The 144,179-nt window shown below is 41.6% G+C and overlaps 2 protein-coding genes across 5 annotated transcripts; one reads left to right on the forward strand and one right to left on the reverse strand.

Moving 5' to 3' along the window:
* The first annotated feature begins 4,712 nt into the window (after window positions 1-4,712).
* FBXO11 (F-box protein 11) lies at window positions 4,713-75,019 on the forward strand. 4 transcript variants are annotated; one of them, XM_059469698.1, is made up of 23 exons: window positions 4,713-5,084; window positions 39,320-39,447; window positions 39,565-39,646; window positions 45,321-45,465; window positions 46,695-46,824; window positions 47,822-47,905; window positions 47,994-48,126; window positions 53,141-53,247; window positions 53,337-53,448; window positions 58,354-58,460; window positions 58,546-58,683; window positions 66,571-66,788; window positions 67,108-67,193; window positions 67,275-67,369; window positions 68,419-68,541; window positions 68,644-68,729; window positions 69,119-69,195; window positions 69,312-69,455; window positions 70,362-70,472; window positions 71,606-71,713; window positions 72,987-73,095; window positions 73,505-73,603; window positions 73,682-75,019. In XM_059469698.1, exons 1-23 carry the CDS (start codon window positions 4,973-4,975, stop codon window positions 73,809-73,811), a joined length of 2,664 nt encoding a protein of 887 aa, XP_059325681.1. In that variant the 5' UTR covers window positions 4,713-4,972; the 3' UTR covers window positions 73,812-75,019. The 4 variants fall into 4 exon arrangements, with proteins under 4 accessions (XP_059325681.1, XP_059325682.1, XP_059325683.1 ...); XM_059469699.1 differs by having other exon boundaries at window positions 45,324-45,465; XM_059469700.1 differs by lacking the exon at window positions 4,713-5,084 and adding an exon at window positions 10,595-10,784.
* MSH6 (mutS homolog 6) lies at window positions 74,986-89,571 on the reverse strand. Its single transcript, XM_059469697.1, has 10 exons — window positions 89,354-89,571; window positions 87,676-87,878; window positions 85,094-85,266; window positions 81,374-83,918; window positions 79,860-80,125; window positions 79,233-79,350; window positions 76,602-76,691; window positions 75,865-76,019; window positions 75,498-75,697; window positions 74,986-75,142 (listed from the first exon to the last, which is right to left on the reverse strand). The coding sequence occupies exons 1-10, from the start codon at window positions 89,569-89,571 to the stop codon at window positions 75,061-75,063; spliced, it is 4,050 nt and encodes a 1,349-aa protein (XP_059325680.1). The 3' UTR covers window positions 74,986-75,060.
* Between the last annotated feature and the right edge of the window lie 54,608 nt (window positions 89,572-144,179).

Below are 144,179 nucleotides of genomic sequence, written 5' to 3' on the forward strand. Positions count from 1 at the left end.
CTACCAAGACAGCTAATAATGCTTTAAAACTCAGACACAACCCCTCCAGGACTTTATTTAGAAGTTACTTTTATTTAAAAAAAAAAATAATGAGAACTGAAGTACCACTCATGCTTCCAGAGAGCTTTTGTTAGTGCAGAATTAGAATTAACATGTTAGATAAACATGTTGCAACAGTCATGTGAGCTTATAGGAAACAACACACATTCCCCACCCTGAGGTCTTTATTTTTAGTGCAGAAACCAGGTTGGTATAGCAACAGAAAACATCCCAGCCACAGACATTCACCCAGAAGGCAGCCCAGGAAGGTCAGCTAACATCAAGCTGGATTTCAGGAGACAAGGATTCCAGGTAAAAGAAGGAGAGATTTAAGAGTCTTTTTCTGCAAGAGTGGGAAGATTCTAGATGCAAGAGATGGGTTGTAAAACACAATTAAGAGAAACTGAGGGTCAGAGACATTGCAACAAAATGACACTGGAATTTTTGAGCTGCACAGCAAGCAAGTTCAACCAGTTCTAGGTATCCTGAGCTATTTCTGCAAGGCCCACATCTCCCAGTCTCGGGAGAAACAACCCTCTAAGTTTAAAGAGCAACAAGTCAGAAATTCACACTGGGTCAGTCCCGAATCTTCAATGCAGTATTTTTAGTCTGGGGACATATTAGCAGCACATGAGATGGTTCAAAATAATAGACAAAATTGTTATCCTTCTGAAGCAGTAACATGACACCATGGAGAAAGCCTTAGGTAAGGACTCCTGTACCCTGGGCTCTGTTCATAGCCCTGTTAAAGCTCTTGGACAAGGAATTTCTACCCTTTCTGCTTCACTTTCATCCATACAGAGAGGGAGAGACATGTGGCTCCTTTGCAAAACCACCTGAATCGATTAAAAAGTACAATAAAAAAAACTAACTCCTTGTATTTCTTGTTCAAATCCAAAAGCTGCAGGTAAAGGCTCTGTGGTGGGCTTTGTATAATTAATTATAACCATGTTCTCAAAATATTTCTTGTTCTCTCACATCTATTAGGAAGCAAAAGCTAGGGAGAATACTCTCCATTTGTACTTAATTAAAAGTCACCAATTAAGTTGGAAGGGCTAGTTTTTTTTTTTTCAACTTTCAAAATTTTTGTTTCTGAATAATTTTGAAGTAGAGCTTTAGGCCATCATACACAAGTTGAAGGCTGTCCTTACTAACATTTTGTGAACCCCTTAGAAGTAATTCACAGATCACAGATTCATTGACATCTGTTATCCTAGATTTGTTTTGATCAACTGTTAAAGCAATACCCACATCTTCAGGGTGAGGATGGGTCATGACAACTTAAATGAATCTGTCCCATAAAAAGCATTTCTAATAAGCTCTGAAGCAAGGCTTTTCAGGTTGATAGTAGACATATACATTAAATAGAGTAAAATAGTGGTGATTCCTACAGATCACCTCAATCAGCCTTGTTGATTTACCGCTTTGCACTGTCCCATAGTAATTGCCCAATCCTGCTTATTCTGTGACCCCACCACCTCTAACCTCACAGCAATACTCTGAGATTATAGAAAAGAAACAATGATTCACTATCTTGATATTTAAGTTGTTTTAACTGTTTTCACTTTAGAGAAAGTCAGCAGACTCAAAGTGGCTCTTCTGTCCCTGCACATCACCCTCACAAATGGGAATCCCCTCCATGACAACCTGCACTAGATCCCTCTGTGAAGCTGCCTCATCTCCAACTATTTTACGCTAACACATAATTAACAAGTTACTGTTATCACTAAGCACTCTGTGGCATCTCTTCCTTCATGCAGGAAGGAAGGTGATCTCCTCAAAGCAGCAGCCAACTCTTCAAGAAACAGAGAACCAGTTATCATTAACATTGAAATACACACTCATTTGAAGTTCAGTGCAGCTCAGAAGATGGTCTGAATATGATGAGCTAGCACTTGACAGCTCCGTCCAAATTGCTTATGCTATAAATGCTCCAAGCAAGCTCCTCACCCGGGTCTTGCACCTTTCTGTTCATAATGTGAGGCTATTCAGGGGTCACCAAAAGGTGACTTGTGGCCAACATAACCAGCCCAGCAAGCATTTCTATTGTCGACAATTATGCAAAAAGATCACTGTACAGTTTAGCTCCACTTCCCCTTCCCTCTCTTCCCAATTTAAATAAAGAAAAAGCTGTCTTGACAAAGGCAAAATTATCTTGCCAGTATAAATCACACCCACATTCAGGAATGGCTTATTAGCACATCATGCAGGTTGGCTTAAAGCACCTCCACAGTGGTCAACACAATGGAGCCCAAATTATTAATTTGGGCTTTCAGTGCCATTTCCATCACAGAATGGTGCTTTCCTTCTCAGAGGCTTTCCAGCAGCAAGGGAGACACAGGATGGCTAAGGAGAGCATTTTGAAGACTGACAAACAAACCTGAAATTATGGCCAAGTCCCAGACAGGATACATTTAACAGCTATGAGAACAGATACAGAGATTTAGTCAATAATGTTTTGATGAGTTTTCAGGCTTTCTACTGTTTGGCCTTCTAAAGTACAGCCAAGAATGTCAGACAAGAGCACTGCCAGTATTTCTTCACTCCATGCCTTGTAAGCAAACACTGAATACTTAAAGAAATCACTTTTTCTGCACCAGTAATTTATTAAGTAACTGAATCAAGTCTGTATAATTCAGCATGAGGTTTTTATTGTATCAACTCAGAGCATTTATCCTAAACTTCTGCATAACTTCTATAGATTGCCCTCAATGTATTCTGGTTGTCAGTGAGAGTACACCTTGGACCTTAAGGAGCTAATTACAGAAAGTGCTTTTGTAGGCCAAGAGACCATTCAGCTTCAAACTAGTGCAAGACTTCTAAAGGAAGTTTAGAGTTTGCTTCAATTAAATAAAGTTTTATTCTAGTATCAGAACCTTTAGATTCTTGAAGGCTCTCTGAAAATCAGCTGGTCATCCATCCTTGAACAAGCTCTCAACTATTCAGAGTACTAAAAATTTAGAGTATATCTCCATTGAGCAATTGCAGGTAATCTTGTGACACCAAGAATTCATTTGCTTGGGGAAGAGAGCACAACTAGAACAGCTGAACAGAAATTGATTCAATCAGTTGAAACACTCTAGTTTAAAATTAGAAGTTTCCAGTGAGGGGAAAAAATCCCCTAACCATGACACAGTAAGTTCAGCACAATACCTGGGTATGATTATTCTTCCCATTCAAGAGTTAAAGCAGAGTTTCACAATGCCACTACCAAAAATAAAAATACTTTATTGATATTTACATATAATTATGTAGCTCTACAGAATGTTCAATGCAGCAGCCTAGTAATCACTATGACAGAAACTGGTCCCAAACAGATTGATGTTTATATTCCTTTTCCCTACAAAGTTCTTTTCACAGGAGCTTAACTTCATTATCTCTTCCCCTAATATCAAGGAAGTTGGCAAGAATTATTTCTCTTGGACATGGAAAAACATCCTCTCCAGAAACATCCTCATGTTTCTCCAGTCATTCTTTAGGGCAACAAAATGTTAACTCTAAAAGGTGCTCCTTAATAACTACTGAGATTTCTCACACATTTATATTTGGTCTAATGTGAACTGAGAATTAGAATTTCACTGTCATTTCCTTTGGAATCACAAGTGTAAGTGTTTTTAAAGCTTTTTTCTTTTTAAAAGCTTTCATTTCCTTTAGCTATATTATACCTTCATTTGTCAGCTTGAAACAAGCTCCTACCTAATGTGTTTTTAATTACCATCATTTATTTACATTTTATACCAGATAACACTCTTGCTTTTCAGGCATAGACAAGGGCCCTGGTTCCAGAAGCTCCCAGAGCTCCGTTTAAGTAGGACTCCACACAAACCCACCTTCACAACATTAGAAGCAGATTCCTGAGTAACCCCACAAAGAGATGATCTCTTCCTACTGCCTGGGTTATGCCGTCCATTTTATTAAGTGACTCCTGAAAAGGAAAAAGACCACAGCTAGCTTAGTTTACTTTTTTTCCCTGTTCTGAGGCCATCAGTGAGCACCAACACGACAAATATAAAATAAAGGAGGAAAAGCCTCATACACTTGTCTGAAACCCAAACTAAAGAGCGTTATCGTAGTATTGGGAAAAGACAGCACAAACAAGAGCGGGCACGCCGGCCAAAGAATATAGAGAAATCCAGAAGGGAAAGAAAGGTTAACAAGCAGCCAGGAAACCGAGACGAGCCGGCACCCACAGCACGGCAAATCCCAGCCCAGGCAGGGTTACCAAGGCGCACGGCACCACAAGGCACCGTCGCCAGACGCCCGCCCTCTCTCCTTCGCTACACACGGCATGAGCGGAGCCTGCCCGTGTGCTGCCGGTGGATTCCGGGCCGCCCTGGGCCCGGCTCCCGCGCCGGATCCTCACGGGCGCCGCCGCGGCCACAGCCGGGCCCGGGCGCCGCCATTGCCGCCCCACACGCGCGGCCCCGGCCTTTTATAGGCACCGCGCCGCCCCACCCCGCGCCGCGCCGCCCATCCGCCCCTCCCCAAGCCGCGCACCGATAGTACGGCAGCGCCCATTGGCCGCGCCGGCGCCGGCCGTTTGTGTGGGGCGCGCCGATTGGCGGAGCGCGGCCGCCCAACGGCCGCCCGCTCGCGAGCGCGTCCCTGGCGGTGTCAATGGCTCCTCCTGCCACGGAGCAGCGACGGGCCTGAGCCGGGCAGGACCGCGGGATCGCCGGGGGCCGGGACGGGGGGGGCGCGGCGCCATCGTCCCCCACAGCAGCGCTGAGAGAACCGGCGGCTCCTTCGCCTTCGAGCGAGCCGGCAGCGGCGGCGGGACCCGCGCCCGGAGATTTCCCCCCCGCCCTTCCCTGCTGCCCGCGCCTGCGAGGCGGCCGCCCCGGGGCTCCCTCCGAGCGCCCCCGTCCCCGCCGAGGCACCGGTTGCCGGAGGATTCCCCCCCTCCCCTCCCGCCGCCCACACGAGCCGGCAAATGAACTCGGTCCGAGCCGCCAACAGGAGACCCAGGCGAGTGTCCAGGCCGCGCCCGGTGCAGCAGCAGCAGCAGGAGAGGAACAACGCCGCCGCCGCCGCCGGGGATCGGGGTAAGCCGGGCTCGGGGCCCGCCCTGCGCGGGGACCGGCAGGAAAAGCCCAGGCTGCTTCACCCTTGGCTCCCGCTCAGGCCGCGCTTTGTTTGGCTCGGGCTCTGCCCCGGCTCGGGGGGAGGCGGGGGCTCGGCCCCTTCCCGGGCCGGGGAGGGGGGAGCGGATCGCCCGCGGCCCCTCGGGACAGGACACCCCCCCGAGCCCCCGCCCCGTCCCCGGGGACGGCGAGCGGGCGAGCCGCCCTCTCCCCCCGGGAACACCGGAGCCTCCCCGCGGGGAGCGGCGGGCCTGGCCCCGAGGGCCGCGGGGGGAAGAGCGCCCGGGGGGCTGCGGGGCGGGGGGAGGCGACGGCGTCGGGCCGCTCTCGGCGGCACCTTCCCCGAAATGGTGTCCGGGGGCGGCGGCCCCGGGTCTGGCCGAGGCTCCGCCGGGCCGGGCCCGCTGCGCCGCGCCTGCTGCGCAGTTCGGGCTCCGGCTCCAGCGCCGGCGGGGGGGCCGCGGCCCATCGGCCATTGATCCCCCCCGGCCACGCCGCCCCCGCCGCCCCCGAGCGGAGCGGGGGCTCGGGCCGCCGCAGCCCGGCCCTGCCCGGCCGGGGCCTAGCGAGAAAATGTTGACAATTGGCAGCTAGCGGGGGAAAGCACCATTGTGTGAGGGCATGAGGAAGCGGCGAGGTGGGATTGGCCCCTCATGGAGCCCGGAGCGGGCTGCGGGGGGGCTCGGGGGTGGCGGCCCCTCGGGCCTGGCGCTGTCGCCCCAGTGGTGGCTCTGGGGGTGCCGCTGTGCCTGTGCTCCGAATGTGCAGGGCTGCTGGTGGCTGGGCTTTTTTTTTTGCCTTTTTTTTTTTTTTTTTTTTTGAAGGCGAGATGGGGGTGGGATTGGAGGAGACATTTTGCATGTCTTATCTGGTGGATTGGATTTTAATTTTTTATGCATTATCTGTCACAACTCCGGCATGATAAAGAAGACTGATCCGTGGTGCGGTCTTAGGTGTACAAATGCCTTTTTAAAATTAAAAAAAAAGAAAAAAAGCTTCATTGTCAGCTGAATGTCTTTTGTTTGAATATCTAGGATATCGCGTTGAGAACAAGGTGTTTTAACTACGGAGATGCGTCGCGATAAATATTTTAGTGCATTTTCTGCAATCAGAACATTTTAAGTAAATGAAGTAAAGAAAATTTAATCTAAGGAAGTATTTTTAATTCTCCATTCCTCTCCCTCCCCTCCCTCCCCTTCCTTCCCCCGCCCCCCCTCGCACACATTGGTCAGAGCAAAGAATGTTACCCAGACCAGATTGCTGTGTATATAACCAGAGGATGTGATGTCTTATGCCCAATTATGGGTCTTGTGTAAACCTTCCAAAATCTTCAGTAATTATATGATTTAAATGACTTCTCTGGTATACTGACCTTTAAAAGAAAAACAACAACACAGAAAATAAAGCAAAACAACAACACAGAAAATAAAGCAAAACAACAACAAAAAAAAGAATTTCCTCTCAAAGACATGCACTGAAGGTTTTCATCGTCAATCTTCCATATGCAGAATATAGGCATTTTTTCAACCCCATGGCTTACTTTGCCTTTTAAACAGATGAAAATACAACTTATAAAAGGCATCCGGAATGATGTGCTTATGGATTAAATGCAGTGATTATTCAGTTTTACATTGGACTGCCACTGTTCATATGTTACTAATTTGGTAAAGATACAGGCAGAAACTTTCTCCATTAAAATGTGAGGCTGCAGTGTATTTGTATTGCTCTGACATTTCTGGAACTCTGGACTCACCTATTTTTTTTTTTTTTCCACATTGTTCTTCTGGTTCACATGGTTGACCACTCAGTGGTGATGAAATTATAACAAAATCAAATTCCATGGCTTGTGGAAATTACCGTTCCATGTGGATCACTGCTAGCTTTTGCCTTGCATTTTTGAAGGTCAGTTGTGCTAGGTCTCACTTGGCTAAAAATGTATCAACAGCATTAAGGTTTTTTGTCATTAGTGTTTCATCTGCATTTGGGGGTGTCTCTAGTGCAGTTTCTGTTCTATCTCAGGATTTGCAAGGTCTGATCCACCATATCTGGAAGGTAATTTCAGTTTTACCTGTGACTTTGATGGCTTTGTGCAGGGCTATTGCAGTAAAGGCTGATGAATAATGCTACTAAATTAAAAGCCAATATGCTGGGGTTAGACTGTGCCATGCAAATCAGTGTTGACTTTTTTCACCTTTATTCCCAAGCAATGTAGGTCATCCTAAAAAAGGCTGTACAAAAGAATCAGTATAAATTATTAGGAAAGGGTTTCTATTGAATTCAGATTTAAATTTGTTAATAAAACCCTCTTACTGGATACTGTGAGTGCAGCTGTGACTGAACAAAAATGATTTTTTGTTACTGTTAATTTCTTTCCTCCTTCATATTACAGCTCTGTGCTTATAGGCACAGATATCATGGGACAGAGTTGATAATACAGCTCACAGTTAATCTTTGGAACTTCTTGTTTCATATCATTAAATTGCTTAGTAAAACATGTACTAGGTCTTGAGCTTTATTTATTATTTAATGCTGTGTAAGTAGACAGTGTTTTACAACTGAGTAACAGCTGTTACATGTTCACTGCTGGGTTAAAATCAAGTTATGATGCCTATTGTTAATAAATAGACCACTGAGAAAAAATACTTTTCTAAAAATCCTTCCTCAAAGGCTCCTTATAAGAATTTAAAAATCATACAAAGCTGTTCTTTATACTGAAGTAATTTTCATTTTATGTGTGTAGTAGGAACAAATCTAATGAATATATAACCATGCTGTCTATAATATACATTGATGAACAATACCTGTGTCCCTGTGTTCTGATTAGTGGGGAAGGGAGATCATAAATAGTTGCAGATAAAAATGTTTTCTCCCCCAGACTCCCTGTGTTGTTCAGCCAAGATAAGATGTCATCAGGATACACTTCCCAAGATGTTTTGCCTTATGCTCTGCTGTTCACACCTCCCTCCATCTAAGTTAGCCACTCTGGCTGCACCATGGCACTTCTGTTCTGCCTTCTCCCTCCTGATCTCTCCCCAGTCACCAGTGGGGTTACCAGTGGTTTATTCAGTGGTTTTGCTATTCTGCATGAATGATACAGAATAGATGTGCCCTTTTATTTTCTTTAGGACAAAGGTCTACCCAAAAGGAAATCTGCACTCGGTAATGTTTATGATTAAATATTCCCATGTTTGCTTATAGTGCTGTTTTTTTCTTCCTTGATTGCATAGGTTTGGCTAGTTTTGCTAGGAAGAAGACAAGGTTATACAGTTATTTTAAAAGACCAAAAGATCTTGTCCAGAATGCAGCTGAAATTGTCAACCTCAGAGCTATCATATGAATATTTTTTTCTTGTTTCTGTTCTTCTCAAAATAATAACTCCATTAGTGCATATGTGCCTGTGTAAGACCAGCACATCATTGGCTGCAGTGCTAATGAGGTTCTGAGCTGCATGTCCAGAATTAAGTGCTCTTAGGCTGGGCTCCTGTGTGCTGATAAGTCCCCAGCTGCATCTGCCACGGTGCTGCTGTTCCTGCTGCCGGCGTCCATGTGACACGGCAGGGGCTGGCTCTGGGCTGCCTGCACCAAATGCCAACTGCCTTTTTTTTTTCCCAGGTTGATTTTTGGCACGAGTGCTGCTACAGGGAAGGGATAACACTGAACGCCTGTGGGTGTGGTGGGACTGTGGCAGCTCCATTTTAGATCGGGTTAAGTTGGGTCAATACTTTTGGAGCTGAGGCGAATTTAATACGTGCGTGCTGTAAACCTACCTTGCAAGTTTGCTTCCCCTCCTAGCCCCAATCTATTTTGCAGTGAAAACAAGATAGATACACCCATACAGTCTGTGTGTCACTCTGCAACTTCTGAACTTGTTAGCTCATTTAAACCGAAGTTGACAAAGGGGTGTGAAGTTAAGTTTTGTGGCTGGGCAGAGGACGAAGACAATGAGGGAAAGACATTTATAACTCACCCTCTTCCTACCCATGCCAAGAAGCAGCAACCAGCTGGCCTGTCAGCACACAAGGTAATTGAATTAGTCATTTGTCTTATAGGGGACGCGAGGGCTTGACGGACTGGGAAAAAGAGTGGGTCAGGCTGTGTAAGACAGACATGTAGAAACTAAACTCCAGTAGAGTTCTTGCTCACAACGTTTGAATTTTGTAACGTTGAGATAAATATCTTAGGAAAGGTAAGGAGTCTTTATTTGGCTCTGTTTCAAGTGTGTGTGTGAAAGCACGTGCATTATTATATATGATTTTTTTTTTAGTATGTGCTAAAGGCTTATTTGGTGAGTGCAGGGCAGTAACAGTAACTGAATTAAATTATTCTTATTCTGAAGCAAGTGCACAGACTTGCATCAAAGCATCTAAATGGGTTTCAGTTTTTGTAGGGTCATCCCTTAAGGCAAGAAGTCAAGTCAGGCATCAGTTGCTCCACATGGAAAGAAATCTAGTTAAGGCTTTTCTCTTATTTCTTGAAAGTGAGTCATGGGCTGGGAAAAGATATGGAAATAAAATTCTTGGTTTTGCAATGAAAAGTTTCCGAAGTCTACCTTACAGATAAAAGTTTGGAGCCTATAAACTTGGTTCTTCAAGTACAATTTCTGTTTCCCAAAGCCTCATTCTGAATTAGGAGTACAAAGGAGTATCTGTATACCTTTGTTGTCCTTCATATAGGACAAGTGCCTAAACCTATGCTAAAGCTTTCTATTTCAGTTGGAGAGATCAAAATCAAGTGTATTTGTTCTTGGCATACACAGTAGTGTTCATTGCCTATAGTCATGGTATATTTTAGTCAATCTATTAACATTAACATCAGTTATAGTTTCCCAGAAATATCAAATCTTTTTTTACTTTCTGTGTGACAAAAACTTGGAGCCCAGTGGTTTAAGAGATAATGAAGCCTCCTCCATGGGTCTGTTTTATTTATCTTTGTGCTTTGGGGGAAGGTTATGCTCTGTGCCCCCCTCCTTGCTCTGGTGCTTCCTGGGACAGTCACAGCTGCAGAGTAGACCAAAGCTTGCAGTGTATGTCAGGCTTTTACTGCAGGTGTGCAGGCATGAAGCATCTCATTTGTTGAGCATAAATAAATATTCCATGCACTGGATGTGAGGCTTTGATGCATATGCAGGGAAGTGGAGGCCTGGGAAGGCTGTGTCAGGCCAGCAGCTGCCTGGGAGGGTCAGGCTGGCAGCCTGCTTCCATGGCAGCTCCCTCAGCAGCGTGTGAGCCCCGTGTGCCTCGCCAGTGCTGAATGTGCAGAGCCACTGCTGGGCTGGGTGTTGGCTCAGCACACTGAGCACACACACACAGGGGTGTCCCAGGGCTGCCACTGCAGCCAGGACAGCTCTGGCCCACGCTCTCCTCTGGGTCCCTGGGAAATTGGAAGGAGGATGCACCAGGTGCGTTGTTAACGTGCATCACCTGTGGCAACACTTAAACTTCCTCTTGGAGGCCTTGCCTCGAAACTCTTTGGTCTGCTAGGGAGAGGAGGTAGTGTGCTTCTGTAAGGTTTTTAAGTTGCATTGATTAGTGATTAAAGGTATTTAGTCTTACACATTGCAACAGATGCAATAGGAAAATTAACCCAGAGCTGCACAACATATGGATAAAAAAAGAAGCAGAGGTGAACTGACTGAACTAACAAGAATTGAGAAAATGGAAGGTTTGTCAGTTGAATTTGTCATTGCCTAATCTTTTCATGGTTTCAGATTATTAGGTATTTCTTTCTGTTTCTTACTTGGGTGATGTTTCTGCATTCAGCACTTGGATTGGAAGGGGAGTAAAACTTGGTGATTCTTGCTCATGATACTAAGCTGTAGTATCTAAATATAATCTAGCTTTTAGTCAGAGTCCTGCAGTTCTTGTGAAATGGGGGCCAAGGAGGGGGAGGGGAAAGAGAGCAAATTAAAAGCATGCAGTGAAATTACAGAGTATCAGAATTTTGCTTTTGTAGTATATTATTGCTTTTAAATTTTTGTAGAAGAAAAGAATGAGTTCTAGATGTGGGTTCCTAAGTAAAGAAGATGCTCTAGAGGCATCCTCTATTATGTGCCTTGTACTTCCTGTTAGAAAGTTTAATTAACTTTTTTTGAGGTGATTAAAATATATGAATCTGAAATCCTTCATAAAAGATAGCCTGAATAGTAGTTATTGTGGTTCCTCTCAATAACAGTTTTCATGATTATAAAAATCAGGAAATTCCCTGTTCTTAAAATTATTATTCATTTGTGGGTAGAAGCTAGGCTAAACAGGCAATGAGCACTTATAAAACCTGGAGTTCTTTCAGTAGGCTTTTGGGGACTATTTTTTTGCTCTCCTCTGAGAGATTTCCTTTCCTTGCATTTTTCCAAGAGAGCTAAGTAATGGTAGAGCCTGTTTGTTAGAGAAAGAGGTTCTCCTGCTTCTAACTTGATGCTCAGCCTTTGCCTTGCTTTGTCACCCTTAGCTCCCTGAACCATATCACCACAGAAACCAAGCCTCCAAAACACTGGGAGTAGTTCCCTGCTGCTTTAGCTGTTGGAGCTCTCTCCCTGCAGGGCTGGGTAAGAGACCTGCCCATCAGTGGGACTGGCCCCTGCCCTCCCAGGTCACCCCTAGATCAGCTTGGCTGTGCTGTGGGGTTGGAGGCTGCCCCAGTGCCTGGTGCCAGTGCTGTGTTTGAGAGGAGCTGTGCAGTGCTGCTGGGGCTCTGTGCTGTGGGACATACAATGAAACCTTGTGTTCCTTGTAACAGAAACCTGCAGTTTCCATTCCGTTGCCAGGTTTGTCAGGTCCCTCTGATGTCTTATATGTGAGAGTTCAGGCACTGCTTTGTTCTGGGAGCTCAAACTGCTGCATAGTTGAGCTCTGCCTGGAAACCTTGTCACTCAGGCTCCTGGGTTTGTTTCTGTTGAGTGCTGTACCTTGGCTCTATGTAGGTTGTTCCACAGAAGCCTGTGGAGATATGCTTCCCATACATACCGGATATCTCTGGTATTCCTGTATCAAAATAATAGTGGTGTTTATCTTCTTGCACAGCCAGTTCTGTGTTCCAAAAATCTGATTCAGCTGTACCATGTGAGTGCCAGTCTAGTGCTGGTAGAGCCTATAGAGCTTTCCCTCACTTTTTCTGGTGTGACTGACTGCATTGAGCTTGGTAGGTACACACAGCATGGAGAGATGAGCACTCCTGAGAATGAGATTGGAAAACAAAAGCTTGGGTTTTGTCCTACTTTGAATTGCCACTACATGGCAACAAGGCCAAATCAACAACTGTACTTGAAATTCCTGTACTTACTTTAAATAACCACTGTCCACACCAGCAGAAGAGCTGAATTTGCAGTCTCATGGTCATCATACTGTGTGTATGGTTTTATACTGAAGGGCTGGTTAGCATTAATAGGTCATGTTACAGTAACTGTTTCCTTTTGGTAATCCCAGTTTGTAGTATTTGGAAGCAGCCTGTTTACCTTAAGGGCTCTCATCTGTGCCTTCTCTTCTGTTGCTTGTTTTCATCTTATGCCTCCAGAAGCAAAGGTTCCAGGGTTTAGTGTCTTGCTTTCTGAATAGGGGTGAGCTGTAGCTCTACAGCAGGTCTACATTTCAAGCTATCTTTGTGTTTGGATAGGTATTGTAGGATGACAGGTTACCATGTGTCAGCTGATCTGGGGTGTCTGATTCACAGTAATTGTTCATGTGTGTGCTCTTAGCCTGTGGCAAATGGAAGGTAATTTGAGTTAGCTTGACCCTCTTTTCATTATGCTCTTGCAAGGCACTCCCTTCTCCATGTGGATTGTTAGACCTGCTGAAGAGCCCTGGCTAAAACAATAATGCAGTTTCTGTCTCTCAGATAGTTTGGCTGTAGAACAGCAGGATGAGGACTTCACCAATTTCCTGTGTTGTTGTGGTTTTGAGGCCATACCTTGCTGAAGAAATAAATCCTACAAAGATGCTATCCTGAAAACCAGTCAGATGTTACAATTGCCAGGTGTGTTTTCCTTTAGCAGAACATACAAAGCTTTATTATTGCATTTATAAACATATAAAACAAGTTATTTATTTCACAGTATCTTGGTATACTTCTTTCTTGTTTTTGAAGAAGTACATTTTACCTTGATTTCTCTCAGATGATGTTTGGTAATTGAAATAATTCTAACACTGCAGTAACAATTTTCGATGTTCTCATTCAAAGCCTATTGAAATCCCAGCTAACTGAAAAATTCCCATTTGCTTCAAATGGCACTTAAATTTGATCTGAAATGACATGAAAGGTAAAACAATTGATTTTCTTTTTAGTGCCTAGTTCTTATTTGAAATTTGATTTTCCAACAGCAAATCCAGTCCAGTCTGGTTCATCAATAATTGTTAAAAATCTAAAATACTACTTAAATGTTTATGGGAAAATATTCTTCAGTAGTGTGATACTGCCATCCTCTCTTGCTGCCTTAGTGAATTCTTAAGGCTCCCAGAGAAACTCAGAACTGTCTCTTGAATCTATTCCATTTCCTCTTCTTACACAGATTAATCTCTTTACTTAATTACTGCATTACTGATCCTGTGTGTATATAAAGTATCCTTCCTATTTTTTCTTTCTTTTTTGGTCAATAAATGTTTTTTCTAGGAGATAATTGGGTAAAATTTACAGTTCCCAAGCTTCTTGTACTTGGAAAAGTCAGAGGAAATGTGTAAATTTCTTCTTTAATTGGAATTTGAGACGTAAGCCTTGGTGCAGACTTGTTGTAGGCCTGTGAGAAATAAATAATTGGGGAGTTTATCAGCATACCTTTGGAAAGTTAAGTTTGTCAGCATACCTTTACAAAGAACATTATGCTGCAGAAGCATGGGAAAACTTCAGATTTTAGTCATTGTTTCTGAGGACAGAATTGAATGCTTTGTCTAAATAAGCCTTTCCTGACAGTTGGGAAAGCAGGAGCCCAGAAAGGTGACCCAAATGCTGTTGGGTCATCAATGTAAATTGTGTGTAGTGGTTGCTCAAATTAATGTTTGCCATTTCCCTCAGTTGTTGCTGTCTTGACCAAGGACTACAGCCCTTAGATGGTTGTTACATTAATCCTTGTCAAGGTGTGATGCCTCACCTTTCTCTGCAGGTGGTAGGATCTGTGACCATGTCCTTGGACATTCATCCACAGTCTTTGAAGAGCAGTTATTCAAAATAAAACAGTTACTCTGAAGTTTTGTTTGCTCTGTTTGGGCCTGTGTTGGCTGCAGCTGTCCAAGATGACACCATGGGTGGGGACAAGAGGTAGCTGAGCTCTGTCTGTTATGACCCTGGAAGAGCAAAGGTCTGGGGCAATTGCCGTGTGTGAGGGTGTGTAGTGGTTTTTACATCCCAGAACAATTGCTTTTCATGGAACAACATGCTGGTTTGGGTTGGAAGAGACCTTAAAAATCATTTAAGTTCAATTTCTAATTTCCCTCTTGTATTAAGATCCATTTGGAGCTTCCTCTGATTGCATTTTTAAGTCTCCCTAAAGCTGTACAATACTTGAGCCTCTAAGGTACGTGCCTTGGATTGCTGTTGAGAGAACCTCCTTCAGCACAAGAGCTGTTGGGCCAGCCAGGCAGCAGTGGGAGGAGAGAGGATCAGTGCTTTGGGCTACTGTTGCTGTCAGGATGACTAGAAGAGGAATGGGTGTGATTGTGATAATGGGTGATACCTGAGCAACTTCAAGTGGCCTTTGATAACAAGTTTAGAACCTTTCATATCTTGCCAAATATCTTCTCATTGATCAGCAGCTTGTGATCAATAATCTGCTGATACACTTGACAGCATCAGTATGGTTGTTAGTCATTGTCAAATTTTACCGTGGTTTGAAAGGTTTCAGTAACTGAAAAAGGCATATCCCAGTAGGTTCAGTGGGTGTCTGTCTAATGAAGCTCAGTTCTGAAGATCAGTTCATCACAGTACTTGTCAGTGTGCTGTTGGATCTCCCATTTTGTCTAAATAATGCTTGAACCTCTGAGCTTGTTAACTTTAAACAGGAAATAATGTTTACTAACAGCCCCATCCCCTCTAAAACTGTTTTTTAAATGTCAGAAAAGAAAGAGGAGGTGAAATGATTTTGATTTTTCGGTTACAGACAACCTAAATTTAATATGTAAGTTTAACAGAAAATGTATTGATCATACTAAAATTGAAACCTGTACATTTGTAAAAATGTGGGGAAAAGAGAGACAACAGAAAATCGGTTTCAAACAAATTTTTATTTTAAAATTTCAGTCTCAATAGTATGTGGTGTTCCAGTTCAAGATCAGTTTTCATTAATTCATTTCAAAAATTCATTAATTTTCAGCCTGTATTTTTCTGGATAACTTTTTTTAGAAACAGAAGCTTTGAGTTTTCTCTCTTGTGGGTTGCTCGTATGCTGATTAATACAGTGGAAAATAAAAGGAGGTTGTGTGTGGAAAAAGCATAATTTTTAACTCCTCTTTTTCAAAGGCCTGCCAAACAATACCTGTTACCCATTGGTGCTGAGAGTGGATTCATTGCCATGTTCTTGGGTAAATCCCAGCAGACTGAGTGCCTAGTTTTTCATTAATTTCAGTATCAGAGAGTGCAAGAAGCTGCCAGGATATTTTTGTGTGTAAGATCTAGAAATGTTGCACAGTTGTGTGGCATCAAGAACATTACCTGAATCATAGTGAGTTGGGCACAGTGATTTTTCAGACTAAATACACTTCAGTTGTTATCCTAATGTTTCTTTCCTATCAGCAGCCTTGGCCCTGAGCATTGCTCTGGGCTACCACTATTAGCAACCAGGTAGTCTGCTGAAGTGGTGCTGTAATGGCTGTGAAAGGCAGACATTTTCAACTCTTTATGTCACTTGCATGGTAGAAATAATTACCACTTTCATAATGAGCAAATTTTAAATAGTGAAATGGACAATTTCTTTTTCTTATTATCTTTATGATGTTTTGCTGCAGATGTAGTCAGTAAAATTATGTATATATACTGAGTATTAAACATTAACTAAGATTTATTTCTTGTAACATGTGTAGGGTCCTGTTAGCAGAAAGATTGTTTTGCATTGATATAAATGCTGTGTGCATTATGGTGGCTGGGGTAACTGCTGGAGTCTTTTTAAGATTTTCTTAAGATTTCTGGGACATATTTTGTCTTTTCCCCAAATTTAAAAGTACTACAGAAATGGCCAAGTACATTACAGAAAATGAATTTTAATTGGTCTAGCTTTTGAAATCTGTGTATGGTTTGAGAAAGAGCAAAGGCATCAGAAGAGCAGGGTTTAAGAATGTGTTATCCTGCTTGTGTTGAGTTTTTTTCTCAGTTAAAACCAAAAATCAACCTGCTTTTTTTTTAGTAAAATAGAGAAGTGATATATTTCCTCCCAAGCCTTGCCTCTTTCTCCCCTCTGTCAGGTATTTTTCACTATAGATATAGAGACAATTCTTAAGTATCCCATTCTGCAAACCCAGCTGGCAAAAATCTCCCCATCTAGATAAAATTTCTTAGTGACAATCACTGTAGTAGACTTAATGACCTTAAGAGTTTAAATTAAATAAGAAATTCTTTTAAGAGTGGATTTGCATGCATGCGTGCATATTTAATTTTTAAAGTGAGAGGACAAATTCAGTGGTTCTTTGTTTCCTCTTTTAGTGTTTCTAGTAACTGCCCTGCAGTGGGTGGAGTAAGGCTAATGAGCAGTTTCTAGTCCAGAAGGTTCCTGACTTACTGATCTTTTCACAGAAATCCTTACTCTTGTATATGCTCAGAGTTTACTTGGGAAAGAGCTGTTCAAGCATTCAGTGATGTAAAAAGAATACTAATCAGTGCACTCAACTTTAATCCTTCCCTTCTGCCTGAAGGTCTTGTGTTGGAATTGCAATAAACATGGGGAAATATCTGTTTTTCTGCCACTAGTGATTGCCTAGAGTAATTTCAGCTGCTGGTAAAGGATCCCCTTTGTTTTACTAATTTGGATATTTGTATTGCAGAGCTTGTGTGTGTTGCAGACCTTCAGTGGAGCCTGTGCTGTCATTGCACACCTGGGATGTTCTGATGTGCCATTGTTCTGACATCAGCACTGGGAAACGAAAGCATGAGGAAATGGCAGAGCTTGCCCAAAGTCACCAGGGAAGTCTGTAGGCACAGTTTCACTGATATTTTAAGCAGTGTGATTGCAAATGGCTACCAGAAGGGATTTTCTCAGCGATTTGCTTCTTCCTTCCTTTGTTTTAATGACTGTGTACCTGTACAGTCACTCCCACTGTGTGTGGGAGCTGGTGGGAAAAGGTCTGCACCCTCCTTTCTGGCAGTATTATACACTTAAATTGTTTTATCTTTATCATGGAACCACATCTGTGGCAAAGCACACAATTGAATGTGATGTCCTTGGGTTCCTGTGGTCGTACTCCAGTTGTGAACCATGTGGTGTCTCTTAGTACACAATACCTGTTTTCTTTCTGGACTTGTTAGTGCTCATCTTGTCCCAGGCTAAAATCTGGATGGGTGTGCTGGGAGTTGTTGTCTCAGCTGCCCTTTGTTCTGTGCTCCCAGCTGATCCTTGTTCAAGGCAGGGATCACTGAATGGCTCAGGATATGGCTGTGGTGGTGCTTAAATCTGTCAGGGCAGCATATGAAGGTAAAGGGGAGTTGCAGTTGGTTGGCTTAATTATGCTGGGCTGAAAACTGGAGCTGCTCTTGCAGTGCCACGTGAGCTGTGTGGCCATCTGTCATTGGGGCACCAACTTACATTCTAAGGGGCAGCTGGCAGGGGTGAGGCTTGCTTTGCCTGGCAGACTTTTTTTTTTCCTTTATTTGCCAGTGTGTGTCAGTCAAAGCCCTTACTTGTGGGTAAGGCAGAGAGTTAGGCTTGTTTTAACTGTTTGTGCAATTAAGTTTAAAAAAATCCTAAGAGGATCAGTGGGCATTTCTGTGAGAATAAATAATGTTCTTATTACTTGCATTCTGTGTCCTTATAGACTCTTTTTTGTGCTTTTGAGATACAACATTGTGACACTTGTGAAGCCATAGGTGTGCCTGTGGGTGCACTGAACCATATGTATGGCACAAGAAAATGACACATTTGTACTAAAATGCAGTGTGACATTGGGAAAGCACAAATACCAAAGGAAGTGCATTGAGAGATGACCTGCAGCTCATGTGGAAGATTTAAACTCTGAGATTTTGCTCTGGTTCTTGAGGAACTTCAGCATAGGTTCTGAGTAGTGATGTGGGAACTCCTAATGGTATTGATCAGATTAGCACATTGCTGTGACAGAAAGAGAAAAAAACATTGGTAACATTTTATCTGAGGAAAACTATGTGAGTTTATAAAAGGTAATGGTTGGGAAAATAAGTAGTTGGAGAAAACACTGCAGTTGGCAATCAAACAGTATATGGCTCTTAATTTGAAAAGCTTTGAATATTTTTATCAGAAAGGAAGTACTGCTCCCTCTCTTTTTGTTTGGTGGTTGGCTCTTTTGTTTTTTCAAGACTAGGCATGAGTTAATGGTTTAGTGATTTTGGAAACTCTTAGCAAGTTCAGCATTTACCTTGGCTTTACCTGCTGTAACTTGGTCATGCCCACAGCCCTCTGATGTGCTGGGGGGAGAGGCTAGGAAGCAACAGAATTTAAATAATGGATTCCTGCTGCTCAGAGGTAATCTGGACTGCTACAGATGATGTTCTGCTCCAACTTGAACCTGCTAGTGGCTGCCCTGAAAGGACCTTTATAAAGATGGTACCTGGCATATGGGTGCTCTGTCCTCTTCTGTCCACTTCTCCATCCATTGGGCCAGAGATTTTTAAAGGGAATATGTGCACCATGCATTGCTCTGGTATGAGTCCATAGTTTGGTCTCAGAATCTGTCACATTGTTGATTGTGCCTTTCACAATCACGTCTAGGAGTAAATGGTAGGGCTTCCAGGCTGTTAGGGTTATGAATGTGCAATAGAACATGTCTGAGACATCCCCTCATTGCTATATGTAGCTCAGAGAACAGTCCAGAATTCAAATTTTCCTTACATCTGTCCCACTAAATTATGTTGTTTGCTAGGGGAAAGCAATTTTTTTTTCTTGTACATGTGGTGGAAACATTTGACTTTAATAATTGCTTCAGATTTGCAGGAAATTATATTTAGTTCTCTGTACTTTTCAAAGTTGATTTAAAAAATAAAGCTGTAATAACTTGGAATAAAATGTTACAACTGTCCAGAAAGGGTACTGACAAAGTATTGTACTCATTTGTACTGGCAAAATGAAGTTCAGTGACACTTTAACAATTACTTCCAGTGTAATTATTTCTGATAAGGAACTTGACTGATACTGTCTGTATTTTGAGATGTTCAAGTCCATGACTTAGTTGCCTTGCTTTTGATCTTTCCTTGGGCACCATGCTCCCCAGTAGGAACACACCAGAGACAACTTCATGTAGGGACCTCCTGTCTGAGCCTGTCCCATTGCAGGGGGGACTCCTGCTATTTGTACTATTCTAATGTTTTTATCTTGTGTTTTAATGCATATGTGCCTCCAGTGTCATTTGTGACCGAGTGGGGAGGAATGTGGTGGTGGGACCTGGTCCCTCCTTTATATCTCAAGTCTGTTCTATGCTGGGAAACCAGAGATCTTCTGTGTTTACAGTGAGCCAAGTTGACAATAAGGTTTGGCTTTATAAAAAATGAAAACTAATTTTGAACTGCTCTGTAGTGAAGATGATTGCACCTCTGTATTTGTCCACTACAGGCACAAACCAGGTCTTTTTGCCACTTGTGTTGTTGACAGTTTTATTCCTGTGATTGTTCTGGAAGTTTGCCCTTTTTAAGATTTTCTTCCCAACACTGTCATAGCTGAAGGTTTTCAGGACTTCAGCCACAGCTGATAACTTTTCATTAAGGGAAATCTTCTCTCCTTTTCCATTTGTTTCCTGAAGAACATAAAATATTTTAATAAGGGTTTACTTTTGGCTTAAAATGTAAACTGAAATAGCCAAACTGCGTTTTGATTTTGAGATGCACATGGCTTCTTTTATTGTTCTTCTTAAATTTGAAGGCTCTGGTTCTCAAGTGTGAAATGCCATTAACAAATTTTTCAGAACCTGTTATTTCATAGCTTTTCACTTTGTTCCCAGGGACATTTTCTGCCTAATAGATGGCATTATGTATAGCAGAGATGGTTCTTGCCCTTGGAATGCAGAAGACTCATCTGCTGTGAAAAATGGTTTTAGTCTTTCCACCTAAGTGCTGCTCTTAAAGTGTTGTTAGCATAATACTGATTTTGTGTCCTTAATTACATGCATTCAGCAGTTTACTGCCTGGTAACAAATCTAGCCTGTGCTCTAAATATGACTTTTACTCTCTCAGCTTAGGTTTTTATAAATGTTTAATATTTTTTCATTCTGATTACTGTATTTGACTAGTGCACTTGATCAGAAAGTATCTAATTTGCTATTTCTGTGCACTGTATTTCTACCAGGGCTCAATCTGGTCCTGCACAACTTACTTCTCTGTATATTTAATTAAAGGAGCAGGTGTATGTTGCTTATAGGAGCCACCAGCCTCTTGCCTGGAGGCATTGCCTGGAGCTGCTTGTGGACTGTTCTCCTGGAGAGTGCCTCTGTTTTTTGAGGAGTATGGGTTGCTAGATTGCCCATGTCAGTGAAGGTAAAAGTTCTCAGAAGCAGCATTTGTTCCTACCAAAATACTGGTTTGTGAAGCTGTGAACAAAACCTCAGTAATCAACTAAACCTCAGAAAGTGAACCCAACCCACCATATTTAGAGCATCTGGATGTAGGATGGATGGTGGTATATGTGGAGGAAAATAAATAAAGGTTGCTGTAGGTAACTTCTTGATTAAATTCAGAATGGTGAGACGTTATGCAGTATTTTAAAGAATCATTCTTAAAATACATACTTTGTGTAAAACAATCATAAAATTACATGTGAACCAATTATTTAAATAAATACAGTACCATTTTGGTATAAGTTTATTCATTCAACCTATAGAATATGAACAGTTTGTTTGTTAAATTAGCCATAGTTGGAGAATAAACATGTCAAAAATTGAATCTGACAGTTGCTTAGAATACATCTTAAGACAATTTTTTAGCTATGTTGAGCATGAATATAAAAAAGATGACTAATACTCCATGGGCTCAACCAAAATACAAGGGGAACATGGCAAAGCTCAATGCACTTATAAACTGTCTTTGATATATATTAGAATGTGGAGAATACCCCAGTTTTGCCTCTAGAACAGAGATGTAAGAATGCTGTACTTGATGCAGTATAATTAATATTTGACAAGTATTGTATGTTTTAGTTCAGTGAGGGAAAATACCCATTTATTTAGTAGGCTGGTTTTAACTGTGTTCATGACCCTTGTGGCATACTTGAAGTTGAATGCACAAAATATATTTCACTTGCTAGAAATGTTTTGAATGCTTGTGATTTAAGAACAACTCACAAAGGATTCTTTTCTTTTGAGTCTCTAGTGATGCTGAATCTGCTTGTGTCTGTGCTGGCCCTTCAAATCTGACAGACTACATAAATGTAGTTGTGTAATGGGGGGCTTTTTGTGCTTGCAAATGGACAGGGTCTTGCACATTCTACATGTGCAGGATTTGAACCTCACTGTGATTTGTTGTTCTGAGTTTGCATCTATGATCTTGCTGTCCCATGGTAGGTGTTGGTCTGTGGAGAAGGTGGATGTGGAGTGGCTGTGTAAAGACAGAATCATCAGATGCTTTGCATGCAAGGTTTTCCTCTAGGAACACTTAGACACTTCAGAGGCTCTCTTCAAGGTAAAGATGCTAGGTAGTCAATACAAAACCTCTTGTGTTTAGAAGTGATGTTTAGTACTAGATTGGTGCTGAATTATTGGCGTTGACCTGTGTTCCCTGAAGCACTGCAGTTCTCCAGGATTAAATTATACAGCAAATGTGAAAAGACAGGAGCAGAATGAAGTGGTTCTGACTCTTGATTCTTCTAAGAATTTAAGGTTGGTTCTTATTTTGTTTTTAATTAGCTAGCATATGTATGCAGACATGTGTAGCTCTTGCTATGTGACAAGAATCTTGAACTTTGCCTCCACCAAAGACAGGACCTCCTGTGAGTCCTTTGAGAGTCTGATATAAAATAGAATATGTTTTTCTGGAAATATTTTTCTACATGTGGCAAATGAGAGGCATCTGTTGAGGGAAGGTCATCTCTACAGTGGTGCCTCAGCTTTGTTTACTTGTTGATTTCTGGTTATAACTGGACATTCCAACTGCCATAATATTTTCCCAGAATATCACTGTAGATAGTGCAGTGCATCCATCCATGAGTGTCTATTGTCTATCGTATGGAAGTAAAAATTATTTCCACCATAGTTCAGTCACTGGCCTGTTTCTCATCTTGTGCCAGTATCAGAAATGCACACAGCACTGGCATGAAATAATTCACTGACTGTTAAGTGCTACACTTCAAAGGTAGCAGCCTGATTTGATGTCAGGCCTCATAGTTTTTCAACCATGGTTTGACTGATGCACCAAAATTTCTTTGTGTTCCTTACTTGTTAGTCATCAGTGGTGGCATATGCTCTGACATCTAAAGAAGAAAATATTGTCAAGCAGCTCCTGTGCAGTGACAGGAGTTCTTCAAGGTGTATTTCTCTGTTACCTGCCTTCTAGCTGTGCTGGCTGCAAACTTTTGGATTCACAGGGTTTGGATAATGCCCACTTCTCCAGCCCTTAGCTGGGAGTATAGACTCCATGAGATGTGTGTTTTCTTCCCCAGTTTAACTGCTGCCCAAAGCCCTTTTGGGAGTGGTGCTTCAGAAGCACGGGAGTGGCATTGAGATGGTTTTGGTAGCTTTGGGTTGGAGGGAGGAGGTGGCTGCTCTATGAAAATTTCAGCTGCACAGTAATGAGTGTGACTGTGTAGTTGTCCAGTTCAGTAAAGAAAAATGTGGGATAAGTGTGATTAATGGAATTAAGGACTTTTGGTACTGAATTGATCTCCTCCTAAGTGCTAAAACAAGGTAAAGTAATTCAGATCAAACATTGGAAAGTGGTTCACTAGATTCTCCTTTGTTTTCACAATCATTTTCAGTAATATTTAAATTCAAATGAGTTCATGGAAAATATTTTTCTACCCTTGCTTTACAGTAGTGATGTCTGAAAGAAGCAGCAGGTGAAAGAATATGGGCAGCAATGTCTTTTAAATCCTCCCCACCTACTTTTAAAGATGTTAATCCTTTAACTGATGAATCAGGCAGAACGTGCCAAGATGGCAGCAGCCAGCTCTGGTTTGGCTCCAGCAGTTCCAAGCAAGTTTGTGAGTGCTGAGTTCTTAAACAATGTGCCATCATCTCATCCCAGATTATCAATTAGGAGAAGGAATGGTTGCAAGCAAACCAGCAGGGAAAGAGATGTGAGTGTTGTTCATGTAACCCCAAAGCACTGCACAGACAACACATCAGTCTAAGCCTGTGTGAAAACAAACTCGCTGTGCCTGTGTTGCCTTACTTTCTCCTGTTCTGGCCTTGCTTGCAGCTGTGTCCATGAGCTCTTCAGGGTAAGTTTGAGTTTTTTCCCCTCTGCCCTAAGTGTTTGAAGTGACTGACTTGGCTGAGTCTTCAGGTGCTCCTGTGCATTAATAACAGTGGAACAGTTGAGTAGTTTGCAGGTGTGTCAGATTGGTAAATTCAGAAGAGGTGAAACTGTGACAGGATGATTTGATGAAGGAAGCTGAAACTGAGGTGATGATTACAAAGACTGACAGAAAATAGGGCCTGGAAAATAAATTCAATTTGCTGATGTTATATAACCATCTTAGTGCAGCCTGTAGATTCATTAGTTTGGGAACATACTTTGTAAGGGAGAGTGATTGTGTGTGGCTTTGCTTTTAGCAAATTGACAGTAATTTAGAGTGAAGGTGTAGGAGGTAGAATATATTAATACTCTGACTTTCTAGCTGGTGTGATCTTGTCTAGCAGGTGAGTTTTTCAGCGTGTTCAGCCAGCATGTGTTCTAGCATACTTCAATTTACAGCTGCAAAGGTCCTTGAAACCTTGAATTGGCACAGTAGCACTTCTTGAGTTTTCTTTTTAATTTTATTTTTGTAACTGCTGAGAGCTTAATAATACGGAGACAGAGATCAACCATTCTTTCTGTACCAGTGACATTCCCAGGACTGTCAAAGCTGGTGCACAGTAATAGTGTAAGTATTACCTCATTCCAGGTGAAAGACCTGGGGGTGGGGGTAGACACTATTTTGAAGGTCACCCTTAAGTAGGTGGTGCTTGTATGTCATTCCTCCTGGCGTGAGCAGAAGTGACTGCAAGAGGCTGAGATGGGGAGAGGAGGAGCAGGAAGGGAGTGTAGCTTGCTGCAGAGAGCCCAGAGTCCTTTCTGAGCCTCGGGAGAGCCCAGCAGGCACAGCCCAGGGGTTCCTGCCATGGCCTCTGCTCAGCTCACTGTGCCTGGGGGGCTTCACTTCTGAACAGACCTGGGGGTTTCCCCTGCTCTGCCGCCACCCTAGCCGTGCAGATTTTGAAATCTTCATTCTCTTTTTAAACAAAGGTATGGTGGGTGTCTTGGAGTTTGTCTTCCCTTCTTTCTCAGCTCTAGCAGTAAGGGATTAATCTTCTCCTGTAGCTCTGTAATCAAAGCTTTTATTTTGGTTATAACCACGTTTGAGCAGTGTAAACAAGATCACACAGTCAGGCAGGGGTTTGTTTACTTCATGCTGGTCTTCCAGGTAAACACTAATACCTCATTACCTTTGGGTCTTTAATGTGGAAAGGTGAGGAGAGAAGCAGCTTGAGTGCTCATTTTTACAATTTCTGTACATTGGCTTTGAGACTGACCTCTTAGAATTTTTTTCTGTACATGTAATTAAAGAAATTGAAAAGGAAGGATGTTTCTATCAGTTAATCATCAGCATTCAACTTCATAGAAACGTTGCTGTTTCTCTAAAACAGCTTTTTGTTACTAATATTTTATCAGTTGCTGTCCCTTTACAAAAACACTGTTTATTTAAAAACAAATGGATAAAGACTTGGTGATGTTCCACTTGCCTGGTCAAGTGTACAGAAGGGCCCTGGGATGTTTTACAGCCTAACTCTGGGTCAAAATGCATGGCACTGGTGTTTTTCTGCACTCAGATCTTTGGACGAGGGTGATGATGAAATGAAACTGAGTCTGATAGTTGGGAAGGAATGATGTAATGTGTGTATTATGGAAATCTAAGAGAAGGACACAGTTTCTATTACTTTAACAAGTTATATTTTAGCACTTCTAATCAAATCTTGAAATTGCTGTGCTGAGGATGCTTTGATTTAATTTAACATAGAATTTCTTCATAATAGATTTTTTTGCTGACAAAATACATTCTGATACAGATTATTTGACAACTTAACATAGTAACACTGGTGTGGAAAATATCCACATTTATGTAGCAGTGTAGTTTTACATGTGAATGGTCGAAAATACTGAGGTCTGTATTCCTGTCCTAATGTCACCATGTCTGGGATTTTTAGAAGTGTGGAGTGCTCAGCAGAATTAAAATGAGCTGAGGTTTCTGAGATGCTGAAATAATACATATGTTTTATAGCAAAACAGTTGGATTGGAGCTCAAGTGAAGGAAAATGGTGAGGCCTTCTGGAATCTGAAGAGTAAATACTTCAGGTGTTAAGCAGGAGTGGGAGAGCATTTACCTGATGAGAATGCTGGAGCCAAGCAGTGATTGAATTGCTCTCCAATGGTGCCTTCTGCCTTTGCCACATGAACAAAGCCATGGCCATCTTGGCGAGGGCTCCCATAGTCTGGAGACTCCACAAACTCCAGGCAACCTGTGCTGCTGCTTAGTCACCCTCACAGTCAAAAAAAGAAAAAAAGTCTCCTTATGGAAATCTTTTTCTGATGTATTTCCAGTGCTTTAATGCTTTTTCACCTTATTTGTGTACAGCTTTAAACTCTGAACTTCTTTAGTGCTTTGGCCAAGCAAGTCTTTGTTTTTAGTTTTAATATTTGAGCAGTTTGTCCTGCAGAAGAGATAATTATCTATAAGATTATTTGTCATACAGAACTTACTGGAGGTTTGTTGGCCATCTGTCTTGTTTGTAATACAATGTTCCTTCTTAATGTTAATACTCTTTATACCTGCAGCTTTTTAAGGATATAGGCAGATGACCTAAAAACCACAATAAATTAGTACTGTGAAATGGCAGCCCTCCTCAACCAAGGTATTGTGACTCATGTAGTCTGTTGATGCACTAAGTAAAATTAGTTTGGCTGAACAAGGGGTATTTTGTGCTCTGGTGGATCAGTGTGTTCAGAGCTGTATCAGGTCTGCACACCTCTGACTCTTCTCTCACACTGTGTTTTTGTGTATATATCAAATTTGGCTCCAAAAGATTGCCTTGACAGCTCTGTGTACACACAAAGCTACATTTTTTGTACATGTTTAACTTCTCATCAACACTAAAAATTATTGAAAGGGATAAGATCAAACTGTGTAGGCTCCTTGGGGATGTGGGGGTGACAGGATAGTCAGCACTAGTCAAGGCATGAACGGGAACCTCACCATGGGGCAGCTGTCAGGCCACGTCGTGACATCTTTGAATACTTTCTAATCAGTCTTTCAATTTAAAAAAAATATTTCTTTGGATAAAAAATAATTGGGAAATGTAGGTAAAATAACCAGAAAAGAAGTTTATTTATTCTGCTTTTTTCTGCATGTGTTTTGTCCACTGACTCTCCAGAGTGCCCTGGTCTGTAAATACACTGCTTGGTGTAGATATCTGAGAGAAAACATCTGAGGTCAGTGAGTAATGACAGAACTGTGGAGACATGAAAAGAGAAAACTGACCATCTTAATGTGCAACTTCTAGATTATCTTTGATTTTTTGGCATAGTGAGAAAGAACATTCCTCTTAAAACTTCTTTAGCTCCTTGTGGCCTTTTAGCATAGGGTTTATTTTTTGGTGGCTGTTTCAGTGTCTTTCAGTGGCTCACAACACAGGATTACTGTGTGTAGTGAGGGGTGTGAGAGTCTGGATGGAAGGGGCTGTTACTGGGCTTTCTTCAACCACGCTGTTTCCCTATTGCTTTTTGCTGCATGTGTTCAAACACCTTTTACAGTTAATGCACATGATTTAAAAACACTTTTTTGGTTAGAAATTTACCATACTGGGGCATAACAAATTTGCAGGAGGTGTGGTGGCTCAGGCCTTCAAAATGGAAACAGAATAAATGGCAAAACCCCCCTTCTGTCTAAATATCCAGAATTTGGGAAACTAAAAATGGGAGTTCAGGTGTGTGAGGAGGACCCGTTTAAGAAATTAAAAGTTCAGGATTCTGCTCTAAGTATACAAAAAGACCAGACATAAAAAGACTGTGGAAGAAGAAAAACAGCCCTATTGAAAACGGTCAGTATTTCTGGACAATTTTGACAAAACCAAAAAAATTAGTAGTTTCTTTCCATTTTGTGACCTATGCTTGCCCTCAGGTGACTAAGCTTACTCTGCCTGCTTGAACTTTATTTCTTCTTAATGTTGTTAAGAATAAATTTAAAATGGAAATAATAAGCATCTACTTTTGGCAAGGAGGAACCTATAAGGCCTTTTTTTTTTTTTTTCAGATGGGCATTCCCATATTGTTTAATGTAACAGAGCTTTAGTGAAATTGGGACCATAAGAAAAACAGTTGAGAGATACTAAGAAAAGAAGCTAGATTTATTTTTAAATGAAATTGTCAGTAATTGAAAATAGTTCATCACTTACAGGGCATCATCTGTGGTTTTAAACTTGAGAGTGTTCTCTGCAAAAAGTCTCATTCTGGAAACTCTTAAATTCTGCAGCCATTACATTTAACTTCAGAATTTATCAGTAAAAATGTATCTGCAAATAGTATAATTAATTACCAAAAGATATAATTAACAGCCAAATACAGATTTTTTGCCCTCTACCACCACCCACACACCTTGACAGTTTGTGGGTGTTTTAGTCACTAAAATTTTACTAAAAGCAGAAATCAAAATCAGTATCAGAATCAGTTGTTGTTCATTAAATACATGTTTTTGAAATTTGAATGTGTGTGTGTATATATATATATATATATGTATATATATATATATATATATATATATCTAACAGCTTCTCATGATGTGAAATGACAGTGTTAATAGAAAATACTAATGCAAATTTAATAGCTACTTAAAAAAAGCTTTGAGAAGTTCATTGATGCAGCATTTCATGCATGATACTGCTTTTAATGGCAAAGATGCATCTTTAGTCAGCCTCTGACAGCCTGTTTTTCCTTGCAGTTGAAAACAGGAAAGTTAAAACCAGCTGAGTGTTGAGGGGTGGTTGCTCATGCAGTGCTGTGGAATGGGCTGGATAACTTAATGTGTGCAGAATTTACACAGTGAAAAAAGAAGTGTATGTCTGTAAAAATAAACCTGGTTTTTAAAAAGTCCTATTTAAAGGCAGAGAAAACAAACAAACAAAAAAGGTAAAAAGTTGATTAATGTATCAAAATGATGCCATTTGGTTTTCTAATAAAATCAGGATGCAATTTTATTATTTTTTCCTCTCCAGATATCCAAGAGCAGTAACTTCTGGATTGGAGTGTTTAAGACATCCTTAGTCTACAGGGCAAGGAAGAACAGAGTGTTCTCCCTGTGCTGAAATTTCCTTGAACATATAATACAAAACCTTCTTTCCAGCTTTCCTCATGTTTGCTTTGCAACACATGTTGGCAGTGGAAAACAGATGATCCTGTTCTCCCAACTTGTATTTAAATCATGCATTAATACAGCAAAACTTGGTAGAAAAGCTATTTAGCCTTTGTCACCCAGAATAGGTTTGAAAAATTACAGTTATTCTCTGTGTAGGATTTACTTTTTCTCAAAGCAGCTTGGGTTTAGGTAGGCCCTTAGTCCTGCAGTCTTTGGTGTTGTCAGCAGTTTCTTATTTTTACTGTAGCTCTTAACAAATTTAGTTTTGAATCAGATGTTGACTACTGCAGTGGTGTTTTATAGTTTGATGACAGATTTCTTCACCCATCTTAATAACATATATGCTGGCAAATGAGTATTTCCCTCCTGCACCCTGACGATACTTGGCACTTGCTGTGGTTCCACACTTTGTTTCCTCAGTTATTTCCCTGAAGCTAAACAGAACCATGCCTTCCTGCTCTTGACAGGCACCTCAGAGTTGCTAATTTAAGGAACAGAATAACAGGAGCAGTCATGGGGAAGTTTTCAGAGTGAGGATCAGAGGAGAGACTGCATGTAAAACCTTGCCACAGTTAGGCTTGTAAAATTCAGCCTTACTATGACATATGTTAGATGCAACATATTTTTGACTAATTCAAGTTTAAGAAATGCTTGCTTTTCTTTTTTTGTGTGTGCATGTTTTTGGCATAATAACACACACACACACACACATATATAAATGTATATATAATTTTCATTAAATAGTATTTCTTGAAAAGTTAAAAATAACTGTCTTATGACAAGGGGTCTCTTTGGTGAATTGAAGAGCAATAATTTGGTAGGAACTAATGATTTTCAATTTTTTTTTTTCTCTCCAGTGTAATGTATTTATGTTTTCAGGATGCTGTTGTTAGTTATGGTGTTCTTATAGTGCTGTTTCACAGTTTCTTTTGGGGGGGTGTATGTGCTGGAGTTTCTTTTGGGTTTTGTTTTTTTCATTTCAGGTGTGACATTTCAAATTTGTGTTGATTGCAGTACTAGGGCAGAAGGAGAATGCAGTGTGCTCGTTGAATATCAGTGTAATAGTAAGGGGAAATAGCCAGAAAAGGTAGCAGAATTAATAGTTTTTTCCTTTTGCAGTTTGCACAGTTGTCTTTTTCTAGAGACATGCTCTTGAACATCCAAAATTGTGAGGAGTATTAGCACAAGGTGTGTTTTCCTCCCAGCTATCTGTCAAGGTTACAGGGTCCATATTTTTTCCTCTGGACTGTTTGCTCTTTCTCTGCTTCTTCACAGACTAGTGGTCAGCTTGGAAGCTTTGCTTGGTACAGAAGGGAAGAAAGACAGCCAAACCCAGTAAGCTGTAAAGTATTATTAATATAGCTTTCCTCCTTTTGTTTCTTTCTTAGAGGAAATGATACTGACTATACCCCTTGGAACCCAGCACCCAAAATGCTGTCTGGCCTTTCATCTTGGTTGGCTTTTTCCTTGGGCTTTTTGCCACTGCCAGGCAGATCCATGACTGCCTTTCCTTGTCATGCTAGGCATTGCAGAAGCTCTTTTAATTCTGAAGCCCTAAACCAGGAATTTCCTACAGTTCATCAAAACTGCTCTTTGATGTAATGAGGCTTCAGCTGGGCCAATGTATTGATAGATGTCAGTCACTTCTCATGGAGGGGCCACAGGAGGCAGATGGCTTTGCTTGGCAAGTATCTCCAGATCTGCTACTACACTTACTAGCAGGAGATATGTATTTTTTTTTCTGCCTGTGTTACAACAGTGTTGTGCAGATGTGGCTCATGACAGCGAAATCTGTGGGAGGCTTTCATTTCCTGAAAATTGGGTGAAATGATTGTGCCCTGAGATGGTGTTTTACAGGGGTTATGCTTGAATAGCTGCAGTAGTGTTAATTCATAATGAGACTTGTGAATTGCTTTATTGCTCTTTCAGGAGGAGCCATGTTTCTCTTGGTTTCCCGTGGATCACAGAAAATTTCTGTAAATGGATCAGTTATGGAGTGTAGAAAACTTGAAGTGTAAATTGAGGGTGCTTTAAGTGAAATCTCTGCATTCTCATTGAATCTACTCATTCATAGACTGTGGGTTTGCCCCAAATTTTTTCAAAGATATCAGAAACTCAGCTAGAGAAGAAATGAATACTGTCCTGCTTCTCCTTCAGTTCAGCAGTGCTAAAGGAGGTGAGGCTGAAAATAATTGCTGCCAGAAGTTAATACAAAGAGGAAATCACAAACTTCTAATTATTTTTCTGTAGTTATTGGTATCAAGAATATCCAGACTTAGTCTAATTAAAGAAGGTAAGGCTTCTACTTCATAGTTAGGTATTCTCTGCTTATTAGAAATAATCTGTCCTCACAAATAACTTATCTCTTATTAATTTTACATGTGCTTGTTAGAACATTTACCTCCTGAGTTTTGGAGGCTGGTTTTCATCCTGTTCATGTCCAGTAATTTGACTGACATTATTGTTCATGGAAGTGAATTCTCTGGGTTTGGTAATTTTTTTGGATGGTTTGTTAGTTTGGTGTGTGTGATTTGGTGGGGGTTATTTGCCTTTTTTTTTAAGTACCGATGACTTGTTCCACAATTCCTCTGTTTAGACCTTCTGGGGACTTTGGTGGTCCTATTGGAGAATCTGTAATTCCTTCTTGTCTGAGACACTTTACTTCCTGGTAAAATGGGAATTTGGAATTTTTTGTAGGCCCCAAGGGTGTGGTCACAGGGTTCCATTTTCACATCTTTGTTCAGGCACTTTGAAGTACTGCCTGAAGTTGAAGCATGAGGATTGATCAGAAACATATTTTTGGTCAGAATCAAGTGGCAATGCTTGAACCTATTTCAGTGTTTTTTATTGTTCTCACTGGCTGTGCTTTTCTAATGAGATGAAAGTTGCTGTATTCCAGCCAGAGAGGGAGATGACCTTTGAGACTGGTAATCTGACTGCCCTAACAAATGAAGTGATATGGCCAGGTAGAAATTTTAATTGGTCCTACTTGGAATCTTGAGTATAATCGTTACAATAGACCAAAAAAAATCAGCTTGTAGTAATAGTCTATTTTATTTAGTGTCATTCAGCAGTGTATTTCTGAACCTTAAAATTTCCTTGGTCAGCTTTTTCACTGTAGCACCAAGGAGCCATGCAGCAAGGCCACAGTGTTGAAAGTGTTGCTTTCTTACTGAGGAATGCACCCAGAAAGGGTTCCTTGTCCCTGCTCAATGAAAGCTTGTCAGAGCACAAGTCAAGCTGCCTATTAAGCAGGGAGGGAAGTTCCCTTAATACTTGCACAGCAGCCACCTGGAGAGTTGTTTATTGCTTTGCTAAATGTTATAGATGGTGCTGTAATACAGTTATCAATCTGGGAAAACAATGTAATTTAAAAAAAATACCAGAAAATTAAATCTGTCTTCTAATTCTAGTTTATCAGTTCTACATTCTAGTGCTGATCATTAGAGCTGCTTGTTTGAAGAAAAAGATCTTTTTCTTCCCTCTCTAAAATGAGTTCTTTAACAAGTAGCTCAAGTATGCAGGTACTTGCACAGTTATTCTGTGTGTCTTAATAAAAATGTGCATGTTAGTGATTTTTATTTTTTTTTAGAAGTTCAGTCTTTAACTTAATGTTAAATATCTCTTTTGATGGCATGGTTGTGAAAAGAAACCAGAATTTTTCATCAGATCCTCGTTATCACTTTTTGGTTCTGGCTTTTGAAAAGGAATATATTCTTCAAAGTAGCTGGAGGGTTTTTAACTGGTGTTAACACATGTTTTTTGTGCTAGGTGGTTTTGGACTGTGAGCTCCCTAGGGAATGAAGTGTAAAGATGCAAATAGTTATTTGTGACTGTTGATAATTTTTTAAGAAATATAGATGAGGACAAGTTTTGGGCTTGCAGCCAGTGTATCTTTCCCATTTGTCTCCTTTTCTGTTAGTCTGTTTTGTGCCAGCTCTAAGAACTGAAGTTTTTACCTTGCTGTGTGAACCATGCTGTCCTGTGCAGCATTTTGGGGGTGCAGCTGCCCCAGCACCTTTGAGGGGGTGGTGTCTCTGTCTGGTTTGAGTGACCTGAGTGAGGATTGTTGCAGTGGGCTTCACTATGTGATGAGGAGGAGAAAAGATCAGATTATTGAGAATTTCTTGTGGAAATTAACTTTTATCTAAGAATAACACTGAGAAATAATGTCAGCTTTAAGAAACTCTCTATGTAGCTAGAAGTAGTTGCTTTTATTCTTTTAGAAAATACTTCTCAATATGTTGTAAAAATAACATGAGCTTCTGGATAAATACAGATAGAGTTTGAGTGTCTGATCTATTCTTATTCTTTTTAGGCCATCATGACTGCACGACCTATTTCCAGAGAGAGTAATAAGATGTCTTATTTAGGTATTGATGTTTAAAAGCTTTAAATGTAAATGCAAAAAAAACCCACTGTTTGATTCTTTGGGTAGAGGGTGGTTGTGGTGTGTTTTTTTTTCTTAAATTTTGCTCTGTACAAGTACTGTGACTTATGGTTTAAGCTTAATTTTCCCCCCTCTTTAAATTTAAGAACTAAATCTCATACAGGAAAATTTCAAAGTATTCCACACAATTTTTGTTTATTTGATAAACTGTTACAAGCTACAGTGTGCTTTGCATATTGTTGTATATCTTTGGTTTATTGCCAGTAAGAAATTGTATGTATATTTAAAATATTCTGGTAGTCAGTAATGGTTATTGTGTCTGGTTGCTGCTTCCCAGAAGGCAGAATCTCTTTATTCCATATGGCGTTCAGGAAGTCTGATCTTTCTGTAGTCTTTAAGAAAACATACATTTTTAATGTTAGCTCTGTCCCCTTTCCAATCTGAGAGCTTGCTACTCTGAGTAGCAGTTCTGACTCAGAATCTTTTTCTTGCATGGTCTCTTCAGTTCCAAACAGCTTTGTCTGCAGTCAGAGGTTAATCCTTCTCCTTGAGCAGGGACCCCAGAACCTGACACAAAATACTGCCTCGTAGATTTTACCTTTCTGTGAGCTGAGCTGCTCTAGATAATGCTTGAAAAATACTGCAGGGTTTCTTTCTATAATAATTAAAAATATATCACAGTACTTAATAAAGTCTCTGAAAATAGTAGCAAATGAGTTTGCAGCTTTTTTAATACTGTGTTTTTGACATTCAGCATAAAATGGAGTAGCTGTATACATGCCTCCTGTTCCTGATGGACCTTTTTTTTTCAAGTCCACTGTGAAATTTGACTGTGAAGGATCACCACAATGCTCCTGCCTTTAGGATGTGTTGGATCTGAGCTCTGTGAACTTTGCATGTCATCTTTCTCAGTTTTGTAGGGGGTTTCTGGGGCTGCACTTGCTTTTTTTGTGGTATTCCTAGCTAGTGGTTTGGGTTTTTTTTCTCTTCATAGAGGTCCTCAGATAGCTCTCAAAAGAAAATGGTCTCCATTTCAAAAGTAACCTTAAGCCATCTATAATTTAAACTATTCCTTAAATGCTGCCTGGAATCAACGTGTAAGCCTCTCCTAGTATGAGAAACCTTTGCTCTGAGATACAGAGTAGTATGTGCAAATTCCATATTCAGTATCTTTCATGTTTTGGTGCTGTATCTGCTTTCAGGTGTCAGCCACTTGTTAGGAATGTTTTCAAGGACACAGGATGAGTGTCAGTCACACCACTGATACATGCATTTATTTAACAGCTCACTCCCAGAGACTTGCTCCTTAAAGGAAAAGGGTGAGTGGGTGTGCTTGCTTGGCTTTTTTGGGCAGCAGTTTGTTGCAGAGATGTTGCTGGAAGTGCAAATACAGAACTGCCTTGAATCTCTGCTCTGAAGTTATTTGCCTTAATTGTTAGCTCTGTTGGGGGTTCCTTCCTCTCTACACCTTTAAATTTGTGTCATCCTCTCTTTGTTGGAATTTTGAGCTAATCTAGAAGTGGATCCAATCAAGTAGTTGGGGCTGTCATCTCACAGACTGGCAGGATGCTTGATGTTGGTTTTGCCAGATTTATGGCAAGATGAGCTCAATCCAGAGCAAATGAGTTGTAACATTTTAGTTGCTTAGTTTGTGTTTTTTTCTAGTTATGAAGATGGACAATTTGGGATTTTTTTTGTTTTAATTATTTATTATTTTGTTCTGAAGTTGTACTGGTTCTACTTAAAACACTGTTTAATGAACTCTTCCTGTTAAAATTTGTTTGATAGGCAAGATGAATAATGGCTTCATTCAAATAGGTTCAGTATGGATTAACTTCATTTTTCAGAGCTGCTCTTCTAGATCTACTCTCAGTTTGATATGGATTTTCCTGTCTGAAAATGGGTTGGTTGGATTTCTCCCCAGACTTTCCCCCAGCCTGCAGGAGCAATTTCAGTGCTGTGTCTGTTTGGAAATACCTGCCACCCCCAGGACTCTTCTTCTCCTGACTGTAAATCTTTTTGGTTGGTTGGTTTTGCTCCTCCTGCCCTGTTTGGGGAAGGTGGAGAAAAGCAGCACAAAAATGTGATGTTGAATAAAACTTCATAATAAAAAATAAAAGTTAAGTAAAAACTTAAGTGGTCAAACACTCCAGGTTAGTGTATGAGCTGCCTTCTTTGGGATCCTCCCCACTTTGTCTGTTTTATGATGAGTCTATTGGGGAATTTAAAGCTTTTTTTCTTTTTATTTTGAAGAATTTATCAACCTTACAGCTGTCAATTATATTAACAATGTTTTTTGGAAATATTATCTGAACGCATAAAAGGTAGAAATGAAAGCCCATGCACGTGTTTTGAAACATGATACATTTCTTCTAGAAGTGACCTAGGTGTGTATATTTTTAATAGATAGCTCTTGACAACACTTTGTTACTTCTCTATAGCTTATGTCTTCATGAAACAAAAGAAATCAGTTGTATAATTTTATTTTTCTCTATTTTAATGTACTCCCTTCCACAGCATCTGTGGAAATACAAAGCACTCTTGACAGTAGTTGCTAGAATGGCAGGTTTTTCTTCTTTTTCTCCTGGAAGTATTTGTTATTTTTGGTCTTTTGTGGATCTTAAAGCTTATAGTGTTACAGTTCAGGTTCATGAGTCATTTTGAACTATCAGATGAGATAATTCTTAATTTAAATTTAGGTTTTGACTTGTCAGAATCACAAAGTTCAGTAAACATGATTTTATTTGAAATTATTTTATCTTACTATACAATATAATTGGTGTAAAATATTCGGGTAAATATTTTTATTTGAGAGCAGACTCAGCTTAATTTAATCTCTTAAAAACTGCAAACATACTGACTTAGTTGAAACTGTGACAGCATCTGGCAGTCATTTCAGCAGGTGTTTGTATGATGATATTAATATTACACACACACTCTTCCAAATTTGTTTATTGACTTTTATGCTTCTATCATCAACAAATGTGATTATAATACTTTTTATGTGTGTTACTGCCTGATACTGTTACATTTTAAAATAGGGTTTTTCAAAATATTTTGGAGGCACTGTATTTTAAAACAGGTATTTCTGCTCTAAAGCAGATATATGTTAAAGTGTTTTTTAGGGAAGGATTTTCAAAAGAGAGTTCTGGCACTCTGGTTTAAGAGTTTTTTGCTCAGGGAAGGGCAGTGTGCAGTGTTGAAGGATTACTTTGTGAGCAGCATCTCTCTGAAGGCTCCCAGTGGAGCTGCTCAGGGTTTTCAGGGAGCATCTGGAAGGCTAAAACCAAGCACCAAGGCTCAAAGAGGTCACTCAAGGCCTTCAGTTTCCCTGTTTCACTTGGCAGTAACTGCACAGGCTGCATCTGGAAAAATAGGATCAGTTGTTTTTCCTGAAGTGTCAGAAATCCATGCAGAAGCCCCTCAGAAGTGTGGCAAAAAGTGCTGGTGAGAGACATCATGGTACCCTTCCCTTGTCCTCCTTGTTCAGATGGAAAAAGGAAGATTTTAATTCTTCTGGTACTTGCTGTGAGTGTGTGCATTATCCCTTATTGTCATCTGTGCTGGAAGAGCAATCTTTTAGTAGGAAACACTGCAGAAAATAAATATACTTCTGTTCTGCTTAGCCAGTCCTTCAGTGTTTCAGCCAAACTGACCTTTCCTTCCATTTTACCCCACAGGCTTCTGCTGTCTCTTTCCAGCAGTAATGTGTTCTGTCCTTTGTGGCCTCCATGGGTGGTGTTCTGAAGACCTGACTGGATTTTATCTGTGCCCTTTCCATCACCTACTGAGAGATGAAAATTCTCTGCTTTGCTTTCTATTTTTTCCCCCTGTTATTTTTGCTTATTATGCTGTTGCTGTGTTTTCTGTGGCAATTTTGAACCATTGTACTGACCATCCAGAGCTGGGGGAAAATCCCAGCTGTTCTGACAGTCATCTTGTGTCTTCAATGCAAAATAGGGGAGCAGGGCGGGCTTGAGACACCATGTTTGAAGTCCCCAGGTAGTTTCTGGGGGATATTAATGCCAGTAATCATAGTTACTGTATCAAATCTAAAATAGAAGCAAGGGCTGCAGAATGAGTCCCTGCTGCAGTGTCTGAGTACATTTGGGTGTTTTGCTGTGGGGCTGGTGGTGGTGCCTGAATTCCTGCTGGCAGAGCTGCTTCACACCCACGGCTGCTTTTCTGCTCTGGTGTGCCAGGGAGGGCTGGGAGCTCTCCTGTAGCAGCTTCTGTCTTCTGCCTGCCTTGTTAAATTGAGAGGTGTTTTCCATCAGAGCTGCACAGACACGGGTAAAACCAAGTGACTGAGCCATGAGTGTGCTCTGAGGTCACTGCCCTCCCACAGGCAGTGATCCCCACGCTGGGCCAGACACACCTTCACAGGGAAATTCACTGCACTTCATCTATCAGTGTCCTTTAGGCTTTTTGCATAATTCATAAATACTTATCCTTCCTAGGGAGTGGAGTGGTCAGATGCGAGGTGTGCCTGGGAAGCAGCAGACAGGGAGTGTGAACCAGCTTCCAGCTGAAGTTTTGGAGGTGGCTCTCTTTTAAGAAGTGGTGGGTCTTGATAGAAATTTCACAGTTCACTTCTGCCCTTAAGACCTGTGCTGTTGGTGGTTCTTCCCAAATATGTGGTCTTGTGCCTGTGCTGGGCTGGCTGGAGGCTGATTGTGGAGGTACTTGGAGGTTAATTTTCAGGTGGATTAATGAGCTGATGAAGCTCTCCTCTATTGCTGTCAGAGCCTGTGTGGATGTGTACAACATCACCAGTGAACTTCATCTTTGCACAGCTTCTGTCCTCTGTTTGGATGTTGTGGCAGTGTTGTCTTCTCTAATGGTTCATGGCAAGGTTGCCATTTATGAATACCTGCTAAGGAAGGGGAAAAATAGTTTGGGGTTTTGGTGGCTTTTTTCACTGATGTAGGAGCTCAGGCTGCATGGTATGTGTAATCCAATATAAGCACAATGTTTTGTAATTTATGATCAAAAACCCCAAACCAAAAACCCTTAGGAAAATCATGAGATTAAGATTTTGAAATGCGAATGAGTCACTTCAGAATTGCATTGCTTTGTTTTTTAAACAGACTGCTGTAGTATTGGGAGTTTATTGGTGGCATCTTGGGTTCTTTTTTGTGTTGTGTTTTACTTTTTTTACATTAGTCTCTTCAACCTAATGTATTCAGGAGAACTGCTGGCTCTGTGGCATTGCTTTTATGGCTATTATTTTCACATCTCATTTTGCCCAGTTTAAGAAGAAAAAAGCAATTAAAATGGAAAGGAAATGCAGAATTGTTTTCTCACAGTTAAGCATCTGCAGAAAGTATATATTTTTCTTAAGTGGAGTTGGTTTAATTTATTTTCTAGATGCTTTTTGTTCTGGCCTTTTTAAAATTCTTGCAGCTTTATAATGTAATGTTAGTTATAGGGCATGCAGTGATGAGTAATTATTTCTTGCTTGTTTCAAGTATGTTCCATAAATATATGAACAGGGAAAATTGAAACTAATGAATCAAAGCCTTTAGAATTATACTCGTGACACTTTCTGCCCTTCTTATTTAAAGGGCATGGAGAAAATATGCTCTTACTTTTTCAAGTGTAATTTAGGTGAAGAGAATGTATGTATTTAAAGCTACCTCCATTTTACCTCCATTTTGTGTGCTGGCCTAAGCTATTCCCAAAATGTTTGAGGAAAACTCAGTCTTGAGTTTTGTACTAAGTGCTATGTTTACTAAAGGATTTCTTGATAACATTTAGTTAATAATTGACACTTCAGTGTTCCTCATTCTGCTGATTGTGTTAGGTAAAAAATTTGAAGTAATGAGGTGATTGAATTGACATAGTGAATTAAATGCTTGCAGGGAAACCAAAAGCCTCAGTTTTTGCTTTTTGTTAATCTGCTTTTGGTGTAGCTGCTGTGTGTGTATGGAGAAAGTAGGCATGAAGGAACTTAGATTTGTATGCTGTGATATTCTGAGGGTTTTTTTTACTAGAAGTACTCTGCTCTCTAGCACTTCCTCCCCACCCTTCTGATTATGTACTTACCTAAAAATTTCTGTAGCATTTTCCTGGTATAAAGCAAAACTACAATTTCAATTATCAAATTTCTCTTTTTGTTTGCAGATGATGATGTACCTGCAGATATGGTTGCAGAAGAATCAGGTCCTGGTGCACAAAACAGCCCATACCAACTTCGCAGAAAAACTCTTCTACCTAAAAGAACAGCTTGTCCTACAAAGAGCAGTATGGAGGTAACTTCTTTGGGTTTAATTGTGCAGGAAATGTTACTGTTTCAAGAGTATGAAACTAGTTAGTATTTTTCTTAAGTTATTTAATGACTGCACTAATTCTAATTTATTTTATCAAAGGGTGCCTCTACTTCAGCTACTGAAAACTTTGGTCACCGAGCAAAACGTGCTAGAGTATCTGGGAAATCCCAGGATTTATCAGGTAATAACTTTTGTACAAGAAAAGGGCAGGGGAGATGGAGTTCAGAGACATTTTAATGTCACACATTCTCTCACACAGATTGTCCCTAAACTGTTTGTATGTGTATTCTCTAACTAAGAAACAGTAGTGGGGAAAAAATACCAAAACAAGACTCCAAGCTTGTTCTGATCTTCAAATTTGATAGCATGGTTTTAATCAGAATTTTTTTAATCTGATCCTTTGTTCTGTCTGCTTCACTGCAGGTATGTTTTGGTTTGGTTTTTTATTCTCATAGTGCTGTGTAGTTGTATCTAAGCTGCTGTTAAGAGCAATAATTACAGTGCTTAATTACCATTTCTCATATTGATGGCATTGTTCCATTGCATTTTTAGGGGTAGTTTGGGTACGTCACCATAGCACTTCATTGTGGAGAGAGGGAGAGACTTGGTGTGTTTGTAAATAAAAACCAGATACACCTGCATACATAATGTATGGAGATTTTTGCACACATCTACAGTAAATGCACGTTGTATAATAAACACATATCCAGTACATGTGTATATAACTGCACTCTGTGTGTTTTATTTGTGTGCACACATTTTGTAGGTGTATACAGGCACACACCCCCTTCTTGTTCTCTTTTCTGTGTAGTTTTTCAGTCTCTCTGCTTCTATTATTTTTTGTCTCCTGACACACTCTTCAGTTCCAGGAGATGTGCTGTCACTTTTGCCTGGAAAATCAACACCAGTGCTTGCCAACTCCCTTCGATGTGGTTTCTCCTGCTTTTCTTGCTTCTGTTTTTTTTTTCGTCCATGTCTCCCTTAATATTGTCAATTAAAGCTGAGCAGCTGGCACAAGACTTCTGGTCTGTTTTCGTGTCTTATGTTGAGGTCTGCTCTTTCTGGCTTCTCATTTTCTCCATTGCATAGTTTGTGGTCTTTTTTTGTCCTTTTCCCCCTTTGTTTTATTCTCCCCCTCTTTGATCAACTCTCCAATTTCAGCAGCTGTTTAAGAACCATTTAACTTCAGATTTATATTTTTGAAATAGCCAGAACCAATTGGACATAACCCTTGTTATGTCCAAAAATGTCATTTGCATTCATTTCCTGATTGGCTCTGGAGCCTTGCGCAGAATTGTCTTGTCACAGACTCTGTTTCTCTTGACAATTCTTAGTTTTTCTTCCATTTCTTTCACTCTTTGCTGTGTTAGTCATTGTGCTTTTACTCTCCCCCTTTCTTTAGTGAAAGTCTGTAACTTTCTAACATGAATGACACTGATTTCCTGAGGAATTCTCCCTGCTTTCACTCTGCATTCCATTTGTTAGATTCTTGAGCTCATGTGGGGATTGTGGAGGCTTCTCCAGCATAGAATTGACAGAGGAACCACTGTAAACAGTGCTTTTACAATTTTACTTTGAAGACTGTGTTCAAACCAGTTGCAATATAAGAGTGTCCTCCTCAAACCATTTTCTTTTACTCTCTTTCCTAGTATGCGTGACAGTTATTTTTTACTCTCCCTGTTGAATTTCTAAGAGATTCCACTGAATTTGTACAAATGTTGATTCTGGTGAGATTTATTTTAACACACAGTCCCTTTCACCTCATGTTTTTTGTTGGCATAGGCAACAATGATAGCTGTTGTAACTGAGTTGTAGGTTTGAGACCTCTTGGATTGTCATGAGTGGTGACTGTGTATTGTCATCTGGGCTGTACAGGTGTTTATTTTAGAACTGTAGATGAAATGATGGCAAAGGACTAGAAATACAGGAAAATTCCTTGGTGGAAATCCATTCCTTGTTGTACAGACTCTGAGTGGAGGAAAACTCAGTGAAGTTGAAAGGAGAAATGCCAGTCAACTAGAGTTTCCAACTGGAGTGGAGCCAGGAGTGGGAAAAACATGTATTTTAATACAGATTTCAGAGTTAGTTCTGCTGGGAGTGCTGCTATTTTAAATTTCTCTTTTCACTGAACTATAGATTTGCAGTACATGCTGAGACTTGAGGTTACTGGCTCACTCACTGATTGTTCTGTACACTAGGAACATGCATAAGTTTACAGAACTTACTGACTTTTTAAATTGATTTTTTCTTTTCCCATTGATTTCCTAGGATCCTTTCCCAAGAACAATACATGCTATGTTTCTGACATATTTCTGCTTCTTAACAAGAAAAGATGTTTACTAAATACATCCCTGTGGAGCAAAAGCTATTTGTCTCCATCTTCTCCACTAAAATGGACAAAAAAGGCAACCATATAAGACATAATTTACAATTTTGGATTCTTGGGATGGCATTCTTTGTCTTTGTACAAAGAAGGAAATTCACTTTCAGGCAGCTTTCCCTGCTCTTTGTCTTGGTATTACTTTGCTCGTCCCTATCAGCTAAATGATCAAAACTGAAACTGAATTAGCTTTGTGAATATCCTGTGGAAACTGAATGACATAACTAGCTATGTTTCTAACTTTCAGGTGTGCAGTATAGTAATACTTACTAAATTATAAATAGTTCAACTGTCAGCTTACAGTAGGGCAAAGATAAGGATTGATGATGACCTCTCACAATTAATTTTTATTTTTATTCTTGCCTGGTTTTGACACTTATTTGAAAAACTGGTTGGGGTTCTTTTAATATGAGTATCCATTTTGTCCATTACCTTGACTTCATCAATAGGCATGAAAGTGTCAGGAGTAGGAACATATAAATGCTTCTTATCTGGTGGCCAGACAAGCCTTTTAAAACTGTTTTGACTCATTTTGGTAAACTGAGAGGAAGAGCACATTGATTACATCCTTGCTTTGACACATTACTGAAAGATATCCAAGATGTGAAGTGAGGATTTATAGAACAAAAGCATGTTGGTCTCTCTTGGATACAGAGAAGTCTTCACATTAAGAAGCAAATTAGCTTTTTCAAATTATACTGGAGAATTTCACCTGGTAATCACTGTATCAGTGATTTGAGTGGAGAAATCTTAAATCAACCCCTGCTTAATTGAGCAGAAGGGCAATTTAAATTAAATTGCTCACTTCTGCAGGATTTTGAATAAAGCTGAGTGAGGATAGCAAACACCTGTAAAATCATCATCTTCATTTTGAATGCAGTGCCTCCGTTTCCAAGTAAATGCAACTTGAAAAATTGCAGGGGCAGGAAGGTTAATTGAGGCTTTAAAACTTTTATTATTATTTTTATTTCAAGTGTTTTGACACTTTCTCAAAGTTGCTCCTTGTCCCTTGCAATAAGGAAACACATCTGGATTTCAATTTTGATTTTGAAATCAAGCATAGGGAGGAAAACAGGACCATGAAGTTTGGAGCAGTGGGAAGGCACTGTGTTAATGAGCTTCTCCATTCAATAAAAAATTATTCAAGGTCCTAACATAGATAAAGGAAGAAAAAACCCTGCAGTTTGTTTCTGGAAGTAACTGTATGCCTCAGAGATTTTTGTTAAAAGGAGAAGACAGGTCATGGAAAACGTGGGAAGATTTACTGTTTTGCATCTGCAGTATAAGATTTCAGCTTTCAGTGAGGCAGTAGAAGACTACATCTAACTGGAAAGCTACCAGAAGAATATTAATTCAGAAGCAATGTCCAATTATCCTGTGATGCATTTCAAGAGTAATTAGGACTGTAGAACAAACTGCTCCTGCCTGTTTGACCCTTTGTACTTCCAGTGGAAAAAAACCTTTTTAAAAACCATTGATAATTTTTTTTTTTTAAACCAGCATTGATAATGCATGTAACGTTTTTGGTGATGTACAGCCATGTTCCCTTACTGGCTGCTGTTAAGCTCTTCAGGCTTCAGGCCCCCCCAAGTGACTCTTGAGCAGAAGGCCTTTCCAGACTACTTGCATTTCCTAAGTTTTACCAACTTACTGGATTCAGCTTAGCTCATAAGGTTTTGTTTTATTTTTTCTTGAATAAAAATAATTTTGTAGTCTGCCATCAATGCTGTTGCAGAAGAGAACTCTCTTGGCCAACTTCTGGGCATTCATTCCTGTTTCTTTCCTTGTGTCCCATGCTAGCAGTTCTGTAGCTTGCAATGGACTAAAGCAAGGAGCTGATCATAAAAAAACTGGAGGAGGAATAGGATACTGTGGGAGCACATAGCTGTGGGCATGTGGAGTGGTGGCACTTACCACTTTGGCACAGCACAGATTTTTGTTGGGTTGAAGTGGCACATTCCTATAGTTTATGGCTGTGAACTGTGATACTGCTGTGAGCAGCTGTCAACTGCATAAATACATCAATACATAAAGTGCATCTCTGGCATCTGAGATGAAATTGGCACTCTGGAATCACTAAGGGGACATTCATATGATGGCACAATAAGGAACACTTTCAGGGAAGGTGCTGCAATCTCAGGAATATTTCTTCTACCTGGTCTGATCAGAGGTGTAAGCATGATAGCCTGGAAAAATCACTTCTGTCACAGCACACAGGTTCTGGTGATACGGTCTGCAGATCCCAGTTTAAGGTGGGGTAAAAAAGTCACGGTTTGGTGCCTGCAGTTTCTGTCTTCTCCAGCTTACAGCTGAAAATAACACATTTCTTTGTGCTGTCTTGCTCAGGGGAATCCTGGGCAGTTTGTTTTGTTTGTATGTGAAATCTCTCATGGATATTATTTTTCAGAATGTTATTCTCTCATATTTAGTAGGTCATCTTCCTTAAGGTCACTTCAGTAGGCTTCTTGTAGTAGCCAAAATGACAGTCCTGCTGCTCCTTAGGCTCAGGTGTGCTAAGAAAATCTGATGTGGGGGGCATTACATGGATGTAATTGTGCTGTGAATTTAGCAGGCACAAACTCTGAATGCCTTGCACACGAATGCTCCAAACTTTGGAAGCTGCTCTGTGTGGTTGTGCCTTTAGGATCATAGAGAGGATGCTGAAGGCATTAGCCAAAGTGATCTTTGCAAGCAGAACTCACCTGCTCTGAGGGTTCCTGCCCCACGAGGGTCTGGTGAGAACACAAACTGCAGGCAGGGCTTTCCCAAAGGAACTGTTGTTTGTGGAGTGTCCATGAGCAGGGTTTAACACAATGACATGGGAATACAGCTTTCTCCAGCCTCTCTGAAGAAATGCATCTGGCAAGACTAATACTTCTGCTTTAGATTTTTCATTTTAAAAGGAAGAGCATAAATGGGAGTAAGTTGAAGGAGGAGACTTGGGAGTTATTGATGGCTGCTGATTTCCTACATCCCAGATGTCCTCTTTCCCTAATGTGTTCATTGTGGGAGAGCAAGGAAGTCTTCCTAGTAGTTTTTCCAGAGAGTGACTATTTCTGATTAAATTATTTTGTGTTTGAAAACATTTGCAGACATTTTGGCTTTGGGACTGCATTATTATTATTGTATAGATCATGTGGGTTAATTGAACCACAATGAAGCTAATAGCAGTGAGAAGCCAGCATTTCTGGAACATGCACAGTAGCTTGCTTAACATCTGCACTTCTTTGCAGAATGATTCCTCCAATAGAAAAGGTGAAATTAGAAGTTTGGAAAGAGGACTTGAAGTCTGTAACTTCAAGTTACAGATTTTTTGCCTTTGGTCTTAGAAGAAACAAGCTTTAAAAAAAGACTGTCTTGAGATAATTGACATTTTAAGTGGGGACCTTTCAAGTGACAAGTTGGTAATCTTTTGCAGTCAGAATTTGAACTCACTAGATATGTCAATAACCTTGTATTGATTACTGTTTAATAGCAGCACCTGCAGAGCAGTATCTTCAGGAGAAGTTGCCAGATGAAGTGGTTCTAAAGATCTTCTCCTACCTGCTGGAGCAGGATCTCTGTAGAGCAGCCTGTGTGTGTAAACGCTTCAGTGAGCTGGCTAATGATCCAATTTTGTGGTAAGTGAAAAGCTATTCCTCATTATCTTGAGAAATACTAGGTGTGCTGCTCAAGATGCCAGTACAAGAGAAAAATTGAAATGCTGGTTACAATTAGTTGAAGGAAAACCAGTTGTATTTTATTATGTCTGATTTAGTTAAGCATTATTTTTGTATTATTTGTATTAAACAGTAAAACTTGATTTTCTAGTAGTGTAGATACTAGTTAAACAATGCCTGTTGTAAAAAAATCAGTTCCTTCTGCCATTCCTTCTTCTCCCTTTAACCTTTTTTAGCCTACTGTGGGTATTGTGTTACTTCACACAGAAGGAACAAAACATTTCTTCAGCTTAGATGCGAGCTTTGTCTAGTGTTACTTAAATGGGGTTTTTGTTTGGTTTAAGTTTTGTTTAATGGTTGGATACTTGGGTTGTTTTCTCACATGAGTCTGGTTTACCCCTGGGTTATTGAGAGTTTTAATAAATGGGAACTAAATTTGTACTTTTCTCTGAGGGAAGAACCCCAACATATTTCTTAAGCTGTTTTGATTTAAAAGTAAAGATTAAGACTAAAAGAAGAATAATAAAATAACATCACAGATCTACCCCCTTTTCCTGTCCTAAAGACAGCTTTGGGGATGCCTTGTCAGATGAATTACAACTTCTGTGATTCAGTGTCATCCTGTAAGTCTGGGCTTAGTATCAGCAGGCTCAGACACTGCAATTATTTGCATTCTGGCACTAATGAAAAGAATCCAACTGCTGTGTGCCGTTTTCTTCTTTGTAAACCACTGTAATTTGTTCACTGATGAACTCTTTTTGGAATACAGTGCATCACTTGTTCTCACTGAATGCATTTCTCAGTCTTTTTTTGGCAAGGTGAGGAAGAGGTGGTGGCATGCTTGGTCTTAAGTTTTGTTATCCTTGTGCTACTAGCTTTTGTAAGTGTTAATGCTGTAGTTAATGTACAGTTTGATTCACAAATAGTGTATGTAAGTGCTTAAGTTTCTTCCTGAAAATTGCATGTTGAGAACTTTTTCTCTTGGCTTATAAAACACATACAAATTTTAGTCAGAAAAACAAAAGTCAGTACAGCAAAAAAATTGGTTTTAAGTGATACGTGCTGATCTTGGTCATATTCACAGTCACTGGCAAATTCTTCTCAGAAAAAACCCAGGTTTTAGCCTTTAGTTTTATATTAAAATGGAAGATTAAAATGAAAAATTAAAATTAATTTTCTCTTCTGCTCAGGAAAAGATTATATATGGAAGTATTTGAGTACACTCGTCCTATGATGCATCCTGAACCTGGTAAATTTTATCAGATTAATCCAGAAGAATATGAACATCCAAATCCCTGGAAAGAAAGCTTCCAGCAGCTGGTAACAGTTTTATTCATTTATATTCAAATTCATGGGTATTTCTAAAAGTAAAACCACACACTTCTGAAATGTGGCTGACAAACAGTAATTACCTTGGGTTTAGACTTTAAAATCCTTGTGGTATTGTGCAGTAGGGGCAATTCAGAAGTTATTTCCTGTTTTGAGGCTACTTTAGGGAGACACCACATGGTAAAGTGGAGTCCTTGAGTATCCAGCTCTGCTGTGTTGGGTTTTGCATCACTGAAATTTTGTGTACAAGATTGTCATGGTCTGAGACTCACAGTGTGAAAGATGCTGTTGTATATCTTACAAAACCAATGTGTATGGTGAACCAAACACATATTGGTAATGCCACTTGGGCTAAATAGTGATTTACAGCTGGCCTGACTGGAGGTAAACAACTTTCCTTTAAGGAATGTGATTGCACCTCTAATCCAAAATTTCAAAGGTATTGAACAAATGGCTGGGCATGATTGTAGGAAAAAATAAGTAAGGGAAAAAAACATCAATGTGAGTGTACCACACAATGCCATGTGTTGTTGGTTAATGAATTTCTGAAGTGCATTGAGGACAAATGCTTGACTTGGCTTCTTTGTTTAGTATTCAGTCACTACTGAAGGTATGGGATTCTCTTTTCCTCACCATATAAGTGCAGTTTTTTTGGCAAGCTGCTAGAGAATCAAGAGATGGAAGTAAGGACAGCTCTTGTGAAGTGATTCAGGTGTATGAATCACTTTTTCAGTCAGTTTTGAGGCTTATGGCTGTGTAAGTAGTTGGACTCTTGGCTTAGTTGATCATTCCCTTTGCCTCAGACATTTTTTGGTGCTGCCATTTCAAATTGTGTGCCTAGAGTGGGAGGTCAGTATATGATCCTTACTTCCTGGGACAAACTGATGTCAGCAAAAGGCTTGTTAATTAGGGAATTAGTAGATCTCCTGTCAGTGCATTCAGGCCCACCTGTCTGCAAGCTTCTCACAAACTCTCTTCCTTCTTTTAGTACAAAGGAGCACATGTAAAGCCAGGCTTTGCTGAACACTTCTACAGTAATCCTGCAAGATACAAAGGAAGAGAAAATATGCTGGTATGTTCATAAAGTGGTTCTTAAAACTATTTCTATATCCTCATAAATGGAAATGGACATTACTCTAAATTTGTTCCTTTTCTTCTAGTATTATGACACCATTGAGGATGCTCTTGGTGGAGTTCAAGAAGCTCATTTTGATGGACTTATCTTTGTTCACTCTGGTATATATACTGATGAATGGATATACATAGAATCTCCAATCACCATGATTGGTGCAGGTATGTAAACTCGGAGCATCACTGTCTCAAACTTGTATTAATTACCATGTTAATTAACACGATACTCAGGTACATTAAATATCCAGTATAAATGCCCATCTCCCTTCATCTGCCTAGCAAACATGTAGCTTTTGTACAAGCATCACTAACTCAAAAGTAGCTGATGCTTCAGACTGAAGTGCTGTTGTCTGCTTGCTAGCTCTCAGAATAACTTCATTTATCTTTTTATTTCATTATGAGAAAAAAAATGGAATTTGTCAGAAAGCTTATTCAGTAATCGGACTGCAGTTGAAACTTTTACATTCATACATACATATATATATATATATATAAAAAACCCATCTCCAGAGTAGAAACCAGCAGTGACAAACAAGCCCAAATTAGTATCTGTCCCATTTTCTTCAGTATCATAATTCCGTCTTGAGGAAGGAAATGAGAGCATCCAGCAGAAAGATTCTGAGACTGGAGGTTCTTCCTCTGTTCTCTGCCAACTGTTCTCTGAACAGGAACCTTTATGGAGAAGGAAATAAGACTTGGAGAATAGGAAGGGTTTAGGAAATTAATATAATATACCAGGCTGCCCATTGTGATACTTGTAGAGCTATTTGCTTTTCATGTCACTGCTAGGAGCATGCCAATTCCCAGTGGCATGTCACTGGTAGGAATTCAGGCTGTATTAGTGTCTGGTAGAGATTTTGGTTAAGGGGTCTCAGACCTCTTGTTCCTGTGGTGATCTAGAAGGGAATTACCTGCTGTTTTGTGTTTTTGAGATGCTGTCTCTCTGGGCTGGTTGGGTTTACTGGGTTGTGGGTTTTAGTAAGGGTGATGGGTTTGGGGTTTTAGTTTGTTTGTAAGGGTGGGGGGTTTTGTTTGCTTTGGTGTGTGTATTTCCTATGGATATGTCCTTTGTTTTGCAAAGTCTCTCTTTTTGGGTATTTAACTGTTCTCCATACCAACTGTTTTGTTCTTGAGTGAGACTTCTGGCACTTCTTGCCTGGGTTTTGCAGCCTTGGCAGGGAGAATGGTTTTGAGCAATGCAGGCAGATTGTTCCAGTGTTATTCTGAAAAATTGTCCCCACAGATCTGCAAGATGTGGCTGTGTTAGTATGTGAGTTTGTCAGTTTGGGACTGCATTTCTGGAGTGAACATTCTGAACGTGCCCACTTAGAGTGCTTTGGTCTGTGTTGTGGAGAGCTTTTGGAGGACAAACTGGATTCCTTTTGGATGAGACTAATTTACAAGACATGTTCCTGGAATACTCCTAGTGCCCTTCTGTAGGCAGTGTGTGTTTGGTCAGAGGGACCTGGGGAGGACTTGAGCAGAGTCAGTCCCTTCTCCCCTCCCTGCCTGCAGCATGTGCTGGGGGTGCCTGATCCTCAGCTCTGCTTCCCTCTGTGGTACCACTCCTGTGTTAGGCTGCAATGCTTGCTAATGGAGATGTGGCCACAGACAAATAACCCTTGGCTTCTGTTTCATAGAAGAGAGGATTACAGTAAAAATAGGGCAGGTCATATTCATGAAGTGTTTAAAATCCAGAGAAACTGGATCAGCACTGTCCTAAGATATAAAATTTCCCAGTCACTTCATGACACTTGAAATGAGATCTTGACTATCTGGGTAAACTTCTGCATGTTCTCTGTCTCCTTTTAAGTTTTGAAAAGCCATCTGCTTTCCCTTCCTCTGGAATTAACCTAAGTTATTCAGAAAAACAGTTAAATCTTAAGTACAGCCCTTTAAAAGCCAGGAATCTTTATTGTGTATTTTTGTAACAGAATAGCTGTCTTGGGGATCAAAACCTCCAAGAGGAATCCAGCAATGCTAGATGTATTTATATTTCAGTTTTTGGCATTGCTGACTTCACTTCCTCAGACTTTCTTTTCTGAATGGTGAGTGACATTGTAGAGAGAGTAAATTTTCATTTGACTGGAAAAGAAAACAAATTAAAGTGAACCGCTAAGCCTTGGAGAACTACCTCTTCTCTCTTCAGTCTGGCATGCTTTTCAGAATGGTGGGATTAAGGCAGCACCAAATCTCTCTGCATTTCTACTCAAATTTCTTTAATAGTTTATTCTTCTGGCTTCAGAAGAAGCACAACATTATTAGAAAGGCAGCTTAACATACCTTGAGCTTGGAAGAAGCTTCTGCTTGGTCACATAAGCAAAATGTGCTTACAGAATAAGGCCTATTGTTTTTTGGTGGGTAGGGTTTGTTTTTGGGTTTTTTTTGGGGTACTTTTTGTTCTGTTTAATTTTGGGGTTATTTCTTCCCCTAAATATGAGGGAAGGAGTTGGTTGAAAAGGAAGGCTTTGGAAGTATTACTAGTACTCTGGCATATCTGAATTGCCAAAAAAGAAGCAAGAGGAGAGGTTCTGTAAGAAAATTGTTGCATCTGGTTCAGCAGACAAAAATACCTTGGGATTTTTAAAAAGGATTCTGTTTTTCAGGGTTGGAGAGGGGGGTGTTTGCTGCAGGAATAGGACCCTTCCATGAAGTGTTCATCTCACTCAAGACACAAAATCTCACAATTGCTGAGTTTCAGCAGTTGTACAGATGTGTCCTGATCTGAGAATCTTCACTTAATGTGTATTTTCAGAGCTACAGCTTTCATTTTTTCCCTTCATTTTCCATTTGACTTAAATAATATGCAAGTAAATGAAAATGGATTATCAAAAGATCCTTCAGTCAAGAAAAAAAATTACTAAAACCAATAGGAATGGTCATTGTCATTTTAAGGGTGGAAAAATCTAAAATTGTAAGACAACTATTATAATTGGTTATTGTTCTATTTTAGAGTGCAAGAGTAATTTCACATGCCTGAGTTCTTCTTCAGATACCTGTTCTGCATTTTGAATTGAAAGCTTTCTTTGAACTGGTTTACACCTTTGTGGTTTACATCTTGTATATTGTAAGATCTAAAAGAGTATCTGGTTTTTGCTTGGTACAGTTGGACAGGGTCACAGTTAGTTCCTGCAGAAGGTAGTGGAATTAAGTAATTCTGAGGCAATATCCAGTTAATGTATATTTCTTTAGACAGTCCCTTACTGTAGGCTTTCTGTTCCATTATTTCTAAATGGTCTATCCATGGTCCTTAAGCTGAGCATGAATTCTGATCCTGGGGAACATGACTCCCTTAGGTTCCAGCAAACTGAATTCTTGGGAGCTGTGTTTTGCTTGATTACAAAATTAATGGTCCTTTTCTTCCGTTTCCAATTCTAACACGGGTTTCTTTATTCTAAAGTGGTCTAAGCCAAAAGCTGAAATGGAGATATTTCTCTGAATGATGATTTCACAAAGATTAAGCAGAATGTTGCAGAGAATTTCATTGGTGCATTTGGAATGAAACTAATGCTTAAGGAAGTCTTCACTATTTTCCTAGGGAGACCTAAGTGCAGTGATCTGACTAACTGGCCTGTTCTGTGATGGGCACTCTGGGACCTTCCCAACTCAGAAGTTACTGCTTGTGTAGGAACTCATGGGATAAGAGGAAGGTGTCTGTAGAGAACATGATCCAAGTGCTTTGCAAACAATGCCACAAATCTGTTTGATAGTGTTTCAGAGCATCCAGTGTGAAGTGCAATTTTTCTGTGCTACCCTGAAAGTTCTGATACTGACTTATGGCTCTCATATCCTCCTTGGGGCTCTGTTTATTACCTGGGTTGGTTCACATGCAGTCCTGTGGTCTGTTCCTTTCTGTGTGCTGAAACACACAGATTTGTTTATGCCACTGCATTTGCACCATGGTGAATATATAGAAATGTCACCAAAGCACAGAAATGTGTTTTGTATGATGACAACTCCTCATCAAAGCCTCTTTTAGTTGTTATCTGGTACTAAGTGAATAGTGGTGTAGAGGAGAGCCAGACTACCTTAAAATATGTGCAGCTCTGCAGTAATGAAAGCAGAGATTGAGCTTTCAGATAGTGAGAACAAGCTGGATAATAATGTAAATGTTGCTTCATTCTGACTGACATCTTTCTGCCAGAGTGATAAAGAACAGGACATACTGCTTGTCTGTACTAATGTCAACAAACAGAAAAGGATCTGCTCATGAGAAATCCTGTGCATAGGCTTTTCAGTAAAACACAGAATTTAGGATAAATACCTGCTCACATTTGTGTTGAGTTGGGAATGGTTTAGAATGCTATCAGATAAGTTATCTGCTATAGTATGTGAAACATCCACCTTTATATTTGGTGTGTTGAGGGAGGGCTGCTTCTGGCTTGCATGTTTAATGTGCAGGTTTGAATCAGACAAACGATCTTGCTTGTGAATGAGCATCAGTGAATTTATTGCAGTCAGTGGCTGAGGTTAACTGGTGCTCCCTCTGCTGGCTTGTGCCATCCCCATGTAAGCATCACCTGCCTTTGGATTAAGGGTAAAGAATGGAGCAGAGCCTCACTGGTAACACAGGAAATCAAGTGACACATTAGAGCATTTTGCCAGTGAACCACTTCATAACCTTTTGTACCTGTTGCCAGTAGTATAGTTCAATCTAATTCAATAAGTTGGGGATTTTTTCGTAAAGAATAATGAGTATATCAATTCAAAACCCTAAATCCTACATTTGAGAAGTGTGGGGAGGTCACTTGTAGGTCATGAGTAGATTAGTAAATAGTGGTTCATGTCAGTGATGGAATTAATGTTTTTAGCATTAATAAAAGAGTTTGGAATACCAGAAGAAATCACACTTGGAACAGAGTTAAACTGCCTCTAGCCTGGTACCCATGTCTAAGCTGTTCATTGTAAGTAGTAGTCAAAGACCAGCTCTGTAACAGAGGAGATTTTTCTCACAGTACTAGATATTACTAAATTGGTGCCACATTGTCTTAGTCAAAGACTAGCTTCTTCATTGTCTTTGAAACTTCCTTTTTTAAGATCCTTTTGACAGGAGGACTATTTATGTGCCAACAATAGTGTTAATTTTCCTTTGTTGCTTCAAACGGAATTCTGTAAGTATTTTGAGGATTCTTTTTCAGCAGCATAAACTATGACTTTTAAATTGTTCTCTTTGCAGCACCTGGAAAAGTAGCAGATAAAGTTATAATAGAAAACACTAGAGATTCCACCTTCGTTTTTATGGAGGGTTCTGAAGATGCCTATGTTGGATATATGACAATCAGGGTAAGAATCTCACCTGAAAGCAGATCTTTTAAAAAAAATTATTTTAATGTCTGAGCAATAAATACAATATTTGTTTTCTTCCTTTTCAGTTCAACCCTGATGACAAATCTGCCCAGCACCACAATGCACACCACTGCTTAGAGATTACCGTGAACTGCAGTCCAATAATCGATCACTGTATTATCCGAAGTACTTGTACAGGTTAGTGGGCTTTTTATTGGTTGAGAAACTCTACAAATTGAGTATGATTACAATTGGCATGTCTTTATTTTTTGATGCAGGTATTCAATACAGGTCTGCAAGCCTTAATTGCCTTGGAGCATCACTGTTAGAGTGACTTCTTTGTGTCCAAAACCTCTGTGATAATGTGCACTTGGTTTTCTGTTTGAATCTGTTTGGACTCGTTGGACAGTTGGTTTGAAATTGAGAAGTGACAGTTAAATAAAGATACCTGGGTTTGGTGTATAGTTGTAGCTGGCAGGATGGGGCATTTGAAAGGGTTACACATGGGAGTTGTTCATGGGTTTGTTCTGATGTTCAGTGTTGGGATCAATGGCATTAAACAGTCACAAGATGTAACTGCTGAGCTCAGCTCTCTCTGAGTGGAATGATTTGACATGTTCAGAGGATGAGTAGTAGCTCTACAGTCAGAAGTGTTGAAAGACTCATTTTGCCATCAGAGACAATGAGGAATTTATACCACCTGATTTGGGAAAAATCAGTAGTCTAGGTTGAGGAAAGAAGGAGTCAGTGTCTGGAAATGAGGAGCTGGATGGCAGTTTAGTCACCAGCAGGAAGACATGGCAGTTTGTAATCCCTGGACACAAGATATGACAACTTGAACATCTTTGAACACAGCCAGATGGAGTGGAGTTGGAGTGTCAGAAAGAAGAGGTTCAGGAGAATTAAGATATTGAGTCTTCGTGTGGAAATGGCCATGTGTGAGGTTCCACAAGGTCAGCTAGGGAGAGGGAATGGATCTGTGCAGCAGGCTGTGCATGGAGGTTGCTCAGCTCAACATAAAGGCAAGGAAAAAGAAAAGAGTTCTTCCAACTAGGTATAAAACCAACGTTTTTCTGGTACTGCCTGTGAAGAATACTGCAGGGAACCATGATGAGAACGGTGGAAGGATTCCTGGTGTGTGCCTTCTAGAGGAAGATGAGCTTTCTTGAAGGTTTTGGGCTATAAACCACTGCACTTGGTCAAGGCAGTTCTCTGCTTTGCATCACCATCTCTTTTACTGGAGACACATCAGTGAATACTTGGAGGTTTTAAAAGTGGCAGAAGAGGAGCAAAGGACAGTGAGCTGCTCCCAGTATCCCAGTTATCCCAGTGTTAATGCTAACACTAGGAAATTGAAATATACAGAGAAAAAGTATTCTGGAACTTACCACATACCAATACTGGGAACCCTGACAACCAGTGAGTGGAATTAGATAAGACCACATTCAGCCTGAGTATTAAAGTAGTTTGAAGAGCTGCATGATTTCAGATGGAAACGTGCCTATAGATAAGCTACTAGATCCTGATATTTTTGTGAAAGTTGTTTATGAAAATTAAGTTTAGATGATTTTTTTCATGACCACTTTCCATTTCTGAGAATTTTGAAGTTTTGCTCCCTCCAAAACTCTGGATTTCTGAATCTTTACTGTATTGAATTGTTGATTCTCTTTTCCAAAATTAAATTCTTCTCTCTGAAATTCTGTTCAGTTTTGGAGGCTCTGTGTAGGCTGTACTATCATCACTTACCAATTATCAAGTTTTACTGGCTTTTTAATCCTACCAAGCCTTGCTATTACCTACTCAGGAAGTACTGAGCTTGTGTAAAAGGGAGGAGGAATGGCAGTCTGCCAGAAAAGGCATTTACTGTTTGCAGATAATTGACATTTCTGAACCTCTTTCCTAGACCATGCTTGATATCCTTTCTGTAGATCTCCAAGTTGCATTAAAGCATATTTCCACATTATGTCTTATGTAAAGTTCTTAATGTATGTCATATGTAAAGATGGGAGCTTTGTAAGTGCAAATGCATTAAGCTGAAGGTTCCTGCTGCCAGTCCCAAGCATCTTTTGAAATATTTTCAAATAAAGTGTAAATGGCAAGATCCTGAGTCTAGAGGTTCTGTTGCATCCATTGTGGAAAAAATCTGTGCTAGCCCTCACCTTGATGGATAAAAGTAGTAGTGGATGGCAATGTTCCTTTTTTCAAAAAATTTAATATTGCTGAAGTGTGTGCAATCATTTATTCTGAGTAAACAAAATAAAGCTTAAACCTGTACTACAAGTGCTTTGTACTCCAAAAGGACCTGTTTCACACAATCAATACTCAAGTCCAGTGAAGAGAGTCAGAATAAAGATTGCTTTCATTTAAATAAGCAAAATGTGATAGAGGTATGCTTTTAGAACATCACACCAAGTTCCAAAAATTCATAGCTCCTCAGTGTCAGAAAGAGAGGAAGGGGAGTGAAAGCAGTTATGAAATGCAAGAAAGAATAAATTATTAACAGTTAATACAAATAGGAAATTAGCAATTGAAGGAAACTGTGGGGACCTCCCTCTAAAATAAAAACACACCACTTTACTGCCACAAAGAACTTGATAAACAAGACAAGATGCAGCCTCTGTCTAGAAGAGACAGTGCTTGTGTCTTAATTTGGGGAACAAAGGGAGTTTTAGCAGTGATGCTGATCCATCATAGAATGGAAAAATTTGAATGGCAAAGTGTTGTGTAATTTTTGTTCCATATTTAATGAGAATAGGCAGGAATGATAAATGCCCTTATCCCCTAGAGGGATAATGAAACATGTTCCACTCCTGACAGTAACTGTGGATGAGGTTAAACAGCTGAGAAAATAGACATTCTAAAATCATGCTTGAGTTTAGAAAGAACTGGCCAAGAAATTCTCTGGCTTCCTATTGTGTATCAATGGTAACTTGAAACCTCGATGAGATGGTTTTGTCCCTGGGGGAGGTGGGAGGGGAGAGACTACCCAGGGTGAAGAATGGCGGGAGTACTGCCTGTTGATCCTGGCTAAAATGATGAGGTATAAATGCAGGGGTGTGGCCAATCAAGAATATAAAATTTCTGATGAATCAATTTAGTGCATATACAGAAAGTTATAATGGTTGCATTACACTGTTGGCATTTTTGATTACTTTATTTGATGAAAAGAATGCAGCAGTCCCAGTATAATTACACAGATCCTTGAAAGATATTGACATCAACACATAGTGCCTGAAAGTATTAGAGTTCTACAGAATGCCCAGAGTCTGCACCAAATAGATGAAAAATAACCTTCAGGGTAACTGTATTGGCTTTTTTGGTGGTTATTTCAAAGATGACTTCTTGACTTGAAGAGAAGAAATAAGACCCATATTAATGAGACCTATAGACTTTACTATAATACTATTATAGATACAATAGGAATGTAATATAACTACAGTCTTAAAAATAACCAGGAGGATGGGTTGCTGTGACCTTCCTGGTAGGTGGACTGTCATACACCACTTACATTAATCTCACAAAGTGCAGAGTTAGACACACACAACTTGCTTTTGTTCCTATTTCTAAACCCCTCTCCTGGAATGCTGGGCAAAGCTTACAGAGTCACTGTGCATAAACTGCTGAATGTGAGCCCTCATGTAGTCAAATGGCCAAAAGAACTGGTGTGATCCTTAGTTACACCTGTGGGAACACCAAGTAGAAGTAGAGAGAGACAGTTAATGCCTCTGCTTAGTCCTGCCTCTGAATAAAGTGCTCTTTTCTGGTGTCCATAGCAACATGTTGGAAAATTTAGGAACTGTTCAATGAAAAGTCATATAAGGTAAAGCAGAAAACTTTGGTTGTAGTGACTGTAATTTGTTACTTTATCAAGGAGAAGGCTGAAGGAGCAAATTGCTTGCACTGAATGTGTGTGTGCATTGGATACAGCATACACTGGTATAAAGAGAACTGGATGCCAAAGCTGGAGCAATTCAGATGAGCAATTAAAGTGTAAATTAAAAGGACAACAGCCCTCTACCCAGCTAATAAGCTTTATGCTAGTTCCTCAGTTGCTGGAAGTCAAAGTTATCAAAATTTAAATATGTTTCTACAAGATATGTGCTGAAGTTCCTGCTGCTAGAATTGAAGCAGGACTTAATTCAGGGAATTAGTATAGCCTGTATTATTCATAAGGTCAGACTAGACAATCAAAATAATTTCTTTAGGAATTAAAAAAGAATAAGCTCTCTGTAAATGAGTCTGTGAATTATTTAAACATAGTCTTTGTGGTGCTTTGCTAGAAGGATGTATGAAAACTGACTAATAGAGCAGGTACTGGCTTGCCTATGTAGTGGTGTTTAATTGTGGGGAACATGTGTTACGTAGGCCAGGTTCCCTGAGATGAGCTCCTACCTTTCAGAAATCACTGTTGATTTTAGTGCCTGCAGAATTTTATGTTGTCACTCTTCACGGAGTTCAGGGAATTGAGCTGGTATGCTGAAGTCCTGAGCAGTTTGAGTCCTAGTTTCCTGGAAAATATTTATTTTCTGGGTTATGGTATGGTAGCTGAAATCATTCAAGGAGTTTTGTAATTCAGCTGGGGAGAGACCTGTTGGTTTATGATGTTTATTCTGTACTCAAGATTGTGTTTCTGTGTCCTGCTGAGTATTGGGTAGACAGTGTGTCTTTGTATGCTGCAAAATTATTGTTTGGCCTCTTTGATGTACTGAGTTGTGAAAATTTCAAGGGAAGCTCAACAAGGCAGTAATTAGAGAATTTTGTTAGATTTCTGTTGTGCTCTGCTGTGAACAGTTAGTATACAGTGGGCCTAACACAGGCAAATAAATGAGTGAGGACTTTCATAAGCATGAATTATTATATAAACCATTGTCCTGGCAGCTGTTTAACCTTGGCAAGATGACTTTAAAGTGACTCCTACCGTGGTTTTTTGCATCTACAAAATGATGACATTGGTGTTTTTCTGCCAGTGGCTTGCAACGCTTTGGCTCTGTGAACACCAAATCTTTTTAAAATATCAGTTCACACTAACTTTTCTTGCTCTGCCAGACTATTTATAAATGCACTATGCTTTGAAGCTATGGTAACTGTACTGTTTTCTTCCAGTTGGCTCTGCAGTATGTGTTAGTGGCCAGGGAGCTTGTCCTACTATTAAACACTGTAACATCAGCGACTGTGAAAATGTTGGACTTTATATTACAGACCACGCACAGGTAATTTTCCACATTCATTTCTTTACTTTGATAAAGTTGTTCACTGTTCTGGATTCCTGTCTTAATTTACATTTTTCTTTCCCAGGGAATATATGAGGACAATGAGATCTCCAATAATGCATTAGCAGGGATTTGGGTTAAAAACCACGGGAATCCCATTATCAGACGGAATCACATTCACCACGGACGCGACGTTGGCGTGTTCACTTTTGACCATGGAATGGTAACCTATATGTTTTCTTTTGAAGGAAAAAATGCACATGTTGTAGAACTGAAATCTTCCATTTTGCCTGTTATTGGAGAAATGGTTTTTTTTAAAAGTGCATTTAGTCATGAGCAGGTAGTTTAAAATATGCCTGCTGTTGTTCTCTTGCCCTTAAGTGGGAGACTTCATTTTAAAGACAATTTTAGCTGAAAGAGGTTTAAGCAAGCTTTTGCAGTTGATTGGCAGCCTGTTACATTGTATTATGTTGCAGTGACAAAATACCTCTTGAAACAGGATGTAAACTGTAGGCTTACATTTATACTTCATTCTTTTCCCTTTGAAAAAGAACAAAAATAATGTGCAGTGTGATTTAGAAATGAAAAAAAAAAGCTTTGTGAAGACTTAGCCTTATTTTAATGTTAAAACTCTGAAATAGGATATGTACACCTCCTCTGGGAAGAGGGCTTTTGTAGCAGGGAATTAGTTGTGGAATTTTAGCACAGAATTTCATATCAGAGTTCAGGCCTTCTTTCATAGATGTTTATTTGTGTGGGGTGAAGCTCATCACTTCCAAGTACATGCACAGTAGTGAGAAACAGCATTCATAGCCCTTGAAATAGAAGAGATTTTTGTCTCTAAAATAAAAGATGATTGCTGACTTGTTTTAGGAAAATATTCTGCATGTCTTCCAAAGAGTGCCAAATCATTGTTTTTCCTGCTTGAATGACAAAGTCCCAATTCCCCACGCCCAGCTGGCAAAACAAGCAGTTTTCTTTCAGTCACTCTTAAAATGGCAGATCTCTAAGGATACTTTCCACAGAGTGCAAAAGCTCTTGATCCCCAGGTGTAAGGAATCAGGAAAGGAAGGCAAGAGACCTGCTGGGTTGGGATTAAAGGGCAGGATGGAAATGCACAGGCAGTGGAAGCAGGGACAGGTGACCTGGGAAGAGTCCAGAGACTCTGAACATTTATGTAGGGTCAGGAAGGCCAGGGCATGGATGGAGGTGAACTTGGCAATGCATGCAAGGAAAGACAGGGAAGGATTCCACAGGTGTATTTCAGAAAAGGAATGGCAGGAAAAAAGCATATTACCTCTCCCCCCTCCATAAGTAACAGCAGTGACAAGAGATGAGAAGGCTGAGGCACTCAACATTTTCCCTCCATTTTTACTGGCAGTCTTCCCACACCTCTTTATTGGGTGGACCTCAAGGCAGGGACAGTGGGAGCAAAGTCACTGCCACAGTAAGAGAAGATCACATTTGTGACTGCCTGAGGAACCTGAATGTACAGAAGTCTATGGAACCCAGTGAGATGCATCCCAGAGTTCTGAGGAAGTTGGCTGATGTAGGGTCCAAGCCACTCTCCATGACACTGGCAAAGCCATGGCAGGCAGGTGACTGGGGAAAGGGAAGCGTTGCACCCATTTTCAATAAAGGGCAGGAAGGACCCTGGCAGGGACTGACCTGTCAGCCTCACCTCTCTGCCTGGGAAGATCATGGAGCAGCTCCTCCTGGAAGCTGTGCTGAGGATCACAGAGCACAGGGAGGTGACTGGGGACAGCCAGCACAGCTTCACCAAGGACAAGTCCTGCCTGACCAGCCTCAGTGGGGAAAGGAAGGGCTATGGATGTCATTTATGTGGACTCCTGTAGGGCCTGGACATATGCACAGAATTCACAGAATGACCAGGTTGGAAGAGACCTTAGAGATCATTGAGTCCAGCCCATGCCCCAGCACCTCAACTAAACCCTGGCACCTAGTGCCACATCCAGTCTTTTTTAAATCACATCCAGGGATGGTGACTCCACCACCTCCCCAGGCATTCCCTTTTACAACATCCTGCTCCCTAAGTGGCAAAGATGTGGATTTGATGGTTAGACTGTTTAGTGGATGAGGAATTGTTTGGATAGTTGCATCCAGAGGGTAGATGCCAGTGGCTAAATCATGTCCCTCAGTGGTCTGTACTGGGACCAGTACCATTCATCAGTGATACAGACAGGGGATCAAGTGCAAGTTCTAATCCTGACCTACTCAGGTTTTTGATGGAGTTGGCAGCCTGTAAATAGCACTAACAGGAAATGCACTGTGGGTACAATCCAGTGAGGCCTTTCTCCTCTTTGCCCAGGTTGCTGAGGGGCAGAAATAAAGGATTGAGGCAGGGCTAGTTGTAGCTATTGGATTTGTGGTTTTCTGGGTTCAGTAGAAGGCAGACGGGTCACAGGGCTGCTGCTTTTGCTGCCAGCATAAAATCTGGCAGCAGAAGGTGAAACACTCCACATGGTGGGATTCTGCTGGTAGGTGCCTCTTCTCCACTCTGATAGTTCCATCCTAAGGACTGTACTTGTTCTGTTTTGGGGAAGACTGAGAATGCCCTGCTGGCAGCCCTCTTCTGATGGATGGCTTTACATAATTTTCTGTCCTCTAGAGATGATGTTGCTGGGCTGGTTTGCAGAGAGTGATGGCAGATGTCTTTGGTTTATATTATCTCATTGTTTGGACTACTTTAAGCTGTGTTTAACATACTGTACAAGCACTTCTGATCCACTTCAGTGGGTACATCCATCCCTTCAAGACTTAAACAGGCTTGGAAACATGGAATGAAGTGATTTCAGCTTTAGGAAAACTGAGAAAGGAAAGTGCTTCAGCAACTCCTGCAGGGGAGGTGTCTGTGTGTAGGCTTGAGGGTTAATTGGAAAGTCTGGATAGGAGCTGCTTCTTGTTTGAGTACGGAAGTATAAATACTAAATATATGAGTACTGAAATATTAAAAAAATTAAAAGCCAGGCTGAATTCACTTGATTAATTTTAAATAATAGTGCATTTGATCTTTATTCTTACCAATGAAATGTCTGTTTCAGAGCTGTGATCAGTGTGGTATCACAAGCAAAATGGAGTAGAAATAAATGTTTCCCTTTTGTTTAAGGGAATCAGAAGCACATTAAAGAGAATGTGTGAATAATATTTATCTCAGCTGCAAATATTATTGAAATATTTCATAGTCATAAACTGCTTTGAAAGATTCAGTCCCCCCCTGTCTCAAAGTCTGCTTTGGCAGCATCTTCTGCTTTTGTTTCATGTCTAGTGATGGAGTCAATGAAATTACATCATTGGCAATGTTTAGATGCTCTTTAAGTGACAAAGTGACATGGTATCCTTCAGATACAAGTCCTGTATTCCTAAACAAATCAATGGATTTTGTATTTTTTCTTCTCTCACTTCTGTTACTTTCTGTAAGTTTTTTTTTTTGCTTATGCCTGTGAAGTGGGATAAGTGCATTCCAATGCTGAATTCCTACCCTACACATTCTTTTCCTGTGGGTTTCTGTGCTGGAGTGCTCTCTCCAAAGGGTTCAAGAATGCTTTGTTTTTCAGTTTCATGTTTTCAAACTGTTCTTTGTGTTTTGATACTTGTAGAAACTTAACCTCTTATTTCTAAACTGGCAATATCCTGAGGTTTGCCTTAGTCTTGTGACAGATATGTAACAAGCTGGCATTAAAAATGCAGTGTGGCATTGGCAGCTCTAGGTGCCTTACCCTGACCTCTCAGGTGCCTGAGATGAGTTACCAGGCATCTGTCATAAATTGTATTTTGTAGTTGTATGTACACAATGGAGAAGTTCCAGTTTAATGTAAAAATAAGCCTAATTTTACAGTTTAAAGCTGAGCTCTAGGCAAAACAGTTTTCATTTTCATTGCTCCTAAATGAGAAGCTTGGTTTTTTTTTTTTCTGATGAAATAAAAGTATAACAGCATGTGTCTAAGTTGGGTGATCATGCCTAGTTTACTTCTCTGTCTTCTAAATACTACAAATCAGATCACTTTAAAGAAATGTGTATATAAAGTCCAAAAAAAAATTAGGCATATGCCAGATTCTATACAGACTGCATTAAAAACTTAACTGCCTTTTGCTGTGCATAAAAGTAAAGGGTTTGTTTTGCATCTTGGATGTGATTTTCTTTATGTTGCATTTGAATTTTCATGAAATGCACTAACTCTCAAATAAGAACCCTTCCAGGGTTTGGAAGACAAATTTTTATAAGCATAGGCAGTTACTCTTTTTCATTATTGGTTTCCTGTTGTCTTTTTTTTTTTTTCTTTTTCCTACCCTATTGGGAATACTTGAGTCTATAAATATTTAGGAAATGTTAAATCTTACACAATTATATCTCTTTTCTTGGAATACATGTGTTGTTCAAACAATAATACTAAATGCCTCTGTTTCCATAATGTTGTAATCTTCAAGACAGAGAAAGGAAAAAAAATCCTTTTAGAAATAAAGGGGGGAGAAATTCTCTGAGAAGAAAAGCAGCAACAAAATCTCATCAGTTAAAAGTTTTAACTCTAAAGCATTTGAGAGCCATGTTGAGAGACTGGACAACATGCAGAAAGAAAAAAGCACCCAAGTTCAATCACTGAATTAGTCTTGATGTAAAAAGTCTTCTGAATTGTTTCAGCTGTGCAGGATCCCATCTTTGTGATCACATCTTTTCTGTGCAGTGTATGCCAGGTGGGATTATCAGCATTATCCTTGCTGTGGTGTTTGTTTCTGATTCCTTCACCTGCTCAGAGCTTACCAGGCTGCAGCAGTGTTCTTGCCCACACATGCTGTCAGTGTAGCTGTCATTTTGTGTCCACAGCTAATGCTCTGCCTGGGATTGTAAATAAATTTGATGTACAGACCTGCTTGTTAATATTTAGGATTTTCAAGCAGAAAGCTACTTGGTAGTTTTTGTAAGATTGTAATACTTTTTCCACATGCATCCTCTATTCCTTCTTACTAATCATTGGGGCCTCTTTTCCTTAGTTTGGTGCTGTCCCCTCCAGGTTCTTCTTCCATTAGCTCCTGAATTATAACCAGAAACCCCCACAAAGCCCAAGTCAAACACCCAGCACACTTGAAAACCATTCTTTGAAGGAAGTGGCAATATAAGGCTTGCAGTCCCTCTGTGCAGACTTGCTGACCTCAGTAGCTTGAGCTGCCCAACAGTTGGACAGAGCATAAGGGTTGTGCAGCTGGAGTGTGTCTGATGGTGGTACCTGGTTGTACTGGAGCTGACAGTGAGCTTTGTGTTAGCAGTGTTGCTGCAGCCTGTGGATAACAGGTCATGGAACTCCATACTTGGAAACACAATTTCAGTTTTAAAAAAATAATCCCTAATGTTCCAAAGAAAAACTTGTTGCCTGAAGCCATATGTGATTTTTTTGGGATCCACAAGTTCATCACCAGACCTTTTTGACAGACTGGAGTTCAAAGGCACAGTAATGCCTTTTGAAGGGTGTGGCTAAAAAGGTACCAGGGATTGCTGGGGGCATCTTAAAGACTCAAGCCAGTATTAGCCCTTTCTAGGGGGTGAATTTGGGCCAAAAAAGTTGTTGGTATTAACAGAGAATGTCCTAGGAAACAGAGGCATAGGAAATAGGAAGTCTGGGATGAGGTGGTTGCTCAGAATGTGTTTCTGACAAACAGCAGCTCTGTTGGTCTAGCTGACACATGTGATGGTCAGATTTGTTTACAACAGATGAAGAAACCCACTGGGTTTAACTGCATCAGCTCAAAGCCAGCCCTTCAGCTTAAGCTGGCTCAGATTAAGGTGGGCTGGGCTCTTTAATGCAGTTTCTCTTCATGGATATTGAATGTTACAGGATCTTGATCAGCAGAAATTCTTGACCTTCCAACCCACTGGTCAGGCTTATAAAGGAATCTCAGATACAGGTTTGTTTTATTCCCCCCGTTTGAAGGAGCATTTCCTTCACAGTCTTACAGCAAATTCCCACTTTCTTCTGAATCAGAATTCAAGTTTTCCAAGTTAAATACTGGTGCTTGCTGAAGCTTATGGAGATCCTGCAGGCCACATGAGAAAGGCTCTGTTTGTTTGCAGCTTCTACCTGGAATCCAAAATGACTGTGATGAAGCACACCTGAAATACCCCTCTTCTTTCATCATGGTGCTGTAGTCAAAAACATTTGGCACTCAGGGGAAGAATAATGTGTGAAGTAATTAAAAATATGTCAGACCATGTTTAGTAATATTTTTATTGAAATTGTGTATTCCATCAGGAGCATCAGGCTTGCCTTTATATAACAAATTGTCATTTTAGATAAGTTTCTCTTAAAGCTTCATTTTAAGTAAAAATTAGGAGGAAAAGAAGTGATTCCTTTCAGGATGAGAAGTCAAAAGACTTCCTGTTGGCATGAAGGCATATTTCTGAGATCTTTGGATTTCCCTGTCTGTTAGTGTGTTGCTTCCTTGAGAACTCTGAAACCTTAGGATTGGATTTCTTCAAAGTTCTTGAAAAAAACATAATTCTGCTCTGAATATCTACAGAATGTCTAAGCATCTTCCATTTGACTTCATTTGTTACCCAGAGGAGTCTGAGGACCCAGGCTGTACACACGGCTGGCACTTTTTTGGAGGATCTTTAATCCATTCACTGCCTTTCCTGACTGCAATCCTCAGAGCAGGGAGAAGAGCATCCTGCCGTGATTTCCTTGTTAAGCTGGATGTATTTCTGATTTTTTGTAATCAGTGCTTGATGGAGTCCCACAGCAATTCACAGCACAGTGAAACAGGGTGCTGACTGCCTAGGCTGGCAGTGAATTGAGTAATTTCCACGTGATAGGTAGTAGCAACTCCAGGCCTGAGGCATTCCTGGTAGTAGATCATGTGAGCATGGAATCCAGTTACTCTGAGCGTAGCAGGAATTTGAAGGTGGGGGTGTTTGTTTTGGGTTTTTTTATTGGTTTGATTTTGGGGTTTGTTTGTTGTTTGGGTTTGTTGGTTTGTTTTTTTTTAGTGCACAATTATAATAAGTCTCATGCTGAGCAGGTCTAAATAACTAACTTAGGTGGCTATAGGAAATATGGTGCTGCTGGAGACAGGCTTGGGTTAGAGCTTTCAGGAACTTGCATCTAAGCCATCCACAAATTACAGCACATCACTTGGTGCTTGTCTACCCTCTCCAATAAGAAATGCTTCCTGTCTTTCAGTTTCGTTTCTGTTCTTCTGCTTGGACAAAATGGACATGAAATACCATTGAGGTCCACCTTAAGAATAGGTTGAATTTGAATATTAATATGTTCCAGGACCATGTCAGGAAAATGCTGTGGAAGGGCTGACACAGTTACTTAGCATGGCCCTGGAAGAATTGGAGAGATCATCAGGCAGGAAACAATTTTTTTGCCAGATGAATTTTCAGGTGCTGCTCCATGGTTGGCATGGAGGGAGCATGCCTGGCATGGCTTTGTGCAGTGCCCACAGCAATACTGTTTATAATGCTCTTGTTTAAATACAGTTGTGTTGTAGGTCTGCTACTACTGTCAGTGTCTCAGTGTACACCATTTTAAAAAAGAGAAAAAGGAAAAAATTGTACCACTTGGCCACTCAGACCCTGGAAAAATTACTGACTTCCCACATTCGTATTATTTATTTTGATCAGTTGTTTCAAAGAAATTTAGCACACTTCTTCCTAAAGGAACCAAATTTTTGCCAAATGTCTATAGTTCCTGGCCTGAAAACAAGCAGGTAGTTTTCTCCATTGCTCTGTCCTTTCTGTGTTGGGCCTTTGGGCTTTCTGGCCTTTGAAAGGAGTCTGATCCTTGTAGCTGCTGAGGCAACCTGATACTGAGTCCTATTCAATGTGCTATATCTAGAGTTGCCATTTTTTCTTGGTATTCCATGAGTAGTCATAAATAGCAGTGCAAACACAGTGTCTTTGAAACGGTATTTTATTTTTGGAAAAATGAAATTATATAGTGTCAGTAGCTGTTTTAATTAGCTATATAAGCACTTACATGTTGTCAGATTTGGTACTGTTTCCTTTTAAATGAGGATTGACTCTAAAGGGAAGGGAATAACCTTCATTTAAAAAAAGGACTTTAACAGGAAACTGCATGTTTTGTGTCTTAAGGGTTATTTTGAAAGCTGCAACATCCACAGAAACAGGATAGCAGGCTTTGAAGTGAAAGCGTATGCCAACCCAACAGTGGTGCGGTGTGAAATCCATCACGGCCAGACTGGAGGAATCTATGTGCATGAAAAAGGAAGAGGACAATTCATAGAGAACAAAATCTATGCAAACAATTTTGCAGGTGTTTGGATTACCTCAAACAGTGACCCAACAATAAGGTATTGTTTTCCTCATTATTATTTCAGTATGTAGAAGAAGAAGAGATTTGATAGAGATGGGATAAGTGCATGTTAATTTATTTAATTATGGGGAGCTGTAAATATTCCTGTATCTGTAGAAATTAAATTTCTGTCTGTGCTCAGTTTAATGTGTTTTTAATTTGCGCGTGCACTCAGAGGTGGGTCTTTCTCAAAGCAACAGAACATAAATACTTTATTTTAAATCTGAGTGGGGTACAGTCCTGGCCACTACATACATATCTGGTATTGTACAATGTATAAGAATAACTTCATAATGTTGATTTTTTTTTTTTTTTAGGGGGAATGCAATTTTTAATGGGAATCAAGGTGGTGTTTATATCTTTGGTGATGGAAGAGGCCTTATTGAAGGAAATGACATTTATGGTAAGCTGATTTGCTTGCTGCATATTGATTTCTGAGAAAAATGAATGTGTAAATTGTATTAAATACCACTTTTGTTGGCAGGTAATGCATTAGCAGGAATACAGATCCGAACAAACAGCTGTCCCATCGTTCGACACAACAAGATTCATGATGGTCAGCATGGAGGAATTTATGTTGTAAGTGCAGCCTAGGACAGGCACAGACTTGTGTTCTGTTTTAGAAATGTAAAGGGGAAAGTACCCTATGTGAAATGTTTGTGCTTACAATGCTTGAGCTTCTTATGTTAGAAACCAGGTTCATGGTAAGCAACTGAAGCTGGTGCTGCTATTTAAAAGACTGTTTTTATAAATGCCACTAAATTATTCTTATTACAGAGTAAAATATTTAAATGGAATAGATTACAGAATTTTATCGTTGCATGGTTGAAAGCTTTTTGAAAAGATTTAGTTTTTATAGTAATATGTCATCATTTAAAAAAAAAAGTCTGTTCAGCTGTTTTGAAGTGTAATGTGTTTACCACTAAGCTCAGAGAAGATTTTTTTTTTTTTTACTGCCTTCAGGATGATAGAAATTGGAATTGCTGTATTGAAAAAGTGGGAAATAAAGCCCAATTCCCAATGTGTGCAAAGCTCTGCTAACTGAACTGAAAGAGCTGTCAGGTTCCCTTAAGCAATACCAGATTTTCAGAAATATGTGTCTGTCTTTCTGCCAGAGGTTACCTAAGATCCAGCTAACGCTGCAAGTGTGCAGCTTCATCTCTTCATTGAGTAAATTTAACCAGAACAGCTTCTTGCCCTGACTGACAAAACTGTTGTTTGACCTCTGAGCCCAGACAGGTGGTGACCTTGAGAGCCATGCCAGCTTTTTGTCCATCTTGGGGACAGAGCTGGGTGTAGGTTTAAGAACCACAAGCCAGGGCTTTCATGTGAGTGCACAGCACTGGGGAGGCACCTCTCCTACCAACAGCCAGCAGACATTCACAAACACCACTGCAGAGCCTTGAAACAGAATGATTTACATGCAGGCTGTTCTTTGTTTCATGGCAAATATTCAAAAGCAAGATATGCTGTTTTGTTTTTTTTTTAATGTTGAAAAAGCTTACTCAAATGGAAAGGAATTATTTTGCTGCAGTAAAGAAACCAGGGGCGGGAGGGATGGGTACAGCAGCAAAAAGAGTATTGGTGTTTAGCAGGTTTTCTTAATTCTTAAACCATCTTGTATTTAGCATGAAAAAGGACAAGGTGTGATTGAGGAAAATGAAGTTTACAGCAATACATTGGCTGGAGTCTGGGTGACAACAGGGAGCACTCCAGTCTTGAGGAGAAACAGAATACACAGTGGGAAACAAGTGAGTTTTGCTCTGTGGTTACAAGGGGGCCATAGAAAAGGAAGTCCTGTGGTTTTATGCCTCATTAATTTGGAACTAATAATATAATTCTTGATGTGTTAGGTTGGAGTTTATTTTTATGACAATGGACATGGCGTGTTAGAAGACAATGACATCTATAATCACATGTACTCAGGGGTTCAGATAAGGTAACATTTATTCTGATTTTCTGCCAAAACAGACGTAGCTTGTTATGTGCTCTATTGTGTCTTTTTAGCTGTTCTTGTCATTTTGTTTATAAAAATAACTTTTTTGAAATCCAGTATGTCTGAATACCCTCTGCTTTAACCTACAAGAAAGTTACCAAAAATACAGCCTGGGTATTGACTGGAATGTGTGGTCCTTGAAGTCTGTAAAGATAAATGATATTTGCATGTTTGGAAAGAACTATATTTTACTAAGATTGTTAAGCAGTGAGATCCATGGGGCACTTCTTCAGAAGTATTTGAGATGTTTGGCCTTGGGATATAGTAAATGACTATAAATGACTTATTTTTGATGACTTTTAAATTACTTCTTTGCTTACATTTCACTCTAGAACTGGAAGCAACCCCAAAATCAGACGCAACAAGATCTGGGGTGGTCAGAATGGTGGTATTCTTGTCTATAATTCTGGTAGGTTTGTTTTTCATTTTTATCCAGAATTGTTTGTGGTCTGTGGTGTTATATTATCTTCTCATTTATGATACTTTTTGATTTTAATTTTTTTTCCACTCTTCCTTCAATTTTAGGGCTTGGATTTATAGAAGACAATGAAATTTTTGATAATGCAATGGCTGGTGTATGGATTAAAACAGACAGTAATCCTACACTAAGGAGAAATAAAATCCATGATGGAAGAGACGGAGGCATCTGTATATTTAATGGGGGAAGAGGTAACTTTTTCCCTTACTCTTTTTCACTGAATGTTCTGGATAAGAGTTAAATTTCAGTTTAAGCAGTGTTCTTTTTAAAGTGCTCTTTAGAAACACAGCTCTTGTCTTCTGGAGTGATAAAATAGTTATAGTGAACATACCCTAATGCTTTTTAGCCTTAATTACATTAGTAATACTGAAATCTGTGGGAGCCAGAGAGGTAATTAATCTCATCCAAGATAACTGTTAGATTGCTGCTTAAGGACAGTCCTTTTATCCCAATTGCTTTTCTAAGCTTTGCCATTTGACTGAAACACAGTGTTGGATTCAAGTCACGTAGCCAAAATCATGCACCTGAGCAGTTTAGGTTCTGCAGAGTGTCCAGGATTCAGGGGAAAAAGACCCACAGATCTTTAAGGAATCTTTTGTACACTTGTAAATTCAGAAGTGGTCCCTGTCTGAAATCCCCTGACTGCTCTGTGTCCTGATACCAGCTTCTGATATTCTGTAGATAATCACTTGCTCTACGTGAGCTTTAATTTTAACCCAGCACTTTAAAGTAATCTTGTCCTGTAACAAAAAAATGCTTGGCTTTTGGCATCCTATTCATTTTAGAAGACAAGAAGAGAGAGGTGTTAGAAAAATTAAAGAAAAATTTGGAAAGCAGAAAGACTTGGTTTTCTGCAGTGGTGCCTATGATCGCAGATTCCATGCTGTGTACTGAAAAAATACACTTCCAAAATTATACACTGAGAACTATTTTAAACTGGTATCACTGATGTCAGTGCTACTGGTGCGTATTCTCCAAATGAAAGGAGTTATTAACAGGATTGTGACACATAAGATCCTTTGAAAATATTTCACAGAAAGGTTACAGGTCAGGAAATGCTCCCAAGCTCAAATGTAACATCTGTTGGTCTGTCATAGGTCTTCTGGAAGAGAATGATATCTTCAGGAATGCTCAAGCTGGTGTTCTTATCAGCACCAACAGCCACCCTGTGCTAAGGAAAAACCGAATATTCGATGGTTTTGCTGCAGGTTTGTGCTGTTTAAATCAAATTTGGAAGCTTGGAGTGAGCTCTTCACAAAGCTTACACAGAGTTTCTTTACCCCATGGTATTTAGATGTTTTAAAAGACACTGGGATATCCTTCAGTGTATTCTAAAAGTCATTTGAAAATTCATTTGAGAATTGTAGTCAAAGTATATTTGGGAAATGGCACATATTCTGTTTTGTCATTTTTTGTGAAATACTTTTCATTATTTTATTTTAGAAGCAATTGGTAAAGTTGTCTAGGATATATTCATAGTTGATGTGCTGGATGCTGGTATGAATATCTTATCACTGCTTTAAAACCTAGGAAACTGTGCAAATACACGTTTTAAAGAGATTTGAATTGCATCTCAAGTTCAACTTTCTCACTCCTCAAAGTTGAAAAATTGTAAAAATGAGCGTTTCTTTCTCCAAAAGAGATGAAGAATGTTTAACAGTGATTTTTTGCGATTTTACTGTTTAATCATCACAGTTTCATCCGTGTTGCATTCCATTCCATTTCAACTAAAATTGCATTCTTGAGTTTTCTCCCATCTTTCTTTCAGAAGAAGCAAGTTTTCTGAGAAGAGCCTCTAAAGGTGTTGTTTCAGTGTGGTGGGGGGGAAGGATAGGTTGCTGTCAAGAGCAGTCCTGGACAAATGACTTGGAAGACACGGGTTACTGATAAAAGCTGAGAATTAAAGAAATGAATTTTAGGTGCCCATCTTGAGAACTTTTAAAAAAAGATATTTTTAAAAGGGTAAGGTATGTGCACAAGAACTTTCAAATATACATGAAGATGACAGCTCTAAGCGCCCAAAAATCATATCCCCTTTGAAAATGAACATGATCATAGTACCATTTTATTATCAGATAAAATAGTAGTGTGTTGTTCCTCCCAGAGACCATGCATGCCAGCTGTAGCTCTTTGAAAGGATTCAACAGCAGCATTTGAACCTCAGTTCTGTAACAAATTACAGTGCAGTTTTGTAGCTATTTTCCTTTTTTCCCCTTGAGTTTATGATGGCTTAAAAAAAAACCAAGCAAGCTGTAGATGACAAGAGAAGTACAAATGCACAACCACCAGGGATTTAACTTTGCCACTCTTTTCTCTCCTTTGTTTCCCTGACCCACTCAAGGTATTGAAATAACAAATCATGCGACTGCAACATTAGAAGGCAATCAGATTTTCAACAACCGCTTTGGAGGTTTATTTCTAGCATCTGGTGTCAATGTCACGATGAAAGGTGAGCCCGAGTCCTCCTGGCTTGTGTTTGGTCACTTGTTTGGTGCTGCTGGCTCGTGGGTTTATGGTAGCCTTTGTGGCTCACAGCTGGTACCACCTAAAGCAAAGTCGTGACTAAGTTTCAGCTGAAGGTTGTGAGCCACATTAAGCTGTGTTAAGATTTTTAGACAGAGGGGTTCAAAGGTAACTGAAAGTTTTGCTGTTATATTAAAGCTGTCATCAGCTCTTCTGTCCCAAAGTCATTTCTTGAACCAGTTCCTGATCTTTGGCCCATCTCAGACTCCAATTCTGATTTAGCACATATTCTGATTTAGACAATTCTGATTTAGACATATGTCTTTGTCATATATCCAAAAACAAGTGTCCAGTAAAGAAATATGCCTTTTAGGATCTAAAAGCATGCACATTGCCAATCCCAAAAATGTTTTTTCAGAAAATATGAACAGTTCACAAACATAAAATGACCTTGTATAGTGGGGAAGTGTGCATGAGGCAGGATCCTCTGGGATGAGATGTGAATGATGGTTTGAATACCAGACAGCTCAAGGAGATTATTTAAGAAAAAAAAGGTTCAGTTTGCAGGAGTTTTATGTACTTGCTTTACATAAAGCTGTTAAACCCTTTCCTGTGGAATACTTGTGCCTCTTAAAACACAGGCTCAGGCTCCCTGCTTCCCAATGACAGCACTCAGTGCTCTGATGGTGCTGGGAGTGGGCAAAACTTTGGGACTAGACAGAAGATCAGGTAGTTGAGTAACAGAGTGGATTATCAAATTTGCTGTGCCTTGGACACATCTTTGAAGTACTGGAGCTGGTCAGACTCAATTTCCACTTCCATTGTGTTGGAAAGTACTTTATTCCTAAATTTTCCTGGGGAATGAGCTGTCCTTTTCCCTCTTTCTAAGGGATGTGTAAATGGCCTTATGGTAAATGAGAGGCTTTCGAACATTGGGTTTCAGGCTCCTTAGCAGCAAACTTAGACCTGCTAGGAAGGCTTGTGTGTCTCTAAGCATTTATTAACAGCCAAGTTCACAAGGAGTATTTAGGAGGAGGCTATCAGGTATTTTGTGCCATGTGTGCAAAGAGTAACAGTGTTACTTGCTTCAGGAGTGCATGGCACTCTGGGCATGTGGACATTAAAGATTTTATATTCTTAAATGCCAGAGCTGAAATGCAGGTATAGAACTAATTGGTCCTAATGGGCCTTTGGCTTCAGTGCATCAAGGAAAAAAGTCATTGATCCTGATGTGATTAGTCTGGTTTTTCCCCCAACAGATAACAAAATAATGAACAATCAAGATGCCATAGAGAAAGCTGTCAGTAGAGGCCAGTGTTTATATAAGATCTCAAGCTACACCAGCTACCCGATGCATGACTTCTACAGGTAACAGGTTCCTTCCCCTCACCTACAGAAAGGCTTTCCAGTGAACCCCCTTTCTCTTCCTGCAAGGCCCCTAGAACAGTTGCTGGGTGTGGGTGAACACAAATGTGTGCTCTTCCTCAGCTGTAACAGAAGAGGATTTAAATAAGCTCCCATTTTCTGGAATTGACTTTGGGCTTGAGGAAAACAGATTGTTTCTGTGAACCTGAGCCCAGGGCGTTGCACAGCATGACTCTCTTTGTGATAAAAGTAACAAAAAGTATGCTGTGAAATCCAAGTTTGTGTAAAATTCTCAAACTTCACAGTCCTGCGCCCCCTCTTTCCTTCAGTGCATTTCTGAGCCTCCTGGAGCCCTTCCCTTGAGAGCTGGTCAGGTTTTGGTTCCTGCCTAATGTGCTGCTTTTCCCTCCAGGTGTCACACCTGCAACACCACAGACCGTAACGCCATCTGTGTGAACTGCATCAAGAAGTGCCATCAAGGACACGACGTAGAATTCATTAGACATGATAGGTACGTTCCCCGGCAGGGTGTGGGGCTGCTCCAGAGCAGGAGGGCATGGGCACTAAGAGCTGTCTCTCTGTGTTGTAGGTTTTTCTGTGACTGTGGTGCTGGAACACTGTCCAATCCCTGTACGCTCGCCGGAGAGCCTACACACGATACAGATACACTATATGACTCTGCTCCACCTATAGAATCTAATACATTGCAGCACAACTGAATTCCTTTTCAGAAAGAAAGTCCTGCCATTCTAATATCATAACTATTAAAACTTTTTTTTTGGAGGAAGTTACACTTGCCCATTTCTGCAGAAAGAGACTGTATTAAAGCGGATGTGTGAGGTGTTGACACTATGGAGCTCAACCTACCAAAAAAGAAAGTGGCAATATGTTGACTCAGGATAACAGAACTGGGCGTTTTAGCATTACTGTGTAAACAAAGACTTTGAAGGGACAGAAGTGAAGAAAAATAAGCTGCAATTTTGTACAGATACCAACTTCTGAGAGCTGGTGTTTTTACAAGTAGCATTGAAACGCAGTCCAATTTGCAGTAGTACTATTCTGTAGACAAGCAGCATTCTTTGTTGCTGCCTTTATGGACATGGGTACCAATCGCTTTTGTAACATGGTAAAAATGTGAGCTAGCACTTCTGCATTTCTTTTGATTTTTTAACATTTATTCAGATTGAGAAATATGATTTTAATGCTTTAATCTCATGTAGTTTGTTTCTAATTTCAAGCAAAAAATCTTATTGTACTTGAATGTGTCCTGTTTTGTTAGCACACCTAGACTTGCTGTAACTGTACTCATGTCCCAGTATGTACGTTCTTTCTATGAAAGAGAAAACACTAATCTTAAATTATATCCAGCAATTTTTCTGGTGTCCTCTGAAGTTAGAATAATCTTCTCCCCTGCCCCAGCAATAGTCTGTACTCAAACCACCCTAACAAAAGAAAGAAAAGCGAGTGTTTTAATGAGACTTCCTAGACTATAATGCACTATAAAACAAAGTACCCATGTAACTAAGTTTTGTGAAAGAAATTTTACTATGTTTTAAAGTACACAGTAGAAAGTCTCCTCAAAACAGTCTTGTACTTTTACTCTGTTCATAGTTTTTTTTGAACAGTCTGGACATTACTTACATAACCTGCTGGAAATCACAGCAATTTCCTGCTCTAATGAAGCTGAGACAAGTATATATACAGCCCTATACAGTTTCATAGCTTTTTTCCATTTATGTGTATTGGTGACAGTGGGTAATCAACAGCCTGAAAGTGTATGCATGTACCATAACATCTAGACTTAATATATTGTGGAGTACTCAATAACCATTATGTAGAGGGTAGGTATGAATTAAAGGGTTTAATTTCCTAGGAAAGACAATGGAAAAATGGTCATTTTTAAAAAATAAAGTTTATTAGATCATAATGTTGTCTGCTCCCACCTTCTTGAGAAACCCATGCGAGTTCCTAAAGCCGGTCGATCATCGCTGTGAGTTTCCGAACCGCGTTTGCGTCACGAGTTGCTCCATCCACCACCTGGCACAGGTACCTGGGGGAACAACCACCTTTACTGACGGGGACACTGAGGGGCAGAGCTTGAGATTGCCATCCCTGCAACGGCTTTAGGAGACATGGATGCTGGGCCTGGTATAAAGGCTGCCAGCACATCCCCCCCACAGCACCTCTGTGTGCAAATTCAGACTGGCACAGTGACCCAAGGCATAAAATACTGCTCAGCATCTCTGCCCTCCCATAGTACCTCCCTCCCTCCCTCCCTCCCTGTGAACATCTGATGTTCGCAAAAGTAGTTGCTGTGACTGAGCAAAAGCCACTGCCCAAATAAAAAATTTAAAATGGCTTATAGGAACGCATTTTAACTTAGGTACAGAAACCCTGGGTCTTACCTAAATATTCTCAGTGAGATGGTTGCTTTTTCAAACTCTTTGGCTTTTCTGTGCCCCTTCTGAATGACTTCCTCTGGAATATCTGCAAGTCTTGCAGCGTTGAAGCCGTAGCTCTTTGGGCAGGCTCCTTCAATGAACTTGTACAGGAACGTAATTGTTTCCTGGCTTGGATCCTCACTCTCATTTTCAACCATGCATGCCTGGGAAGAGCAAGCCACAAGTTAGAGTTTGCAAAACTGACCTGCAGCCTAAGAAAGGCATGGGACACTGTGTCCTGTTCCCAAACCAACCATTTCTCAGGGCAGAAGAGCACAGAACAGCAGGAAAGCCCCAGCAGGGAGAAGCCCATGCTCCCAGGCATACATACCATGTGTCCCAGGCGCACGGCCCGGCTGTGGGCATGGTCCTCCACCAGGGAGTGGTAGTGAGTGGAGAAGAGCGTCCGGCAGCGGATCCTCTGCGCCAGCTCCTCCACCACCGCGCTGGCTATGGCCGTGCCGTCAAACGTGGCTGTGCCTCTGCCTGCGGACACAACGGGACACCTGTGGCACACTCGTAAAGTCAGCCCACAGCTCGCGTGCTGCTGGACAGACAGACACCCCCCAGGGTGTGTTTGACACCTGTGGCACACTCCTACAGTCAGCCCACAGCTCGCGTGCTGCTGGACAGACAGACACCCCCCCAGGGTGTGTTTGTTCCCCTCCCCACTGCGTGCAAGACAAACAGCAGTGAGGGGTGAGAGCCACCAGCAGCAGGGAAAGCTGAGCTGGGTGTTGGCCCCATAACAATCAGCCTCTTCTGCACTGCAGAAAAAAGATGTTTCTGCTCTCCTGAGGTTTGCTGCAAGTAATTATGCAAAGCAAAAGCAGGAAACCACAGCTGGAAATAGGGTAATAATGACTGGGGGTGGGAGGTGGTGATGAGTTCCCAGGGCACCCGAGATGTGTTCATGTTAGACAGGCTGACACACCAGTTAAACACCAGCATCATTATGGTGAAACTGGCCCTGTGTACTTGGCTGCCTTTCAGACAGCCCAAAAACCTTGCAGCCAGTCTTTCATCCCACAGATTTAGCTTCCATCTATTACAAAACAGTCTAATTACCCAGCTCATCCACGAGAACAAGGGAATGCTCTGTTGCATGCTGCAGAATGCTGGAAGTCTCACTCAATTCAACAAAGAAGGTACTTTCACCTTTAAAGGAAATGACAAAAAAAAAAAGCCACAAATTAAGTCAAAGATCGGAGAACCACAACTAAAACCTCATTTAATCTGTGCTAGAATCTTGGTTAAGCTAAAGTGAAACTCGGTAGCTAACTGATGAACAAAAACATGACACTTTTTTTCCAGAGTGAAAACATCAGGTTGCCATTTGCCAGAAAAAAACAAGTTTTGGTTCCTTTAGAGTACAGGAATAAGCACAAGCACAATTACTTAAGTTTTCAGGTCAACACACCTGCTTACTTTTAATAGCACCAGTCAAAAGTAACAGCAGGACAAAAAGAGGGGCACAAATGCTACAATGGGGAGAATTTTTGTCCCTTTCTTGCTGTGAATACACAGGACAGGCTGAAGGTGTGTGTGGCTTTCCAGCGAAAAAAAAACCAAGCAAAAAATCAAAGACTGAGAGACTGGAATTACTGGTTTGGTTGTGATGTCAGGAGGGAACTATCTGGATAATAAAGGCTTTATTTGTACGTTCTCTCCTTGAATTAAGTATGACAAAAGGAATATTCTGCTGCTAAGGCTCAAGCATCTCATGGGAGTTTCAGCAACCCAGATAATACAAAGCCTGAAAGTTACACCTGAAATTTGTTTTAGCAGATTATGAGCAGAAGTACACAATTATTCACACCCTTCCACGTGATAAACCCACACTTACAAAGTCAGGATTTACTTGTTCTTTGTGAAGATCATTACAAATAATTACAAGTAGCAGCAATTAATGCAATTTATTCCATTAAAGGCAAGCAAGGCAAATTTCTTTCCTGTACTCATGCTGCATGAACACTGTTTTGCTCTAACATAAGTTTTCTAACATGAATTACTAAGCAGCATCCACCAATCCTGATGTTCTGCATTTATTTAAAGAAATTACCAGGATTTAATGGTTTCAACAATATTTAAGAATAACCATTTATTCTCTTCAGAAAATAAAGCCCTAAAATTTTATTATTGAAAAAATTAACTTAATAAAAGTCCTGCTGACATCCATTACAAAGTGACTGCTGTGGACCAACTTTTTCTGTGCTTTCCTGGCTACACAGTGTGCAAACAAATGCATCAAGAACAGATTTCACAGCTCGTTCTTTGCAGTGCTTACCCTCACAACTGAAATGTCAAATCAGAAGTATAGTCCTCAGTTAACTGAAAAAAAATTGAAAATGCCACATTTTGCTAGACCATCTCTCATGAAGGAAGGGCCCTTCTCATCTCTACCATAAACATTTAAGTATTCTTTCACACTTTTGATTCCTTCTCATACTGAAATTAAACAAAATGGAGACAAGCTGGGCAAAGAAAGCCTTAGTAACATTCTGTAGCTGAGAAGAAAAGCCTTGATTTGGGGAAGTGTCAATATTTTTTTTAATTAAGAACTTGGAATGACTCATTTCCAAATTCCTTCTGTGCAACAAGTTCAGTGGGCTTAACTCCTTTCATATTCACTGACCCACATTTTTCAGCAGAGAGATCACAGAAAACCTGTGCCCTCCTTAATGAGCACTGATACTACTCTTAGCACAACAATCATTTTATTTTTCTAGCCCAGTGGCACTTTGCCCATCACCACTGGCAGACTTTACCATTCCACTTCTGTCATCCTCCACTTGTGTCTTCCTCTCCATTAAAGGAAAAAAATACTCCAAGAACTGTCAACTACTGCTTCCAAGAAGGACATCTGCCTCTCGTGCTCATCAGAAGAAATCAGATTTCAAACATAATGATTGAAACAAGGGACTTTTACAGTCCTTGCAGGAAGGTACAAAAACAACTCCTGTGCAACAGCTGCCCCAACATCACTGTCCTATTTCAGAACACTTACAAAAAGGTATCAGTGAGAGCAGAATATAATCAGTTCTAAAAAGGATATTCCTCAGACTTGCATCCAGCTGGGAGTTAGGCTTTTAATATTAAAATTCATTAGGAAGTGATCCCATGAGTCTGTCAAAAATCGAACGGACGCACACATGAAAAAATAAAGTCTAAGTGCAATCCTGTCTCCACTCTGAACAACAAATGAAGAGTGTACAGCTCTTCCTGCAAAATGCTATTCCCTTTCCAGCTTGCCACTGGAAGCAGGAGCAGGAAGCTGGAGCCTGTGGAGAGCCTGGTTCAAGCATGGCTTAAAGAAAGAGGCCATGAAGGTATACAGCTGAGGGAAAAGTAAAAGGTAGCTGTAAAGCAGCATTTCCCAGGCTTGATTCTGTAAATAATTAGGTTCTCAGTCTTTCCATAACAGGCAGACATTCTGTCCTTGGCGTCTCTGAGAACACTGATCCTGTTTTCAATAAGCAAACCACAGGTATTGTAAACAAAAGGAGGGGTTAGAGTTTTCTCTGTAGCCTATCGTGAGCTCGAATTTTGCAATATGCATGAAGTCAATTAACACTGTTATAAAAGTGGCTGATTTGATCAATAAATCGGAGTCGATGCCGATCAACAACAAAGATGGGTCGTCTCCCTTTGCTCTCAACAGGAGCCCCCAGTGCAGGCAGCTGTGTGTGAGGCACTCACCAGCCATGATCCTGTCGGAGGCGCCGAGGCGCGTGAACACGCGGTCGATGGGCGTGAGCCTGCAGGACTCCGCGGGCACGTAGCACCCCAGCTGGGCCATGACCACCAGGAGACCAGCCTGCACAGCAAACAGGGACAGGCACGTTTGCCATGGTGTTTGCAGAATCAGTTCCACACGCACAACGAGGGCATGAAGCTGTGTTTCCCCTAAAACAGGAACTGGAGTACATAAAGCTTCCCACTGCTTTAACAGCTCCAGGCTGCAGCAGCATCAGCTCTGGCAGGACTGAACTACTCTGAAAGCCTTCAAGACACAAATTACCACAGCAAGCAGTGTTTATAAAGCAATCTCCCTGCTGACCTCTAGTTTCAGCTTGTTCAACCTGCAGAAGCATCTTTCGCCAGCTGATGCCAAGTCCTGGGTAGGTCACTTGAAAAAGATAAACTGTACTCTATCACTTCTTCCCTACCAACTCTCCTAGGACAAATAACACTTATCCCTCCCTAAAGCAGAAAATCTCTCTGAACATGAGCACTTTCTGGGACCTCCTGTGACAGCCATGACAGCCAGGCCCTGTAATTCCCTCTCCCAAACCCCAGAGGAAACCTGGGACACATGACAATCACCTGTCTCATGAGTGTAGATTTGCCACCCATGTTGGGGCCAGTTACCAGCACACAGGAGGCCTCACTGCTGCTGCCTTCACCCTTGATGCCTATCACGATGTCATTGGGAATAAAATCATCCCCAAAGAAAGTTTTTGTGATGCAAGGATGGCGGGAATTTCGAAGTTCCAGGAAGGGAGGAGCATTATCTGTAGGCAGCAGGATTACAGGTCGGCACAGAGGTCCATCACCACCTTGACTGTAGTGAGCAAGGGACATCAAGACATCTAGAAAATGAAGAGAAATTCCAGTCAGTCACACTTTCAAATTTCTTCATGCACAGGAATTAATTTACTCATTGAACAGCAATTTTGTAGAAACACTTTTCTATTTTATTCCATTTTCCTCATAAGGGAAACACCCATGAAGGACTCCAGAACAAGTAAAAGGCGGGAATATTTGCAGTGTCTTTCCTCATTCCTTCCAGATTTCTATAGATGTAATGATAAAAATGCTCCCCTATAGTTATTTTAGTTCAAAAGTCTTTAAAATCCACATAATTTCATTTCAAGAATTCATGAATAAAACAATAATTTATTGCACTGGTTTTTCATTTAGAACTAGGAGGAAATCGGCTTCTGTGACAGTGAATTACTTTGGGAAGAATCCTAATTCTGCTTGAAAGTTGCCAGTGGAAAACTGTATAAATATTAAAACTCTGTGTCTCCAGCAGGAAGCAGCAGCACAAGACCCCGCAGTTAGCTGAGCCCTGAGGTTCTAAAAGCTATCACCCACACAACGAGACTGTTCATGATTTTAGAGGCTTTATGTACACACATTACAGCTGAGCCTGGACACTGAATTCCTCCCTGCTGGGAACCAATTCAGCACTTGCCCTGAGCTGTGGTGTGGCTCATGTGACTGCTTCCCAGCTCTCCCAGCAAATCCATTCCCAGCCAACACTCCCTGCCTGCCTGCCCTCCCTTTTTCTGCTCTAGTGGCATTCAGAGACTGCTTTCATTTCTCCCTGGAACAAAGACATCCCAGAGTGCCTCATCCTAGCAGAAAATCCACAGGACAGAAGTATGCCAGTCCTGAGAAGGGAATACAGGAGATTGCTCTATCCCAGAAATAAGGAGGATTTGGGGAAGCCTTCTTAGTAGACTACCTTCTTCAAGGCTCAACACTGAGTACTTACATTTTTTAAAGGATGGCCAGAAATCATCCTGCTCAGATAAAAAAAAACTTACCAGCAGGTTAGATTTTTATAGCTCCATTTAATAAGAAGCTACTAATCCACACACAAGGCTCTGGAAGCAGTGGGGCCCACCAGGCTACACTGAACTGGGAGAAACACTTGGCTGCACATCTTCAACCACACATCAGGAATTAAACAGGGAATCACTGCTAATTATCAAAGACTTTACCACAATCAGGAGTTTTCAAACAAGTCAAGAGCTGGCAACGAGCTTCCCTAGATCAGATTTCACCAGCAGAGGGTTAGTTTTACCGTGTCAGAAGGAGGCAAAGCTTACCCAGCACAGCAATGCACTCCACAGCTGTCTGCCAGTCCTTGCTGTTCTTGTCGAAGTTGTAGAAGAGGCGCCTCATGCAGTCCTTGAGGGCGGCGTCGCGGCGCTCCTCGGCGTTCACCATGGCAGCCAGCATCCTCTCGATCTCCTTGGTCCAGTAACGCTTGTAGCCCTTCCTGCTGGACCTCAGCTCGTACTCCTCGGGCAGGCTTCGGGAGATGACACTTTCTGGGATCTCCATCTGGTACCGGTTCTTGCCCGTCCCCCAGTACTGCACGGATTTGGACCCAAGCAGCTTGCGCTGCTTGTCCAGGTACTTGCGCAGGTCCTCCTCGAGAGCTCTGATATCCTCCAGCGCTCCGTCGTAATCGGGGTCAAAGCCCACCTTGGGGGTGATCACTCCTGTCTTCCGAGCCTGGTTGTGATCAAAGGCCGTGTCCCACCTGGTGAGCTCTGCGCTCAGGTCTGGGAAGCGGCCATCGGGATTTTGGGCTTTGCGGGTGACCAGCTGCCTCAGGACTCTGGATTTGAAGTCACTGGCGAACTCCTCCATGAACTCGACAATTTCATTCATTATTTTGAATCCCTCCAGGGTAGACAGAAAGTCAGCGATTTTTTTCTTGCTGTACTTGAGTTCTTCATAGAAGATGGCCCTGCTGTCAGGATGGTTCTGACTTTTGAGTGGTGACCCAATGCTGTGAATTTTGCTGAGCAGTCTCTCAAGGTCAGGCAGTTTCTTGAGGTACTCAGTGACTTCAGACATTTTATCTGGCACCGCCAGGAGGTCCTCGACAGCGTCCAAACGATCATTGATGGATTTAGGATTACAGAGAGGAGCGCAGAGCCACTGTTTCAGGAGTCGCTTCCCGAATGGTGTACAGCAAGAATCAATCCTTTCCAACAAGGTACCTTCAGTGCTTCCATTGGTTCCATTCTGCAGGACTTCCAAGTTCATCAGGGTGACTCCATCCAGCACCATCCGCTGGCCAGTTCTGCCAAACAAACTACTTGAACTCGTGGTTTTTGCAGTAGCAATATCCACAGGGACATATTCCTCGAAGTTTGCCTGTGATAACAGCTCCTGATCAATCAGACATTTTTTGAGATAGAAGACACATCCCCCAAGAGCTGACAAAGCTAACTCACTGTTTTCACCAGGAGTTAATCCCAGGGAGTCACTCTCTGAAGTCAGAGATTTGATTACAGAGGGCAGAGAACATCCATTTTCAGAATTCTGCTTCTCCTTGAAATATCCTTCCTCAAGAAGGACTTTTAGTGTTTTAGACGCATTCCAGAACTGGGAACCCGAGGTCAGCCCTTCCTGAATGCAAGAAACCAGCGAGCCCTTCAGTATCTTCTGTGTGTCCACAGACAGGTTGCCCTTCTCAAACAGCACCTGCACAGGGGTGTAGTGAGCTACCAAAGTCCTGAACCTGGAGCAGTGGCGGTCGTCAGGGAACTGCCCGACGTGGAACTTCCCCATGGAGGTGTCGACGAAGCAGACGCCGTAGAGGCGCGTCCCGGCCGCGTCCTCGTCCTCCTTCACGCTCAGCAGGAACCGGCTGTGGTTCTCGGAGGGGTCGCAGTCCATGACGCTGTAGGTCTGCGTTCCCTTGGTGATGATCCTGCAGATCTCCCGCCGCACCACCTTGTCAGACCTGCTGGAGTGGCCCGCGGCCCTGCAGCGCGCCTCCATCATTTCGGGCGTTTCCGTCTGCTCCACGCGCGCCACCTTGTAGCCCTTCTGCACCAGCACGTCGGAGAAGCGGCCGAACGCGGTCTCTGGAAAGCCCGAGTGGGCCCAGGTGCCCTTCATGAAGATGAGGCCCAGCTCGTTGACGCCGGTGACCGCGTCCATGTGGTACAGCTCGTAGAACTTCCCCACCTTGTAGCAAATCACGGCGTCGAAGTTCTGGCTCTTGAGCTGCCACCACCTCCGCACGCCCGGCGTGCACTTGTTGAGGTAATCCTCGGGCACGTGCAGAGTGCAGGGGTCGTAGTCAGGGTCACCCTGACGCCGCCTGTGCGCATCCCTCCTCTTCCCCTCCTGCAGCCACTCCAGCTTCTCGTGCTCCCACGCCGAGAAGCCGCCAGCGCCGCCGCTGCAAGCATTTGCTTGAGATTCAAAACTTTCAGGTGCTGCAAAGGATGTCAGCTTAGACTTGGCATCCGAAGAGACTGCCGCTGCTCTTTTGGGTGTTCCAGAACAGTCATTTCCCAGGCTACTCCTTTTAGCAGGCTTTTTCACCTCTCTTCTCTTGCGTTTAGAAGGGACTTTTACAGGGCTCTCTGCAACACTCTCTGCCTCTGTCTCTGTGTCAGAAGACTCATTTTCATCCACCCCACTACTGGCTTCCTCACTGCTGGCTGCTTCTTTCCCATCAGGCTTGAACTCCACATCAGAGCCATCGTGGTCACTGTCAGAATCCAACACTCTCCTTCTCTTGGCTTTCACAGCTCTTTCCCTGCTCATCACCCGCTTATTGCTTTTCACATCCTCCTCACTATTGCAGTCTTCACTGTTGCCTGATGCATTTTCACTCATCTCCTGGAAAAATAAATTACTTTGTCTCTAGATAATTCTGGCTACAAATACTGCTGCATAAAGAAGTGCAAAAATGTGCAGTAACGCAGTACCTATGATGCTTCAAGCAAGAGACAGCAGAGCCACAGCCAATTCCAAGTACCTTAACAGAACCCAGGTTTTTTCTGGACAACTAACTTCTACTGGCCAGTGGCATAATCACTCCTCTTTCTATTCTTTAAAGACTCATTCATTACTGTGCATATGTGATGCTGATGAACAAAGCATTTAAACTGCACAGAAAAAGAATATGGCACATGTAGGAGAAAGGAAAGATAAATAAAAGATAAAATAACTCTGTTATTTGCCTTTTCAGCCTCAAACTTTAACAGAAAACCAGCAGTGGAGGGACTGCAGTGAGTACAGTGCCACTGCACACAACACAATGCCTGGAGTGGCACCTGTCCCTTGGGGCACTGTCACACTGGAGACTGAGTATATGAGCTAAGGGAAGCCACCATTCCACTGACAGTGTCCTCATACCATTCCTCTCCAAAGAAATCTATTCCAAGGCATATGGTGCTTCTGAAATAATAGCTGAATCAACACAACATGAATACAACACAATAAAACATCACTTTTTAGTTACTCCATCAAGACTGCTGTTAGCAGTGCAAGAAGTGGTATTTTAGTGCTACTCCTCAAGATGAGGGTGGGCACCAAAAATGCAATTTGATGCCTTAGATGAAGAGTCAATAAGCTATAAATTTATATATTAAGATACACTTAAACTCCAGATCAAACTTAGGGCAATTTGGACTATGAATAGCAGACAGAGAAGATAAAATGATGCCTCAGAAAAAAGCACTTCTGGGTGAAAAAGTAGGTTGCCAGGGAGTGATGAGTGGAGAGAGTCAGAGAAGTTGAGTAGATTCTGAGGTCAGTCCTTACCATACAGAACACCAAAGAGACTTGTCTTTCCAACTAGAAAAGATGAGAGACCAGCATATGACCTGACAACACAGAAGCAGTACAAAAAAAAAAAAACAAATGGATACATATGTGTGCAAGATTAATGAGGAGATAAGCTGTGATTACAGTACCAGAGAACTGCAGGATATTCCATGCTCAGCTCCAAGTCACAGCTTCTAAGTTCTAGCAATATTTCTGCAAGTGACAGCAATTAAGAAACATTTTACCTCCACTTCTTCCTCTTCCTCCTCTGTGTCTGAAGGCTCATTGCATACTGCCAGTTCAAGCCTCTTGGTTTTATCTTTGCTCATGGCATCATCTGCCAGCACCATGGCTCTCTTAATTTCAGGCTTTGTGCTGTAAAACATACCTCCCTTCATCGTCTCTTTGTCTGATGAACCTGTAAAAAACAGATTTGTTAAGAACAAATGCTAAATGCTAGACTTGACAGTGATCATAGTTCACTTTTAAATGCATTCAGACAACTAGCATTCGTATTCAGATAACTAAATTCCTGTTTTTTACCTGCTACCACTCATTCCCACCACATCTTAAATACAGCAATCTATCACTCCTTCATTCTGCTGAACCACCTCTGGGGAAAGTACACACATTCACAAACGAAATGCCTACCTCCATGAACACCTGAAGAATTGCTTCTACTTCTGTAACTCATTAGCACACGTGAGCACTCCTGGGCTGAGCTCTGACTCACTCCCACTGTAGTTAGTACTGAGTTTAACACTGGCAGAGCAGCAGACAGGCCCGACTGAGACCACAGGGCTGTTTTGGCAGTGACCAGGTAAGCTCAGCCAGAGTTATCTTCACTTTCTAGGCACAAGCCACCTGTGGCACAGCCCTGAGAGCTCTGCTGGCCTGCAAAGTGCTGCTGTGAGTGCAGCCAGGCACCCAGCCCAGCCCATCAGCCAGATTAGCTGATGGCCAATCACACTGGGCACCCAGGCTGCCACTGCAGGGCAGGGAACAAAGCCTGCTATTAATAACTGCTGCATTCCCTCCTCCTGCCACCACCTGCACACACACTAACCCAGAGCCAACCATCTACAGACTGATTTCAGGCCCTTTTCCCCACTCTTGTGAACCCCTCCATCCACCACTGCTGACTGCAGCTTCAGCTCTAACCCAGTGGCACACAAAGGCAGCAGACTTGGAAATACCCCAGAAACAACTCAAACAAAATTCTGGCTCACAATCAACCCCCAGTTTGCAGTAGCAAAGCAGGGAGTTACAAGTAGCTGCTTCCACAGCACAAAGGCAACACATTAACAATCCAGATCCCCCTTTTGGATTTCCAAATGCAATGAGGCAGTCTAAAAATATTTTGCATCAATATTAAATGTGACTGAACAATGTCAGAAGAAAAATCTTCTCATATAATTGAGCTGCACACTCAAGGGTGCAACACCTGCATATTCACTGAACCAACTGTTGTGCACCTCCACTTCTTCCTGCCCACCTGTTACAGGTCTGGCCCTGTGCTCTCTGCACTTACTCAGCTACAAAAAATAACACAACCCAAGAAACTTACCCATTTTCTTACCCAAAGACTCTAACACTTTTGTATATAAAAATGCTTTTTGTTTGAATTTAAAGCAAATAGGTATTTTAAATCTTTTTAATCTGTTCTGCATTCAGCACTTTTTCTGTGATAGAACTATGTACCTGTGCTTAAACTTTGTTTTGTCAATTTGTTTTGGCAAACAGATTAATTTCCCTTACCTGCATTTGCTTCTAAGTACAGCTACAAGCTCTCAGAATATTTTGATTGTTTTCAAACACTTTGGGGAAGGACACATATACCCATGGACCAATTTATTTGCAATAAATTATGCTAACACTCATGGCAATAACATTACCATTTTAATTTAAAACTGTGGCTTAAGTGCAGCACACTGAAGTATAAAGGAGACAAAGATGTGGCTATACGATCATGAGATGGAACTCTGACTGTATAAATGAAGAAACTATTTAAATTCAGTGACAGTTTTTTTTCAGTGACACAAGCAAATCCTACAGGGCATCAGAAATACTGTACTACATATGAAGTATTCAACTAATAAGACAGTTTACAGTCAATTATTTTATTTTCAGCAACAGTAAAATTATGAAAAAAGGAGAAAACAGATTATGTTTACTAAAATGGTGAGATTTATTAGGCAAAATGTTAACTCATTATTACATTTGATTTTCACTAGTTAGCCATGCCATTTCTTCAGTATCACAAACACCAACTCTGATCTGTAACTACCAGCACTGCCCTTACCAACACTCAATTCTGAAGTTATATATTTTATTTACAAAACTGCTGCACTGCTGAGAACAAACACTGCAGCAGAATTAATTTTATTTACCCAATATCCTGGGCCTAGCCTTTTAATTCTGGACATACTACAGTTCCTAAAAAGCTGCTTAAAAACTGGGTTTGACACTCCTAGAATTTGAAGGATTTCAGGGCTAAAAGTGGAAATACTGGGTTTACCTTTACATCATTTTTATACTGAAATGAAGGAAATATCTCCAAACATCAGTAAGCTTTAGGTTTGCTTAATTAGTTGTTCTAATATAATAAATGAAAGGGCTTAGTGTTTTATGTTTCAAGAACTGTATAAACGCAAATGTATCTGCAACCCTCAAAAACTTGTCGCTTACAAAGCACAAAACATGTTCAATTCTACTCTTGGTTTTGCTGCTCTTCTCTATGGAGAATAATATATCCTATACTCCAAGCCTGTAATTCCAAAACAAGTGGCATGTTTCCATTTCAAACAGTTTTGTTCCTATCTCTTACCTTTATATGGCTTCAGGTATTTAACACTGATCCAGCCCCTCGTAGGGCTGTCATCAAAGAACTGCACGTGGACACGAGTGGATTTGCCTTTTCCTCTGACTATTGTCCTTTCCGTGGGGTGGTTGTAAATGAGACATGGCCACCAGGGATAGCCTTCCATCTTGGCCCACACCATGTCCCCAGGAGAATATTCACAGGAGACACTGCAGAGACAACAAATGTGTCATTTAAGGAACACAGACATCTGGAACTCTCTTCACAAATGTCACTGCACACTGCTGCTGAGCATTTTGCTCTCCAACCTGGATTACACAGTTCTTCCATACCACCACCAACGCTTATCCTAAACTTTGATTTGCTCCTCCAAGTTCTGCAGGATTCCCACAGAGACAGAGCTTTATCACAGAATTGTTTGGGCTCAAAGGGACCCCAAAGACCACCTGGTCCCAGCCCCCTGCCATGCACAGGGACACCTCCCACTATCCCAGGTTACTCAGAGCCCCCATCCAGCCTGGCCTTGAGCACTTCCAGGGGTGGAGCACCCACACCCAACCTGTGCCAGTGCCTCACCAATCTCACAGTTAAGAATTTCTTCCTGAAATCTAATTAGACCTACTCTCTTTCAGCTGAAGCCATTCCCTCTCGCCCTGTCACTACACGCCCTTTCCCTGTAGAAACTAATTTTCAACCTGGCACCTAAAGAAAAGAGCAAGACTTAAAAACCCCTCAGGCTACAAAAAAGTGAATAAATAAAAAAACTCTACCTGCACTGCAAAGCACCTGGTGCAGCTTTTATTTGCTCTCTCCTCCTTCCCACAGATTTCACTGCCACACTTTCACAGACGATGGCTGGGACACTCCTGCAGGCTGTGACCCAACCACCAGTGACACTCAGCGTGCTGACACGGGGGACACTTGCCATCGTGGTGCTCAGCACAAGAGATACACAGAGCTCCTGGGGCGGCTCCAGCAGAGGGCAACAATGATGATTATGGGGAAGGAGCATCTCTCTTAAGAGGAAAGGCTGAGGGAGCTGGGCATGTTCAGCCCTGAGGAGAGATGACTGAGGGGGACTTCATCAATATATATAAATGCCTAAATGAGGGGGTGCCAAGAAGATGGAGCCAGGCTTTCCTTAGTAATACCAAGCATAAGGACACGAGACAAAGGGCACAAAGTTCCACCGGACCACAAGGAAAAACTTATTGACTGTGTGTGTGTGACTGTGCGCTGGAACTGATTGGGCGGAGAGGCGGAGCCGCCCTCCCTGGAGGTACTAAAAACTGAACACAGCCCTGTGCCATGTGCTCTGGGATGTCCCTATTCGAGCGGGTTAACCCTGCTCGAGCAGCGAGGTTGGGCCAGATGCCCCACTGTGCTCCCCTCCAGCCTGACCCACTGTGCCCCTCTGTGACACAGCACGGAAAGCAAATTTAAACACGCGTGCAGCACTACATCCAAGCAGCACAGCCCGTGCCCGCAGGTGTCCCGCTGTCCCACCGGGAGCCCAGGCCGCAGCGGGCCCGGCCGGGCAGCGCATCCAGCGAATGGCGGGCACTGCCAGCCACGGGGCGACAGCGACACACGGACACCCCGCGGGTCCCGCTCCTACCACCGGCCGCCGCAGCTCCGTCCCGCCTCCCCTTCCCGCTCTCCCCTCCCGCGTCCCCGCCGGTACCTGGGGGCCTTGTTGGCCTTGGCGGCCGCGCCGTCCCCCGCGCCCTTCTCGCCCTTCTCGCCGTGCCGCGCCGCCGCTCGGCCCGCCCCGCCCGGGGGGCTGCCTTTGGCCTGCAGGCCATTCCGCTCCCCCGAGGCGCGGCGGGGCTCGCTACGGGGCTCGGTGGCGGCCGGCGGGGCCTTGGAGAAGAAGCGGAGCAGGGTGCTCTGCCGAGACATGGCCGCGGCGGGAAGCGCGGGCCGCCCTGCGCGCCAAACCCGCGCGCCCGGCCCCGCCCCGGCCCCGCCCCGCCCGCGGCTTTGGCGGGAAACGCTGAGGGAGGGCCGGCCCGTGCGTCCCTGTTGGCCCCAATTGGTGCAAAACGCGGAATATCTCGAAATTTCCGTGAGAAAGGACGTGGGGTAATGTCTGATCTTCGTGTGCTTCCAACCCTAGTCAACAGGAAAGGGGATTTAACCCCTGAAATAGCGGCTGACGAGCAATCCCTGAGTGACGTCCCAAATTACTTGTGGGTAGGGCTACCTTGTAAAAGTTTAGGGCTCGAGGTGATCTCCCACCTCGGGGGAGGTTAACAAAGCCTGGGGAGAAGGATGTGCGGCTGAGAGTGGACACAGAGAATGCAGAATTTATGGGCCACAAGGACATTTGGCAGGACCCCAAAGATAAGGAAGAAACTAATAACGACAGCTCAGCAACTGTGCTGAACCAGCTCCAGTTGGGTAAAATGTAATTCTGGCAGGGGGAGGCGGTGACCACCACTCCAAACCCACTGACCCAAAAGAAGGGAAAGACTGAGTATGGGACTAATTAGCAGGAGAAGCAAGAGAATCATTAATAAGCAGAAGACAGAATACTAATTAATAACTATGTAACTTTTAGCCAGTGAACATTAATGTCTTTGTTTACTAAAATGTATAAATATTTAAAGGTTTTGGTAGTTGTCATGCTGGCATTGAGGCTTTGCCACCCAGCGCCCTTTTCTGTGCAGAACTGTGAATAAATCAAATATCTCAGCTCTGTGTGTGGATTGGCCTCTGGCATACCAAGTCAAATAACTTATTTTGGGACAACAGCTACTGCCCTCTGTGAAAAACGGCAATAATTTGTTTTTAAAATTTTAAAAGTTTAATAGTAATAAAATGGTTATAAAAATAGCAATATAATTAGAGTAATAAAAATCTTGGACAATTTGAATAAGGACAATATGAGACAATAGAAACAAAGAGTTATGGACCTCCGGGTACCTTTTTCCGAGCAAAATAAGCCCGAAAAAGGACACACTTAACAGAGGATTAACCCTTACAACAAACAACAGCCTGTTGCATATTCATACATTTCATACATGATTAATAAATTCCATTCAAACAAAGGATTCTGTCTGGTCAGTGTCAACTTCTTCCTCCTAATCCTAATGGCATTGAGGCAGGAAGAAGTTCGTTTCTCCTGATAATGGGGCAATAAATTCTCTTTCTCTGAAAGATTCAGGTGTCCTGTGGCTGCTATCTCCATGCAAGTCCTTTCTTTAAAAAAAAGTATCCTACATAGCATAGTTTCTATTTTAACATTTTGCTATAACCTAAAACTATATTTACCACACTACTTAAGAGAATTAATACAGCATTACTTTCTAACACAACACATATAATATTCATTTTAATATTTGCCAAAAGCCAATCATAAAATACGCATTTTTCACACCTCCAAACCCCATTCCCTGCCTGCCATGGGGCCACAGTGCTTGTTATGTGGTGTGTTGGCATGAGCTGGAGCCTTCCCACAAAAACACCCTTGAGGAGGGAGAAATTGTGGCACTGGTGTTGAGCAGCTTCCTCCCTGCCCTGCAGTGCTGTGGTGGCAAGAGGAGAGGCTGGTACCTGGCTGGAGGAGAAGCTTGGGCAGCTGCCAGCCCCACTTCTCAGCTGGTTTCACTGGCAGAGTTAAGAAGTGGCAGCTAAAATAACAAGATCTCTTCCCATGGTTTTGTTTTGGTTTTTTAGTTTTGGGGTTTTTTTTAATATTAATTGGTGAGGCTATGTCCTTTAAAAGCAATTTTCTGATGCATTATAACACGTGGTGCACTTGGTGTGACTCTTGGGGCTGTCCCGTGCAGGGCCAGGAGCTGGAATTCGATGATCCCTGTGGGTCCCTTCCAGCTCAGAGTATTCTGTGGTTCTGTGACTCTGTAAGACAATTCCATTTCATGGTGCTTGACTGGTATGCTTGAGATACAGCAAAAGAACAACTTACTTTTATAAGCTTAAATTCACACAAAAATTATTTGCTTATTATTATTTTGCAAATATCATCATCAAAATTGTGTTACCCCCAATAATATTTGCAAATATTATAATAAAATTATTATTTGCTTATTATTATTTTGCAAATTGTTGTTATTTGTCACCAGATGCCAGCTAGCACAGCTTTTCCTTTCACTAACATTGCTGCTTGACATTTCAAGCCAAAGCCTCTCCTTCCCCTCTGCACAGCTGTGGGAGGAAAAGCCTCCGGTGCGCTCCCACATGCAGCAAAAACGTGGAACTGCAAGTCCGGGCTTTAACCACAAGAGGTCCTGCAAACCCGGCCGATGTGGAAGGATTTTGAAAGCCTGTTCCTTCTAAAAGAACTACTTCGTTTTAGCATCAGAGAAGGACTTCCATTTAACTCGTCTTCTTTTGCATTTAGGAACAATCTGATGTGGTCTCTGCCTCAAACTGAAGCACAAAAGCAAAGTTATTTATTTTCCTGAGAAAAGTGCAGCAGATTCCACTGAATGTGGAATGCTTGGAAGTGGAACACGCTGCAGGATGACCCCCTCAGCAGGTGTTGCTGGTCCCATCAAAAACACTCACCAGGACCAGTACCTGCACAAGAGTTTGGGTGGCTCATTTTTGTCATTTTTTTGCCGTAAATAGGCAACAAAATTTAATCACAGTTTTTCTGGAAAATGACCGTGATCATCCATCTGGCAGGTAGAAGCAGGGAGATGGGATGAGGCAGGAAGGGGAAAAGCTTGGGTGAATGCTGAGAGCAGACCCAGTTTTGAAAATAAAGGCTGTTTTGAGCAGACTCCCAATAGATTCTCCCTGGAGATGACTCTTGTGTGATCATATGAGCAATGGAGATGACAGGAGAACATGAAGGGCCATCTGAATTTGGTGGCCTCTGGAGCAAAGATGGTGTGAGTGGCACAGAAGTCATTTTATTGTTGGCATCTGTCTAGCTGCTCAGAGTGACCCCAAGAAGAGTTCCAAAGTCTCTTTTCCCAGCCCAGCACTCGAAGAAGCAGTCAGGGCTCTTCATTTCTCAGTCTCAAGGTTGTTTATTGTATCTTATCTATAAAATTCTTTCTCCTGTCCTGCTGAGATCCATCCAGCAGGACAGTCCAGGCACTCTGCCTGCCCCTGGGATGATGTTATGTCTTTATACTGAAAACTATTTATACAGTATTTGCAATTACTTTCCAATACCTATCACCTATGTTAGACAGTGAACTTCTACTCTAAACCAATCTGTAGGTGCCAACGTCACAGCAGAAAATGGAGACCAAGAAGAAGGAGAAAGGCTGGACACACCCAGTTCCCTCCATCTTGCCCCCTGAATCCCCATTCTAAAAACCCCAAAATCTACTTTTTCACCCCATGATAACTTCACTATTATCCTCCCTAAACTGTTGTGGCTTGTTGATCTTCATCTAAGGTTGGTAATTTGCTCCATGGGTCATAATCAAAACCACAGGGGCATTTCTGGGCTCTGTGCCAGGGTCTCTGAGCCCCCTGGCAGGGGTCTTGGCTGCTCAGGACAGCCAGAGGGATGTTCTGGGTCCTGACAGGGGTCGAGTTTGGTGGCCCTGGGGTTTCTTCAGGCTGGGAGGAGCAGGAGTCAGTCCTGGTGGCTCTGCTAGGAGAGGGACAGGTTACTGATTTGGCAGCACTGTGAATCTCTCAAGAAGAGGCTGTGATCCTCAGACTTCACAGACCACAGGGTCTAAAAGCTTGGGTGAGGAGCCAGGCAACTTTGTAATTTGTCCTGTTCCACCATGCCAGTTCTCCAGGTCTGGGGTGTCCCTGTGTCTGTGTCTGGGCATGCCTCTGTTTATGGTGGCAGCTACTTGAAAAATGTCACACTGGAAACTTACCCAAGTCTGTCATTTAGGAAGTCTGGATCCAGCATCAGACATCCTTGCTGAGGTGATATCTACAAAAACATAGGCATTTAAATTTGCATAATGGGTTGTTGTACGTCCCCTTTTCTGTGGGATCAGGCTGGGGGAAGCACAGAGCACAACAGCATTTATTAGATACCTTTTGTCATGCTGTTATTAATAGCAAGGGACTCATTGCACACTGCATTCCTTTATTCCCTCGTGCAGCTCACAAACATCTGCACTGACAGGTGGAGCAGGAGCTGGGAGATCAACCCCAGCTGGTTACTTAAAAGCAGAGGTGTGTGTTGATGTGTCAGGGTGTTCAGGAAGTCCCTCCAGATCATTTTGTTTCATCATTAATATATGTGTGTGTGTTGTTTTATATATATTCATATCCACAGATAGATAGATAGACAAACCTGTAGTTTTGCATATAGCAGCCTTCAAGGATGTTGGCTGCATTGTGCAACACCCATGGCTGATGCCAGTGCATTTGGACACATTTGGCAGAGTGTCTGTGCTCAGTTTATCAGTTTTTGCAGATTCAGCAGGACTGTGAAGTCTCTGGAGCTTATCAGGTCTTGGCAGACACTCGGATGCTGCTGCTTGGCACACACGTCCCCTCTCCTCAGCCTGCTTGCTCCTGGTGCCAATTTCTGCATCCACACTCGTGCCTGCTGGAGCCATTCACACTAACTCAGGCTGAGGGGGTTTTTAGGACAGGATCTTCATCTTCTCCCGAGTAAAACACGTAATTTTACTTGTTTTTCTGCCAATCTCAACAGGGTAGGTTCTAGAATAGTTAAAACATGAAAGTCTGAAGTTGTTTGGCAGGAGATTACAAAAGGTGTTATTACTGAAAACTCTACAAACTACTCTGTCCTCCTCCTCCCTTTTTAAAGATTTCCTATTTTTGAAGAGAAAGCCTTTGGGAATTATAAAGTTGCTGAAGTGCAGACTTCACATGAAACTCGTCTGAACACCAAAAAATGCTGTATTTATCATAATTCTTTTCCTCTCTCTCCCCTTGACAATGCACACACATATACTCCCACACAGCCTTCAACCGAGCTTTGTAGCTCCTGAAGTGGTTCTGAACATTTTCCATTCCAGAAACAGTGGCAATGGCAAGGATTTGTCTTTTTTCAAGATAATACCTCAAAATTTTTGAAATGAAACAACTTTGGCTATACCTAGCTTTTCTAGGTTATCCATGCCTTTATCCAGAGTCTAGAATAATTCATTTCTATATTGCTAATTGCTGGAATAAGGAAAGGGCTACAAGGTAATTTTGAGGTCTTTCTGGAAAAAAATGAAGTCACGTATGTCAAGAAGGATACTTAAAACCATAACTACAACAGAAAACCAAAGTGCCCCTGAAGCCAGAAGCCTGGTTGTTTATCTTCTGTACTGTTTGCTACCACTCAATATTCTTTAGAAGATACATTTAACAGGAAGGAAAGGTCATTCCTTGGGTGAGGGCTCTTGCTCTTGAAGTTGCCAGGTGCAATCAAGAGCAAATTGGTGAGGCTGAGGGAGCAGCAGGAGCAAGGCTGCTCCTGGCAGAGGCAGAGCCTTTGCTCACCCAGCTGATACAGACCCCCAGCATCTGAATCTCAGAATGGCCTTTGCTGGAAGGGACAAGATTCAATTTTTCATCCACCGGAATCCCCAGGTCCTTCATGGCAGGGCTGCTCTCCACCCCTTCATCCCTCAGCCTGTGTTGAGCGTGTCCAGAAGAAGCAACAAGGCTTGGAACACAAGCCCTATGAGGAACATTTGAAGGAGCTGGGGCTGTTTAGCCTGGAGAAGAGGAGGCTTAGAGGCAACCTTATTGCTCTCTACAACTTCCTGAAGGGAGGTTGTACACAGGTGGGGTCAGTCTCTTCCATCCGGCAGCACTGACAGAACCAGAGGACACAGTCTCAAGCTTTGTCAGGAAAGGTATAGGTTGGATATCAGGAAACAGTTTTTCACCAAAAGAATAATAAAGTACTGGAATGCTCTTCCCAGGGAGGTGGTAGAATCACCATCTCTGGAGGTGTTTAAAAAAAGACTGGACATGGCACTTGGTGCTGTAGTCTAGTTGAGGTGCTAGGGCATGGGTTGGACTCAATGATCTTAGAGGTCTCTTCCAACCTCATTATTCTGTGATTCTGTGATTCTGTGATTCTCTGCTGGCACTGAAGTTTGGTCTGGCCTCTGTGCAGGACCTTGCACTTGGTCTTGTTGAACTTCACGTGACCCTCACGGGCCTCAGGCCAATCCAGGCCCCCCTGGATGTCACCCTGTCCCTCAGGCACATCAGCTGCACCACCTGGCTTAGTGTCACCTGCAAACTTGCTGCTGCTGCACTTGATCTCCCTGTCCATGTCGCTGTGAAGGCATTAAATACAGCTGGTGGCACTCTGGGGACACCACCCACTCCTGGCTCCCACAGGGACACTGAGCTCCATGGGCACCACAGCAGCCCCAGACAAGGGAAGTGTTGCCCTGTTCTTCTAAAGTTCTTCTAAGCCTTCTGATGTTTACATTTTTCTAGTGGAGTTTCTCACCCACTTTTCATGTAAATAATGATTGTTTTGCATTCCTTCCTGGAAGAAGAGAAAATTGATAGGCTGTTGGTTTGACCAGAGTGGTTCGAGAGGTAGCAATTTCATCCTCCAGTCCCATGATCTTTGTCCACAGTCATTTCTTGTGCTAAAAATGAAAACAAAAGATACACAAATTTTTTGAGAAAATGTGTTTAAAATAAAGAAGAAAAGTGAAAATTGTTACATTTGTCATGGTGGGACAACTGCAAAATATTGGGATAATAAAATCTTAACAGCTTAGTTTAAAATGAGAAAATTCTACCTATAATGGCTAGGCCTTTTGGATTTTTTCCTCACTTTTTAGAATTCTATAAATATCAAAGTCAGGAAATAAACATCCCCTTTTTTGCTTTGGACATCTCAGAGTGTGAGTGTCATTCATTTTGTGTCCTATTAGGACAGGGAGGGCGTGGATCAGATCCAGGGTCATTCCAGGGGATCAGATCCAGGGTCAATCCAGGGGGAATGGCTGCAGCCAGGAACAGCAGCAGGGAGCATCACTCAGGCTGGGGGTGGGTCCTCAAGGCAAACAAAAAACGTTGCTATTAAACTTTTGAAAGCTCCTCAGATGAAATTTTGCTAAGAGAGTGCTGTCTGTGAGAGTTAGTGTCAAGAGCAGTCTAGGAAATTTGACTTTGGTGGGTGTTTGAAGCACCAGCTATGTGCACTACCCCTCTTTATGTGTCTGCTGAGCTGAGTGACAAATTCGCTTCCAGAGCTAACTGAAAGCTCTTAAAGTGAGGGAAAATAATCCCAAAGGCCTAGCTATTATAGATTGAATTTTCTCATTTTGAACTGAACTGTTAAGATTGTATTATCCCAATATTTTGCAGTTGTCCCACTGTGACAAATGTAACGATTTTCACTTTTCTCCTTTATTTTAAACACATTTTCTCAAAAATTTTTTGTATCTTTTGTTTTCATTTCCACAAGAAATTACCATGGACGAAGATCATGGGATTTAACTGCAAACACCTAGTAACTATTTAAAAAAAAAAAGTGAAATAACCCTGGCATGCAAATATCTTCTGGGGAGTGGGAAGAGGAGTCCACTCCTTCATTAGATTAATGTGTGTCCTTTCTCTGAGGCTGACTTGAGCTGCTTTGGTCTCCACAGAGGTGAGGTGATCAGAGGTAACCTGAGCACTTTGCAGGGCTTACCTTGGTGACAGAGGCTGCCAGGCCGGCCTCAGACTGTGAGGTGGAACAATTCACAGGCACAGTTTCGTCATGCTGGTACAGACAGGTCTGAAGGCAATGCTGACTTTCCCCAGAAGTTGCCCCAAAGGAGAATTTAAGCATGAGGTGAATGCTGCAAATAAGGCAACCAGGGGAAATGTTAAGTTTTAGAAAAATATGACTGTGACAAAATGTTTATGAGTTCTGAGGTCATTCTGACCTGAATATAATCAGTCTGATAGGCTGCTAAAAATCACACATTCTAATACACTCATTTTGTACTGGCCTGGGAAAATGTAGGGTGTTTTTAAAGGGCATTTTTTCCCCAGCACTAAGTTTACCACTTGTCAGCATTCAGCATACATAAATCAGAAACTGTTCATGCAGTAACTCATTGTCAGTAATTGGACTGAGAAACCAGCTTTATTTTAGTAGCAGAGATGATTAATTTCCTCCTTACTTGCTTTTTTACATATCTGCAGACAGGCAGATTCCTTGTACTAGCTTAGGAAGAGCTTGTACAGCAGTGAGAAATGAAAGAACTGCATGTTTATTTACGGTCCCTTTAATGTCACTGCATGACTAAAACTTTTCAAATGTATTTTTTTTACATGACAAAGCATCAAAAAGAAGAGATGGAACTGTAAGATTTCAGAATAAATGACATTTTAGGATGCTTTGCTTATATTGTGCCTTCTCATAGATGCAGATCTGAAGTGAGATGAGAGCTGTTGGAACAGCATGCAGCAGAACTACCAGAAACAGGAGTTCAAAATTCAAGAAGAGTCTAAACATAACCTGTGAAAATAATTCTCAACCAGAACTGCAGACAGACTGCATCTCCAATTCGGATGTTTTTCATGTGGTATGGTATCGATCTGTGCATAATAATAGAATGTCCTAAAAAAAAATTAGAAAGGGGGAAAAAAAAAAGGCAGGAATCAAAATAAAAATGGGCCAGGGCTGAAGATGATCAAGCTCTTCTCCATGATTCCAGGCTGCTCCCACAGAACAGGAACATTCATCTGCTGATTTTGTTGGGTTCAACATGCTCCTGCTATTTCAAAGTGTAGTAGCCACCCACAGTTATCCTGTTTCCTGCCTTCTGTTTTATTGTGCTTCTATTAACAGTATGAACACTTGTGGATTTTTCACTGATACAGTTTGATAATTTCAATTTGCAAAGAAAAAATAGCTTGCAAATCCAGAGGAAAAAACCAGCTGTAATCAAACAGTCTGACCTGTTTAGCACCTGACATTGAATTTTCCTGAGTCAATCCCTGTTTAAATCAGATGACCTCTTGTGGAAAACAAAGAGTTTTGATTTAAAGGTTTGCAAAGACTGGTAATGGCAGTGGTCTGTTAATAAAGTACCATGAGATATTTGCAGCTATCAGGGCAGGGGACATAAATTTGAGCTGGATGGGTAGGCTTAAACAAGTTCCAAACTTTTTCCCAGCACTGAATCAGTAAATCGGTGTTGCAAAAAGGAATTATTTGTGTTTTGCATTCCTGATGTCCTCTTGCTTCAGAGTTGTCACCTGTCAGCATTGGTGATGCATGAGAGAGGCAACTGGGGAGCAGCCTGGTGATGAGGAACCAGAATGCTCACATGAAATGCTTCACTCCTGCATCTCTGCCAGATCCTGCTCGGAGAGCCAAAGGGAGACTGGTTCCCACTAATTAAAACATGGCAAAAAAAACAAGAAGAGGCTTCTTTATTTCCTTTTTAAATCTATAACTTTGTTCCTTATGTGGAGCTGATCTATTGCCAAGTGACTTTGGCACTAGATCTGGAGAAATCTGTTCCAGAAGTTGTTTTTCTGGTGCGGGTGCAGGCTGGGACAAGGGTGAGGTGACATGGGGAGAGGTGGCCTGTCCTGCTGGCACTTGATGCTCTGAGTTTCACACTGGAGGAGTGCTGTGCCCTGTCCACACGAGATCCATCCTCTGGCTCAGGCCTCAGGTGATAACTGGCTTTCCTAGCAAGAGACAGAGTTTAGCTGTCAGCCTTTTCTGAATGAGGATGCTTTTAGAAGGAAGTGGTAACCAGTCATCCTACCAGAAATTAATAGCTCATTAGAACACTGCTCTGAGCCCTTTATTGCAGACTTCTTTGTGCAGATGCTCTGAGAGGTCTCTTTCTTGAAGTTTCTGGTTTTTTTAGCAGGTTTGTATTTATGCAACTTCATTTTTAAGCATACATTCACTGAGCTTGTGATAGTCAAGGGCTCACTGACTGAAGTGAGTCTAGAAATGAATTTTCCCCACAATGGCCAGGTTAGTGCTTGTAAAGCAGCACTGAGGGCAGAAGGGCAGAGGTGCTCAAAACATGATTTCAAAGGCTTAATAGGAGTTTGTTTTCATGAAATTCACTGTGCTTGCAGGTGCACTGGGGAGCTGGTTCAATACTCATTTCTCTAACCTGCAGTTCACTCCGTTTTATAACTCTGCTATTTTAATGCAGCTTGGTTCTCACCATCGCCTTATCTTTCGGCAGATGAGCTCAGGAGCCACATAAACCAAATCTTCCAGGGAGACAGGAGATCTCTGAGGTGGCACTAATGGCCTGTCCTTGAAACAAGTCATGCTTGGCCCAAGACAGAGCAGGGATCCTTCCCTGGTGTGTGTGGTAGAATATAAAACATATATAAATAGTATAATATAAACCAGGGGAAAGGAAGAGGCTGAGAGCTCACCATGGAATCACCAGGGCTTTCCTCTTGCTCATCCCCATGATGGTAAATCTGCTCTCCTTCCTGCACATGGCATCGTGTTGCTTTAGGACATGAAAAGACATAAGTGCACACAGCACTGCTCTCAAGGTGAAGAAAAGGGAAGTTTATTTTCTGACTCTAACATTTATAGTTTTCCAAAATTCTCAGTGGATTGGAGGGTGACAGTGCCGCCTCTCCAATTACACTGGACAAACCAGCAGCCCATCAAATTTCTCCTCCTCCATAAAAGAATGCAAAACAATAAGTTTTTTACAGAAAGTGTGTGAGGAAGTTTGCTACAAGAATGTAAACATCAGGAGGCTTAGGAAATCTTAAAATATCAGGGTGACAGCAGCGCTCTATGAGTCACTTCACTTGCTCCTGTCCATGCCATTTTTTCCACCCCTCACAAGTGCAGGATTCTCTCTGTGGTTGCCCCTTTTATTTGCTGCATACACCATATCTCTCTTTACATGCTACAGACACAAGGTTTCTCATTATTTAATTTTTCCTGTAACACTTTTCTCTACAGGCTTCTCCAGTCCCTGCCAAGAGCTCCAGTTGGAGCTGCTTTTCTTTTCTTTCTCATTGAGAAGGAAGCCATGCAGGGGGATAATATTACATTCTCCACCAAGCTGCTGTTCACAGACGTGAGGACAATGTTATGCTGCAAGGTGTCGATCTGTAGGTGGTTGTATATCTGTCCTCATTCCCCTCCTACTTTTCACAAAGTTTTGACCACCATAATTGAACAGAAACAGCAGCAAGCCCTGCAGACAAATACCACCACATTTGGCTTTAAAGTCCAATTCATTACTTTTTAATACTGCTTTAAGATTTGGAAAAATATCAAAGCATCAAATGCTAAAGCTGACACTTCTAGTGGGTCCCTAATAATTATTATTGAAAACAGTTGCTGGTATGATTGTTTTGGTACATAGTAAGTTCTATTACAACCTGCAATCAGTTTTGTAATCTCCTACTGTAGTGGTAAAAAGAAAATAAAATGACACGAGGTGTACCTGGATGGCAGCTGTTTCATGATATGGTAATTAAGCAGGCTGGGGAGGCAGTGAGGCAAGGAGTGACATGGGGACAATTTGCCTACAGCACAGAATTGCTGGATCTATTTGTGCAGCTGGCATCCACATCTTGGAGAGGCAGAGAATTTAAAAGTGAAGTCATTTCACTTAAGAACAAATTAGGGACAGTGCCAAATACACTAATCCTTTCTCAGGATAGGACAGCTCTAAAAATTATTTTCTTTCCCAAGCAAGTTTCTATTTTAATTAAAAACTCTAAGATTGATTGATATTTAAATTAAGCTATTGTGAAAAGGTGTCCTCCTCCACCCCTTCCTTTAACTGCCTGATAAATCCAGCAATCCAGTCATGATCCAGTGGCATCTGTATCACCATGGAACTCTGCACTAACAGGTGCAGCCCTGCTGGTCTGCACTGAGCAAAAAGGTTATTTGAATCTTCATTTTTAGGATCACTGCAGTGTTTTCTTGTCTGTTTTGCTGTGGAGGATTTGGAGGAGACACGTGCCAGGCTTTTTGCCAGGACAGAGCGGGTATCCTGCTGTGTGAAATCTTGGGAAGGATGTGCAGGCAGTCCTCACGTGCTCCCCTTGAGGCTGGCACTGAGGCAGCCCCTGGGGGTGACCCAGGCCCCACACAGGCTGCTCAGCCCCTCAAACAGAGCAGATTTACCCTCATGGATGACCCTGCTGGCACTGTTCCTCATCAAGGAGCAGTCCCATAGCTCCCATGGGCTTCCTGCACTGCTCTGCAGTGCTGGTTTCTCGGCTGTTTAGGTGGCCTGGAAAGGCCCAGGGATGGCCTTGAAGAGCCGACGCTCTAAAGGACGAGAAGAGACTTCTGATCTTTTCTCGGTCTCGGTGTTTATTAATTGTTTAAGATTTTCTTTCGGCCCAACAGAGGTCTGCACAGCAAGCCAGCCATGAGCACACTGAGCGCCCCCGGGGCGGTCACCTATCTTTATACTTGAAGTTACGTACACAATATTTATTATTTTTCCCCAATACCTTTTACCCTTATTAACCAGTGCACTTCTAGTAATGACCAATCCCAAAGTGCCAGCATCACCACAGAAGATGGAGGCCAAGAAGAAGAAGAAGAAGAACAGGACACGCCCCAATTCCTCCATCTTACTTCTTTAGACCCCCCTGTACAGAAATCCTAAACCCTGTGTCTTACACTCTAATTAACTTATCCCTTCACCATTCACCCAGTGAAATCCTCCCATCCTCATACAGGTGTCGTCTCCTGTGTAGGATCAAAGTCCAGCCACCAGACACTTCTGGCAACATTCCAGGACTCCCGAGCCCCCCAAGGGTGGTCTCGGCCACTCTGCACCTCCATCCTGAGGTGCTGAGATCCCACACTGCAGAACCCCCTCCACCCAACCCTGGTGGCACAGCATGGCTGGGTGTTAAAAAATGATGGGCACCACCTCCGCTCATTGTATGCGTAACACAGGCACCAAAAACATACAAAATACATAGTTCTGGAAATAACATTGTAGGGTTTTAGATGTTTTTGCTGAATTGTAGTGGGACAATTATCTCCCTGTGAGCAGAACTGCTGCAGCCATGAATGACAAGTGTCTTGTCTATGGGGCTCCATAACCTGTGAACTGTGATTTTCATCAGAAATGGGAGTTCATGTGTCTGTGCCAGACAGCAAATATCTATATTTCTCCTTTTCACAAATTTGAGGTTACACTACTTGCATGGCAAGTCTGCTGCTGTCAGTGCTGCCTGAACTTCAGCAGTTAAAGCTCATAGCTGTGATATTAATTCATGCATAATTTAAGGTACAATCTCTATCACAAAATTTGACTTTTCCACAGGGTTACCAGGAAACAAGGCCTCATTTTTACACACTTCCCTTTCATTACTAATTTTTTTTCAGCTTCACATTTAATGGTTTTCAGTTTGACACATTCTCCTTTATTCCTGGTTTCAGGAAGGCAGCTTCAGCCGGAAGACTCCCACATCACTGCTTGACTTGTCTGTTACCACGTGGCTGGAACATCCTGTGTTCATAGTAATAATTCAGTGCAGGTTTTGTATTAATAGAAGTACACCTAAATCCTTTTCACTTGTCTCTGAGCATCTGCTGTCTCCTCCTACATTCTTCCTTAAATCTTAACACAGGGTCCCTTAGAGAAAATCCTGCTTCACACTTAAACGAGCTCATTGAATTGGTACTTTTTAATGCATATATTTTTACATGTCTATTTCCTGTGCATGGAAAATGCATTTCATCAGTTTGAAGCATTTTGTGTTGGAAAAATGGCTAAATAGATGCAGTAAAATCTGATCATTTTCTGTGTGAAGTTTTTGTTCACTGTCTTTTTCTCTGCCCTCAGGTGGTGGCTTACTCACCTCACAGCTAATTACAGCTGGGCAGCACTTGCAATGGAGATTTGTAATTTTAGAAGAAACTCTGTGGTAACAGATGGCCCCATATTTTTTTTTTTGTAAGGACTGCTGAAGTCCTTTAGTATCTAATTTAGGTAAAATCTGTGAGCTGACTACATTGCCAACTCCGGGCATTAAAAAACAACAAGTCTTTAAAATATAATGAACTTATAAATTTGCCTGGTGATTTTTCAGTCCAAGGCTCTGAGTGGTCTAATTTTCAAATATTTCCCTGGAAGAATGAAAGCCAAGAACTTGCTTTCCTTTCAAATAAATTCTCCTGTAATTCTGGAGATTTTAAAACCAAGATTTCACAGAAGGTGTCATCTGTTGTGAATTGTGAAATGGAAAAAAAAACCAAAGTGAGACTTGCAACTGTGCAGCTGGCAGTGTTCAACAGGGCAGTCTTTCACCCTCCTGGGGTATGGGTTAGTGTCTGTGCACACAGACACGTGGAGGTAAATTCAGAAAGTTCTTTCGCAAAAAGGGATCAGCTTTCCAGGAGTGGACAAAGGAGAGCCTGTCTCCACTAACTCTGCACTGATCCATGGAAAGGGCCTGTAGGCAGGGAGAGCCTCAGGGGGCAGCTGTGCATCTTCTAATGGGGCTGCCTGGAGGGGCTGGGGAGGGCACAGGAGCTCAGTGCTCACAGCCATGCACCAGCTGGATGGTTGATACCTGCTGCACCTGCTTCACGGGGAGGTGAGCAGCTCCACTGCCAGTTATTTCCACCCCACAGGCAGATGCCAGCTCAAATCACAGATGTTCACTGACAGTGACAAGATCAGAGCAGCAGCACCTGCACAGCATCACTGCTGCAGCAGACACCAAGCACTGAGCTCCTGTGCAAGCACTGCAGACACTCCAGGGGCCTGCAAAGCACATCTGGATTTACTGCTTCCTTTCAAGCAGGCCTGCCTAAAGTGAGTGCCCATTGCCATTCATCCATTCCCTACATCAGTTCCAAATGCAGCCCTCACTCCTCAGTCTCCTGCTTCCACCTGACTGACTGAGAGCAGCCCAGCTTTGTGTAGGACAGGGATGTGACACCAGGGATGTCACACTGATGTCACACTGACCACACTGAGATGGGGCACATGGAGAAGCACAGATCTGCCCCAGCATCCTTCCTCCCATACGTGTGTGGGTGGAAGAATGTGGTTAATGCTCAATTTTCATGGTGTTGCTGTGCTGTAACAATGCAGCATCAGGATGCTGGACCTGTTTCTTTTTGGGCTGCCAGTGCATTTTTCTCCACTTTAGGGATTTTGTGGCAATAGTCTATGCTATTGTCAGTAAAAGACAACAGCTGCTTTCCAAGCATTTTGCCATATAAAGAAGTGGTGAGACAAAAAGATCCAAAAGAATAAACCCAAAATAATAAAGCGAGGGGGGGAAAAAACCCTAACACACACAACATATGTCCTGATTCTTCAGAAGCTTCAGGACATATGAGAGAAAAAGAAAAGTAGTTGAACAAAGAGAAGAGTAATCAGCGGAAGCAGGAGGGAAAGGAATCTTAAGACATGATTCTGGAGGAATACCCCATCTCTCCTTAAGGTACCTCCCTGCCTCAAAAGGAGCTGCAAGGCTCCAGCTGCACCTGAACCTCTTTTAAGCAGAGTCTCTGTGTGTTCCTGGCTGAAATGAGTCTTTGTGACTTGCTCCAGAGAATCATAAAGCTATTTCTGAGTGAGCAAAAGTCTGTTGGGGTGGTCTTTGGTTGGTTTGTTTTTATTTAGAAGGATTGCTTCCGTTCTCTCACAGCCAAGCCAGGGACCAGCAACACCATCCAGGATACTGCAGCAGGGGGAGCCACACCATCACCATCCCCAACTCATCCTGTAAGTCTTCAGTGATATTTTTTATTACTATTATTATTATTGCCCAACAGCTGGACTTCTAAAGACATTTAAGAATCAAAAAATACTAAAAAAATTGAAAGAATTTGGAAAAAATATAGACATTTTTTCCATCCTTTGCATGATATTATAAACTGTGTTTTCTCATATCCCTGTATAACACATTGAGACTACTGATTAGCCTGATTGCTCAATATTCTCCCTCTTCCAGAGTTTTGTTAATAAAGGAAGATTTCATGAGTCAAACCAAAACAGTAATATTGCAGATTTTTATAATATTTTTTCGGAATATTCCAAGTTTACATAGTACTGTAAAGAAGTTCACAGGGGGAGCATCCCTCTTGTGGTGTTTTCAAATCCTGCCAGAAAGCACAGTCAGTAGTGGGTTCTTCTAAATGCCTTTCAGTTTTTCTATGCTGAAATGGTCTTTTTCCCCCTGCTTACACATTTTGACACCCTTAACTTTTGTCCCCGCTTTCCCCAGTCTTTTTGCTGTTGGTAAAAGGTAACCCAGTTAATATCTGTACTGTTCAATATATCCCCAAATTGCTGTGTGATGAACAAGAGCTCCCCTACCAACACTAAAAATGTTTTAAAATGAATTTTTATTAAGTAAAAATGTTAGATGATTGTTCTTTTTGGATTGTAGTTCGAGGTAACAGGAAAAAATGAAGCTAAGAAAAATTCTGCCTGACTGAGAAATGATATCCCCTAGGTTTGCTAAGTAGCACATTAATGATGCATATGGATTATTAAATTCTGGAGAGTACATCACTGGCATGTAAATTTCCCTTAGGCATGTGGTTAGATCACTAAGTACCTGCATTTGTCTTCTGAAAGAGTGATTCATACATAGTTGATTGGGATTTCATACCACACTTACACCCTGTGCAAATCCCTCTTTCTGATTGACTTTTTGATTTGAGTATCGATGGTAACCTCTTGGAACTTGGGTTTCCAAGATGTTAGAAGAAGAATTTTCAAAATTTAGATGTAATATGAGCTGACACTTCAGGGATTTTCAGATTTAAGCACAAGAAAAGAGTTATGGCACAAAACAGGTCTGGCTTTTGAGAGGATTGACATCTAAAAATGAATTACTTCAAATCCATAGAATGATAGTGTAGTTTGGGTTGGAAGGAACCTTAAAGATCACCCAGTTCCACCTCCCTGCCATGGACAGGGGCACCTTCCACCAGGTTGCTCAGACCTCCCATCCAACCTGGCCCTGAACCCTTCCAGGGAAGGAGCATCCACAGCTTCTCTGGGCACCCAGTGCCTCACCACCCTGAAAATAAAGAATTTCCCCTCATGTCTAAGCCAAACCTACTCTCTTTCACTTTGAAGCCATTCCCCTTGTCCTGTCACCTACGTCCTTGTGAAAAGTCCCTCTCCAGCTCTCTCGTAGCCCCCTTTAGGTACTGGAAGGTGCTCTGAAGTCCCCCCAGAGCTTCTCTTCTGTGGGCTAAACAAGCCCAGCTCTATCAGTCTGGCTCCAGCCCCCTGGGCATCAAATCACCCCCCAAATCACCCCCCAAATCACCCCCCAAATCATCCCCCAAATCATCCCCCAAATCACTCCCCAAATCATCCCCCAAATCACCCCCCAAATCACTCCCCAAATCACCCCCCAAATCATCCCCCAAATCACTCCTCAAATCACCCCCAAATCACTCCCCAAATCACCCCCAAATCACCCCCCAAATCATCCCTCAAATCACCCCCCAAGTCACCCCCAAATTACCCCCCAAATCACCCCCCAAATCACCCCCAAATCACTCCCCAAATCACCCCCCAAATCACCCCCCAAATCACCCCCCAAGTCACCCCCCAAGTCACCCCCTTGGCTCAGTTTGTGCCACGGATCAGCATCAGCAAGGGGATGAGAGGAACACTTTGAAAGTCTGACTTCATACAATTTGGAGAGGAAGAAGTGTGAATTGCTTTCAAACTGGGCTTCTCTGTGCATGAATTGCAACTTTGATATTCAGTCAGAACACATGGCACTGTGGTTTTGTTTGTGATTTTGTTTGTGATTACGAACAGGGAGATCTGTGTATAAAGTTGGCTGAAATTCTTCATACAAAAAATTCATTTGCTGATAATGCACTTTTGGATCAACTGGAATTATTTGTAAATCCAGACCAGAATTTGGCCAGTAAGCTTCATCAACAAATACAGAAAACTTCCTAAAATTTTTAAAAGTTTATTTTAATAAAATATATTTTAATGAAGTGTGTGATTTTTCATTTTAAAACAATGCTTTGCCTTGAAGTAAACTATTTAAGATGGTATGAAAGTGTATTAAAATCTAACAAAATTAAAGTACTTGATTTCAAAACAATTTTGTTTGACCTCAAATCATTGTTACTTTCTCTTTTGATCAGGATGAAACCCCAGACTTTTCTTTTGAAGACTAGACTTTAAATAATCACCCCTTAAACCCCATACATTTATATATTTATATTTAATATATTGATATTTATATTTTTTTGTTACACTTCTTTATTTAAAAAGTAATGTATTTGCCTCTTAAGGTCTCATTTTAGAAAATCTCTGAGCTGCCAATACACAAATGAGGCTCTGTCACTCACCTTCTGTTTGGAGGTGCATCATGTGGGAGGGGAACCTGGAGTATTCCTTGCACAGTTGAACAGAGAAATTAAAATATACAACTTAATTGTAATTAATTTGTATTGTAATTCTGTAATTCTGAAACCAAGTGGACTTAGTTCTCCTGTGGTAACCCTGTGTGCTGATGACTTACAAGGACAAGGAGGATTTTGTGAATTACAGGAAAGATTGTGAGTAGACATTATATGCTCGGGTTTTCAAAAAGCCTTTGACAAGGCTCCTCGTGAAAAGGTATTAAAAAATTAGGTTTCCATGGGGTTGGAGGAGAGGTGCTTTTATGGTTTGAAATCTGATAATGGGCTAGGAAGCAATAAGGAAAAGCAAAACTGTCATTTTCAGGACAGAGAAGGGTCGATGCCAGTTCTGTCGGAAACTGGATGTGAGGCAGGCTTTTTTAACATCTCACCCAGGGGAGGCTGGTGGGATGAATATCCTCAAATTTGTGGAGATTAGCAGTCAAATGAGGCCCTGAAGATCAAAAAGGTGGCAGATGATGAAGGTCAAAAAGTGGCAGATTGTCCCAGATTGCAAGGCAAGATGTATTCTATTTGCCATCTGTATGGCAGTTGTCTCCTGTTAAGTGGGCAGTTTGCCTTATCTCTTCCACAGTCATTCCTCCCTCCAGGGAGAAATCTGCTGATAACAGCTATTGAATGTCACTGCATGGCTGATAAGAACTACAGCATTCCATTGAGAGATGCTGCACCCAGAGGGAGGAGCCAAGCATTGCTACCCAGATATAATCTGGAGATTCTGGAACACCAGCACAGCTTCTCCACTGGATTTTCCCAGAGGAACAGCAGCTGCCCCTTCTTCTGCTGGATCCTCTGAAGAAGAATACATCCTTCTACAAGATCCCTGCTCCAGCAGAGCCATGCCTGACACTTCAGGAGGACTGCAGCCACATTTCCAACTGGACTGCTACCAACACCCTGACCCACAGGATGTCAGGGTGTGTTCTGACTGTCAGTGTTGGTTTTGTTTACTTTTATCTTTTATCTTTATTTTATCTTTCTATTTTCTTCCCTATTAAAGAACTTTTATTCCTGCTCCCATATTTTTTGCCTGAGAGCCCCTTAATTTAAAATTCATAACAATTCAGAGGGAGAGGGGTTACATTTTTCATTTCAGGGGAGGCTCCTGCCTTCCTTAGCAGGCACCTGCCTTTCCAAACCAAGACACAGATGATGAAGGTCAAAAAGGTGGCACATATGCTCCAGAGCAGATAAAAGTCTATTTTGTGTATTGAAGTCCCTGTCACATAAAATTGAGCTCCAAAGAGGCATTTGGAGCCCTTGGAAAAGGCTCCTGCAGCCAGCACTGGCAGGGCACTGAAATCCTTGGCTCAGAACACAGCAACAACCAGAAAAGCAACAAAGCACCATCAGAAAGGGTCCTGGAAACAGAACTGATGGCACCTGGGTGCCTTCACAAAGGAGCAGGGCAAACCCACAGCTTGTGCTCTGCCTGCTGGTGGATCCGGTCACAACACCTCAACGTGGGCAGGGAGACACAGACACAGCAATGAGAGTTTCAAAGGATGGGGCCACTGCCTTGCATGGAAAGCACAAAATGGCCCCATTTTGGGGGCCCATGGCCCCATATTTATCTCCTTTCCACACCCATTTGTTTGGTGTGGAAAGGGGAAGGAGGAGTGGGATGTAGCTGAGGTTTACAAAGTCACTCCAAGCTGGGGAGCTGTCACTCAGCAAGTTGTGCAATGTGGGGACTGAGGGACACTAATTGAAAATAACAGGGGAGGGTTTAAAGGAGATGAAAGATGTACTGCTCTCCATAGCAAGGTCTGAACTTGGAATTAAAACTTTTAGGTTGAGGTAAGAACAGTTTAATAATTGAAAACAAATCAAAATATAATAAAAATAGTAAATAGTAATGATTTAAAGATTGAAGAAATAAAGAAATAAGTGATGCACAATAAAATTGCTCACCACTCACTGACTGATGCCACATCCCATTCCTGATCTCAGATCATTCCCTTTTCAGGATGACTCCCCTAGTTTATATTCTGGGCATGATGTTTGGTGAGGAATATCCCTTTGGCCAGTCTGGGTCTCCTATCCCAGCAATGCCCCCTCACAGGTTTTTTCTTTTCCATCCTTCCTCCCTTGCAGAGATGGGGGAAAAAAAAAAAGGCTAGGATAAACAGGACTTAACAAAAACAAAAACATCAGTGTGTTATCATCATTATTCTACTTCTGAATCCAAAACAGTGCCCTGCACCAGTCATTGAGAAGAAGTTAATTCTATTCTAATGCAAAAAGTGCCCAAGCTCAGGTATTTCCTCTCAGGGTCTCTCCTGTTGCCATTTCTGGACACAGCATTTGGTCTGGACCCAGCCAGGATGTTCTTCTCTTCTTGTATTCCACATTTTCAGTGAAATCTGGGCTGGTTAATCCCTACAGTACTAAATGTAACTCATCAGAGCTGTCACCCCAGTGCAGGTGGGCTCAGTACCAGACTAAGAGTTTTTAAAGTGGGGAGAATTGTGGTTGCTCATCTTCACAGGTTTCCTGGGCACAGTCTAAAGTTTCCTCATGTTACCTTTATTTTATAGAGGTGAGAACACGCTTTTTACTTGTGTGCGAAAGTCATGAAATGACAGCGAGTAGTCACTTCTCAGAAGTCTCTTCTCACAGACAGTGACAGCCCCTTCTGTGGAGCTTTTTAAAATACAGAATAAACTGTGAATTAGCAAAGACACACTTCTGTCTGAGTCACCAGCCCGGTCCAAATGACATCTCAAAGCTGTGTTGTGCTGGAAAGGCTCATAACTGTGGAAGCCAATTTGAAAAGTACTTATTCTTAATAAATGACAAGGAGTAACTCCAGCAGAAAGGAGCTGAGCTGGCACAAGACTCCTTCCCTCTTAGTGTCAAAGTCAGCCCACAATGTCAAATGCTTTGAGTGCCTATGGGGTGCCAATACTCTGTGTAGGAGATAAAAAGCAAGCATGCATTGAGGGCACAATAATATGGAGGACTGAGCTACAGTCTTTATGTAAGACATTCAAAACTAATCCACGAGCCTGCAAAAAAGGACTAAACCCCCTAGGGTTTGTGATGAGAAATACATGTTAAAGGCTTAGGGATCTAATGTGCCTCGCTTTTCCACCATAAAGATTTTTTTGTGAAATTTCTGGAACATGAAGTCAGATGCTGCTGCCAAATCTGCAGCCACAGGGGGCTCTCAAGTCATGAAAAACAGCTCTTTATTCCCTTAACTTATTTGGATTTATAGGATTACTGTGCTGAGGGCTGGCTCGATGCTGAGCACCCTCCCACATTTCACCTGGCTCTTGAGAGAGCTCTCAGCAGTTGTTTTTCCCACTGAAGCAGGGATCCTGAGAGCATCACAACTGGAGGGCTTCATGCTCAAGTGGTCTCTCAGTGTCTCACCCCAGCAGCTCCATTCACACTCCTCTGTGCTGGGTGAGCTGAGGGATTTCATGGTTTATTGACAAAATTGTGAGATCCACACTCAGGCAGGAAAAAAAGCCAGGATTGCTTTGCAGAATTGTGCTGCATCTGAGAGAGAAAATATTTATCTGGCAAGAGTAGTGTTTCTTATAGCTTTAAAGGTCAAAAACAGCCTCTCTAAACCTGAATTGCATGTGGAGACTCACTGGCAACCTGCACAGAGCACTGCCAAAGACTCCTCTGGATGTCTGAAACCTTTTGAACCCCTGGAGAAGGTCTTGGTTATAAACAAACCACTTCATTTTTTAGTCTCTTCATCTTCCATGTGGCCTTGAAGCTTGTACTGCTGTAGGTCTCCCCTCTCTGGTGACAGTGACAGAGCCTGGGGCCTGAAGTTGTGTCAGGGGAGGTTGAGGTTGGATATCAGGGAAAAGATTTTCACCCAGAGGGTGTTTGGGCTCTGGAACAGGCCAGGGGTAGTGGTCACAGCACCAATCCTGGCAGAGTCCAAGAAGCATTTGGACAAAGCTGTGCAGGGCCAGGAGTTGGACTCAATGATCCTGATGGGTCCCTTCCAACTCAGCATATTCTGTGATTCTGTGCTTCTGTGATCTTTGTTGCTACACTGATACACGCTACAGATGGTTTTTACATCTGAGCCAGATTCTGTCTCATTTCACTTTCTTTTTTTTCTCTTAACTTTTTCTCCTTCATTTCCTATTCCTCCAAACTGATGCATTTTTGCTCCCGCTCTGTTTGCAGCTTTCATGTGTCACATTCTGCTCTTATTGCAGGGGTGAAAACCCGGTGGGCTTGGCATGACACCAGTGTAGCTGGCCACAAGGGCTGTCCTGGCAGCTGAGCTGGGTTTTGGGGCCACCGGCACCCCAAGGGTGGATCCTTGGGTGGGTGCTCCTGCCCCTGCAGCAGGGCTGCCTTTGGAGCTGCTGGCAGGGCTACACACTCAGTGACTCCCTAAAGTCAGGGAACAAAACTCAAATCTGCATGTTCAGAGACGCCTGCGGATCTTGGAGAGGCACAAGCACTGAGGGGGAGGTGCTGAGCAGAGCTCCAGCAGTAACCCCTTACCTAACTGAAGTCACAGCAGCAAATCGGGCTGAAGCCTACGCTGCTGTCTCCATTCTCTCTGCTTCTATTGTTTGTCAATTTATTTCCCTTATTTCCTAAAGAAAATAAAGCCTGAGCATCTCTTCATTTCAGCTTCTTTTCCCCAGAAATGTAGCCAGATAAATGGGGCTACTGAGAGAGTAGTAAGGAGAAGCAGAAATGCATTCACATCTAGTTACATTAAATAGTTATATTTCTGTTTCTGCTTGTACTCCAGATGCTTTACTATGACTCCCTCCTTCAGTTCTATTTCCCTGTTAAGGTTTTCTTTATTCTACAAGCCAGTAGCATACCAAAGGTTATATTGAGTTCATGGTGGGATAGAGACCTCAGTTAAATGTCACGATTTCTTCTAGTAAATCAGAAATAAGCATATTTTCAGTCCCTTGAGATTATATTGTCAGATCACAAATATCCAAGCCAGCTACTGTTAGTTGATTAGAACATGAGCAATTACAACAGTTTTGGCCAAAAATGCCCCCCTCCACCCCAGCCTTAAAACCCACTTAAAAGACTTTATTAATTACAAAAATACTTCAATGATTTAACAGATGAAAATAGTAACAAGTACCAAAAGACCAGATGATGCTTTCGGTTATATCACATAATTGAGTTTAAAAAATGGAGAGGAGCCAATTCTATAAAGTAGGAGTAAAGCAGGCTAATAACAGTATGGCTCAAAGGGAAGAATGGCTTTCATCAATTCTACTTTTCTGCAGAGTTCTGGCTTTTTTTTGCTGCTAGCCTTAAGTGCCTAATTGTTCAACACGGTTTCCTGACAGATTCAGCTTTCCCTTATCCCCATGTGGACTTCCAGGGCTCTTTAAACAGAAAAAAATAACAGTTTACCAAGCTATGCAACATTCATGAACTTTCAACATTACTTTTCATTAGACCCTTTTATTAAACGACATTCCCAATATGTGGTGGCTGGAATAAAATAATTCAGAGCCCATAGGTATTGCCAACGAGCCTTCCATGACTCTGTACTCAGGAGCCTTCTGCTCCTGGTTGTACTTAATCAGAGCAAGTAAAAAATAAAAACCTTTTATGTTTTTGCAAGAGGAGAAGGAAGAGCAGCAGGATAACCTGTAATGCCTAGACTTATTTGCAGGGCACAGTGATTTAGTGAGTAGGCAGGGCTTGCCACAATTATCTGTTCCTTCCTTTTCACTGCCCTTTGCAGGGCTGGTTGTCTCTAGCCTTGCTGCAACCATGGATTCAGGAATAAATATGAAATGAAGTTGCATACTCCAAGGAGTTCACAATCCTTGGAGCACATCTCAGGCTCTCAAGCATATCACATTGCATCAGTTTCTCTGGAGCTCTTGTTTCAGGCACTCAGGCAGATAACATTGCATCAATTTCATATTTTAAAGCTTAAAGCTCTCTGTAAGGGCAAGAAACTTGGCATTTTTTTTTCATGAAAATGCAGAACCTGATATAATTGTATGGCACCGTGAGCTGGAGCCCAAAATAACTGCATTGTAATGCCTGGACCATAAAATTACTGAAGGATTTGAAGTATTCCCTGAAAGTTCCTGCAGAGCAACAGCTCTACCAGGGCAAGAGGACTGTAAGTCATTTACACAGTGCAGGGCTGCAAAAAACTGGGCAGTGTCTCCTGTGTGCACCCCAGAGTGCAGCTCAGAGGCTCCCGAAGCATTTCAAGGAGCCCTGGAGTGGCAGCCATGGGAATGTCCCATCTTCACAGGGGACAGTGCTTGGGGCTCCTGGGTTGTGACCGTGTTCACAGGGGTTTCGGATTGGGGAAGAGATGAGGATCTGACTCCATGTTTCAGAAGGCTTCAGTTATTATTTTTTTATATATATTACATTAAAACTATACTAAAAGAATAGAAGGAAAGATTTCATCAGAAGGCTGGCTAAGAATAGAATAGCAAAGATAACAAAGGTTTGTGGCTCAGCTCTCTGTCCCAGCCAGCTGGGCTGTGGTTGGCCATTAATTACAAACATCCAACGTGGGCCAGTCACAGATGCACCTGTTGCATTCCACAGCAGCAGATAATCAATGTTTGCATTTTGTTCCTGAGGCCTCTCAACTTCTTAGGACAAAAAAATTCTAAGGAAAGGATTTTCCACAAAAGATGTCTGTGACACTGGGTGGCTTTGTCCTGTCACGCTCTGTGGCAGCACTGAGGATAAAAGGAGAGCCACGCCATCCCAGAGAGCCCAAGCCTCCCTCTGCAATATTCCTATGGAAACTTGGAATGCCTGGATGCTGTTCTGGGCACACCCAGAGGTTCAAGCTGCCTGGCATGGTCAGTGAGGCAAGAGATGAAAGGTTTCCAGGAATACAATTTTCCCTCTCCTTTGTCTTCGTGTGATGCTGACAAATGCTGTCTGCCATCAAGGAAGCACTCACCAAAGTGTGGTTTTTATTTTTTTTCTATTTAGAAACTCTTTATTGCTTTCAGATTCCAACCTGGCCTTAATAAGTGCTGACAGCTTGACTTTGCCAAAACTGATATTCAGATTCTTAAATTACTAGCTTTATTTAATTAGTGCACAGAGTAATTTCAGCCTAATTATTTCCAGGATGTGGATTAAAGAAATTGTAAGGGGGTAATATGTCAAACACAAGGTAGATTCTTCATCACCTAAAAAATGAAATATCAATTTTATAGATGGGAAAGTTAATTTGATTTAATATTTTTCCAAACAGGTCTAATTCTCTTAATAGTTTACTTCTATAGAATAAGTTTTGAAATAATAATATTCCTCTGCAGTAAATATCTGATGCTTATTTCTATTTTGTTGTTTGCTAAGAAGGAATTACTTATTAGATCTTCCAGCATTTTAGTTCATAATATGATTCAAACTATGTTTTCTGTAAGGGTGCTGCACAACTTGTGACAAAATAATTTGGAGATAGAGCTGGTAATCAATCTAAGTGTCAGACAAAGCAAAAAAATGTAGTTACATCATGAAAATTAGTTACACAATGAATCCAAACATGTTTTTCAAGGGTTGCATTTTATACTCACAGGAAATTTTTGGAGCAAGTAATTTTAGTTTTCAGGTAGCTTCCACTGGACAGAGAGAATCCCTTGCCCTTCAGATTTGCTAGGCCTGGCTTGTGTTCCATGAGGAGAATTTAATAAATAACAACACAATAAAGCAGAATTTGCTGGTTAAATACAATGAGATGTATCCTGGGAATTAATCTCACACACACACAAAAAAAAAAAAAAAAAAACCAAAAAAAAAACCCAAAATTGAGCACCAGCAAATAGCAAATTTGAAAATGCTCTCTGAGAGATGCTAATATGAATCTCTAGATTCAGAGAATATGATTTCATGCATCTGATACCTCTTAGTCCTTAATTGCATTCAATTAAATCAATTCAGGAGCTCACTATCCCTTCTCAGATTCTCACACAGCTGCTGCATAACTTCTGATGGGTCTGAGTTCATAAGTAATTTATTAGAGTTAGTCTCATGCTTGTCAAAAGCGTCAAAACTTATAAAAGTATTCTGGTAGATAATTTCTAGCAGTAGAGAGCTTTTCCCTCTCAGAAACCTGTGTGATGGTCATGAATACCTGCTGTAATTTTGTAATTTTGTGACTATTGGTGCTAAATTTGCTTGTCTTGCCCAAGTGGGTCTTCTTCCAGTCTGTAAGTAGAATGAGATTCTGGAAAGATTTTTTTAAAATTTTTTTTTCCCCCCAGAAGAATCAGGAGATTTTTGTTGTTTGGAAAAAATAAATCCAGAGGCAATGGGAAAAAAGCTCCCATTTTCTCAAGTAGCAAGGTCTATGTTATAAAAACTGAGCAGGGAGCTAGAGCCATGAGTCTGCTCCCTCAGCCTTTGTTTGTAACATTTCCAGTGTTAAAGCTGCAACTTCTACAGGCAGAGCAGGACAAGATGGATCTTGAAATACAGTGTGAGATGGTGCAAAGCCCTGTGGACACAGCACATGAAATAAAAATATTTTTAATAAAATATATAAGACAGCAAATCCTTGGATTTGCAAATCCTGCCCCTTCATGCAGCTTTCTGCTCTTGGTGGGATGGAGGATACCCAAGTTGTGCCCTAGGGTGGAGGTGGGACATGGCTGCACCAAAGAGTTCTGCATCTCTTTGGGATCTCACAGTCACAGGTTGTGCACTTGTTACCCTTCTTCTGAACAGTTTTTGTCTTCTTGCAATAAATCTGTGATTTTTGGGGAAATCTGGTTCAACTTTACCTAAAGACTTTCTTTTCCCATAAACTGTCGCAGAGTTAAGCTACATTTCCCCTCCTGAGTTTCAGCATTCTTGTATTTTTCACTCTGATTATTTCAGGTTTTTTCATCACCCGGTGTTTTGAGGCACCAGTGGTAGTATTGTTGGTCTAAGAGGGTGATAAGGAGAAAAAATAGGTTTTATCAGATAGACATGGAAAAATAGGTTGCCTTTCAGCCAATTAAAAACTGGCCCAGAATTTTAATGAAATGGTACTTTAGATTTCCTTTGAGAACATCAGATGACTTCAAACAAGTTATCATTTTGGTCACTCATGAGTTTGAACAGCATAAAGAGGCTTGACCATTCTGCACAGTAACCCCTGTCATCCCAAAGGTTCATTTTCCACTGCAGGATGATAATGATCCTTTTTTCTCCTCTATGTTCACTCACACTATTATCTGGCATTCCTTTGCCACGATTCTATCCTCTTTGCTGGATTCTCTTCCTCCTCTAGACTAAAAATAAGCTCAGTCCCTATACATGATTTGCCTTTGCTTCTTAACCTGATGAAAGGATATTCAATGTCAGCAATAAATTAATTTTTACAAAATATTATTTTAGCTTTACTCTTGCAAAATTATGTTCACATGTGTGCTTCTTTTGCTGCTCCCTTCCTCTTGCCTTTATTCTCTCCTCAGCCCTGAGGTCAGTGGGTTTCTGTTAGCGTGCCTTCATCTCTCTGCCCACAGACAAGGCTCCACTGCAATTCAGCAGCTCCAAACATTTACATCTAAAAATCAGGAATACTGAGGGATACAGAATGGCTGTCAGCAAGAGAAACACCACCAGAAGCTAAAGATTTTTGTGTACACAAGGGATGCGGCACCAATTTAAATGTCTCATGCGCCCTGGTATCCGCTGTGCCTCAGCCCTGACCTTACAGAATGCAGTTTGCAGCTAATGGACCTCATGATAGCTTTTGATTTTCCCAGGGTGTCTGCAGGTGGCTATCTCACAGCCCATGCCAGGAAACATCAGTCTCTCAGTCTTTGCAAAGCCTAATGGCTCACAAGCACCTGACTTCCAGCTGTAGCAATAGGATATTTTAAACTGCTGCCTTTCTTGTCCTTTCGGATTCTTACCCCAATCAGTTGAATGTCAGTCAAATTAATCCACAAAACACAGAGGATGAAAAATTATTAACTTTGCTCCTGCTTGTTTTGCAGAATCAAGCCCATTTGTCTTATGCTAGCAGGCTCTGGACAGTTTAATGAAGTGTTGACAGGTACTAATGACAGGCAGGGAACTGCAGCACTCCTGTTGCAGGGTTACTTCTCCTCATTTCAGACTGGCCACATCAGCATCCTGTAGCAAGGACTGGAAACTATCACAGGCAAAATACAGAAGTAGACTCTTCAGGGTTTTTGAACAAGAAGAAGAAATGGAATTAATATACTACTGGGATTTTACACATTTTTACCATATGTGATGAAAAGCAGCAAGGAGTTTATGGGATAGGACATGGCGACAGTACCTTACAGAAGAGAGAGAGAAAAAACACCAGCTGAAGTCCTGAGGTTTTCTCAGTCTGATTGCAGTGTTCCAGCCAGTTTGTTGAGTTTTTACATCTGTGGTGTCACAATGGCTACAATGAAAACATTTTATAAAATATGAGGCATACTTACAAAAATAAATAGTTGAATGGGCTAAATTGTGCTGCTTCTGCAAATGCCATACATCAATCCCAACCTTGTATAAACTTGACACACAAAGGTACAGATTGGTTTTGAATCAATGCCAGAAAATCCAGACTTTGACCAGTCATAATTTTTTGGACCAAGAATTGGTCCAATAGAAGAACTTGTTTTTCAGATGCAATTTAATGTAATAATTTCAGTTTGCAACCGTTTGCTCTTAAATTTTGCTGAATGAATCATTGCCTGGCAGGAGCTATTTGGATAGCAGGTAACAGGGGTTTACATTGTGAAGCAGAACTTAGTGGGGGATCACTTTTACTAACCTTTACAGAAGCTCTCCAAGGAGATTTTCTCTGCACATTGGAAGCAGCTTGCTTTTAGCAGAACTGTGCTTTGCCAGCAAAGTGTTGTGCTGCAATCACAGCTCTTGGATTAAAAAAGAGCACAGATTTAAAGCTCCGAGTCACATGAAGAGGGCTGCATCCCTGCACTTTTTTTTTTCCTGGCCACTTGTATTTGTGAATAGCACACACTACACAGCCTCACCCCAAAAGATTGTGTGGGACTCATTCAGGATTGCCAGGCACTTTGCTATTTTCATAAATTGAAGAATGATTTTAACTCCAACAGAGACCATGAGCAGTATTCACTTGTGGACACTCATAGCAGAAAGGCTGTTGCACTTTGCAAGGCAGGGGACAGCCCTGCTCTCCTCCCATTCTGCTGCCAGAAGCAATTTTTCTTTACCTTCCCACTCTGGTTACCAGACCAAGGCAGAGAGGCCTGAAAGGTGGAGGACGTAAAATAACCAGGAGAAATAAGATATTCCTAATCTGGGTCTGCTTTACCAGGCCTGCCCCCTGAAGAGTCAGAAGTCAGCTAGTTAGGCACTGAGAGTGATGCTTTAGAAAGGAGGAGAAGTTCTTCTGTGAGCATTATTGCCACTGGGATGGAGATTTATCTTCCCCAGAGCTGTGTAGGAGCTCTGCCCTCACAGAAGCATCCAGGATGCAAAAAATCTGACAAGAAGGTGCAATGATTTATTAAAAGTCTTTGCAAGGAAGGCTGATCTGTCTCACAGCCACTCTCCATTTGCCCCTGATGCTATTCCCTAGAAGGGAATGTCAAAAGGAGCTCAAGTGTTTTACCACACTGGGTGGGTGACACGCATCAAGCAGTAAGAGCACAAATACTTGCAGTAAGAGTACAAACACAATCTGTACCTTTGTGTGTCAAAAAGTTTGTACAAGGTTGGGATTGGTGTACAGCATCTGGAGAAGCAGCACAATTTAGCCCATTCAGTTTTTTAGTTTTGTAAGTATGCCTCATATTTTATGAAGAGCAAAAAATACTTGGAGCAGCAGAAGCCCTGCAAGAGTTGCCCACTTTTCCTCTTCTAGGAGACAATATCACCCCTGACAGTAAATAAAAATCACCTCCCCCTCATCTCCTCCTCCATATCTGCTCTCCTACCCTGAGTTCTCTTCCTTTCTAGCTCTCCTATTGACGAGGATTTTTTTAAACTTTCCTTATAAAACCCAAAGACTGACCTGCTTCAGTGCCCTCACAATGAAACAGAAGGTTATGATGACAAAATTATACCTTTTAGGAAGTTTGGAGAGATAACTTTGACAGTTAAAATGCAATTGCAGCTTGTTACTTAATTACCTGGTACCTTCCCCACACTCCTTGACCAGGACATAGCTGGCAGGTGAGATGCAGCAGGAGCACAGGATTGTGCAGATTGGGAAAGATCAATAAGATCATCGAGTCCAACACTAACTGAGCAGTGCCAGCCCACCACTAAACCATGTCCTAAGTGCTGCACAGACTTCCAGGGATGGTGACTCAACCATTTCTGTGAATAGGCTGTTCCAACATTTTACAACCCTTTTGGTGAGTAAATCTGTCCCAATATCCAACCTAAACCTTTCCTAGCACAACTTGAGGCCGTTTCCTCTCCTCCTGTGACTTGTTAGATGAAAGAAGAGATCAACACCTGTCACAGACATCTTTTATGGAAAATCCTTTCCTTGGGATTTTTTCCTCCTGAGAAGCTGAGAGGCCTCAGGGACAAAATGCAAACATTGATTATCTGCTGCTGTGGAGTGCAACAGGTGCATCTGTGATTGGCCCATGCTGGATGTTTGTAATTAATGGCCAATCACAGTCAGCTGGCTTGGACTCTGTCTGAGACACAAACCTTTGTTATCATTCCTTCTTTTTCTATTCTTAGCTAGCCCTCTGATTAAATCCTTTCTTCTATTATTTTAGTATAGTTTTAATAGAATATACATCATAAAATAATAAATCAAGCCTTCTGAAACATGGAGTCAGATCCTCGTCTCTTCTCTCAACCTAAGACCCCTGTGAACACGGTCACAAACACCCATCTGGCTTAAAGCTCCTTTAAGGTGCCTGTAGAGAGTGATAAGGTCACCCCAAGCCTTCTTTTCTCCAGGCCAAACACCCCCAGCTCCCTCAGCTGCTCCTCACAGGACTTGTGCCCCAGACCCTTCTCCATCTCCGCTGCCCTTCTCTGGACATGCTCCAGCACCTCAGTGCCTTCCTTGCAGTGAGAGGGCCATAACTGGACACAGGATTTGAGGTGTGGCCTCCCTGGTACAGATTTCCTACATGGTCCCACTGAGGATGATGTTCAGGGAGCAGCTGCTGTGGGGCCTCCTGCTCTTTTTGGGGTGTGTGGCCAAAGAGCTCCCAGTGATGCTGGTTTCTGCCTCGTTTCTCTCCTGCCAGCTGCCAAGTGTATTTTTGGCAGTGTGTTTCCCTGGGCCTGCCAGCTTCATTCTTCCTGAGATCCTAATAAGTGCTGGCCACTGCTCTGGGGCCATGGCTTGTGCTTCCAGGCTGATTCCTGCTTGTCTGCTGGAGCCTGACTGCAGGGAAATGCATCCCGCTGCCTCAATGGCAGGCTGACAGCTTTTCAAGCACTTCTTGAACCTCATCCAGACAGAGCTCACCAGGGGGACAGCTCTCACTGCTCCTGCCAGCAAGGAGAATCCCAAGTGTTTCTTGCACCCTGGGTCAGATCTCTCCTGGGCAGTGAAGTCCTACTGCCTCCCCCAGGGCAGAGGAAGAAAGATATGGACCCTGAATCCATGTGAGGGGTATCAAGGGGCTGCAAGAATGCCAGAACTTCTGTAAATCCCGCTGCCACTGCTAGCATGCAGCAGGCTGAGCTGGCAGGGATGGCATTGGAAAGGTGGGAAGGCTACCTTTTCAAAAAGGTAGGAAGGAAAAGGTAGAAAAGACTGAGGGGAAGAAGATAAGAAAGTGAGGGATGTGGAAGTGTCCCATTTTCTTCCCCACACTCTGGCCATCTGGGATCAGAAAACATCAGGGGAACCAAAGAGTTGTGTGATGGTGTTCACAGGGGTCTTAGGATGAGGGAAGAGATGTAGATCTGACTCCATATTTCAGAAGGCTTGATTTATTATTTTATGATATATATTATATTAAAACTATACTGAAAGAATAGAAGAAAAATTTCTCAGAAGGCCAGCTAAGTTAAGAATAGAAAGGAATGAATAACAAAGGTTTGTGGCTCAGCTCTCTGTCCAAGCCAGCTGGGCTGTGATTGGCCATTAATTCCAAACATCCACATGAGACCAATCACAGATGCACCTGTTGCATTCCACAGCAGCAGATAATCAATGTTTACATTTTGTTCCTGATGCCTCTCAGCTTCTCAGGACAAAAAAATCCTAAGGAAAGGATTTTTCATAAAAGATATCTGCGACAGAGCTGCTCATTACTATTTTTGTTCTGCTGGCCTTCCAGTGCATTTGTGCTGCTGCAGCAAAGGTGACCTGAAGAAAAAAAAAATTAAATCCTCTCTACCAACCTGTGATCTTTCTATTTGTGGCTTGTGTTTTCCTTGTCAAAATTCCCATAGCTTTAGTGCTAGGACACTGACTCCTGGCCTGTGTACAGATTTGTGTTCACTACATTTTCTGTAGCATCCATCATGCACTGCTGCCAGCTCTGTTGTTTTTGCCTGCAGTATGGATGTTCCCTGAGAGCTTATCAGGAAAGTGCTTGCTGCTCTTTCACTGCTCTCTGCTTGCTTGCATCAGCCCCCTCCTGTATTACATTCTTCCTTCAGTCTGGTATCACTTGTGCTGGGAAGATTGTGCTGACAGTCTGCAAGATTTGGATTTGCTTCTATTTTACAGTGTCATGTTCTGCTGCATGACAAGTGCTGAAAATCCATGGGCAGGTTACTTGAGGCTGGACCAGAGGAAGGTTTTTCCAGATGTTCCTTGCCTCATGATGAAGCTGCCATACTCAAAATGCAGCAATGTGCAGCACTTGTGCTCTGCCCAGAACCCCTCCAGCATTCTTGTCCCTGGTTTACAGAAGCACATCCCTTAGCTGGAAATGTCTCAATCTAGGATCAAATATCCCAGCTCTCTGTTCAGATCTTGCATCTCCTCCTTCATTGAGCTCAGCCCCATTTAGAGGGAGCGTGACCCTTCCCAGCACTAACCTGCTGCAGTGCTGCAGAGCACAGAGAAATTGTTGAGAGATTGTGCTCTCTGCTTCCACATGCCATAACCACTGGAGCTGATCATGGGCTCAGGAAGAGTGAAAATGTTATTTATATATATTTATATGTTACATTTCACTCACTGCTTCCAGCCTCTCCTTTGTGAATGGTAGCTACCAGCAGAACAGGTGGTGGCTGAAGATGCCTTCAGATAATTCTTCTTTCCCTATGCCAAAAACTTTTGTGGAGTTTGCTTCCTTTCCCAGCTCTCACTTTGACTGCTGTAATCTCACCTGTTTCACAGACTGTTGTCACATATGGAGGAGCAGGCAAATCAAAGGGAATCAGCAGAGCTCCAGAAAAGCTCAGGTGGTAATGGTGAAAATTCAGTTCACCTAAATCATGAAGCAAAATAGGCCATGAAATCATGGAAGGGACACACAAGGATCTCAGGCTGGAAGGGACGCATGAGGATCATCAAATCAAATAGGTCATGAAATCATGGAATCCTAGAATACCTCAGGCTGGAAGGGACACACGAGGATCATCAAATCAAACTCCTGAAAAGAGGAGAGGAAAGAGGAGAAATGAATATTGCTTGGCATCTGCAACGGATTTCCATATAGAAATATCAGGGTCCAGACTCCTATCCATCAGCAGGCTGCTGAGTGACAGATATTTGACCTTGAGCACAGTTTGAACACCCCATGGCTGAAGATTAAAGGCAGAAAGTTTTATGGGTGGATGCAGATCATTCTGAGGCAATTGCTGGAGCCAGAGGAACCTGCCAGAGCAACAAAGCCTCTGTATCTCCATCCTTGAGGATGCCAAGGTGCCTCCTGCTTGAGCTGAGGGGAAAGGTTCTCCTGTAATGACCGCTGGTTGGAAGAGCCCTACCCTGGTGACACCACGCTCTGTCCCTTCTCAGCTCAGGTGCCACACTGTCATTTTTTTTCTGTCCCCTCCCCTTTGCCCCCAGGTGAGTCCTAGCCTTTTTTTTTGGCAGAAAACCCTGCAGCAATCACGTTTGTTTTGGCAGCACCACGTGGAGCTTGCACAGAGCCTCCTCCCTACCTGCCTGCTTGGTGTGGTTCCCAAATCAGGTCATGATCCTCTCTCAAGGACAGCCTGCTAGGGTGGAGGTTATCAGCAATTATTCCACACCCGAGTGCAGTTCATTCTCAGAACAACCACAGCTTTTGCAACCAAGCCTCTTTTCCACAATTTTAAACTGAATTGCTGCCCTGTGATGTTATGAAGATAATGACCTTTATGGGTTGATCAGATTTTTTCTTTTTTTTGCTTGAAACAGAGAAGAGATTTATTTCACTATTTTTGTACAACATTACTATAACGTTGTAATGCATGGTAATTTATAAATACTTCAGTAAGGAAGTTTCTAGAAAAAAAGGTCATTTTCTACAACCATTTCCCAGAACAGTAATGGTTGTATTTTCAGCAAAGTAACAAAAGCATCAAGTACAGAAAACTGAGTTACTTAAGAAGCTTCTCTCCATGTCAAATAAAAAGTGAGTTATTGTCATTCTAAAAGGTCTCTTGACTGCCAGCAGTGCTTATTTCACCTGACAGTAATAGCAGTTTTGTAAATGTAACTTAATTCTATTCAAGCACTTGGATGCAGGGCCAGGTCACAAGGAAGGCTGAAAACTTTCTGTGCTCCTGACAGTCAATGGAATTAAGAAGCATTTATCTCCTTCCAAAATCTGGACCTTGAACTCTCCCACATGCACATTTGCTCCCATTTTTCTTTTTGTGGTAAGGTTGGGTCACCTAGACAGTAACTCCATTGGCTTGAAGAGTGCCAGCAACACAGCAGAGCAATTTAGAGAAATATAGAGATCTGCAATTAAGAGAAATTGTCAGGGCCAGGGAGGAAGTTTCCAGCAGTTTATGCTTGCATTTAAAGAGTCTGCTTGCTTCAGCAGTGCTGATTCCATCAGTTCCTGTTTTGTAGATTTTGGAATCTGAATGTTCTTCTGAACAGGTAATTTAAATTCACATTCCTGGAATTAATGTCCTTATAACGAGAGGTGAGATATTATTGATAATACCTTCTTGCCACAATTCTGAGTTTGATGATTACTGCCCAGCACAGATGTCTTCCCCTGAAACAACAGATAAAATTATAGTGAGGATGGGTGTCTGCTTAGAGGAGTAAGGGGAAAATAAAAGATCCAGGATGAAGGGTTTGGCATTTTTTCATTTAGTTTGTTGTAGAATTGCTCCAAACAGAAATTTTCCATGATGCACTTTTCTCTACACATTACCTAGGGACTCCTTCTCAAGCACCCTGGGATAGTGGTGAGCTGGGAAGGAGACAGCTGGGAGAATGAACTATTTATTCCTGCCTCTGAAGAAGTTCCTATTTTTTCACTCTGGCTGGGGATCTCTTCTGTTCATTTGGGCAAAATTGAGAAATAATTATGTCCCTTCAGGGAAAATGTCACTGACATATGGAACAAGGAGATCTGCAAAACACATTTCGATCATTTTTAGTTTGGTTTCTGCATTTGTTTGCTTTCTCAGTAAATGGGAGAGACTTGCATCTAACCTGGTAGGAGTGGCTCTTATAACTGTATTTTTCCTTACTGCAGCAATCCCATCATTCTCTTGTACAGCTGAAAGGTGGAAACACACAAGGAAGACAGCCAGGACAAGTGCAAATAAATGATTTTCATCCAGTACACACATTGTAGTTACTGTGTTTTCAACACACCAAAAATCTGGTAGAGTTATTTTATGGACAAAAATCAAATGGGTACATGGAGTCCCAGCTCGGGTGGTAACAGAAATAGAATCCTTGGGTTATTTTTTTAGGTCTGCTTATGAATTTGGTGTTTTCTGAACTCCTCAGAACAGTTTTCTGACGCAGGTTCCTGATCTTGTTTTGTAACAGAATTTCTGTGTGATGTGGTAAAAAAGACAGACTGTCCCACTTAAAAGGAAAAGGTTACTGATCCCCCTCCTCTCTGGGCTGCTTAGGGGTTATTTTGAGGTGGTTTCTACTACACACAAAGCATTGTGACCTCACTGAGAAGAGCATGCAGTCAGAAAGGGATGCTGCTCGAGTTTTGCTGAGAGATGGAGAACACAACAGTTTTAGCAGGACTACATTTACCCCACCAACCAATATTCAGCTAAACAAAACCAAACCTGGGAATACTTCACTGATTTCTCTGAATTGTGTGTATTAATGAACTGACACAGAATTTCTAAGCACTCTTATTTGTTTTGATATCTTGTCTTAGTTATAACTTTCACCATTTAAAAAGCAAAGTCAATTCATTACCCATCAAAACCAAAGCAAGAAGCATGCCTGTGCTGTAGCTAAATGCAAATAAATACTGAGATGTTCCTTCCCACAGACTGCTTAAAGACAAAGGAGGTAGATGATACAGAAAATTGATTATTTATATGCCATTTGTTTCTTCTGTCTGCTCAAGCTGTTTGTTCCAATCCAATACCTTTTAATGTGGAGTCCTATAAACATCAAACATCCTGTGGGATGGAAAGTGGATTTTTGCTTTTGGTTTTGGTTTTTTTAAAATTCTTTCTTGGTTTGTGGGCATGAGAGAAGGAGAAATTTTAAATAGAAAAATCCTGTCAGAGGAATAAGGCAAGATCAGAGTTCAATGCACTGATTTCAGTGCAGTTCCTTTCCAGTATCCGTGTTGCCACAGTCTCTCTCTCTCACAAACTAAATCCCTCCATATCCCTTGCCACACCCAGACTCTGATTTTACCCAGTGCTCAGTCTGATGTCAATATTTTTTTCATACTCAATGTCTAATTTTCAGATTTGACCAGAACCAATTTTTCCCTTCTTGCACACAAACAGGAAATAAACCAGCAAAATGGATTTACAGTCTTGAATTCCCCATCTTCCTAAAAGCCCCTTCTATAAAGATGCATGGTGTCAATGTGTGGAATACCAGCTGTCTGAGGCTGCCAAGAAACTTTGGGAAATAACTCACAAGGGCATGCTGAAGAAACTGGCAGAAGATCTGGGGCTGAGGGGCATCCTCTGCAAAGATTGAATTCTGGATTATTTCACGTGCCCTGCTGGATCTTTTTCAAAAGTTTCAACACCATGCTACTGGATTTAATCTTAAACACTTCAGCAAATCTCCTGCTACAGTCTGTTCTTTCTGAAAAGCCTGTCACAACAAGTTCCTGTCACAGCATGAGGAAGATGGTACCAAAGTCCCTCTGCAGCAATAAATATTGCAGCCACAGCAGACAAGAGCCAGCAATAGACCTTTGCTCTTTGCTGCGATGACACAAATCTGGTGTCAGCTTGCCTTGATCCATTACTCAAGATGCAGGGGAGTGCCAGTGAAAGCAGGACCTAATGTTTTAAAATATTAGCATTACATGTTATGAAGTAGTCCTGTAAAAAGTAAAGATTTTGTGATAATTTGAATTGAAAGGCCAGAATCAGGCTTTTAGGCTCTGGAGTTGACATGAATATGTCCTGCAGGGAGGAAATAAAATAATCTTGCTCTTACCTACTGCTTTAAATAAAAGATCAGAAAACCTAACTCCTTTCTTAAAAACCTTAAGCTACAAGACTTCTGCTCTCCAAATCAGTGTGCTCACTTAACATGCAGTGAGCTAGACTTGAAAGGTCACAAGGTAGCACTGAATCATTATCTATTTGAAAGAATTAAGAGATAAGGAGGGGGAAAAAGTCAAGTCTATTTTTAGCTTTGAAATTTACAGCCGTGATAGCATCTGGCCAAATGAAAGTGATCTGATCAAAATGCTGAAAGGCAAAGATATCTATCCTTCATGCATCTTTTAAAAGCACTGCAAGCCAAGATGTTGGAACTGTAGGGAAGAAGTTAATCTTACCTTCAACTGAAAGATTTACTAAAGCCTGTGGCAAAGAATTTAAATGTTAACAGATCAATTTCTCTTGCAGAAATACAATTCTACTGATTCCTTTACATTTGTTATTAATCTAAATGCAAGGCTCCACAGAAAAGGCAATTCATCTTTGTATAATGAGACCACATGAAATTATGCAGGTATTAAGGGCTTCTCTTTCACTTCAGAGTTGTAGGATTAGGCTGCTTTAAGTAGCTGAAGGTAGCCAAGTCGCTGAGATTCTCTAATTCCACATCTCCAATCCAATCCAATCCAATCCAATCCAATCCAATCCAATCCCCCAATTTGTAAAGAAACTGCTTGAGCACTTTAAAAAAGTTATACCAGTGTATAAGGTTGTACATGAAGATGCATTTTTAAGGAAATGCTTATTCAAATGAGGTTGGAAAATGGTGATAACTGGGATCATTTTTATATATTTTAAAATAAATGGCATAATCCAAATTTGTTTCCCAGGGCAGTTCTGGCCCCTGCACTCTTGCTCCCTCCCTTGCATAGACAGTTCATTATTTTAGCAGAAGTTGATTTTTCCACGGAGCCATGGCCACAAAAGTGTGTTGCCCTCTAGAAAGTTGCAAGACTAGGTCCAACAAATGAATGCAAACACTGATCTCAACCCTACTCCAAGGGAATTTCTGTGGCTTTGGGTGATGTTGCCTTGGACACCAACTTTTAAAGCAACAGATGCTGCACTGTCAACTAGACAGAGATTTTTAAAAGCCTTGCAAAAGGTATTTATTCCCTTCATAGGTACAGGCTGTGAACCCCAGTTTTGCTCAAAAAAACATGTTTTAAAATAAAACCTCACATGGAAACATCTTGTTTCCCTAACAGACATTTCCATGTTGTCCTGTATCATGAAAATGCCATGCTCCAGCAGCATGGAAGAGTCACCAATCATTTCCTGCATTCTTCACAGAAAGAAGGGAAGAAAGGCTTTAATGGGCATGGTAAGAAATAGGATCTCTTGGTGAGAAAAATTAAATTTGCAATGTCGGGGATCTTCAAGTTGTGGGAGAAGAAGATCCATTGCTGTCCATTTTGGACCAAAATTACACAGGGGTTTTTGTTTCTTCTGACATCCTTGTTATAACACCATGTTTAGTCTTCTCCATGATGAGCAGTCCAGAAAGCCCAGGCACTGATGATAGTTTTGCTCATGTCATATCAACTGATCTTATGTCCAGCTTGTCAGTTAGACTTTCCTTGTGTTGGAAGAATTTTTGCTGGCTAGATTCCCAGCAAATGGAGTCCTGGTGGACAAGATTTCCATATCTGCATTTCTTCCCATTATACACCAGGCATAAATCATCCCTTTGTCTGGCAGCCTCTTTAATTTGCATTTTTGACATAATTCTCACACATAAGTGCAGGGTGGTGAGAGCAGGCACAAATGTTGTCTCTGCTGTACCTTTGGGCTCCTTACATTTTACATTTAACTTTCTGCATGGTCCTTATTGCACAAAGGTAGAAATAATTTCTGAATGGTCTGTTAAAGGAAGTTGGAGGCAGATTGACAAAAGAAATTGTTGAAAGAGTCACCATTCTGCATGGGCATCCAGAGGACCTAAAGGTTTCTAGAGAACCTGGGGCTGTGGATTCAACAGAGCAGAAAAAACAGGTGCAGCACACATCCAAAATAAGGAAAGTAGCCCTCCCCTTTCAGTGTGATGGGTCAGCAATAAGGAAAGTTCAGCAGTGTGATGGTAACAAAATTTTGTAAAAGCATCTTTCAAAGATAAAATTTTTAAGTGACCTCTCTCATCTTAGAGAACTTTTTAAATTTCTTTACTCATATCCTCCCCCTGTACTCATACAACTGAATTTTTTTTTTTTACAATTAGAGAGCCTAAAAGTACCACTTCTGCAACTGCTTTCAGGAAAAAGGAAGACACCACTGTATTTAGAATACTGATTGAATGTTTGGAACCTGAAGGTTAGTGCTAGGTAGAAACGATCTAATCCTCTAAAAAATGAAAGCTTGCCCTGCTGGTCATCCTTTCAACTCTTTTTACTGGGTGTTGAAATGCAGTTAGTTCAGAGCTGCTGGAACCATTCAAAGACACAGTCTGTGCAGAGCTGAGTTTTCCTTTCCACACACCAGACCCCTGCAATGGTGTTAAAGCTTTACTAACCCCTCAAGTTTAAGCCACTTCAGCTCATGGCTCCCAAACCGCCCTTTTTTTTTATTGCAAATTCAAAATTGTTTTCCCATCTACCATTGGCAATCCCTTTCAGAGAAAACCCAGGCAAAGTGCCACTCCAATGTTCCCTCCTTCCCTGCAAGTTTCACTTGAGATGGGAGAAGCTGCTGCCCAAGCCACATCCCTCTCCATCCTCTTCCTGTGCACACACTCCTGCTCCCCATCTGCCTCTCCACCACACTGGCTTCATTTGCACTATCCTCCTGTGGTATTCTACATCCCTGCCATTCCATATGTCCTCAGACATCTTTCCAGACTGGATTTTGGTGTCTCCTTCTTTGGTTTTTGTTTTATTTCTTGGTTTGTGGTTTTTTGGGTTTGGTTTTTGCTTGGTTGTTGTTTGGGGGGGGTTTTGGCTCCTGGCAGCTGTTGTTTTCCATACACTCATGTGTCTCTTGCATCCCTGCCACACTTGACCCTGAGCACTAAATGCCCTCAGATATTAATGCCTCTTTCCATACATGAGACCTCTGCAATGGTGTTAAAGCTTTACTAACCCCATGAGTTTAAGCCACTTCAGCTCATGACTCCCAAACTGCATTTGCAGCCTGAGGAGGCTGTTCCAGGTACCCAGAGCCCTTCAGCTCCATCAGCACCGGGCACAAGGATGCCTGCAAACCCAAGGATCCTTCAAAGGTTCCCAGAGGCTTGCAGCTTGTGGAGACCCCACGAGGCTCTCTAGTTAAAGAAGCAAGACAGTATTTCTAATGGAGAAACAGGTGGTCATTCTGGTTTATGGTATTTTCAATTAACAAACAGGTTTTGGATAAATATGCCTGGTGTTAATGTGTCATTCAAGTGAAATGTCCAATACCTTGTTGTACTACTAATGATAGTGCTGGGTGTCTGTCTTGGTGTCCTACACAGACTTCCACATCCATATGTAAGTCTTGCATATAAATGTTACCTGTTGGATTGTTTTGTCTATTACAATGATTCTTATCTATTTTGAATTTCAAAATATGTAAATATTTACCCTGACAAACTAGCTCAAGGTAGAGCAACGTCTTGCATGCATTCTTCAGATCCTAATTTTGAGCTGCAGCAGAACTGGCCACGAGCCCCTTTGTGGGGCTGCACTTGGAGACTTTGCTTCCCATTAAGATCCCTCTCCCAGAAGAATTTTGATTGTTTATGTTCCAGGCTTTTGTTTCTACTACTCTGCAAAGCAGAGTGCTAAGTCTCCGCAGGAAGTGTGAAGATACACCACCTCCAGAAGCATGTAGCACCAAATGTGTGTTCCTTAAACACATCAACAAGAGCAGGAAACAGCTGCAGGAGTGGATCCCAGCACACAGCCAGGCTAAATGAACAGCCACTCTCCTGAGAGAAGTTCTTCATTAGCTGGCAAAGCCAACTTAAGCCTACTCTATCCAGTTTTAACTGCAGATCAGACACGAGGAGTCTAATTCAGGCAAGCTATAAATGACACTACATGCTCATTCTTTGTCATGATCACCAATCTGTTCCTCCAGTGAAGTCTCGGAAATATTTCTTTCCATGCTATATTAAGCCAAGAGGATGGTATGGATTTTTGTACAATGTGTAATGATCCATTTTACAAGCTTATGGATCTGTATCAGTGCTGTATCAGCAGCCTGGAAGGTCTGTCTTCTAAACTGACATTTTCCACAGCATGAGGTGCTCCAGCAGAAAACAATGTGTCTGCTTAGGCCACATACAGCTCTTGAGAAAAATAGGACTTCCTGCTGCAATGTCATCTTTGACATTTTCCTGAGCTTTTAGGATTAAATATAACCAGCCTTGCTATGAATTTGTCTCGGTCTCAGCTTTTCCAAATTTAAATATTTCAGAAAGTTAGCTTCAAGATGTAGTAAACCTATTCAGTGGCACCCACTGGATTTTCCAGCACGTATTAAAGTTAGGAAAAGCCTATTAAACTGTCTTATCCTGCTAATATCAAGCTCAGCTGTAGGCGCAAGCTCCCCTAAAATATATTCTACAAGTCTGACCTTATTCTCCCCAGCCAATGCCAGTCCATGCTCAGAAGGACCATGAACTTGCTGATGCACTGGCTGTGAGAGGAAAGAGCAGGGAGGGTTATTTGGGCAGAGCTGTAGTAAAAATTGCTCTTGCACTATTCCCCAGAAGCTTTTGGCCTGAAAGGATTTCAATTCTCCAGCAGCTTGTTTTGTACCCACCCACAAACCCTCTGTCTGCATCTTCCTCCCCGCCAGTTTACACCTGAGTGAAATTTCTCCATCAGCTGTGAGGACAAGGAACTACTCTGAATTCCTGGTGAAAAAGGACCTCTCTTATAGCATTTATATAACATTTAATATCACATTTATATGCAAGATTTACATATGGATGTGAAAGTCTGTGTAGGACACCAAGACAGACACCCCCCCACACACTATCATTAGTAGTACAACAAGGTATTGGACATTTCACTTGAATGACAGGTTAACACCAGACATATTTATGCAAAACCTGTTTGTTGATTGAAAATACCCTAAACCAGAGTGACCACCTGTATCTCCATTAGCAGCAATCAGCAGAACTGCTGGGCTCTGGGCAGCTGCTTCTGACCATTCCCTGAGCTGCAGCCCAGGTGCTAACAGGGCTGGGGGTGAGCCATTGCAGGTTTGTACAGCCCCTTATAAATCAGAGTTAAGGTTTGAAAACTGAGTGTCCCTAAAGTGCTATTTCTTATTCTTGGGGGGGAAAAAACAAACAAACAAAAAAACAAAAACAAAAACAAAAAAAAAAAAAACCAAACAAAAAGCACATGAAGAAGAAGAGGATATATGGCAGTTGACAGTAACATGAGACAAGAGAGTTTATTCAGAGTCGATGCAAAAGACAACTACAAATATATTTGCTTTCCTCTGAAAGACACTGTATTTATTAAACAAAAAATCACTCCTCTAATGTATCAGGAAGTTATCACATACAACTGCTTTTTTTTAAATATAGATCTTGCATTTGTTAATACCTTGCAGAAGGATTCTCTGATCATTGTTATTCAGGAGAAGTACTGGCCAAGCTTTTATATACATGCTTTGCACGTGTGCTGGTGTTTTATCACTCAGGTAAATAAAAAGTGAAGTCCAAATGCTCCCTGAAAATGACAGTATTTAGAGAAATGTTCAGTTAGGCTTTCCAATCTTTTTTTAATGTACTGTTAGGAAAAAAAACCCAAAACAGTAAAATGAAATGACCCATGTCGTGGTATTTTGAGTCCACTGATGGTGAAGTCTGACCCTGCCTCCCAAGGAAAGAATTGCCTTTCCAGGGACAGGCTAGGCAATACAGAAATTATATCCTTCTGAAAACTGATTTCAAAAAGTAGTGTTTGAAGGGAGAGGATGTTAAGATAGGCCTTCATTTTTTGAGCATCAGGGGACAGAAGACTGCAAAGTTTATTGCTGGTATCAACAGCATTTAGGAGATTCATAGTCTTCCAAGTTCTGAATAACTGTGATTCTAAAATCAGTACTTGATGGTGTCTTTCTCTCCCTGAAGTGTTCACAAACTGCTGAAGCCTTGGCAGCAATGCAGGTTGGAATGTTAGCTGTATCCCAGGATAAGGCTGCACTCGTCTTTTAGGCATTTTATTGCAGGTCAAGATAATTTAGAAAAATGCTCAGGATCACTTTTAAAGAGCTGCTTGTCAGGAAATGTCAGAAAGCTCTGAACATCTTCATGAATGTGACAGAGATGTTTCAATCACTTTATGAACTGTATATAAACCTTAAAAAGACTGCCAAGGAAATAGTGAATTAGAAAATGGTGGTGATGTCACTAACTTCTCCCATTATGTGTTCCCACCAATCTTCAAAGTAGAGGTGCTTCTTTTAAAATCAACCTTCTGAAAGAAGTTTTGCTGCATATCCAATTTCTTTACAAGTTTACTACTTGTAAAATGAGACCTTTAAAATTCTGCTCTAGGAAGGAGAACAGAAAGGATAAGCAGAGCAGTTCTCCTGAAGCTTGTTCTGATTATACTCTATAGATTCATATCTATGTTTTGGTGACTTAGTACTCATCCTTCCTCAGCAAATCCTAAAAAGATCTTGACAGAGTCAGTTGCCAGCTGGCTGGACAGGAAGAGGGAAAATTACCTTCAAACTACCTCCAGTTGTTACAGGTGTGACAAATGGCATTGGCTTTGTCCCCCACCCCTCAGTGCTGCCCCACCCACATCTGCCTGACCTCCCATCCTCTCTCCTGCACTGCCCTGTCCCTGTCCACAGCCTTCCTTCCCCAAAAACCAGGACAATGGCCCGCAGCTCACTCAGAAAATGGAGCACAGTCCCAGGACACAGACTTGGTTTGCAGGAGCTCCAGGCTCCTGAGGCAGCTCACCTCATCTCACAGGTTCCTCAGGGAGAGGTGGTGAAAACGAAAACGCTGCAGAATCCTCCTGCCCCTGCAGAACATTTCCCTTGGGTTTATTTTCAGTGGGAAGGATGTTCCTCAGGGAGTTTCTCACTGGGGGACTGTCACAGACATCTTTTGTGAAAAATCCTTTCCTTAGGATTTTTCCTCCTGAGAAGCTGAGAAGCCTCAGGAACAAAATGTAAACATTGATTATCTGCTGCTGTGGAACGCAACAGGTGCATCTGTGATTGGTCTCATGTGGTTGTTTCTAATTAATGGCCAATCACAGCCCAGCTGGCTCAGACTCTCTGCCTGAGACACAAACCTTTGTTATCATTCTTAGCTATTCTATTCTTAGCTTAGCTAGCCTTCTGATGAAATCCTTTCTTCTATTCTTTTACTATAGCTTTAATATAATATATATGATAAAATAATAAATCAAGCCTTCTGAAGCATGGAGTCAGATCCTCGTCTCTTCCTTCAGACCACTGTGAACACCGTCACAGGGGACATCTGATTTATCATTCAAGGATGGCCCAGATCTGGATTCTGGGAACCTGGATTTGTTTCATTCCCTGCAGTTTGCTTAGGCTAAAGAAGGTACAGACTCATCCCTTCTGTGTATTCATGCTGCTGCTCTTCAGCTTTTCAAGATAATAACATTATGGCCTTTCCTCCCCAGCATGGGATTTTGACTCTAGGCAGCACATTTTCCTATTAAAGTAACTGTCTACCAATTATCATCTTAAATCCTGCAGTAAAACAAGGCTTCTCCTCGTGCTGCATAAAGAAATCTGTGATTCTCCCCCGGCATTAGTGGCTGTGAGAGACAAAGTTTATCTATATTTTGGCAAGCAGCTTTTCAACCCCCTGGTCCTTGCACTGCTACAAACCCCCTGACTGCCTCTTTACTAAGGGGAGTAGTTACACATTTACTCTGTTTATATGAGTGATTTCCATCACTGAAATTAGGCACTTGCTGGCATATCTTCTGGAGTGCAGTTACCCATTGGTACAGAGCATGTTTATAAAACCAATTTGGAGCAGTAAATTTGCATCCCCTGTAGTTATTGCAAGCAAAGGCAGAGCAGGACACTCCTGAGTTTGAACAATAATGATTAATCCTGCCACAGCAGAAAAGGCAATGGGAAATCTAGCTCAGTGAGCTAAAATTTGAAAAAAATTGAAGGTGTTAGGAAATTGTAATTTACACAGCATGACTAGGCTTCAGTCAAGGCAAGCCATATAATTTACTTTTTTCCAGCACTAGTTGTCTTTACAGTTTGACCAAACTACTTTCATTTTCTTGCTTTATTGATGTGTCTTTTCCTTCTGTTAGTTTGAAGCCAGCATGGGCAAGGACAGGAAAGAGACTTGCCAAAGAAGCTGCCAAAATAACACTACCCAAAGTGAAGTGTGTACCTTTTCCCTGGGTCTGGATTCATTTCAGCCCAATGGAATGAAGCCCAGTATTCAAACAGCTTGTTGTGAAGGTCATCCCATATTGCAACATTTAATTAGCAGAATATATATATACACACACACATATTTTAATATATGCATGTCTGTATACATATAGAAATCACATATGTATGTATGTGTATATATATAAAATATATATATCAGAGCATGGGAGATAGCAACTGGAACAAATTCTTAGTAGGAGTGAATAAATCAACTTGCAAAAAAAATGAAAGAACCTCCTCATTCTTGGTTACTTGAAGCCTCAGTGGAGTCTAGAATTGGATCATCATCAGGAATCAGGGCAAGGAGCATTGCTGAGACAGACTACAAGGAATTAATTGCAAGCAAGAACGTTCTGATGCAAAACTGACTGCAAATACAAAGTCATTAATTTTTAAATATAAGAAAAAGCATGACAGGACATTAAGTCTCTCAGCACAGTGGAACCCAAATGATTTTATGTTTAAATTCCAACAGCAAATGTTTGCAGAGAAAAAATTGTTTTAGTGCTTTGCTGAGCAGTTTGTATTTCATTAATTCCACTCTGAGAATGGTGTGTGAAGGGTACAGAATAAACCAGAGACAATAATTTCAGTTCAGGAAATGTAATTTGAAAAAAGAGAGTGAAAAATTCCAGGTGCATGCCGTAGATATGTGTATGTACTTGTGAATATACATTTACTAATGATAAACTGTAATTGAATTGAATTGAATAACACCTATAATTGAAGTAATTTTGATTGCACAGTGCCTGGCATTATTTAAAACTTTTATCAATAACCTGTATGATAGAAAAAGCATTAGCTGGTGGAGTTTCCAAGTGGGAATGTGGGAGGAGCTGCAACTGAGTAAATACAGAATGTAAAAGTATCTTGTCAGAAGTGTGAGCAGAAGACAAGATGTAATAAGAATGAATGTATTCAAATCACTTTAAATTTGCATTTTAGTTACTTAATATTGTAAACCCATTTGCAGCAGCTTACAAGAGTAAGGATATTTAATTGATATTGTAATAAATTGTAGCAAATCACTAGAAAATAATAAAGAAGGCAACTTCTGTGATTTATGGTCATCTGTGATACACTGAAGTGTACTTAAAACACCATACACTGATAATATCCATAAATAATAGGACCATGCCATCTATTAACATCTATTAAGTTGTCATTCTCAACGTTTGGGGAATACTTTATGAAGAAAGGTAGAGCAAAAGCAAAAACACCAAAAATCTGATGACCAATTCAAATTCAAATTCTAATTAGCAAAACTTACCTTGGAGACCATTGTGAGGAGACATTCAGGAGCCAATTCCTACATACCAATGCATTGGTTTTATCAAAGCTTTTTTTATCCAAGCTTTCTGAAAAGTTTCTCAGGAAGACTGCACAGTAACATTCCTGCCTTCCCTCTATTAGCAGGGGAGCACTGATTCTGATTCCTGGGATCAGAGCTGTTGCACCTAATCAAAAGTGTTCAAATGAGGAATTAAAATAAAAGGATGTGTTGGCTGGGAAAATGACCACACTACAAAACATGTGGCCCATGAGCTGTGAGTGATCTGCTCCCTCTAATTGAGACATCTGAGAGGCTTAATTGCAAATAAAACCACTTGAAGTTTAGAGCTGCTGGCAAACAAAACATGAGCTAATTCTGCATTATTTATCCCCAGAAAAGAAGACTCTTCGGAAATTGTTGTGTCTTTTCAAGAATCAGGAAGGCTCCTCAGTGGAGAGAGATACATGACTTCATATAGGTAGGACACTTTTCTTAATTATGTTTCACTAAGCACATCCACTTGTCCTAAAGAAAAATTAAAGTAATTATTTCTGACTTAAAAAAACAAAACCAAAAAATTAGCAGCAAAATTGCCTTCATAATAAGTGGCATTTAAATAAGGAGCAATTTTGAAAAATAGGCATTAAATTTATGTGAGAAAACTGCTCTAAAAACACTCCTTTTCCAAAACAAAGCTGTTTTTGTCTGATGCTGTTTTAGCCATTTATTATAAAGGCAGAACAGAGACTGAATTAATGTTGTGTCCCCATGCAGTGAGAAGTGCTAATCTGAATAATGTACTCCAGGGGATTTCTCCTTACCATTTGTAGGAATATGGGAAAAATGAGGATATGATAATCATCACTGGGCTTATTTCAAAGATCTCTCACAGAGGAGGGCTCAGCACTGATGTAAATTTTTCCTGCAGCTGCTTTTCCCTCGCAGCTCTCTCAGGATGCGTTAGACCTGCAGGACTGTGTTTGCCATGGGGTCTGTGCCTTTCATTGCCCTCTTCAGATTTCTGGGGCTTCTGGATTTTGTGGGGCTTCCAACCACATTCAGCACTGCCCAGAATTCTGCCCATTTGGCAGGAATGGTGTTGGGCTAACATGGAGCACCAAGCAAACCCCACCTTTCCCATGCAGCACCCAGACAATCCAGGCCATACAACAGATGCTCTCCTGTGGAAACCCAGGGCACTGGGAATATTTCTCTGTCTGCTCTGGGGTGCCCTGACCTCCAGGGGAGCACTGACTCTGATCTTCATTCATGGAGAAAGTTTCCTAGACTTCAAGACAGACTGGAATCCACAAAAGTGTGAAATAGATTATAGAGAGCAGTGTAGGTGTGCCACTTGGTGAGAAATTTAGATTTGGGGATTTTTAGTCTGTTGTGGATGGAAAAGCAAGATGGAGGGCACGGGGTGTTGTCCTGGGTTTCTTCTTAATTTTCTTCTTCTTGGGTTTGGGTGGCATTTGGTTATTGGGCAGAAAAGTCCACATTGCAGCTCTTTGGGATCAGTTATTGGGTTAAAAGGGAAAATAATCTAGGTGTCAGTTCTTAATTGGATAGTTTAGTCTTAAAAGACCTTGTAGCAAGAGATAGTTGGCCATTTTGTGCCTTGCTTGCTGCTGAACTCATGGTTGTGGGACTGTTTTACTGATAAGAAATAATAAACACCTGAGTCTGAACCCTCCAGTGCCTTCAATCCAGACACAGAAAAAGCCACAACTGTTACCCCCACACTCTCTGATTTTACATAGATTTTACACAGCCTTTACTCTTCCTTGGCTGCTTTTTCCCTCCACCAGAAGTTAGCAATTTCTGTGGGGTGGTGTGTCCTCACTGGGGATGGCAGGGAAGGGTTGGAGCTCTGGGCTGTGCCTTTGTCACCATCAGGCTCCATCTGATCCCAGTGCTGGCTCATTTATAATTAAACAGTTAGGTAATTTATAATTAATTACCTGCAGCCCACTGAATTAGAACATATCCAGAGGTCAAAAGACTGCAGGAAAGAGATGGGAATGGATGCTGTGAAACAAAAACCTGAGTGATTCCAGGCACAAAGTGATGAAACCAGCTTGGGCTGGGCTGAGTCACCCCCTGAGTTAACCCCTTCTTCAGCAAAAAGCCAAAAGTTTATCAGCAGAAACCCTGCACAGAGTGTGTAGGACTCCTGCACACCAGTAGTAACTCTGTTTCTTCCCACTGGCAGGATTAAAACATCTCATTGTCCTTTTGAGGTGATGTTTGGAGCCACTAGAGCATCTGGTAATAAAATAATGTGAAAGTATTTTTTTAAGTGAATACAGGGAAAATCAGCAACAGAAATAATTAGGCACTGGGGAGCTGCCATGGCTGTTACTTCAAGAAAGTGCTGTAAAAATTTTCAATATTTCCAGACAATTAGCACATAAAGGATTTTTTCTAGGACCTGAGCAGGGGAAATATGTAAACATCCAGTTTTTATTCAGAACCTCTGGAATTTGCATGAGTGTGACAGGTGGGGTTTTTTAAAATGCTCAATATCTTCCACAGCCAGGCAAGAAACCATGGGCATAAAGTTGTTGTTTGGCAATGACTTTTATCACTTTAATAATACTATCTAATTTAACAAGTTAAACTTAGCTTTGCTAGACCATGAACTGAACAGGAGTACAGACATTTGGGAGATCTTGCTAACAAACAAAATGTTGAGCCTGCCTTTAATGTGTGGATCAAATAGAAAACGACACACGTGGGATATACATAGACAATCCTTTGCAATCTGATTTTTGCAATGAGCACTGGCCCGAGGTTTGCACAAGCCTGTGCAAGGATGGACTCAGCCTGATCCCACCCATTCTGCATCCAAGATTAATGTGCAAGCTCAGAAAAGTGTTCTGTTCTTGATTAACTGTCTAGAGAAAAAGACACCCTCTCCCACCCTGATTCCAGCATGGACCAAAGGTCTGCAGAGCGTTACCAGCCCTGCTCCCTGGAGAATATAAATTGGTGCACACAAAGTAATTTTCTTCTCTAATATATCTTGCCATAGAGAACAGTGGAAAAACACATCGTGTTTGTGACCTTCAGTGCATCTTGGAATTTAAGCTGACTGACCTTGATATTGCCATATAAGGAGCAGAGAAGTAGAAAATTCAGCCTGTATTTAGTACTGACTCAGCCAGGCAAATCCTCATATGGTCCTTGCTAGAAATTTGTGCATCCTCTAAAGTTTTGTTTTGTTTCCCTGAATTAAAATGAAATTAATAACAAGCTCTAAAATACTAGAATAAATTAGATTTTACAATTGGAAAGTGGGATAAACATGTGAAAGGACTTACCTGTGAGGAAACTAGCCAACATCTAACCTGTTAAAACTTACATGAAAAAATGGGACTATTTGATCTGTATTCAATGTGGAAAGTGAAATTCTATAAGGAACTGCAGCAGAATAAAAGGAATGGGTAACATTGCAATAATCTGAGCACAAGCAGGTCTGTGATTTGATGGAGGTTTTAATTCATCTTGCACATTCACACCAAAGACTCTGCAGGTGCAGCTTTCACCCTGGGCTGAGCCCACCACACAACAGGGAGAGCTTGGTGATGTTACACCCCTGCACTCCTGTCAGCACTGCAGTACCACTGTTTGTCCCTCAGTGCCTTTGGAAGAGACTGGGTGTCACTGTCATATTTTTTGAAAAACCCCTTCGCCAGGATTTCTTCTCCTGGGAAGCTGAGAAGCCTCAGAGAAAAATGAAAACAATAATTATCTGATCTGCTTCTCCTGTGTTTTGCTGCTTTGGAATGTGTTTGGATATTGTTTACCAACAAATGATTGATTCATTGGTTTCATGTGAATTGTTTTTACTTAATGACCAATCACCACCCAGCTGTGTCAGGACTCTGGAAGCAGTCACAAGTTTTTCATTATTACCTTGTTAAACCTTCTTCTAAGAACATGGGGTCAGATTCATCAATTCCTCCTTCATCCTGAAGACCCTGAAAATGCCACAACTGGGCTCAGCAGCCCTGATTCTGCCCAGGGGATCAGAAACCAGAATGATGGTTTCTGATCAGCAACCAGAATGGTGGGGAAGGGAGAAGGACTCAAATGCAGGAAAAGTAATATATAGTAACAAATCTCTACTGAACTTCAATAATATTGAATATTGAGTCAGGAGGCTGCGCTTTTTGCCCATCATCCCACTCAGCAAGAGCACTGCCATTCCCAGAAGAGCACTAGGAGCTCTTGTGGAACAGCAAGCAGGGCTGGAAGCGCTGCATCTGAGGCAAGAGCAGATCAACAGCAACAAAAGGGAGCAGCTGCAGCTTTGAATCATTGTCACAGCAACCCCAGCACCCTGCTGCCTGCATGAAGTCAGTGTCAGCTCCTGACATGCCATGTGTGGACAAAGGAGAGACAAAAAGATGCTGAGCTATCAGGCAAGAAGCACGCAGACCATCGCTGCTTGATTTGTGGGTGTTTAAAAAATTGCTGTTGGTTTTCTCATGTCATGACTGCTGAGATCTTGAGCCTGCAGGAGGTGAGCACTCACAGGGTGAGCTCAGCAGGGGCTGAAGGAACTTTGCTCTCTCCTGAGTGTTCTCAGGGGCCACCCAGCTGGAGGTGGCTGTGCAGGTCTCATCTCCAGGGCTGCCCTCCAGGGTCAGGACAGGTTGCTCAACCCCATCCAGCAGAGAGTGGACAATAGTCAGGAAGGAGGTGTGGGCAGTGCTTCACCTCTCTGTGAGGAGGTTTGTAATTTCTAGTGGGGTTGGTCTCACTGCAGCTTGGTGCCCTGCCTCTTGTCCTTTCATGGTGCACTTGAGGCTCTGTGATCTCCCGACTCCACATGTGCTTGGCACCCCAGGGCAGTGCCCAACAGGTCATCTGGCAGTACAAAAACTGACATTTCATCCCCGGGGTGCTTCATTTGTTCTCTAATGACTCTGGGGGGCTGGTGACAAGCAGGTTGGAGATCACCCTCAGTCCAAATCTCGCTGATGCTGACTCATCAAGGAAAATAAAACCAGACCAAACCAAACCAAGAAAGCCAAGTGTGACGGTGTTCACAGAGGTCTCAGGTTGAGGGAAGAGACAGAGATCTGACTCCATATTTCAGAAGGCTTGCTTTATTATTTTATGATATATATTACATTAAAACTATACTAAAAGAATAGAAGAAAAGGTTTTCAGAAGGCTAGCTAAGCTAAGAATAGAAAGGAATGATAACAAAGGCTCTGTCCCAGACTCTCTGTCCGAGCCAGCTGGGCTTTGATTGGCCATTCATTACAAATATCCAACATGGGCCAATCAAAGATTCACCTGTTGCATTCCACAGCAGCAGATAATCAATGTTTACATTTTGTCCCTGAGGCCTCTCAGCTTCTCAGGAGGAAAAATCCTAAGGAAAGGATTTTCATGAAAAGATGTCTGTGACACCCAAGTGCTCCAAGCACCTGCTTTGTTTGGGAGAGGAGGCTGGAGTTTTGGATGTGGATTATTTAAAGGTGCCATGGAGTGGGGGAATGAGTGGGCAGCTGAGAGACCCAAGCACCACCTGCTTGGGCCAGAGTGAGGGACCTTCTCCCCACTCAACTTGTTGGAGGAGCACAGATTCAACAGCTGTCAATGGGCAAGAATAATTTTTTCATATCTGTGGTGGCGTTCACAGGGATCTGAGGATGAGGGAAGAGACGAGGATCTGACTCCATGTTTCAGAAGGCTTGATTTATTATTTTATGATATATAGTATATTAAAATTATACTAAAAGAATAGAAGAAAGGACTTAATCAGAAGGCTAGCTAAGAATAGAAAAAGAAAGAATGATAACAAAGTTTGTGTCTTGGACAGAGAGTCCGAGCCAGCTGGGCTGTGATTGGCCATTAATTAGAAGCAACCCAATGAGACCAATCACAGATGCACCTGTTGCATTCCACAGCAGCAGATAATCAATGTTTACATTTTGTTCCTGTTCCTGAGGCTTCTCAGCTTCTCAGGAGGAAAAATCCTAAAGAAAAGATTTTTCAGAAAATATCATAGCAACACATGTCCATTTCCCAGGCTCCCTTGGGCTGGCCAATAAAACTGCAGCCCAGCAGATCATTTCCATTAGTCCTGATACCCTCCCTCATTTTTCTCATGCCCTCCTGTGGTTTTGGGTGGGTAAATCTCTGTGTGTAGCAATTGTCTTGGTAATAGGCACAGCTAACTCCCTGTTCGCTGAGTTGGCAAACAAGCACCTCAGGTAGCCCTGAATTAGCAATTTCAAAGCAATATGTGTACATTTTGAAGGCTAAGGTGTCTTGATTCTTACAGTCAAAGTTATGTTTTCATTTTCAATAATGGCTCATAAAATCCCTACATGTCTACCATGGGTATGAAGCAAAGCATTAAAAAATGTTCCAGGGTGAAAATATTTTAAAATATAGATGCCAATAGAGGTTTGGTGTGGGATTTTTTTTCAAATTGGATATAAAAAACATTGAAACTAATACTTCCTAAGGCGTTCCCTATTTTATACAGCCCAAGCTAGTAGATGGTTTCATTTTAAAGCTGGAGAGGAGGGTATTTTCTATCATCAGCACTATTTAGAAATGCCATTTGCACTCAGTTTCTGGTGTGTTTCTTGCAATGCTTCCTGCACAGCACAGATGTTTGTCAAGTTAGAAGGAAAAGCAGCATTGTGCTGCTCAGGTCTCTGTCAAGACAGGTGTGCAAGTCACAGAGTGCAGGGGAGGCATGGACAGGGGAAGTTTGAGGAAAATGTGCAGAGAAGTGAAAGCAAAGGCACTTTCAGGGTTTGGCTATTGATGTATTTGTTTGTATATCCATATATTCATATAAATATATGTATAAAAAGGAAAACATATTGCATTGCATTATATGCCCAGCCTGACTTCAATTCAAATTAGTGTCATTTGGGAAAAGTTTGCTGTTCTATACACAGTTCCAGTTTTTTTTAAATTCAACTGTATCTGTTTCATGTTAGAAGAAAAAAAGAGGTTGAGACCAAATAAGAAACTTTCCTTAAATCTGTAGGTGAGAAATACAGGCTTAAGTTATTTTCAGCATTTTGAATTACATTCTGG

The sequence above is a fragment of the Ammospiza nelsoni genome, chromosome 3 (genome assembly GCF_027579445.1).
Source record: "Ammospiza nelsoni isolate bAmmNel1 chromosome 3, bAmmNel1.pri, whole genome shotgun sequence".
NCBI classification, from domain to species: domain Eukaryota; kingdom Metazoa; phylum Chordata; class Aves; order Passeriformes; family Passerellidae; genus Ammospiza; species Ammospiza nelsoni.

Bases quoted from the DNA above. Each gene is read 5' to 3' on its own strand.
- FBXO11 (XM_059469698.1), top strand. From the start codon at position 4,973: ATGAACTCGGTCCGAGCCGCCAACAGGAGACCCAGGCGAGTGTCCAGG. The intron at 5,085-39,319 runs GTAAGCCGGGCT...TTTTGTTTGCAG, and splicing joins CGCCGCCGCCGGGGATCGGG to ATGATGATGTACCTGCAGAT. The intron at 73,604-73,681 runs GTACGTTCCCCG...TCTGTGTTGTAG, and splicing joins GAATTCATTAGACATGATAG to GTTTTTCTGTGACTGTGGTG.
- MSH6 (XM_059469697.1), bottom strand. From the start codon at position 89,571: ATGTCTCGGCAGAGCACCCTGCTCCGCTTCTTCTCCAAGGCCCCGCCG. The intron at 87,879-89,353 runs GTACCGGCGGGG...TTGTCTCTGCAG, and splicing joins AAGGCCAACAAGGCCCCCAG to TGTCTCCTGTGAATATTCTC. The intron at 75,698-75,864 runs GTATGTATGCCT...TGCTCTTCCCAG, and splicing joins CCGTGCGCCTGGGACACATG to GCATGCATGGTTGAAAATGA.